This window comes from Erinaceus europaeus, chromosome 17 (assembly GCF_950295315.1).
Source record: "Erinaceus europaeus chromosome 17, mEriEur2.1, whole genome shotgun sequence".
Classification (NCBI taxonomy): Eukaryota; Metazoa; Chordata; class Mammalia; order Eulipotyphla; family Erinaceidae; genus Erinaceus; species Erinaceus europaeus.
In genome coordinates this window covers 7,389,827-7,507,114 of record NC_080178.1, presented here as the reverse complement: position 1 = coordinate 7,507,114, position 117,288 = coordinate 7,389,827, and the positions used below count along the sequence as shown (strand labels likewise).

General features: G+C 47.6%; 4 protein-coding genes and 1 pseudogene across 7 annotated transcripts; 3 read left to right on the top strand and 2 right to left on the bottom strand.

The window, feature by feature from the left end:
* Positions 1-12,302: 12,302 nt before the first annotated feature.
* On the bottom strand, positions 12,303-31,156 carry SERPING1 (serpin family G member 1). 2 transcript variants are annotated; one of them, XM_007519570.3, is made up of 8 exons: positions 31,106-31,156; positions 30,458-30,535; positions 26,036-26,690; positions 24,531-24,665; positions 23,369-23,572; positions 21,844-21,983; positions 14,890-15,109; positions 12,303-12,757 (listed from the first exon to the last, which is right to left on the bottom strand). In XM_007519570.3, exons 2-8 carry the CDS (start codon positions 30,509-30,511, stop codon positions 12,504-12,506), a joined length of 1,662 nt encoding a protein of 553 aa, XP_007519632.1. In that variant the 5' UTR covers positions 30,512-30,535; positions 31,106-31,156; the 3' UTR covers positions 12,303-12,503. The 2 variants fall into 2 exon arrangements, with proteins under 2 accessions (XP_007519632.1, XP_060032211.1); XM_060176228.1 differs by lacking the exon at positions 31,106-31,156 and adding an exon at positions 31,085-31,103.
* Positions 31,157-55,922: 24,766 nt separating this feature from the next.
* UBE2L6 (ubiquitin conjugating enzyme E2 L6) lies at positions 55,923-67,481 on the top strand. 2 transcript variants are annotated; one of them, XM_007519469.3, is made up of 4 exons: positions 55,923-56,067; positions 60,880-60,975; positions 64,376-64,562; positions 66,807-67,481. In XM_007519469.3, exons 1-4 carry the CDS (start codon positions 56,041-56,043, stop codon positions 66,956-66,958), a joined length of 462 nt encoding a protein of 153 aa, XP_007519531.1. In that variant the 5' UTR covers positions 55,923-56,040; the 3' UTR covers positions 66,959-67,481. The 2 variants fall into 2 exon arrangements, with proteins under 2 accessions (XP_007519531.1, XP_060032218.1); XM_060176235.1 differs by lacking the exon at positions 60,880-60,975.
* A 2,341-nt stretch (positions 67,482-69,822) lies between these two features.
* Positions 69,823-94,000, bottom strand: SMTNL1 (smoothelin like 1). 2 transcript variants are annotated; one of them, XM_060176232.1, is made up of 8 exons: positions 93,906-94,000; positions 82,061-82,713; positions 81,179-81,296; positions 81,037-81,088; positions 74,990-75,145; positions 74,777-74,891; positions 73,986-74,149; positions 69,823-70,061 (listed from the first exon to the last, which is right to left on the bottom strand). In XM_060176232.1, exons 2-8 carry the CDS (start codon positions 82,709-82,711, stop codon positions 69,917-69,919), a joined length of 1,401 nt encoding a protein of 466 aa, XP_060032215.1. In that variant the 5' UTR covers positions 82,712-82,713; positions 93,906-94,000; the 3' UTR covers positions 69,823-69,916. The 2 variants fall into 2 exon arrangements, with proteins under 2 accessions (XP_060032215.1, XP_007519631.1); XM_007519569.3 differs by having other exon boundaries at positions 73,986-74,137.
* Positions 94,001-105,627: 11,627 nt separating this feature from the next.
* On the top strand, positions 105,628-107,828 carry TIMM10 (translocase of inner mitochondrial membrane 10). Its single transcript, XM_007519468.3, has 2 exons — positions 105,628-105,785; positions 107,385-107,828. The coding sequence occupies exons 1-2, from the start codon at positions 105,715-105,717 to the stop codon at positions 107,584-107,586; spliced, it is 273 nt and encodes a 90-aa protein (XP_007519530.1). The 5' UTR covers positions 105,628-105,714; the 3' UTR covers positions 107,587-107,828.
* A 2,326-nt stretch (positions 107,829-110,154) lies between these two features.
* Positions 110,155-111,458, top strand: LOC103110397 (small ribosomal subunit protein eS26-like; annotated as a pseudogene).
* Positions 111,459-117,288: the final 5,830 nt, after the last annotated feature.

Sequence of the window (117,288 nt, the reverse complement as noted above, 5' to 3'; positions counted from 1 at the left end):
CAGTGGATGCGTAGTGCCAGCACCAAGCCCCAGTGATAACCTTGGACGTGAGAAAGAGAGAGAGAGAGAGAGAGAGAATAATAAGGAGGGGAAAGTCTAGGCTTGCACAACACAGACACAATCATCACAGGCTTACTGCATACTAGTCATCACTATTTTGGTACATGTGGTCCTGAGGATTGAACTGGGGAGCCTCAGGCATGCAAGTCCTGCACTCTACCAGCTGAGCTATTTTCCTAGGCTACTTTTCCATTTGCAGTCTTCGCTTAGTTGAAGCCAGGGGTGAGGAACCCACGCATTCAGAGCCTGCCAGCGTCTGTGTGTGTGTGTGTGTGTGTGTGTGTGTGTGAGAAGGTGCTAGTCAAGACAATGTGAGCGAGATGTAAGATTTTTCTCTGCACCACTGGATGCAGGTTTTCAGTTTCAGGAAGTCACATGACCAGCTTCTCTTCATGATCTGATGACAGGCAGCCCTTGTCCTGGGGGGAGGAAATCACAGAGGAATCCAGGCCTCTCTGGGAGGCCTGTGTCCCAATGTCCCGCAGGCTAGCGGGCGGGCATCAAGTATCCCAATTTACAGGCTTCCCCTTACGCCGGGCTAAAGGGAATTACCGTTTTCACATTATTTTTTTCCTGAGATTCAAAATTGTGAGAAGCTTCTGGCATGGGTGAGTGTAATTTCAACCAAGATTTAGGGCAGATATATAATCAATTATCAAGAGGTTAATGGTTTATAGTATCGTCGTTAACACCTGGGGACAGTTTGTCATCTTACTAAGATGGGTGTCTACAAAACAGTTTCACCGCCGAATTAGGTCTATTATTGTAATGTGCGTGCTTAACCAGGTGTGCCACCACTTGGCCCCAGGTCCATCATTGTGTACCAGGACCTGAAAGCCCCTGTTCCCTCTCACCCTTCTTTCTGCCCTCCTTTCTAGAGTTTTTGGTGCAATACATCAAAGCTGTCCAAGCTTTGCTTTATGTTAAGGCTTCATTTTTTTATTTTTATTTTATTTTATTTTATTTTTTTATTTAAGAAAGGATTAATTAACAAAACCATAGGGTAGGAGGGGTACAACTCCACACAATTCCCACCGCCCAATCTCCATATCCCACCCCCTCCCCCGATAGCTTTCCCATTCTCTATCCCTCTGGGAGCATGGACCCAGGGTCATTGAGGGTTGCAGAAGGTAGAAGGTCTGGCTTCTGTAATTGCTTCCTCTCTGAACATGGGCGTTGACTGGTCGGTCCATACTCCCAGTCTGCCTCTCTCTTTCCCTAGTAGGATGGGTCTCTGGGGAAGCTGAGCTCCAGGACACATTGGTGGTGTCTTCAATCCAGGGAAGTCTTGCCGGCATCCTGATGATACCTGGAACCTGGTGACTGAAAAGAGAGTTAACATACAAAGCCAAACAAATTGTTGAGCAATCATGGACCCAAAGCTTGGAAAAGTGGAGAGGAAGTATTAGGGAGGTACTCACTGCTAACTCTAGTATATTTCTGCTTTCTTACTTTGGTGCCATACTCCAAACTCAGTCAATTTCTGCTTTGCGTTTCTACTTCTTTTTTTTTTTTTTACATGCATAACATTCCCCAGATTCCCATTTAGCAATACAACCCCCACTATTTCATTCATCATTTTTCATGGACCTGTGTTCTCCCCACCCACCCACCCACCCCAGAGTCTTTTACTTTGGTGTAATACTCCAATTCCATTTCAGGTTCGACTTGTGTTTTCTTTTCTAATCTTGTTTTTCAACTTCGGCCTGAGAGTGAGATCATCCCATATTCATCCTTCTGTTTCTGACTTATTTCACTCAACATGATTTTTTCAAGGTCCATCCAAGATCGGCTGAAAACGGTGAAGTCACCATTTTTTACAGCTGAGTAGTATTCCATTGTGTATATATACCACAACTTGCTCAGCCACTCATCTGTTGTTGGACACCTGGGTTGCTTCCAGGTTTTGGCTATTACAAATTGTGCTGCCATGAACATATGTGTACACAGATCTTTTTGGATGGATGTGTTGGGTTCCTTAGGATATATCCCCAGGAGGGGAATTGCAGGGTCATAGGGTAGGTCCATTTCTAGACTTCTGAGAGTTCTCCAGACTGTTCTCCACAGAGGTTGGACCAATTGACATTCCCACCAGCAGTGCAGGAGGGTTCCTTTGACCCCACATCCTCTCCAGCATTTGCTGCTGTTACCTTTTCTGATGTGTGACATTCTCACAGGAGTGAAGTGATATCTCATTGTTGTCTTGATTTGCATTTCTCTGACAATCAGAGACTTGGAGCATTTTTTCATGTGTTTCTCGGCCTTTTGGATCTCTTCTGTGGTGAATATTCTGTCCAATTCCTCCCCCCATTTTTGGATGGGGTTATTTGTTGTCTTGTTGTTGAGTCTGGTAAGCTCTTTATATATGTTGGTTATTAAACTCTTATCTGATGTATGGCATGTAAAGATCTTCTCCCATTCTGTGAGGGGTCTCTTGATTTGGGTAGTGGTTTCTTTTGCTGTGAAAAAGCTTTTTAATTTGATGTAGTCCCATAGGTTTATACTTGCCTTAGTCTTCCTTGTAATTGGATTCGTTTCATTGAAAATGTCTTTAAAATTTATCCGGAAAAAAGTTCTTCCAGTATTTTCCTCTAAGTATCTGATAGTTTCTGGTCTAACATCCAAGTCCTTGATCCACTTGGAATTTACTTTTGTATTTGGTGAAATACAGTGATTCAGCTTCATTCTTCTGCATGTTTCAACCCATTGTTTCCAACACCATTTGTTGAAGAGACTCTGCTTTCCCCATGTAATAGTCTGAGCCCCTTTGTCAAAGATTAGATGTCCATAGGTGTGGGGCCTCATTTCTGGGCTCTCAATTCTATTCCACTGGTCAGTGTGTCTGTTCATGTTCTAGTACCAAGCAGTTTTGATGACAATGGCCCTATAATATAGTTTGAGATCTGGCAGTGTGATGCCTCCGGTTCTGTTCTTTTTTCTCAAGATTGTTTTGGCAATTCTAGATCTTTTCTGGTTCCAGATAAACATTTGTAGCATTTGTTCTATTCTCCTAAAAAATGTGCTTGGGATCTTGATGGGGATAGCATTAAATTTGTAGATTGCTTTATGTTAAGGCTTCATTTTTTAATTTTTTTCTATTTTTATTTTTAAAAAATCTATAAGCAGGTGTAATGATGGTATATGGTCTTCTATTGTGTGTATTTGAAATATGGACATTTGAAAAACTGAAAACCCAAGGAAAGGAATCTGGGGCAGGGATGGAGGTGGGGGGAATGTTCGGGTCCTGGAACATGATGTCCGAGGAGGACCTGGGGGGGGGTTGGTTAGAGTGTTCTATGGAAATCTGAAAAACGTTATACATGTACCAACTATTGTATTTTATTATCGACTGTAAACCATTAATCCTCCAATAAAGGAAGGGGAAAAAAAACTGAAAATGCTCCTACATTAAAAAAAAAAGTTTGAGGAGGGGCTGGGTGGAGGCGCACCTGGTTGAGAGCACACGTTACAGTGCTCAAGGACCCGGGTTGGAGCCCCCGTCCCCACCTGCAGGGGGAAAGCTTTGCGAGTGGTGAGGCAGGGCTGAGGGGGTCTCTGACTCGCTCCCTGTCTCCTCTTTCCTTCTCCATTTCTGACTCTATCTATCCAATAAATAAAGATAATAAAAAATTAAAAAGAAAAGTTTGGGGGGAGTCGGGCGGTAGCGCAGCGGGTTAAGTGCAGGTGACGCAAAGCGCAAGGACCGGCGTAAGGATCCCGGTTCCAGCCCCCGGCTTCCCACCTGCAGGGGAGTCGCTTCACGGGCGGTGAAGCAGGTCTGCAGGTGTCTGTGTTTCTCTCCCCCTTCTCTGTCTTTCCCTCCTCTCTCCATTTCTCTCTGTCCTATCCAACAACAACGACATCAATAATAACTACAACAATAAAACTACAAGGACAGCAAAAATGAATAAATAAATATTTTTTTAAATTTTAAAAGAAGTTTGGGGGGGCTGGGTGGTAGCACAGCAAATTAAGCGCACATGGCGCATAAGGATCCTGGTTTGAGCTCCTGGCTCCCCACCTGCAAGGGGGTTGCTTCACAAGTTGTGAAGCAGGTCTCCAGGTGTCTCTCTTTTTCTCCTCCTCTCTGTCTTCCCCTCATTTCTCCATTTCTCTTTGTCCTATCCAGCAACAACAACAACAGCTATAACAACAATAACAATAACAACCACAACAAAGGCAACAACAAGGGCAACAAAATGGTAAAAATAGCCTCCAGGAGCAGTGGATTAGTAGTGCAGGCACTGAGCCCCAGAGATAACCCTGGAGGCAAAAAAAAAAAAAAGAAAGAAAAAAGTTGGGCAGAGGAGATAGCATAATGGTTCTGTAAAAGACTTTCCTGTCTGAGACTCTGAGGTCTCAAGTTCAATCCTCAGCACCACCATAAACCAGAGCTCTGGTGCTGCTCTCTCTTTCTTTCTCTCTAATTAAAATGAAACATTTAGAAATTAATAAAAATAAAAGAAAACATGCATGGTTTCAAAATTGGTGAGTTGCAATTCTGGACTCTGGAGATAGCAGAGCAGTAGAACCAGACCTTGTAATCATGAGGTTTCAAGTTTGCTTGGGCTTTGTGTTGTTTGATTGTTTTGTTTTTGCCAGAGCACTGCTAAATTCTGACTCATGGTGGTGCTGGGGATTGAACCAGGGACCACTGGTGCCTCGGGTAAGAAAGTATTTTTTTGTGGGGGTTGGGCCATAGTGCATCGGGTTAAGTGCACATGGTGCAAAGCTCAAGGACCGGTGTAAGGATCGTGGTTTGAGCCCATGGCTCACCATCTGCGGGGGGTGGGGTAGGGGGGTCACTTCATGGGCAGTGAAGCAGGTCTGCAGGTGTCTTCCCCTCCTCTTTTGATTTCTCTCTGTCCTATCCAACAACAACAACATCAGAGGCAACAATAACGACAACAAGGGCAACAAAATGGGGAAAAAAAGAAGAAAAGAAAGTTTTTTTGCATAACCACTATGCTATCTCTCCAACCCAAGGTTCCTAGTTTGAAAAAAAAGGTGAGTCTGGGAGTCAGGTGGTAGTAGAGTGGGTTAAGCACATGTGGCCGGGTGTAGGATCCCCGGCTCCCCACCCTTATGGAAATGTTTCACAGGTGGTGAAGCAGGTCTGCAGGTGTCTATCTTTCTCTCCCCCTCTCTGTCTTCTCCTCCTCTCTCCATCTCTCTCTGTCCTATCTAACAGCAATGACATCAATAACAACAACAATAATAAATTAACAACAATGAAAAACAACAAGGACAACAAAAGGGCAAATAAATAAATAAATATTTTAAAAGTGAGTCTGTGGATTTTAAACTATATTTTATTTATTTATTATTGGATAGAGACAGAGAGAAATTGAGAGGGGAGGGGGAGATAAAGAGGGAGAGAGACAGAGGGACACTGCAATCCTGATTTATCACTCATGAAGCTTTCCCCCTGCAGGTGGGGACCTGGGGCTTGAACCTGGGTCCCTGAGCACTGTAATGCGTGCAATTAACCAGGTGCGCCACCACCTGGCCCTTGGACTCCATTTACAACCATCACCACATTGCTGCATCACTGAAGCTGGCAAAAGTAATTGCCACCCACAGTTCTATTGTATGAAACAAACTGTTTATGTACATCAAACTTATGATAATGACACCACTGACTAATGTGCTATTATTTTAAGTATTAGCATTTAAAATGTTTTCTGCAGGGGGTCGGGTGGTAGTGCATCGAGTTAAGTGCAAGTGGCATGAAGCGCAAGGACCAGCATAAGGATCCCGGTTTGAGTCTCTGGCTCCCCACCTGCAGGGGGGTCACGTTACAGCCAGTGAAGCAGGTCTGCAGCTGTCTATCTGTCTCCCCTCCTCTCTCCATTTCTCTCTGTCCTACCCAACAACAACAACAATAATAACCACAACAACGATAAAACAGGGCAACACAAAGGGAAAAAAATATGTTTTCTGTATCCCAGAATGACACTATCTCAGACTTCATTAAGTGGTGGCCTTTGAGCCAAAAACAAACTCCAAAATCAATTACTTTGTAATAGAAGTTATATATAAGACACCATTTAAAAAAGCCTAACTGTCAGGATTTGCCGAGCAGTTAATTTAATATACTGACTTGGTGAAACACTTGAGAACTAGTGTTTGGTGAGGGAAAAAAAAAAACAAACAATAGTACAAAGACATAAATATTCTATAGTGGTTGAAGATTCTGAGAGGGGGAGAGAAAGAGAGACACTAGCAGAGCTGCTTCACTGCCTGTAAAGCGATTCCCCTGCAGGTAAGGAGCTGGGGGCTCAAACCGGGATCCTTATGCTGGTCCTTGTCCTTGTGCTTTGCACCGCCTGCTCTTAACCTGCTGTGCTACCGCCCAACTCCCCCCTTCCCCATTCTTTTATGAGAATCTCGGCTTAGTACATTCTTGAGGGAAAAATCTCTACAAGGATGCGAGATCGCTATGATGGACGGGAAAAGACGTGACAATTATTCAAGTCTCTTAAATGCGTATTCCTTGCAGAGTAACTTGGCAAAGTTTTTCTTTGTCTTTTTTCTTTTCTTTTTTGATTACTTACTAATTTATTTATCAGAGTACTGCTCAGCTCTGACTTATGGTGGTGCTGGACTGAACCTGGGACCTCTAGGTGCCTGAGGCATGCTTGTCATTTTGCATAACCATTATAGCGTGTCCCCAGCCCATTATTTATTTGTTAGATTTGTTCGTGTATTGAAAGAGATAAAATGAAGCACTGCTTTGATATGTGTTTTGCTGGCCACTGAACCCCAACCTTTACACCTGTAAGTTGTGCGCTCATACTTGCTGCTGAAATACCTTCTTGCTTGCACTTACCTTTCCTTGTAGAAGGGGAGGTGCTTTCTTTTAGAGTTTAAGCTGATCTGTTGACTTGCTTTGGTCAATAGATGAGGCAGGAGTGATGCCATGGTACTTTCTAGCCGGTCCTTGTGCTTTGTGCCACCTGCACTTAACCCGCTGTGCTACTGGCCCCAGATTAGCCCCCTTTAAAGCTTCCAGGCCCACTGGGACTTGATGACTCATGAACTCATTGGAAACAGTGACACACATCCTCTTGTGAGAAATGACAGGGTACGAAACATTCTTTTTTCACTTCTGGATTCCCTGCTTTTCCCAGATGACTACTAAGAAGCTCTTCTTTCTTGCCCATGTGTGGTGATTCACTCCACCACTCATTTGCTGAGTGGATTTTTTTTTTTTTTTTAGAGTGTTAGCTACTTTGATAATTTCGGTGATGTACCTTAAGCATAAGAAAACAAGGAAGGTGGTCTGGGAGGTGGCGCAGTGATAAAGCTTTGGACTCTCAAGCATGAGGGCCAAAGTTCGATCCCCAGCAGCACATGTGCCAGAGTGATGTCTGGTTCTTTCTCTCTCCTCTTCTCTTTCTCATTAATAAATAAATAAATAAAATCTTAAAAGAAAAGAAAAGAAAACAAGGAAGGACCTGATTTTTAGTCCAGTTAGAAGGAAGAACGAAAATGAGCCTTGGGAGCCAGGTGGTGGTGCACCTGGTTTGTGTACACGTCACACTGTGCAAGGACCCTGGTCCCCACCTGCTGGGGGAAAGCCTTGAGAGTGGTGAAGCAGTGCTGTTGGCATCTCTCTGTCTCTCTTCCTCTGTATTTCTCCCTTCCCTCTTGATTTCCGGCTGTCTCTATCCAATAAGTAAATAAAGATAATTAAAAAGGAAAGTTAAAAAAAAAGACTAAGTTCATAAAAAAGAAAGAAAATGAACCTGACAAATCAGCTGTTCTATGCGCTTGAATCCAGACACTATGGGATCCATTTTCAGCTGTGTGACCTTTGCTTTTTGACCTTCGATTCCCTTATCTCAGAAACAGAAACAGTACCTAGCTCTCAGCAGGGTGGAGAGGGTCAAAAATGTTTGCAAGGTGAGTGATGGAGCTTAGTAGTAGAGCACATGTGAGGTGCTGGATTTAATCCCTGATCCTCCTCTCCCCGCCCCCCACCTGTGAGTTAAAGAATAGGAAAGCTATCAGGGGGAGGAGAGGGGATACGAGTTCTGGTGGTGGGAATTGTGTGAAGTTGTACCCCTCTTATCTTATGATTTAGTTAATGTTTCCTTGTTATAAATAAAAAATTAAAAAAAAAAGAAAGTTACATTTTAGGGGCCAGGTGGTGGCGCACTTGGTTGAGTGCACGTTACAGTGCACAAGGACCCAGGTTCAAGCCCCCTGGTCCTTACCTGCAGGGGGAAAGCTTTGTGAGTGATGAAGCAGTGTTGCAGGTGTCTCTCTCCTGACACCCCCTCTGTCGGGCTATGTCGGGCTGAGCTTCACTGATGGGTAACAGACGACCAGGGACTCATGGTTGAGCTGTACGCAGTTATCTCTTTATTCATGCTGCAGGACGCAGCGCAATCTATACCAAGCTAGACTAAACTAACAACAACTAAAACGAACAATGTTGTCTTTATATATACTTCCCAAGTAGGGTGTGAACAGGATGTGACGCAGAGAGGGTGGAGAGAAAAGTGACTGGTGAAAATCAGGGTGTGACAAGGAGAGGATCAGGGTGTGACAAAGAGAGGGGGTGGAGCAGGTGAGAATTCTACCTCTAAACCACCAATGCCCTGGAGGGAAGGTGGTGCTTTATGTAAATGTAAAAGTGATTTATGTAAATAGACGGCAGTGGTTATGTAAATAGAATACAGTGGTTATGTAAATAGAACGCAATGTTAAGCAGTGGGGATTTAAACCAAATGAAACAGAAGGGGTTTTTAAAAGCAGAATTAGAAGATACCAACACCCTCCTTTTCTTTTTTACCTCCAAGATTATTGCTGGGGCTCTTTGTCAGCACTATCAACACCCTGCTCTTGGAGGTCCTTTTTCCTTTTTTTTTTTTTTTTTTTTTTAGGATAGGACAGAGACAAATTGAGAGAGGAGCGGGGGAAATAGGGAGAGAGAAAGATGGACACTGGCAGACCTGCTTCACCACTTGTGAAGTGGACCCCCACTCCCGGAGGTGGGGAGCCAGGGGCTCGAACTGGGATCCTTGCTCAGGTCCCTAGGCTTCATTCTATTTGCATTAAACCTGGTGCACTACTGCCCGGACCCCTGTCTCTCTCCCTCTCTGTCACTCCCATCTCTCTTGAGATCCCTCCTGCTTGAGAGTCTAATGCTTTATCTACTGGTTACAATAAATCAGTCTTCAATGAAAAGAATCAGTGTGGGTGGGATCAACCTGGGCAGGTCCAGCTGCCATCTTCCCAGCCTTGTTGAGAAGGGAGCTTCCTCTGCTTGGTACGCAGCACGCCCTTTTCCCAGGGTCCCAAAGAAGGGGACCCAGTTGAAAGGCATGAGAGCCTCCAGTCTGGCTGCAATATGCAGCTCACTGTATCTCAAGCCTCAGTTTCTCCTCTCTGCTAAGGCGTCCTGTGAGAGGGGGCTGGGGATGCCAGATTCTGCAGGTGGCAGAAGTCCCTGGAGTGTGTATGTGTGGGGGCAGTTGTGATATGAGCTTCAGCCTGAAGGAAGACAATCACCCTGCAGAAACAGCTCAGTGGGACTAGCGTGACTGAGTGGAAATCCTATTAACAAATCAGATCTCCATGGAGGGTAAAGGCTTGATGGATGTCTGCGGGCTGATGGCCCCATCTCCACGTGTGGTCATAGAGGGTACTTAGACTCCAGATGTCTGAGGTCTGGACTGGGTAAGTGCCAGGGAACAGGGGGAGGAGCAGACTTGCAGCCAGAGGGCTAAGGAGAGAAGGAAGGAAGGAAGGAAGGAAGGAAGGAAGGAAGGAAGGAAGGAAGGAAGGAAGGAGAGAGTCAGAGGTGGGGCATGAGGGGCTGAAGAAGAACTGATGGCCTGAGAGTGGATAAAGCATAGTGGATAAAGCTTCCATCTCCTGTGATGCTTCTGTTCTCTTTCTCTACTCCTCTCTCACAAATAAATAAATTTTACAAAACAAAGAGTAGGGAGGCAGGCAGTAGCGCAGAGGGTTAAGCTCAGGTGGTGCAAAGCGCAAGGACCTGCGTAAGGATCCTGGTTTGAGCCCCCCTCCCCAATCCCCACCTGCAGGGGAGTCACTTCACAGGCGGTAAAGCAGGTCTGCAGGTGTCTCTCTTTCTCTCCCCCTCTGTCTTCCCCTCCTCTCTCCATTTTTCTCTGTCCTACCCAACAATGATGACATCAATGACAACAATAATAACTACAACAATAAAACAACAAGGGCAACAAAAGGGAATAAATAAATTAAAACAAAACAAAACAAAGAGTGGCCAGTGGTGGCGCACCCAGTTAAGTGCAGGTTACAATGTGCAAGGACCTGAGTTCGAGCCCCTAGTCCCTACCTGTAAGGGGAAAGCTTTGTGAATGGTGAAGCAGGGCTACAGGTGTCTCTCTGTCTCTTTCCCTCTCAGTCACCTCCTTCCCTCTTGATTTCTGGCTGTCTCTATCTAATAAATAAATAAGGATTAAAAAAAGAAAGAAAGAGAAATAGAGACAAGGGACTAAGACAAAAAGATCAGATGTGGCTGGGTGGTGGGTCATCCTATAGAACACATATTGCCATGCTTGAGGACCTGGGCTCAAGTCCTCTGGTTCCTACCTGCAAGGGAGAGGCTTCACAAAAGGTGAAGAAGTGCTGCAGGTGTCTTTCTTTCCTTCACTATCTGACCCTTTCCTCTCAAAAAAAAATTTTTTTTTCTTTTTGCCTCCAGGGTTATTACTGGGGCTTGGTGCCTGCACTACAAATCCATTGCTCCTGGAGGCCATTTTTTCCCATCTTATTTGCCCTTGTTGTGCCCTTGTTGTTATTTGTTGCTGCTGTTGTTGTTGTTGGATAGGACAGAGAGAGGAGGGGAAGACAGAGGGGGGAGAGAAAGACAGACACCTGCAGATCTGCTTCACCGCTTGTGAAGCAACTCCCCTGCAGGTGTGGAGTCAGGGGCTCGAGCCAGGATCCTTACTCTGGTTTGTGTGCTTCACACTATGTGTGCTTAACCTTCTGTGTTACTGCTCAGATTTTTTTTTCTGTCTCTATCAAAAATTATTTAGAAAAAAAATCTATTAAAATTAATAAATATACATAGCAATTATTATTTTTTTCAACTAGAGTGTTGCACAGCTCTGGCTTATGAAAGTGCTGGGAACTGAACCTGGGACTTTAGATCCTCAAGCAAGAGAGTCTTTTGCATTACTATTAAGTTACTTCTGTGTCCTAATAGTATAAGCTACAGTTATTATTGATGTCTGAGTTGCTGCGAATGAGAAGGGGGCCATGAGGAGTGAACTGCACAGATAAACCCCACTGCTGTGTCTTTGCCCTATTACTTGGACAGACTTTCCCCCTGAACTCTAGAACTGGCCATGTGACTTGTGGCTGATGGGAAAAGGGTAGAATTGTGCACTTGCAGCATGAGGTCCTGATGTCAGTCCCCAGCACTGCATGTGTCAGAGCGATGTGGTAATTCTGTCTTGAAAAATACATTAGGGAGTCAGGCAGTAGCGCAGAGGGTTAAGCACATGTGGCGCAAATCGCAAGGACTGGCGTAAGAATCCTGGTTCAAGCCCCTGGCTCCCTACCTGCAGAGGAGTCGCTTCACAGGCAGTGAAGCAGGTCTACCGGTGTCTATCTTTCTCTCCCCCTCTCTGTCTTCCTCTCCTCTCTCCATTTCTCTCTGTCTTATCCAACAACGACGACATCAGTAATGACAATAACTACAGCAATTAAAAAAAAAACACAAGGGCTACAAAAGGGAATAAATATTTTTTAAAAAATTAAAAAAGAAAAATACATTAAAAAGGGGGGGATCTGGGGAGATAGCACAGTGGTTATGCAAAAAGGTTTTCATGCCTGAGGCTCTAAGGTCCCAAGTTCAACCCCCAGCTCCACTACTAGCCAGAGCGTTCAGTGCTCTGGTTTTTCCTCTCTGTATCTCTCTCATTAAAATAAAATTTAAAATATTAAAAAAAACAGGGGTGGACCTATGTTGAATATACATGTTACCATGTTCAAGGACCCAGGTTCAAGCCCCCAGGTCCTCACCTGCAGGGGGAAAGCTTTGAGAGTGGTGAAGCAGGGCTGCAGGTGTCTCTCTGTCTCTCTTCCCCACTACCTTCCCCTTTTGATTTCTGACTGTATCAAGTAAGATAATTAAAATAAATAAATAAAACACATATAACAAGCAAACAGGATTTAAATGTTCATTCTTCTGAGCCTTGCGAGGCATCATTCACAGGAGACAAAAAAAAGGCACGTTGGTCTGCTGGAATTTTATTTGTGGTGTCAGGTGAAGTTGTGAAAGGTGGTTGGGAGGAGAGTCAGAGGAAAGCCGAGAGAGAAGCAGGCCTCTCCCCCAGACCGGAGGGCAGGAGGGAGCTGGGAGCCCGTCCAGGGCTACAAGTGGGGGACTTCAGGTGTGTGTGTGTGTGGGAGGAGCTGGTCCTACACCTGCAGCCTCAGGCCCTGGGGTCATACACCCGCCCCATAAAGACGGGGAACTTGTGTTGCTGGTCCCAGAGCAGGAAGAGGAAGGGCTGCTGCACCTCGAAGAACATCAGGTTGCGGGCCACGTTGGTGGTGGCGGCAGCAGCGGCCTCCACGCCCGACTCGGTCAGCTCCAGCACCGCCTGGTGCTGCATGGCCGACACCTGGAGATCCGGGTCCTCCGTCAGCCCGCACAGGTCGAGATCGTAGGCGAAGTCAAAGAAATCTAGGGGGTCAGCGGAGGAAAACCGGGACTCAGAGACCAGCTGGAAGCCTCTTTCTGGCCTTTTATTTTCTTTCCTTCTTTCTTTCTTCCTTTCTTTCTTTCTCTCTCTCTCTCTCTCTCTCTCTCTTTCTTTCTTTTGCCTCTAGGGTTATTGCTGGGGCTTGGTGCCTGCATTACAAGTCCACTACTCCTGGAGACTATTTTTTCCCTTTTGCTGCCCGTTGTTTATCGTTGTTGTTGTTGTTATTGCTGTCATTGTTGTTGGATAGGACAGAGAGAAATGGAGAGAGGAAGGGAAGACAGAGAGGGGGAGAGAAAGACACCTTTAGACCTGCTTCACCGCTGGTGAAGTGCCTTCCCACCCCCGCAGCTGGGAAGCTGGGCTTGAACCGGGATCCTTACGCTGGTCCTTGCGCTTTGCACCACCTGCACTTAACCCGCTGTGCTACCACTTGGCCCCCTCTTTCTGGCCTTTTCTAGCTCGGTTCCCAATTCCCAAAGCTCTCTTCCACCAGCTCCCTGGCTCAGCAAAATATACCCCAGGGCTTCTTCTGTTTGTGGGCTCCTCTGTCAGGGGGGGTCCATGTTCACTCCAGCTAACCTTTTCTTATTTATATTTATTCCTTCCTTCCTCCCTTCCTTTAAAAAATATTTTTTGAAGATTTTATTTATTTATTAATGAGAAAGGAGGAGAGAGAAAGAACCAGATATTACTCTGGTATGTGTGCTGCCGGTGATCAAACTCAGGACCTCATGCTTGAGAGTCCAGTGATTTATCCACTGCACCAGCTCCTGGACCACTTCTTTTCCTTTCTTCCTAGATATTTATTTATTATACAGAGACAGAGAGAAATAGGGGACGGGGGATAGGGACAGAAAGAGACAGACACCTGCAGCCCTGCTTCACCACACCTGAAGCCTTTTCCCTGCAGGTGAGGGGCCAGGGCCTTGAACCTGGGTCCTGGAACATTGTAATGTGTGCACTTAACCAGGTACACCACTGCCTGGTCCCCCTCAGCTAACCCTTTCTCTCAAGAGATGAGAGTGCTTACTGCAAGCCACTCACCCACCCCACACACACACCCTGGAAAATAAGTCATTGTCCCCCCTTAACAAGGACCTTGAATGTGAGACAGCATATCAGAAAAAGGTCAGATTGTCATCACAAGAGGTCATGAGCCAGGGTGTGGTGTCACTGACTAGGGAAAAGCATCGTCTAAGAGGAAGTCAAGCCTTGGTCCCAGGTTTAATCCCTTGAACTACCATAAATCAGAGCTGAGAAGTGCTCCAGTAAAAAAAGAGAAAGAAAAGAAAGAAAGAAAGAAAGAAAGAGAAAGAAAGGAGAGAAGAAAGAAGGGAGTCAGGCGGTAGCACAGCGGGCTAAGCACACATGGCGCAAAGCACAAGGACCGGCATAAGGACCCCAGTTCGAGCCCCCGGCTCCCCACCTGCAGGGGAGTCGCTTCACAGGCGGTGAAGCAGGTCTGCAGGTGTCTGTCTTTCTCTCCCCCTCTGTCTTTCTTCCCCTCCTCTCTCCATTTCTTTCTGTCCTGTCCAACAACAATGACATCAATAACTACAACAATAAAAAACAAGGGCAACAAAAGGGAATAAATAAAAAAAATTTTTTTAATCCTGAAAAGAAAAGAGAAATAGAGAAAAGCAGGTCCAGGGTAGTGTCTCAGCAGTGATATTCAGAGACGAGGCCCTGGGCCTCATCCTCCTGGGGTGCCTGAGCTCCAGAACACTAACTCCTGGGGGGCCGGGCAGTAGCGCATTGGGTTAAGCGCACATGGCACCAGGCTCAAGGACCACCTCAAAGACCTCAGTTCGAGGCTCTGGCTTCTCTGCAGGAGGGTCACTTCACAAGCAGTGAAACAGGTCTGCAGGTGTCCGTCTTTCTCTCCCCTTCTCTATCTTTGCCTCCTCTCTCCATTTCTCTTTGTCTTATCCAACAACAACAACAGCAAGAACAATAACCACAAGGACAACAAAATGGGAAAAATGTCCTCCAGGAGCAGTGGATTTGTAGCGCAGGCACCAAGCTCCAATGATAACCCTGGAGGCAAAAAAAAAAAAAAAGCTAAACTCCCCTCCCCACCCCCCACTCTGCCCCCCGCCCTGAGGCTCACCTAGCTTCTCCATGATTGGCAGCATGTTGTGGTCACTCTTCACTTTGAGACGGGGCAGCGACACAAAAATGGGCTGGAACTTGAGCATCTGCAGTTTTGTCATGATGGCCTTGAAGACCGTGGGGCTGAGGGCTTTCTCCATGTCCTCCAGACGCTGGGTCAAGTACATGGGCATCACAATCACCAGGCTCAGGTTGTTAGTGAGCTGCAGCTGCCCCACCTGGAGAAGTTGAGACATACCACATCAGTTGTCCCCTGCCCCAGTTCCCTCCTGACGCCAACCTTTGTGGTCTCAAGGCTGACGGTCCGTCCTCAGGGGCTGTCGGTGTACTGTTCCCACAGACGGCAGGCTCACCCAAGCTTGAGAGTTCGGCTACCAAATGGGTGTCCCCACTGGGCTAACAGCACTGGTTTAACTCTGACCTGGTGCGGTACAAAAGGCATGAGGTTTTCGTTTTTTGTTTTGTTTTGTTTTGTTTTGTTTTGTTTGCTGCCAGGGTTACTGCTGGGGCTCAGTGCCTGCACCATGAATCCACTGCTCCTGGAGGCCATTTTTCCCTCCTTTTGTTGCCCTTGTTGTTGTAGCCTTGTTGTGATTATTATTATTGTTGTTGATGTCGTTCGTTGTTGGATAGGACAGACAGAAATGGAGAGAGGAGGGGAAGACAGAGAGGGGGAGAGAAAGACAGACACCTGCAGACCTGCTTTACCACCTGTGAAGCGACTCCTTTGTAGATGGGGAGCCAGGGGCTCAAACAGGGGCTCGCCAGGATCCTTCTGGCAGTCCCTGCACTTTGCACCACATGCACTTAACCCGCTGTGCTGCCGCCCGACCCCCAGTTTTTGTTTTTGTAATTAAATATTTAGTTTGTTTACGGGACTGGGCAGTGGTACACCTGGTACTGCATACACGTAACTGGGCTTCCCCCCCCCCAAAAAAAAAAGAAAAAAAGGAAAACCTCTGGAAAATAGGTCATTGTTTCCTCAGCTACAAAGACCTTGGATATGAAGTAACATATCAGAAAAAAGGTCAGATGTCATCACATGAGGTCACACGCCAGGGTGTGATGTCATCGGTTCTGAAACAGGATCATCTAAGAGGAGGTCAAGTTCTATTAATGAAGATGAAGTGGGCCAGGTGGTGGGGCAACAGGGTCAGTTCACATGCTACAATGTACAAGGACCTGAGTTCAAGCCCCTCGATTTCCACCTGCAGAGGGGAAACTTCAGAAACGGTGAAGCAGTGCTACAGGTGTCTCTCTCCTCCATCTCCCCCTTCCCGTTCAATTTTTCTCAGTCTCTATCCCAAACAAACAAATATATATATATATTTTAAAATTTTAAATATTTATTTATTTATTCCCTTTGTTGCCCTTGTTGTTTTATTGTTGTAGTTATTATTGTTGTTGTCGTTGTTGGATAGGACAGAGAGAAATGGAGAGAGGAGGGGAAGACAGAGAGGAGGAGAGAAAGATAGACACCTGCAGACCTGCTTCACCGCCTGTGAAGCGACTCCCCTGCAGGTGGGGAGCCGGGGCTCGAACCGGGACCCTTATGCCGGTCCTTGTGCTTTGCGCCACCTGCGCTTAACCCGCTGTGCTACAGCCCGACTCCCCAACAAATATATTTTTAAGTGTACTTCTCTATTAGATGAGAGAGAGAGAATCAGTCATCACTCTGGTATATACAATTCCAGGGATTGAACTCAGACGTTCATGCTTTTAAGTCCAACACTCTGACCACAATTACGACTAACCCAGGGTGCTGGTATTTTTTCTTTTTTATGATAATTATACTTTTTTTTTTTGCCTCCAGGGTTATCACTGGGGTTCCATGCCTGCACTACGAATCCACTGCTCCTGGAGACCATCTTTTTTCCTTTTTGTTGCCCTTGTTGTCTATTGTTATAGTTATTAATGTTGTTGTTATTGCTGTCGTTGTTGGATAGGACAGAGAGAAATGGAGAGAGAAAGGGAAGACAGAGAAGGGGAGATAAAGATAGACACCTGTAGACCTGCTTCACTATCTGTGAAGTGACCCCCCCCTGCAGGTGGGGAGCTGGGGGCTTGAACCAGGATCCCTACGCCTGCCAGTCTCTGTGCCTTGCACCATGTACGCTTAACCCGCTGCACTACCACCCAGCCCCCGATACTTATACTTTTTAAGAGAACCAGACATGTTAGTGCTATGTTTTGCAGGAAGAAGAGGTAGAATAAGTTCACTAAGTTTGAGAATGATGTCTGAAAATCAATTACTTTTCAATCCCTGGCACCACCACAAGCCAGAGCAAAGCAGTGCTCTGGTTTAAAAAAGAAAGGAAAATTGATTACTCCTGGGAGCCGGGTGGTAGCACAGTGGGTTAAGCACACATGGCGCAAAGCACAAGGACCAGCGCAAAGATCTTGGTTCCAGCCCCCAGCTCCCCACCTGCACGGGGGTCACTTCACAAGTCACCAGGTGTCCATCTTGCTCACTCCCTCTCTGTCTTATCCTCTCTTGATTTCTCTCTGTCCTAACAACAACGACAGTAATCACAACAACAATAATAACTACAACAAGTGCAACAAAAGGGAAAAACAGCCTCCTGGAGCAGTGGATTCATCGTGCAGGCATCTAGCCCCATCAATAACTCTGGAGGCAAACAAACAAACAAACAAACAAACAAAAATTGATTGCTCTTCAAATTCAATGTTCAGTTCACAAGTGGGCTTTTGGTGCTAGGATAATATGGCCAAATAGAATTCTGCCCTATTCTGGTTTTTCACAAGCTTGAAAAGAAAGTCAAGAATGTTACATTTATAAAGCATATTTATAAAATAAAGCATACAGGAGGTCGGGCGGTATCACAGTGGGTTAAGCGCACATGGCACCAAACACAGAGACTGGCGTCAGGATCCTGGTTCAAGCCCCCGGCTCCCCATCTGCAAAGGGTTCACTTCAAGGTTGGTGAAGAAGGTCTGCAGGTGCCCATCTTTCTCTCCCCCCCCCACTCCCAATTTCTCTCTGTTCTGTCAAATATAAAAATAAATAAAAATGGGGGGGGGGTTGGGCGGTAGTGCAGCGGGTTAAGCGCACATGGCTTGAAGCGCAAGGATAGGCATGAGGATCCCAGTTTGAGCCCCCGGCTCTCCACCAGCAGGGGAGTCACTTCACAAGTGGTGAAGCAGGTCTGCAGGTGTCTGTCTTTCCCTTTCTCTGTCTTCCCCTCCTCTCTCCATTTCTCTCTGTCCTATCCAACAACAATGACATAAATGGCAACAACAACAAGGGCAACAAAAGGGGAAAAATGGCCTCCAGGAGCAGTAGATTCGTAGTGCTGGCACCCAGCCCCAGCAATAACCCTGGAGGCAAAAAAAAAACAAACAAAAAACCTCATCTATTTTCTGCATCCCATAAAGAATTTTAGTCCACATTCTTGGAGGGAAAAAGAAGAAATAGCTTTCCAGTGGAGGGGATGGAATATGGAACTCTGGTGGTGGGAATTGTATAGAGTTGTACCCCTCGGGGGTCGGGTGGTAGCGTAGTGAGTTAAGCGCACATGGAGCAAAGTGCAAGGACCAGCATATGGATGACAGTTCAAGCACGCGGCTCCCCACTTGCAGGGGAGTCACTTCACAGGCGGTGAAGCAGGTCTGCAGGTGTCTATCTTTCTCTCCTCCTCTCTGTCTTCCCCTCCTCTCTCCATTTCTCTCTGTCCTATCCAACAATAACAGCAGTGACAACAACAGCAATAACAACAACGATGATGATAAACAACATGGGCAACAAAATGGAAAAAAAACAGTTTCCAGGAGCAGTGGATTCATAGTGCAGGCAGTGATAACCCTGGAGACAGTGATAACCCAGTGATAACCCTGGAGACAAAAAAAAAGTACCTCTCTTATCCTACAATCTTGTTAGTCATTATTAAATCACTAATTAAAAATAACAAGAGGGGCTGGGTGGTGGCGCACCTGGTTGAGTGACATATTACAGTCTGAAAGAACCTAGGTTCGAGCCCCTGGCCCCCACCTGCAGGGGGAAAGCTTTGTGAATGGTGAAGTAGGGCTGCCGGTGTCTCTCTGTCTATCTCCTCCTTTTCTCTTGATTTCTCGCTGTTTTATCCAAAAAATAAAGATAATAAAAAAATTTTAAAAAATAAGAAACATTTATTATACCTTTTTTTTTTGCCTCTAGGGTTATTGCTGGGGCTCAGTGCCTACACTAAAAATCCACTGCTAAAAATAGGCCATTTCTCCTATTTTTTGATGTCGTTATGGTATTATTGTTATTGCTGTTGTTGTTGTTGGATAGGACAAAAAGAAATGGAGAGAGGATGGGAAGACAGAGAGGGAAAGAGAGAGATAGACACCTGCAGACCTGCTTCATCCCTTGTGAAGGTTTCTCCCTGTAGGTGTGAACCAGGGGTTTGAACCCATGGTCCTAAGTGCACTTAACCAGGCGTGCTACCTCCTGACCTCCTACACTGTTTTACAGATATGAGAGAGACAGAGACAGAGACACCAGAGTACTACTCAGCTCTGGTTAATGGTGGTGCTGGGGATTAAGCCTGAGGCCACAGAGCTTCAGCATGAAAGAATCTTTGCATCACCATTGTGCTGTCTCTCCAGCCACACTTACAACGTTACTACATTGCATCACATATGTGGTATGTGGAAACAGGGCTTCTCATGTGTTTCCTCTTTCAGCATTTGGGGGGAATCACACTGAGGAGACAGGCATGTGGTTCAAGGGCTGCACATGCACTCTGCACACATGAGGCCCTGGGTTCAATTCCCAGCACCAGAAAAAGAAACTTGTTCTTTAAAAAATAAAAAAATAAGAACCTCACATTGAGCTTCCCCCCCCCACGGAGTATGAGGGAGAGTGATATCCTTCCTCCTTCTCTTTTCTTTCTTTTTTTTTTTTTTTAATATTTATTTTATTTATTTATTCCCTTTTGTTGCCCTTGTTGTTTTATTGTTGTAGTTATTATTGTTGTTGTCGTTGTTGTTGGATAGGACAGAGAGAAATGGAGAGAGGAGGGGAAGACAGAGAGGAGGAGAGAAAGACAGACACCTGCAGATCTGCTTCACCGCCTGTGAAGCGACTCCCCTGCAGGTGGGGAGCCGGGGGTTCGAACCGGGATCCTTATGCCGGTCCTTGCGCTTTGCGCCACCTGCGCTTAACCCGCTGCGCTACAGCCCGACTCCCCAACCTTCCTCCTTTTCTTTTCCTTTCTCTTTTTTCTTTTCTTTCTTGCTTATTCTTGGAGGACATGCTTATTTATTTATCTATATATTTACATTAGATAAGACAGAAGGAAATTGAGAGAGAAATGAGAGATAGAGAGTGAGAAAAAAAGAGAGAGAGCGCACGTGGTGTGAAGCGCAGGGACCAGCATAAAGATCCCAGTTGGAGCCCTGGCTCCCCGCCTGCAGGGGTGTCGCTTCACAAGTGGTGAAGCAGGTCTGCAGGTGTCTGTCTTTCTCTCCCCCTCTCTCTCTTCCCCTCCTCTCTCCATTTTTCTCTGTCCTATCTAACAATGACAACATCAATAACAACAACAATAGCTACAACAACAATAAAAAACAAGGGCAACAAAAGGGAAAATAAATTATATATATATCCATATATATATATATATACACATACATACATACATATACATGGATATATATGTATATATGACAGAGCGAGATACAGTGACTGTAACCACTGTATGAAGCTTCTCCTCTGCAGGTTAGAATTAGAGTCTTGAGGGGGGTCGGGCAGTGGCACAGCGGGTTAAGCGCACTTGGTGAAAAGTGCAAGAGCAGCGTAAGGATCCTGCTTTGAGCTCCTGGCTCCCCACCTGCAGGGGAGTCTCTTCACTGGTGGTGAAGCAGGTCTGCAGGTGTTTGTCTTTCTCTCCCCCTCTCTGTCTCCCCCTCCTCTCTCCATTTCTCTCTGTCCAACAACGAACAACATCAACAGTAAATGATAACCACAACAAGGCTACAACAACAAGGGCAACAAAAGGGGGGAAAATGGCCTCCAGGAGCAGTGGATTCATGGTGCAGGCATTGAGCCCTAGCAATAACCCTGGAGGCAAAAAAAAAAAAAAAACAAAGAATTAGGGGCTTGAACTGGGTTCCTTGAGCATAGTAACATGTGAGCTTAACTGGGTATGCCGCCAGCCAGACCATCCCCACTGTTTTCTACCTCATAGGTCTCTGTCTTTTGAAATCGAGAGGGGAGGAAGAGACAAAGAGGGAGAGAGACAGAGAGACACCTGCAGCCCTGCTTCACCACTTACAAAGCTTTCCCCCTGCAAGTGGGAACTGGGGACTTGAACCCGGGTCCTTGTGGACTGTAACATGTGCACTCAACCAGGTGCACGACCACCGAGTCCTTGGGTCCCTGTCTTGCCCTAACAGCGCAGAATATCTGGTCAGCAGACACGAGGCAGCTCAGTCACATGAATGCTCTGTGCTCCGAACCCTATCTTCACTCCCTCCTTGCTCTCTGAATTCACACCGTTCAGTTTCAGGTGAGGAACTGAAGCCACTGACTGCACATACGTGCCATGTGTCACACATGCACAGGTAGGTCTATATATGTGGAACACACAAGCACACATGCTACGCACACACACAAGACTTACTAAGCAACCAGGGTCACCTGGCGGGTTGATGGGAAAGAGAAGGGGCAGGTGCACAGAAACAGGACGGCGATGCCCTTTGCGACATTCGATGCAGCCGAGAAAAACGCAGAGGCTTTAGAATCCTGCTTCCAGTCTAAAACATACAACGCCTGCCTCAGCCCAGGCTGGAGAGAGAGGGGAGCAGAGGCGGAGGCTGAAACACAGGTGGATGTAGGACAGAGAGCAAGTTAGTAAGGGCAGCTCCTACAGCAGCAGCACTAGATAGAGCTTTCGTTAGCCAAGATGCACAGACAGCTGTGAGACAAGGGCTGGGAGGGCTGGGGACACACCTTGGCCTTCAGAGTCAGGTCGGTGAACTGGGCCACTGGGTACTTCTTGCTTGTCATCATGGGTACCTTAATCTCAGAAGACTTGTAGTGAAAGGGCTGCATCTCTGTTTTTTGTTCATTAAATTTTGTCTTCCACTTGGCTGGAGGGAAGAGAGAAGGGGAGGATTATTCTGTTGTTATTTGGAGAGAGCTGGCGCTCGTGCATGGGGTTTCAGCACACCCAAGTTGACTTTCTCTTTAAAGATTTAATTTTTTATTTATTATTTGTGAGAGAGCTAGTTTCATGTGAGTATGAGATGAGAGAGAGAGAACTATAAGCCAGAGCTGAGCAGTGCTCTCATAGAAGTAAAATAAAATAAAATAAAAGTTTCTCCCCACTTGCAGGGGAGTCGCTTTACAAGGGGTGAAGCAGGTCTGCAGGTGTCTGTCTTTCTCTCCCCCTCTCTGTCTTCCCCATCTCTCTCCATTTCTCTCTGTCCTATCTAACAACGACGGCATCAATAACAACAACAATAATAACTACACCAATAAAACAAGGGCTACAAAAGGGAATACATAAATATTTTTTAAAAAGGTTTAAAACTTAGGGAAAGGAGGGAGAGGAAGAGATAGCCCGCCAGGTAGAATTCATGTCTTGCCATGCTTTCCTGGTCTAGATTTAAGTCCCAGCACCATAGTGAGGTGCCATGCAGTGGGGGAAGACCTGGCTTATGTGTTTTCTCTCCCTCTCTTTCTCTCTCTCTCTGCCTCCAGGGTTATCGCTGGGGCTCAGTGCCAGCACTAGAAATCCACTGTTCCTGGTGGCCTTCCCCCCCCCCCATGGACAGAGAGAAATTGAGAGAGGAGGAGAGAGAGAGAGACAGAGAAAGACACCTGCAGACCTGCTTCACCTATTGTGAACCATCCCCTCTGAAGATGGGGAGCCAAGGGCTTGAACCCGGATCTTTGCATGGGTTCTTGCACTTAGTATTATGTGCACCTCACTTGGGTGAGTCACCACCCACCCACACCCTCTCCTTCCCTCCCTCTTTCCCTCCCTCCCTTCTTCTGAATGAAAAAGTCTGGGGGGGGGGGCGTGGGGAGGTAGATAGCATAATGGTTCTGCAAAGAGATTTTCATGCCTGGGGCTCCGAAGTTCCAGGTTCAATCTCCCACATTACCATAAACCAGAGCTGAGCAGTGCTCTGGTAAAAACAAAAACAAAAAGTCTGGCTACTGGGGAAATGGCTCAGCTGGTAGAGAAACAGATCTCCTGCTGAGGCTTCAGTCCTTCAGTCCCCAGCACTGCCACTGACAGTGGTGCTGAGCTCTCCTACTTGGCGAAGTGTGTGTGTGTGTGTGTGTGTGTGTGTGTGTGTGTGTGTGTGTGTGTGTGTGGTGTGCAGGCAATCAAGGATTGCTCTCATTTAGGCCAAGAAAGATAAAGGGAAATGAGCAGTCTGTGGAGCAGGGCTCAGGGGAGTGGGTGGGCATTGTTGGAGGCAGAGAAGCAGGGCTGGGGGTGGGGGTGGGCAGGACACTTTACCGCTCAGGTAGACGGCGTTGAGGAGGACCAGGCGGATGTCGGAGGGCAGGCTGTCGAGGAGCTTGAGGATCTTGTGGTTGGTGTTCTCTGCCACCCAAGAGTTGATGAGCTCCAAGTTGCTGTCACTGTCATTTCCCAGGATGCTGGGGCTTCTGCCATACAGGCTCCGAGAGGCGTTCACAAAGGCTTCCCGTATGGGCAGGTCTGAGGGTGAGGGGTGGAGAGAGGAAAGTGTTCTCCCCACTGCTCTGTCCGTTCACCCTGATAAACACAGCATGGACAACCAGTGTCCCAGCTCACTCTTCTTGCACACGAGGTGACTCAAACATGACACCAACAGCCCTGTTTCACCATTAGTGAAGCTTTCCCCCTAAAGGTGGGGACTGGGGGCTCGAACCCGGGTCATTGCGCATGGTAACATGAGTGCTCAACCAGGTGCGCCATCTCCTGGCTCCCATTTATTAATTTTTTTCCCAGAGTATTGTTTAGCTTTGGCTAGTGATGGAATGGGGGATTGAACCATGGACCTCAGAGCATCAGGCCTGAGAGCCTTTTTTTTTTTTTTTTTTTTGCATAACCATCATGCTATCTTCCCTGCCCAAGAGTTCTGCTGGTGTTGCAGGTGTCTCTCTGTTTCTTTCCTGTATTTAAAAAATTTATTTATTTTCCCTTTTGTTGCCCTTGTTTTTTTATTGTTGTTGTAGTTATTATTGTTGTTGTTATTGATGTCGTCATTGTTGGATAGGACAGAGAGAAATGGAGAGAGGAGGGGAAGACAGAGGGGGAGAGAAAGAGAGACACCTGCAGACCTGCTTTACCGCCTGTGAAGTGACTCCCCTGCAGGTGGGGAGCAGGGGGCTCAAATCCAGATCCTTACTCCAGTCCTTGCGCTTTGCACCACCTGCGCTTAACCCGCTGCGCTACCTCCAGACTCCCACAGAAGAACATTCTTACTCCAGACGAAGTTAACAAATGACACCCGTCAAGTCTCCCCAGGAGAACTCTCACCTAACCTTTCACCAGGGACTCCATCGGCTCTATATCCCACCTCTATTCCCCATATCCCAGATGCTCCTGCTCTTCCCCCCCCAGCCCACCATGCTGGGTCTCCCCCCGAAGCCACTCAGGAGCTACTGCCCCTCCCAGGCCCTTGCCCCCTCACCTGGGCTGTGAAAGATCTGTGAGACGGAGGTGAAGCCTTTGGATGTGAAGGCTTGCAGTGCCTTGTGGACACAGATGAAATCCGGGGGGTAGGAGAGAGCATTTTCCAGGTTTCTCTTGGTGCTGTTTCCGGCACCTACAACAAAGGAGAAGGATGCAGGCAGCTGTGGAGAACAAGGCGTCCACCACTGGAGCCCAGGCCGGAATGGGGAGGTGGTTGGTGGCAACTGTGTGGAGGAGACCTATGTCCTCAGAGCTGGAAACACTGACCCTCCAAAACAATGCAGAAGAAGGAGGGGGAGACTGAATATCAGAATTGGTTTATTGGTTTTCCTAGGGCTTTGAATACTCTCCTCAACCCCTTTTTGGCCTAGTTAAAAACAAGAAGCATGTATGTGTCCCCTCACCAGGGCACTGCACATACATGAGTCCATCAATCCTGGGCTGACTTCTTCATTCCTTTTCTTTCTTTCTTTTTAAATTTCTTTATTGGGGAGTTAATGTTTTACATTCAACAGTAAATACAAAAGTTTGTACATGCATACCATTTCTAAGTTTTCCATGTAACAATACAACCCCCACTAGGACCTCTGTCATCCTTCCTTTCCCTTTCTTTCTTTCTTTCTTTCTTTCTTTCTTTCTTTCTTTCTTTCTTTCTTTCTTTCTTTGTATTTATTTATCATTGGATAGATAGAGACACCAAGAAGGGAGGGAAAGAGACAGAGGCTTGACCCTGCTTCACCACTCACGAAGCATTCCCTCTGCAGGTGGAGACCAGGGGCTTGAACCTGGATCCTTGTGCACTGTAATGTGTGTATACCACCACCTGGCCCCCATTCTTTTTTATTTCAGAGACAGACAGATAGAGGAAGATACACTACACCACTGCTGCCTCTTCTGTGGAGTTTCTCCTAGTGTCATGGTACTTCCCATGTGGTGCCAAGGCTTGAACCCAGGGCCTTGTATACGGTTAGAAGGGGGCACTCTACCTAGTGATGCGCTATCTCCTGGATTCAAGTTTTCTTTTTTATGTTTTGTTTCTTTTTATTTTATTGTATAGAGAGAAAGAGAGAGGGAAAGGAGAGAGAGAAGAGACACCTGCAGCACTGCTTCCCATTTTTTAAAAATTTTAGTTTAATTTTTTTTTTTTTTTGCCTCTAGGGTTCACTGGGGCTCGCTCGGTGCCTGCACTATGAATCCACTGCTTCTAGCAGCCATTTTTGTTCCATTGTTGTTGTTTTATTTGAACCCAGGTTCTTGTGCATTGTAATATGTGCACTCAACCAGGTGTGCCACCACCCGGCCCCTCTCTCTCTCTCATGTTAAATAAATAAATAAATCTTATAAATAAATAAGACAAAGAATGAAAAGGTTATACTCCCCCAACAAGTGTGACCCATTTTAGCAGGTTCCTTCCCCGGGTCCGGTTTGTAAATGTCAGAGCTGGGGGACCCCCATGGGAACATCCAACATATGACTCCTGAAGGTAACTCAGGGCTTTCTTACCCAACAAGACCTGAGTGAGGAGGCTGGCAATGCTGAACGGGGAGAAGGCCATGTTGGTCTCAGGCTTCTTCATTGCTGAGAAGGCATGGTAGAGCTTCACGGAGAAGTCGACCAAAGACTCTGCCAGCTGGGCTTCTGCTGACTGACTCTCCATGTTAGAGCAGGCATCGACAAGGACTGGGCATAATGGCTCAGATGTGGGCGGGGCAGTTGGCTGGGTGGTTGGAACGGTGGTGGGTTGAATGGTAGTTTCTAAAGTAGTATTGGCTGTGGTTGAGTTGGCATTGTTGGTTGAGCTGGCATCGTTGGCTGAGTTGGCGTTGTTGGTTGAGTTGGCATTGACTGAGTTGGCGTTGGCTGAGCTGGTGTTGTCTGAATTGGTGTTGGCCGAGTTGGTGTTGGCTGAATTAGTGTTGGCTAAGTTGGTATCGGCTGAATTAGTGTTGGCTGAGTCGGTGCTGGCTGAATTAGTGTTGGCGGAGTCAGTGTTGGCTGAGTCGGTGCTGGCTGAGTCGGTGTTGGCTAATTTGGCTTTCGGCAGTTGACTTCCTAGGGTGTCATCTTTGGCTAAAGTTTTTCCTTTGCTTTCCACGTGCAAGCTCTCTGGATCGGAGGAGCTGTGGCTGGTACTAGGTGGATCTGAGGAAGCTCTACCCTGTAATCCAAGAAACTGAGTTTCATTGTTCTTACATTGAGGTCCCGTCTTTTCAGGCACTCAAAGCAGGAAGAGAATGTGGGGGGTGTGGAAAATGTCCTGAACCAGAGAATAATTCCTGGGCATGTCTGGTGGGTGAGAAATGTGTCTCACTAATTCCTGCAGAGAGAGGTGATTGGGGAGCTGGCAGACACACTCTCAGCAAAAGAGGGGGGAGGAGGCAGTTGTCACTTCTTATCTCTGAGTAATCATTGCCAGACAGGAAGTTGTCTCCTGAACATTACAACGGAGTACCTACTGCCATTAATTAATCTGTACTTTTCCAATTTATTTTAAAATTCTGTTTTGGTTGAGCAGATAGCATAGTGGCTATACAAAAGATTCTCATGCCTGAAACTCTGAGGCCCTAGATTCAGTCTCTGAAACCGCCATAAGACATAGTTGAGCGATGCTCTGGCTTTAAAACAAAAACAACAAACAACAACAGAAGTGGGTGGGGGGCAGTGGCACAACAGGTTAAACACACATGATACAAAGCACAAGGATCCTAGTTTGAGCCCCTGGCTCCCCACCTGCAGGGGGGTTGCCTCTCTGTCTACCTCTCCTCTCTCTGTCCTAGCCAATAATAAAAAAAAAAGGGAAACAAATGGCCACAGGAGCCCTGAATTCCTATCGCAGACACTAAGCCCCAGCAATAACCCTGGAGGCAAAAAAGGAAGGAAGGAAGGAAGGAAGGAAGGCAGGAAGGAAGGAAGAAAAAGTTCTGTCTTGACTCACGGGCCGGACTGCATAAGTTGAAATTATGGCAAAGCAGTGCTACAGATTTCTTTCTCCCTAGCTCACCCTTCCCTCGTTTCTCTCTGTCTCTATCCAGTAAGAAAAGTTTAAAATAATTAAAAACGGGGTCAGGTGGTGGCGCACCTGGTTGAGCGCACATGTTACAGTGAGCAAGGATCCAGGTTCGAGCCCTGGTCCACACCTGCAGGGGGAAAGCTTTGCGAGTGATGAAGCAGTGTTGCAGGTGTCTCTTTGTCTCTCTCCCTCTCTATCACCCTTTTCCTTCTTGATTTCTGGATGTCTCTATCCAATAAATAAATAAATAAATGTAATAAATTTTTTTAAAAAAAATTAAAAATAAATAAATGAACTCCAAAAAATAAGATAAGTGGCCAGGGAGGTGACATAGTGGATAAAGCGCTGAACACTCAGGCATGAGGTCCTAGGTTTAATTCCCAGCGCCACATATACCAGAATGATGCTGAGGTTTATTTCCTTGGTAATAAATAAAACGAATCTGGAGGCAGGCAGGTGGCTTGCACGGGAAAGCATATGCTTTTTTATATGTGAGGACCCAAGTTCTAGTCCCTGACCACCATGTGGAAGCACTTGCAAAAGGAAGTGTCAGGGGGGTCCGGGCAGTAGTGCAGCCGGTTAAGTGCACATGGCGTGAAGCACAAGGACCAGTGTAAGGATCGCAGTTCCAGCCCCGGGCTCCCTACCTGCAGGAGGCGTCGCCTCACAAGTGGTGAAGCAGGTCTGCAGGTGTCTGTCTTTCTCTCCCCCTCTCTATCTTCCCACCTCTTTCCATTTTCTCTCTGTCCTATCCAATAAGAATGACAACAATAATAATAACCACAACAACGATAAAAACAACAAGGGCAACAAAAGGGAAAAAATAGCCTTTAGGAGCAGTGGATTCGTGGTGCGAGCACCAAGCCCCAGCAATAACCCCAGAGGCAAAAAATAATAATAATAATAAGGAAGTGTCACAAGTTGTTTAAGCTGTCCTGTTTCTTCTCTCTCTCTCCCTCTCTGTCCCACACCCTCTATCTTGAATAGTAAAAAGAGAAAATAATAATAACAGGTCCACCAGAAGTGGTGGAATCTTTGCAGACACGGACCCCCAGTGACAACCTTGTTGGCAAAATAAATGGATCTTTAAAAGATAGAAATTGGGGGCCGGGTGGTTGTACACATTACCATGTGCAGGGACCTGCATTTCAACCCTCACTCTCCACCTGCAGGGGAGATACTTGGCAAGGAATGAAGCATGTCTGCAGGTGTCTCTCTTTCTCTCTCTCTCTCTCTTCCCCTCCCTATCTCAATTTCCCTCTGTCCTATCCAGTAAAATAGAAAGGAAAAAAAGTGGCTGCCAGGGGCCATGGATTTGTAGTGCAAGCATCAATCCCTAGTGGCAATCCTGGTGGCAATTTAAGAAAATAACTAATGAATTCATTAATAAAATGAAATAAGGGATTGTTGGCTGAGGGCCTGAGTCAGCTGATAGAGCACAGGACATGTGTAATAAGCGATGTGGAGCTCAGTCTAATGCTGTGTAGGTGAAGATGTTCTCTTTCTCTCTTGTTAACAAACACAGCTCTGTGAGGGCCTGGGAGACAGCATAATGGTTATGCAAAAGACTTTCATGCTTGAGGCTTTGAGGCCCCAAGTTTAATCACCAGCATCATCATACACCATAATAATAATAGGCTGTTATTTATTTAAAATTTTTATTATCTTTATTTATGTATTGGATCGAGGCAGCCAGAAATTGAGAGGGAAGGGAGAGATAGAGAGGGGGAAAGACAGAGAGACACCTGCAGTCCTGCTTCACCACTCTCAAAGCTTCCCCTCCTGCAGGTGGGGAGCAGGGGCTTGAACCCAGGTCCTTGTGCACTATCACATGTGTGCTCAACCAGGTGTGTCACCATCAGGCCCCATACTTTATTTTTATTTATTTTTAATTTTTTATATTTATTATTTATTTTCCATTGTTTTTTATTATTGTTGTAATTATTATTGTCGTTATTGATGTCATCATTGTTAGATAAGACAGAGAGAAATGGAGAGATGAAGGGAAGACAGAGAGGGGGAGAGAAAGATCGACACCTGCAGACCCGCTTCACCACTTGTGAAGCGACTCCCCTGCGAGTGGGGAGCCAGGGCTCGAACCGGGATCCTTATGCCAGTCCTTCCGCTTGGCGCCACGTGTGCTTAAACCGCTGCACTACCACCTGACTCCCCCCATACTTTATTTTTTACTTTCATGCCTTGAGGCTCTGAAGTCTCAGGTTCAATCCCAAGCACCATCATAATGTAGAGCTGAGCAGTGTGCTGGTAAAAAAATTAATTAATGAATTAACTAAAAAGTTTTATTTGGGGCCAGGTGGTGGCACACATGATTAAATGCAAGTATTAGCATGCACAGGGACCCAGGTTCAAGCCACTAGTCCCCATCTGTAGGGGGAAAGCTTCATGAGTGGTGAATTAGGACTGCAAGTGTCTCTTCCTCTCTACCTTCCCCTCCCTCTCAATTTCTTTCTGTTCTATCAAATAAAATAGTTAAAAAGAGAAAAAAAATTTAAAAAGTTTATTGTCCTAAGACACACCCACTTAGTTTCATAAGACACACCACACTACAGCAAGGCTCAGGGTGGTGCCCAGGGATCGAACTCGGGACCTCAAGCACTACCTCCAGAGCCAACTCCTAGACTAAGCCTCCCCCTAGCTTTTTATATAATGAAAAGCTGTCCCTCTTCCTCACCCTCTCTGATCCTTTTTGATACACTGCACAGGGGGCGCTCAGAACCGTGGCACCACAAGCAGGGAGCAAACCCAGATTCAAGCCGGGTTGTCTGGGGTCCCCAGCTCCTCGCTGAACCCTGGGGACAAGCCTCCCCCACTTGCAGAACTGCAAAGCCGCGCTCCTCACCCCGGGCCCTGAAGGGTTAATCCTCAGCCCCTCACCCCACGGTGGGGCCACTCACCCCGGCCGGCAGCAGCAGCAGGAGGAGGGTCAGCAGGGTCAGCCTGGAGGCCATCTGGGCGGCGACGTCAGCCCGGACCTGCAGGGACCAGCGAGCCTGGTAGTTGTCAGATCCCAGCCCACCGCGGGGGGGGGGGGGGGACGGGGGGGTACCTTCCACCCCACCCTCCACCCCAGCCCAGCCCAGCCCAGCCCAGCCCAGCCCGGGCCCCGCCCCCATTCCATTCGGGGCCTGAACCCCTTTCAAGTAGGTTCCCTCCTCTCATCCCAGCCTGGGCCACCTCCTCCCTGGCTCCTCCTTCGGCTTTGTTTTTCCCCAAACTGCTTCCTTTCCCGGCACCCACTGGCCTGCCCCCCTCCTTCCACCCCCCCCCCCCACACCCAGGCCTGGGTCTACATCCATCTGTTCAGTCCGGGGTCCTGCTTCAGCTAAACAATGAAGCCAGGGGCAGAGAGAGAGATGGGGGGAAGGGAGGGAGGACCACCAAGCAGCTCAGCCCTGCGAGAGAAGGGAAGGATAGTCCGCTGAGATAGCAGGGATAAAAAGGGTCCAGGAGTTGGGGGTGGGGTGCAGAGGAGGAGACCCCCCCCCAGGATATAAATCCCCACTCCACCCCCAGCACCGAACCTGCTCCAAACCCCCGCTCACAGCGCTAAGTCCCAGCTCACTGGGCGGCCTGGGTGCAGACTGAGTGGACAGTCCCTTAGGGGCAGGGAGGGTGGGGTGCGTGGGGGTGGGTCTCAGCCATTGGCTGGCCGGGACTCTGCCCAGTTACAAATCGGGGTTGATCGATTCGTTTTCCAGTAAACCAGGGTGGGCCACATCCCAATGCTCCTGTGTTTATGAGCTGGGAAACAGGAGTGGGTTTAGTCCCAAGCCCTTTGGGCGATTGGAGTGTGGATTAGGGGAAGCTGGAGGGTGGGGGTGGTGGGGATGGGTAGCTCTCCACCCAGCTTCCCCCCTCGCCCCCCTCCCCAGACACCCTCCCATCTCCAGCGGTCAGGGTGCACAGCGCAAAGTGCGCCAGTCACAGTGTGCCAACAACTGGCTTTCCTGGAACCGGGCCTCTCTGTGCCCAGGCTCAGAGTAGTCCTGGGAGAACAGGCTTTCTGCCCATTTGCTGGTGAAGAAACTGGCCGTTTGAGCTTAGCCTCTGGTGGCCGTGATCACTCTCAGCTTGGAGAATCTACAGTACTCAGGCTTAAGGCTCAGAGAAATCCTCAGTTGTCTCCTGCTCTCTTGCTGGGCTCAGGGTGTGAGATCTCTGGTCTCTCCTCTTAAAGACCCGCAGTGAACGCTTCTTCCATGGGGTCTAACAGACAGGGAATTCCAGGTACCTTGAAGGCTGGGTGCTTGTGGATGCTGGGGAGCAGGGCCGCAGGTGAGGGGGTTATAACCAGGGAACTATTAATTTTGACTGTGAGACCAGTAAGCTTCCTTCCCCCCACCCCCTCAACACCCGGCCCTTCTCATCTATAACCCACATAAAACACAAGGACCCCAGTTCAGTGTGAATTTCTGATAAGCTGGCTATTTATTTATTTTGTAGGACTGTTCCAGGCACTACACTGAAACAAAATCATAGTAAAAACAGGATTTGCGTTGTATAGCTGGAATTAAATTTAAGAAGGCATGCTGTGTTAGCTGATTTGCTCAGTTCTGAGGACCCCCCACCTTTTTTGCCACACAAGGAGGGGCTCTGATGATCTAGCCCAATATTAAAGGTCTATGATATCTTTCTGTTGCGCCCGGCTTGCTAGGGATGTTCTGGAAAAGTGGCTGTTTGCACCAGAACTGCTACTCTAAGAGACTGGAAGGATGACAGGGAACATCTTTATGAGTCTTTTTGAGGTCCGTGAAAAAAGAATCAATAAAGAGTCAGGGGAGTGGGGGCAAGCGCTGGTGCACCAGGTTAAGCACACATAGTACGCGGGGCAAGGACCCACACAAAGATCCCAGTTCGAGCCCCCAGCTCCCCAGCTGCATCTTTCTCTCCTCCCAACCCCTCCTTTCTTAATTTCTCTCTGCCCTAGCCAATAAAAAATGGAATAAATAGCCTCCCAGAAGCAGTGGATTCCTAGTGCTAGCCAGCCCCAGCGATAACCCTGGAGGTAGAAAAAAAAAGTTAGAGGAATGTAGCTCAGGTGGTTAACACAGGTGGTTAGCACACCAGTTTGTCTACTGAGGCCTCAGGTTCAATCCCCAGTATTGCCTTATTCCAGAGCCAAACAATGTTTTGGTTTTGTCTCTCTCTCTCTTTCCTCTTTTTCTCTCCTTCAGTTTGAAAAAAAAAAGAAATTAAAAAAAATTTTAAAAAAGGACTTTTTAAAACATTTCTTTATTGGGGGATTAATGTTTTGCAGTCAACAGTAAATACAATACTTTTTAAAAATTTATTCCCGGGAGTCAGGCTGTAGCGCAGCGGGTTAAGCGCAGGTGGCGCAAAGCACAAGGACTGGCATAAGGATCCTGGTTCGAACCCCGGCTCCCCACCTGCAGGGGAGTCGCTTTACAGGCGGTGAAGCAGGTCTGCAGGTGTCTATCTTTCTCTTCTCCTCTCTGTCTTCCCCTCCTCTCTCCATTTCTCTCTGTCCTATCCAACAACGACAACAACAATAATAACTACAACAAAAAAACAAGGGCAACAAAAGGAAATAAATAAAATAAATATTTTAAAAAATTTATTCCCTTTTGTTGCCCTTGTTGTTTTTTATTGTTGTAATTATTATTGTTGTTGTTACTGATGTCATTGTTATTGGATAGGACAGAGAGAAATGGAGCGAGGATGGGAAGACAGATGGGGGAGAGAAAGACAGATACCTGCAGACCGGCTTCACCGCTTGTGAAGCGACTCCCCTGCAGGTGGGGAGTTGGGGACTCGAACTGGGATCCTTACACCAGTCCTTGTGCTTTGTGCCATCTGTGCTTAACCAGCTGAGCTACTGCCCAACTCCCCAGTAAATACAATACTTTGTACATACATAACATTTCCCAGTTTTCCACATAACAATCTAAACCCACCCCCCTTCCCCACCCACCCCTGTCCTACTCTGCCATCATGTTCCAGGACCTGAACCCTTCCTCCCACCCCAGAGTTTTTGCTTTAGTGCAAGACATAAACTCCAGTCCAAGTTCTGCTTTGTGTTTTCTCTTCTGATCTTGTTTTTCAGCTTCTGCCTGAGAGTGAGATCATCCCATATTCATCCTTCTGTTTCTGACTTATTTCACTTAATATGATTTCTTCAAGCTCCCTCCAAGATGGGCTGAAAAAGGTGAAGTCACCATTTTTAATAGCTGAGTAGTATGCCATTGTGTATATAGACCACAACTTGCTCAGCCACTCATCTGTTGTTGGACACCTGGGTTGCTTCCAGGTTTGGGCTATCACAAATCATGCTGCTATGAACATACGTGTACACAGATCTTTTTGGATGGGTATGTTGGGCTCTTCAGGAGGATTATTTATTTATTTAATGTGTACTGATAGACAAAAATCTAGAGGAGAGAGAGGGGCAGAGAGACACCTGTAGCATAGTATCACCTTTTGAGAAACTTCTCCCATGCAGGTAGGAATCAGGGGCTTGAAATCTAAGTTCTTGTGCTCAGCCAGGTATGACAATAACTCAGTTTTTTAAAATGAAAAAGAGGAATCTGGGGAGGTTGTTCAGTGGTTATAGCACACATGGTTAGCCCTACATAGGACTGAGTGTCACTCTGGTGTCTTTCTCTCTCTCGTAAGATATCGTCATCTTTGATAAAAAGGAAAAAGAAAAGGACTTGCACCAGCTTCGCTGATGTGTTCCCCCTGGTCACTTGGGGACCTTCTAAATCTTGGTGCCTTGGTTGGAACCACTGCAAACACAACGCTACCCGCCCCTCGCAGAAGCACAGTGAGCTTGTGGGTTTCGGAAAATGAGCTAGGAGAGCAAAAACAAGATGGCGGAAGATGACCCTATTTGGCCTCTCATTAAGTCCTGTGCTACACATGATGTAGGTGTGCATACCATTCACTGCAAATGAATTTTAAAAAATGGAATTCACATGGTCTGAGAGATAGCCGGCTGGGTAGACTGCACAGTCTACCATGCACAGGGACCTGGGTTTGAGCTTCTGGCCACCATATGGGAGCACCATGAAAAGGGAAAGCTTCCTTCACAAGTGGTGGAGCAGTGTTGTGGTAGCTTTCCTCACAATCACTCTATCTATCTATCTATCTCTCTGCTCTCTTTCTATCTTTCACCCTCTATCTGGAAAAAAAGGAAGGGTCCTCTGAGAGCGGTGGAGTCACGTAGAAGGGAAGTCCTGGTGGCCAAAATAAACAAAAATGAAAATGAAACCCAACCAAAAATCTTGTTGTCATTATCTTGTTTTCATAAAGAGGAAGAGAGAAAGGAGATGCCTGCAACCCTGCTTCACCACTCCTGAAGCTTTCCCCTTGCAGGTGGGGAAGGAGGACTTGAACCCTGGTCCTTGTACACTATATGTGCATTCAACAAGGTGCATTACCACCTGGTGTCTCAATTCAGCATTCTTGTTCCCTGAACTCTCTCTCTCTCTCTCTCTCACACACACACACCTCACAGAGTCTTGCATATATATCTATCTATTGCCTCTAGGGTTATGTCCATGGTGCCTTCACTAGGAATGCACTGCTCCTGGAGGCCATTTTTTCCATTTTATTGTCTTTGTTGTTGTTGTTACTGTTATTGTTTGATAGGACAGAGAGAAATCGAGAGAGGAGGGGAAGACAGAGGGGGAAAGATAGATACCTGCAGACTTGCTTCACTCTTTGTGAAGCAAAACTCCTGCAGATGGGGAGCGGAGGGCTCGAACTGGGATCCTTACGCTGTTCCTTGCATTTCATGCTATGTGCACTTAGCCCACTGTGCTATGGCCCAGCTCCCTCAAAATATTTTAAAATTTTATTTAAATAAGAGCAATACCAAGAGAAAAACACAGAAAGGCCAAATCACTGCTCACCTGTGGCTGATGGTGGTACTGGGGATTGAACCTTGGCCTCATAACCTCAGGCATGAAAGTCATTTGCAGAACCATTATGCTGTCTCCCCAGCCCTTGCATTGTTCTTTAAATCAGCTTTGTCATCCCGGGCTTTGTCTCATTAATATTCTCACTGTGTGTTTGTGAATGCTTCTGCTATTCTGAGAACTGTTTTTGAGTTTCCTTTTCTTTTTTTACATTTATCTTTAAATTTTATTTATTATTGGATAGAGACAGAGAGAAATTGAGAGGGGAGGGGGAGATAGACAGGGAGAGAGAGAGAGAGACACCTGCAGTGCTACTTCACCACTCCTAAAGCTTTCCTCCTGCAGGTGGGGACCAGGGGCTTGAACCCAGGTCCTTGCTCACTGTAGTATGTGTGTACTTAACCAGGTGTGCCACCGCCTGCCTCTTGAGTTTCCTTTTTACTGGGCTATTGCTGCTGGGTAGGAAAGGACCCCCCAGCAGAATCTTGACTCCTATCTCCTGCCAACTCAGACATATCAGCGGAAAGACACAGGCTTGACAGCCACAAATGAGGAAGGCCCTGTGAATTCCTGCCACCAGTGAGCTCCAGACACCCAATCCTTCCCTTTTTTTTACAGCTTGTCTCACATGGGCTCCTTCCTGCTCAACTTTCCAGGATCTGGACCTGCTGGGCTAGCGTCACAGGTGGGAGAGATGATCCAGGAACCAAGCTCGTGGCAGTAGCAATACAAATCTTTATTCATGTGGGAGCCCCAGAGTCAGGAGTGAGTGCAGCGGGTTAAGCCATGAGCCAATACCACAATGGCCAGCGTCAGTGTCCCGGTCTGCACGCCTGACCTCCTCTAGGTCAGGACACAGAAGAGAGAGAAACCAGAAACACAAGTGGCTTTTATAGGATAAAACCGGAAGTGGCAAGTCGGAAACGGAAATGGATAGGAAAGGGGGTGGAGAAAGGAAAAAGGCACACTGGGAAGGTAGAACTTCCTTAGCAACTGTTGTGGGATTACTGTTACCCTGCAGGCAGGGTGCGTCCTGAAGAAGATAGATCAAAGGAATGGGTGGGGATTTTTCAGGCAAAACAATGATTATGTAAATAGGCCATATTATCAGCAATGCAGGGGTAGCAGAGGGGCTGGCTTAATGCCCAACATCTCCCCCTTTCTTTTTATCTAATGGCCACAGTGTCAGGAATGCAGGGAAGGCTGATAGGATGAGGCACACCTTTGGGGTTACTACTGTCTCTCCTTGCTCAACCTCTCTCAGTAGAGAGAGAGACTGACAGGATAGACGCACCCCTCAGGTTCAAGCCCTGCCAAGCTTAACCACATCCTCACAATTTACTGACATGGACCTTTCTGGGAACCCACCAGGGAGTCTTCATTGATGGGGCTGTTTCTGCTAAGGCCATCTTCTCACATACTGGCTGTCTCTTGTTCATTAAAGCTCAAGTCAAAATAGTGAGGATGGGGAAATGACCTAAATGTTTTTCTTTTGTTTGTTTGTTTTTAAGTTGCTTCTAGTGTTATTGCTAAGGCTCCATGAATCCACTGTGCCCACTGGCTATTATTTCCTTTTCCTTTTTTTTTTTTATTTTATTTTTTTATTTTTTATTTAAGAAAGGATTAATTAACAAAACCATAGGGTAGGAGGGGTACAACTCCATACAATTCCCACCGCCCAATCTCCATATCCCACCCCCTCCCCCGATAGCTTTCCCATTCTCTATCCCTCTGGGAGCATGGACCCAGGGTCATTGTGGGATGCAGAAGGTAGAAGGTCTGGCTTCTGTAATTGCTTCCTCGCTGAACATGGGCGTTGACTGGTCGGTCCATACTCCCAGTCTGCCTCTCTCTTTCCCTAGTAGGATGGATCTCTGGGGAAGCTGAGCTCCAGGACACATTGGTGGTGTCTTCAATCCAGGGAAGTCTGGCCGGCATCCTGATGACACCTGGAACCTGGTGACTGAAAAGAGAGTTAACATACAAAGCCAAACAAATTGTTGTGCAATCATGGACCCAAAGCTTGGAAAAGTGGAAAGGTAGTATTAGGGAGGTACTCACTGCAAACTCTAGTATACTTCTGCTTTCTTACTTTGGTGCCATACTCCAAACTCAGTCAATTTCTGCTTTGCGTTTCTACTTCTTTTTTTTTTTTTTTTTTTTTTACATGCATAACATTCCCCAGATTCCCATTTAGCAATACAACCCCCACTATTTCATTCATCATTTTTCATGGACCTGTATTCTCCCCACCCACCCACCCACCCCAGAGTCTTTTACTTTGGTGTAATACTCCAATTCCATTTCAGGTTCGACTTGTGTTTTCTTTTCTAATCTTGTTTTTCAACTTCGGCCTGAGAGTGAGATCATCCCATATTCATCCTTCTGTTTCTGACTTATTTCACTCAACATGATTTTTTCAAGGTCCATCCAAGATCGGCTGAAAACGGTGAAGTCACCATTTTTTACAGCTGAGTAGTATTCCATTGTGTATATATACCACAACTTGGTCAGCCACTCATCTGTTGTTGGACACCTAGGTTGCTTCCAGGTTTTGGCTATTACAAATTGTGCTGCCAAGAACATATGTGTACACAGATCTTTTTGGATGGATGTGTTGGGTTCCTTAGGATATATCCCCAGGAGGGGAATTGCAGGGTTATAGGGTAGGTCCATTTCTAGCCTTCTGAGAGTTCTCCAGACTGTTCTCCACAGAGGTTGGACCAATTGACATTCCCACCAGCAGTGCAGGAGGGTTCCTTTGACCCCACATCCTCTCCAGCATTTGCTGCTGTTACCTTTTCTGATGTGTGACATTCTCACAGGAGTGAAGTGATATCTCATTGTTGTCTTGATTTGCATTTCTCTGACAATCAGAGACTTGGAGCATTTTTTCATGTGTTTCTCGGCCTTTTGGATCTCTTCTGTGGTGAATATTCTGTCCATGTCCTCCCCCCATTTTTGGATGGGGTTATTTGTTGTCTTGTTGTTGAGTCTGGTAAGCTCCTTATATATGTTGGTTATTAAACTCTTATCTGATGTATGGCATGTAAAGATCTTCTCCCATTCTGTGAGGGGTCTCTTGATTTGGGTAGTGGTTTCTTTTGCTGTGAAGAAGCTTTTTAATTTGATGTAGTCCCATAGGTTTATACTTGCCTTAGTCTTCCTTGTAATTGGATTCGTTTCATTGAAAATGTCTTTAAAATTTATGTGGAAAAAAGTTCTTCCAATATTTTCCTCTAAGTATCTGATAGTTTCTGGTCTAACATCCAAGTCCTTGATCCACTTGGAATTTACTTTTGTATTTGGTGAAATACAGTGATTCAGCTTCATTCTTCTGCATGTTTCAATCCATTGTTTCCAACACCATTTGTTGAAGAGACTCTGCTTTCCCCATGTAATAGTCTGGGCCCCTTTGTCAAAGATTAGATGTCCATAGGTGTGGGGCCTCATTTCTGGGCTCTCAATTCTATTCCACTGGTCAGTGTGTCTGTTCATGTTCCAGTACCAAGCAGTTTTGATGACAATGGCCCTATAATACAGTTTGAGATCTGGCAGTGTGATGCCTCCGGTTCTGTTCTTTTTTCTCAAGATTGTTTTGGCAATTCTAGGTCTTTTCTGGTTCCAGATAAACATTTGTAGCATTTGTTCTATTCTCCTAAAAAATGTGCTTGGGATCTTGATGGGGATAGCATTAAATTTGTAGATGGCTCTGGGTAATATATTCATTTTGATGATGTTAATTCTTCCAACCCATGAGCATGGAATATCTTTCCACTTCTTTGTGTCTTTTTCAATTTCTTTGAGTAGTGACTCATAATTTTCAGTATACAAGTCTTTCACTTCTTTGGTTAGGTTTATTCCTAGATATTTTATTGTTTTTGTTGCTATAGAAAAAGGAACTGATTTCTGGATTTCAATTTCTTCTAACTTAGTGTTTGCATAGAGGAATGCCACTGACTTTTGAATGTTAATTTTATAGCCTGACACAGTACTGTATTGCCTGATGATTTCCAAAAGCTTCTTGCTAGATTCCTTAGGTTTTTCCATGTATACTATCATGTCATCTGCAAATAAGGAGAGTTTGACTTCTTCTCTTCCAATATGTATTCCTTTAATTCCTTGCTCCTGCCTGATTGCTATGGCAAGAACTTCCAACACTATGTTGAATAGTAATGGTGATAGTGGGCAGCCCTGTCTAGTATCCTTTTCCTTTTTTATGTGTGTGTGTTTGGTTTTTTTTTAGATAAAACAGGGAAATTGAGAGGATAGGGAGATAGAGCAGGAGAGAGAAAGCAAGACCAGCTTCACCGCTCATGAAGCGGATTCCCTTTCCCTTGCTTTATCCTCTATAGTGCAACTTCCCTTGCCCTGCAAAGCATGTAAATATCTCATCAGACAAATATTGATCTGTGGGTGGCTGGGCGGTAGTGCGGCGGGTTAAGCACACACGGCGCAAAGCACAAGGACCGGCTTAAGTTCCCCAGCTTGATCCCTGGGTGCACCATCTTTAGGGGGAGGTCGCTTCACAGGTGGTGAAGCAGGTCTGCAGCTGTCTATCTTTCTCTCCTCCTCCTCTCTGTCTTCTGCTCCTCTCTTCATTTCTCTCTGTCCTATCTAAAAAAAAAAAAAGTAATGACAATAATGGCAACAAAGTGGGAAAAAAAAAGGCCTTCAGGAGCAGTGAATTTGTAGTTCAGGCACCGAGTCCCAGCAACAAACCTGGAGCCAAAGAAAAAAAAATGTATATATATTGATCTGCCACACATTTTTTTAGTCAGACAAAAGAGTGGCTATACCCTCTCCCTCACCCTGTCCCCAATATCATGTGAGATTAAAATGTAGGGCAGAAACAATGGAATCTCCTACAGGGATCATATTGTTCCCCTAAAAGATTTTTTTCTTTATTCTTTCTTTTTTTATTTTTTATTTTGCCTCCAGGGTTATTGCTGGGGCTCAGTGCCTGCGTTACGAATCCACTGGAGGTTATTTTTTCTCCTGGAGGTTATTTTTTCCCCTTTTGTTGCCCTGGTTGTTTTATCATTGTTGTGGTTATTATTATTGTTATTGCTGTCATTGTTGTTGGATAGGACAGAGAGAAATGGAGAGAGGATGGGAAGACAGAGAGGGGGAGAGAAAGACAGACACCTGCAGACCTGCTTCACCACTCATGAAGTGACCTCCCTGCAGGTGGGGAGCTGGGGTCTCGAATCAGGATCCTTGAGCCGGTCCTTGCGCTTGGCGCCACCTGCACTTACCCCGCTATTGCTATCACCCCGCACCCCCTCTTTATTCTTTCTTTTCTTTGATAGGACAGAGGGAAATTGAGCGGGGAGGGAGAAATAGAGAGGGAGAGCATAAATAAATGGGGAGCAGCAGCACTGCTTCACCTATTTGTGAGGCTTCTCCCCTGTAGGTGAGGCCTGGGGGGCTTGAACCTGGGTCTTTGTGCACGTGTGCATTCAACTGGGCGCAGCACCAACCATCCCTGTAACAGGGTCTTTAAGAGGGCTCAGGAAAATATGTTTGAAAAGCTCCCCAAAGATGTTTGTAGGCAACTCGAGCTTCACTAACAGCTTCTGTGTGTAGACACCTGACTTCCCATAATTTTCAAGAAAAGCCTCATTAAACTTGTTTGCTGTTCGTTGTCAAAAACTTGACCTCTTTGTGGGTGGACTTGGACAAGAAGGGTGCATTTGTTTATTAAACAAAGCAGGCTTGTGGGTCTACTTAGACTTTCGGTTTCATTTTCTGGTAAGTACATTCTGTGAAAACCTCTTCAGTGGTTCAGTGACTGCCCTTCCTATTTGTAACATTTTTTTTTTTTTAATTTCTTGCAGTGAGGTTCAATTCCTAAAGAAAATAAGGTTAAAATCAGTACAGATGATAGCAAGAGATTATAAATCTAGCATCTATGTAACCACCACCCACTTCAAGAACTAGAATATTTTTGACACACCAGAACCAACTTCCGTTCCCCTGTCAATCACAGCTCCATTTTGCTGGAAGTCATAACCCTGATATTGAAATAATCACATGGGGTGGGGAGAGTTGGTTTTTTTTTTTTTATATATAGGACAGAGAGAAATTGAGAGGAGAAGGGAAGATAGAGAAGGGGAGAGAAAGACAGACACCTGCAGACCTGCTTCACCACTTGTGAAGTGACTCCCCTGAAGGTGGGGAGCCGGGGTCTTGAACCTGGATCCCTGTTCAGGTCCTTGCGCTTTGTACTATGTGCGCTTAACCTGATGCGCCACCGCCCGCCCCCTCCCCTCCCAATTAAAAAAAAAAATTATCTTTATTTATTGGATAGAGCCAGCCAGAAATTGAGAGGGAAGGGGGAGACAGAGAGGGAGAGAGACAGAGAGACACCTGCAGCCCTGCTTCACCACTTGTGAAAATTTCCCGCTGCAAGTGGGGACCGGGGGCTTGAAACTGGGTCCTTGCTCACTATAATATGTGTACTCAACCAGGTGCACCACCACCCGGCCCAGCTCCATCTTTCTCTCTTTCTTCCTGACTTCCTTCCTTCCTCCCTTCCTTCTCCCTTTTGTTGCCCTTGTTGTTTTCTATTGTTGTTGTAGATATTATTATTGTTGTTATTGATGTCGTTGTTAGGACAGAGAGAAACGGAAAAAGGAGGGGAAGACAGAGAGGGGGAGAGAAAGATAGACACCTATAGACCTGCTTCACTGCCTGTGAAGCGACTCCCCTGCAGGTGGGGAGCCGGGGACTCGAACCAGGATCCTTATGCCGGTCCTTGCGCTTAGCACCACGTGTGCTTAACACGCTATGTTATTGCCTGACTCCTCAGCTCCATCTCTCTTATTCATTAAAGGAAACAAAGTGTTGTCATCTGCTGACCTTCACTATGATCAGTGCCTGGAGAATTGGCCTCCCCAAGATGTTCAGAACAGACTACAAGAAAATTATCTTTCAGTTAAAAAAATGAATATTAGTGTATAAGAACTTTGGTGGAGGAGGGCAGAGGTGAAAGGAATTCTTTCAGGTCCTAGTTGAGGATGATGGACCAAATTTGGTTCTTTTTTTAAAAAAGTACTTTTTAATTATTTTATTGTTTTTATTTATTTATTGGATAGAAACAGCCAGAAATTGAGAGGGAATGGAGTAAAGAGAGAGAGAGAGACAAAGAGATACCTGTAACACAGCTTCATCACTTGAAAATCTTTCCCCCTGCAGGTGGCAACCGGGAGCTTGAACCCAGGTCCTTGCTCATTGTAACACGTGTGCTCAACCAGGTGCCCTACCTGGCCCCAGTGGTCCTAATTTGGGACTGAGAGTGTTTTGTAGACAGGTGAGATGAGAAAATTATACAAATTGTACCCAGTTGCCAACAACTGTACCATCAACCATTAACATTCTAAGTAAAATAATAATAATAATATTATCAATAGGACTAATAGATGCTTTTTTACCCAACCCAGCTGCATTAAAAAAAAAATTACTTATTTATCAATGAAAGAGAGACAACCAGAGTGTCAGTCTGACAAATGCACTGCTGGGGATCAAATGCTGACAGCTCTAGCTTACTTTAGTGTGAGGAACTGAACTTAGCGGCCTGGAGCCTCCGACATGGAAGTCTTCTGCATAAGCATCATGCTATTTCTCCTAGGAATATTGAGGCTAATTTTACAGGGTCATTGTGAGAGAAAAATTAACATGAATATCAACATATTACTAGAAGTATCTATTGACAATGTATGGAAACCAAGTCCTAATACATTTTATCTTTATTTATTTATTGGATAGAAACAGCCAGAAATTGAGAGGGAATGGAGGAGAGAGAGAGAGAGAGAGAGAGAGAGAGAGAGAGAGAGAGAAAGAGTCCTGTGCAAGTCCTGTGCTCCACTACTGAGCAACATAGCCTCAACTGTATCTGTCAGTTCTCTAGCCTCATCGAGATCCCACTCCCTGTCTAGTATTCTTCTGGGCTTTCAATAGGAAGCTCCTTAGAGCCTTTCTGTGGCAGCACAGCACAGACAGAGAGGCAGAAGCTCCCAGCTCCCAGAGTTCTCCACGGCCCATAATTCCTGCGTGACCACTTCCGTCTGCCACCAACCAGCATTCTCAGTTTGCCTGAGGAGATAGCTGGTCAGTCCCTTAATGGATTTTGGTTGTGTTGCCCTGCTAGGCTTCAGCCAGGTCTCCTCTAGGTTAACATGAACAAGTAGCAAGGATGGACTTCCAGGACATGGAGTAGGGGTGGGGGTGGGGAGCCAGGGCCTCTCCTTCCCTGGACCTGATGTGTCCTCTGATCTGGTTACCTGGGTGACAGAAGTCAGTCCTCAGAGTCTTTGAAGTCCTCCCCCAGTCAGAATGCTAATTCCCTCTTCTTCAAAGCTCCTCAGTTATATATATTAATTTCTCTTTCATCGTTAAAAAATAAAATAAATCTTTGGAGAAAAATGCTGGCTGGGAAGTAGTTCAATGGAGAAAGCACTGTACTGTGAAGTACAAGGTCCTGAATTTGATCCCTCATCGGAAAGCTGCTACATCTTCCACTTCAGCCTCTAGAACTATGAGAAAAGACATTTTTGGAGGGTCAGGCAGTAGCGAAGCGGATTAAGCGCACGTGCGTGGCACAAAGAGCAAGGACCAGCTTAAGGATCCTGGTTTGAACCCCCGGCTCCCCACCTGCTGGGGAGTCGCTTCACAGGCGGTGAAGCAGGTCTGCAGGTGTCTGTCTTTCTCTCCTCCTCTCTGTCTTCCCCTCCTCTCTCCATTTCTCTCTGTCCTATCCAACAACGACAGCATCCATAATAACTACAACAATAGAACAAGGTCAACAAAAGGGAATAAATAAATATTAAAAAAAAAAGAAAAGAAAAGACATTTTTGTTGGCTTGCTTGTTTAAGCCACCCATTCTATGGTATTTTGGCATGGCACCTGAACTGGCTAATAGAAGCTTGTTCAATGGACGTGTTGCTTTGGCTCAAATACACTCATCTAAAAAGGAAACTCGACATTACCTCTGTAAACAGGACACCGGTAGCACTCCGCATAAATAGAATCAATCAGGATCAATCAGACTCAAAGCCTGGAGCCCAGGAATTTTGAGAAGCCTATGAGAATGCTTCCATTTTCACATCTAAAACCAAAAGGAAAGCAAATAGATGTGACAGCCCGGATTATATTCTTAACATATGCCAAATGGAGTGATAACACAGAAAATTTAATCTGTTTTTAGTGGAGGAAAGGGCCCATCAGGAAAAAAAAAGGGGAAGGGGCTGAAGACAGTCTAGAGTGGCCCAGGAGGCGGTGCAGTGGACAAAGCACTGAACTCTCAAGCATAAGGTCTTGTGTTCAATCCCCAATCTTGCATGTGCCAGAGTGATGTTCTGATTCTTTCTCCCAACTCTCTCATGAATTTATGAATAACTTAAAAAAAAAAAGAAAGCTGAATGCAGTCCTAGCATGAATCTAACTCTGAAAGAAACACGCAACAACCTCTCTACATTCTAACTAATCCTGCCTGCTTCGGCCTCCTCTCTCCCATCCTTCCTTATTCTGTCTTCTGAAAGATCAGGGGACCAGGTGGTGGCACAAGGGACCAGGGTTTAAGCCCCAGTCCCCACCTGCAGGGTGAGAGAAGTTTCACAAATGATGAAACACTGCTGCAGGTATCTCTCTTTTTCTCTTCTTCTCTATCTCCCCTTCCCCCCTTGAGCACTTTGTTTCTCCATTCAATAAATAATAAAGAAAATATATTTTAGGGGCCGGGTGGTGGCACACCTGGTTGAGCGCACATGTTACAATGCACAAGGACCTGGGTTCAAGTCTCCACTTCCCATCTGTGGCAGGGGCAGAAAGTTTTGCAAGTGGTGAAGCAGGGCTGCAGGTGTCTCTTGCCCTCTCTATCTTTCCCTTCCCTCTCAATTTCTGACTGTCTCTCTCCAATAAATAAGTAAAGATTGTTTTTAAACAATTTAAAGAAAATATATTCTAAATACATAAATGAAAGGAGGTGAGCATGTATTAAAGATCTAGTAGTGGTCCGGGAGGTGGCGCAGTGGTTAAGGAACTAGACTCTCAAGCATGAGGGCCTGAGTTCAATCCCCGGCAGCACCAGAGTGATGTCTGGCCCTTTCTCTCTCTCTCTTCCTATCTTTCTCATTAATAAAATAAATTTAAAAAATTAAAAAATAAAGATCTAGTAACGGCAGACAGATATTTTGTTCTTGACAAGTCGGGAAGGGTCAAAAGAAATTGGGGGGAAAAGGGGGGGCAAGGGGTAGAGAGCACAATGGTTATATGAAGAGACTTTTATGCTTAGGAGCGCCAAAGTCCCAGATTTTTTTTTTTTTGCCTCCAGGGTTATCACTGGGGCTCAGTGCCTGCACTATGAGTCCACTGCTCCTGGAGGCTATTTTTTCTGTTTTGTTGCCTTTGTTATTTATAGTTGTTGTTGTTATTGCTGTCAGTGTTATTGGATAGAACAAAGAGAAATGGAGAGAGGAGGGGAAGACAGAGAGAGGGAGAGAAAGATAGACACCTGCAGACCTGCTTCACCGCTTGTGAAGCAACCCCCTTGCAGGTGGGGAGTCAGGGGCTTGAACCAGGAGCCTTTCTTATGCGGGTCCTTGCACTTCACTCCATGTGTGCTTAGCCCGCTGTATTACCACCTGACTCCCAAAGTCCCAGATTCTGTACCTGGCACCACTATAAGCCAAAGCTGATCAGTGCTCTTGTAAAAAATAAAATAAATAAAATGGGGGGGGGGGGAGTCGGGTGGTAGCACAGCGGTTAAGCTCAGGTAGCACAAAGCACAAGGACCAGCCTAATAATCCTGGTTCAAGGCCCCGGCTCCCCACCTGCAGGGGAGTCGCTTCACAGGCAGTGAAGCAGGTCTGCAGGTGTCTTTCTCTCCCTTCCCTTCTCTGTCTTCCCCTCCTCTCTCCATTTCTCTCTGTCCTATCCAACAACAAAGACAACAATAATAACTACAACAATAAAACAACAAGGGCAACAAAAAGGGAAAATGAATAAATAAATATTAAAAAAACTAAATTAAAAAATAAAATAAAATGGGTGGAGAGAGAGGAAAAAAATAAAAGAAGAAAGAAAAGGAACAATTTTCTCAATCTATGGTCTGTTATTATTAGGTTCTACCTAACATTGTTTGACACCCCTGCATCCGGTTCTTCCCATATTTGGGAGATGTTGGCTCTGATGCTGACGGGGACACTGACAACCAATACTTATTACAGTGGTCCAGGTTCATCGTCCGTGCTGACTGGATCCCAGGCCCAGTGCCAACGATGTTCATATTCAAATCTCACTTAATCCTCCCGGGGACTCTGGGAAGAAGATATTATTATCTCTGCTTTATGCACAGTCTGGAGTTTCTTGGGAAGTCAACTAACTTACCCAAAGTCCCTGAGAAAATGCCAGCGTTTTAAATACAGAGCTGCTTGACCCTGAATACCACGGTCGTTCTTTTTTCTTTTTCCATCCAAGTATTTTTGTAAGGTTCTTTTTTAAAAGATTTATTTATTTTATGAGAGAGACAGAGAGAGAGAGAGAGAGTGAGAATGAGAGAGAGAGAGAGAGAGAGAAAGAGAGAGAGAACCAAGCACACTGTATCATTACAAACAAAAAGCACCAGGGATTAAAGCTGGAGGGGGGGGGGTCTCACACATGCAAGTCCTGTGCCCTACGTACTGAGCTACCTTTGAACCCTAGCTTCTTAACCTCTAGGCTCCGTCTTCTTTTTCAGTTCTCTCTTTTCAGTTGATTTCATTTAATATTTTCTCTCTCCCTCCCTCCCCCTTCCTTCCTTCCTTCCTTCTTTCCTTCCCTTCTTTCTTTTTCTTTCTTTCTCCCTTTCTTTCTTTCTTTCTTTCTCCCTTTCTTCTCTTTCTCTTTTGAATCCTGTGTTTATTTATAGTTATGAATGGATAGTTATCTCCATGGCAAGACACTTTAAGAAAACAAAAACAGTGGGAAGTCCCTCTCCTTCCCACTTCAACCCGAGATGCCAGTTTCCCTCACCAAACTGATAAGTTACCATTCTCAGTTGCTTCACCATCCTGCCAGATTCACCCATGAATACTTAAAGACCATTTTTAGAGCAAGGCAAAACCACGGCTCTCAAACAGATAGAAAATGGATGCGCGTTCAAGATTTCCTTCTGCTCCTTAATAATGATGAAACCAGACGGGTGTTAGAATCAGAGAGGATCTGAAAACAGACATTTACAGATCAAGATTATTGAAAGGCACATGCACATAAATGCAAAACTAGGTTTTCCATGAGTTTGAGGGTGGAGGGGGTGGCCAGGAAGCCTCTATTGGAGAATTTACAGCCTTATAAAAATTATTGGGAGTCACCTGCTGCACTTTATGGAGCTGCATAGTAACTCAACCGTGATGACATGCACACTCAGAGAGAAAGAAACATGCCATGATGTGTGCTGGACAGTGGTTCACCTGGTTGAGCACATACATAACAGTCACAAGGACTGGGGTTCAAGGCCCTGGTCGCCACCTGTAGGGGGAAGCTTCATGAGTGGTGAATCCGTGCTGCAGGTGTTTCTCTGTCTCTCTCCCTCTAAATCCCCTTCCCTCTCAATTTCTCTCTGTGCTATCATATAGATAGTAAATAGATTAATCAATTAAAATAAAGAGAAAAATGTGTTGTATTTAGAAAACACCCTCTTCTTAAACTGAGAAATGCTTTGTCAGGGTCATAGGTATCCCTCCAGATGTCTCTCTCTCTCTCTCTCTCTCTCTCACCTCCAGGGATGTCACTGGGGCTTGGTGCTGGCACTACGAATCCATGGCTCTTGGCAGCCATTTATCTTCTCCCCTCCCCCCATTTTATTGGATAGGACAGAGAGAAATTGAGAGGGGAGGGGGAGATAGAGAGGGAGAGAGAAAGACATCTGCAGACCTGCTTCACCGCTCATCAAGCATCCTTACTTGAATCTAGACCCTACATCAATCCTTATGCACAGTATTTTTTGCACTTAACCAAATGTGTCACCATTCAGCAACCCCCTTCTCTATTTTTAAACATATTTTACTTATGGGAGAAAGACAGAGAGAGAAAGAGAGAGAGATACCAGAATGCTTGTCCACTTGTCAGCTCTGACTTGTGATGGTACTTGTGATGGGGATTGAACGTGGGACTTCAGAGCTTCAGGTATGAGAGTCCTTTACAGAACCATTATACCATCTCCCCAGGCCCCAGACACATCTCTGACTTGCAGACCTAAGTGTGCATACAGTAGTTCCTAAACACATGGACAAGGAACCATCTTGCCTATCATATCTGCAAGTATTTTTTCCCCAGCTCTTTTTCCAGATGCTCACTGAGACCCTCTGTCAATGACAGAGCTGTTAAGAAGGAGGGTTCTGAGGGAGCTGGGTGGTGGTGCAGCAGGTTAAGCGCACGTGGCGCAAAGCGCAAGGACCAGCATAAGGATCTCGGTTCGAGCCCCCGGCTCCCCACCTGCAGGGGAGTCACTTCACAAGCGGTGAAGCAGGTCTGCAGGTGTCTATCTATCTTTTTTTTTTTAAGATTTTATTTATTTATTTGTGAGAAATATAGGAGTAGAGAGAAAGAACCAGACATCACTCTGGCACATGTGCTGCCGGGGGTTGAACTCTGGGACCTCATGCTTGAGAGTCCAAAGCTTTATCACTTTGCCACCTCCCAGACCACAGGTGTCTATCTTTCTCTCCCTCTCTGTCTTCCCCTCCTCTCTCCATTTCTGTCTGTCCTATCCAACAACAATGACGACATCAATAACAACAGTAATAATTACAACAACAAACCACCAAGGGCAACAAAAAAAAAAAAGAGAGAGAGAAGAAGGAGGGTTCTTCGTCATCCAGGGGTGGAAGACTATTTTTCCCTGTGAAATTCCTGGAAAGGTCCTGAGCAGAGGTCAGCTGCCCTCACAGTATCCAGATACATGCCTGTCTGCAAGGCCAGAGCCCTCAGAGGGCAGGAAAGGGCTCTGGGGAGTGGGGGAAGAGAGGAAGGGTAGAAGCTGAGAGACAGGAAGTCAGCCAAAGGCAGAGAGTCCAGAGAAGGCCTCCTAGGCCAAGCAGCTAAAAAAATAGGCCTGGAGGAACCAGGAACGGTGAGGCCTACAGTAAGCAGGAGTTTTGTTTTTTTTTTTAAAGATTTTATTTATTTATTAATAAGAAAGATAGGAGGGAGGGAGGGAGGGAGGGAGAGAGAGAGAGAGAGAGAGAGAGAAAGAAAGAAAGAAAGAAAGAAAGAAAGAAAGAAAGAAAGAACCAGCTATCACTCTGGTACACGTGCTGCCAGGGATTGACCTCAGGATCTCATGCTTGAGAGTCTAGTGCATTAGCCGCTGCACCACCTCCTGGACCACAGGAATGTTTTTTTTTTTTTTCTGCTCTCCAGGGACCATCCTGACTTCTGCTCCAGCCACCTATTGCCTTCAGCCTACAAAACTGCCCAAGAGCCCCTGGTTTTGTTCTTGTTGTCTGTTTCTGTTTCTTTTTCATTTTTAAATTATGTTTCTTTATTTGTTGCATAGACAGCCAGAAACTGAGGGGCTAGGGGTGATAGAGAGGGAGAGAGGCAAAGAGACACCTACACCGCTAGCTACTACACCATTTGTGAAGCTGTCCTCCTGCAGGTGGGGGCCAGGGGGCGGGGCTTGAACCCAGGTCCTTGCACATTGTAACATGTGCGCTCAGCCAGGTGTGTTTGTTTGTTTTTCTCCAAGAGAAACCAATATGAGGCATAGAAGACATACCCCCTATCGCCCTGGCTACTTCTTGGCTGGCAGAGCAATCAAATGAATACCAGGCAGATTTGCAGGAGAAAAGAACAAATTCAGCTGTGCACAAATAAAGCCAGTGGAGCAAAATGAGGATGTAGACACCTGAGTTAAGGAGTTAAGGGAGTCGGGACGTAGTGCAGCGGGTTAAGTGCATGTGGTGTGAAGCACATGGACCGGAGTAAGGATCCCGGTACAAGCCCCTGACTCCCCACTTGCAGGGGCGTTGGTTCATATGCAGTGAAGCAGGTCTGCAGTTGTCTCTCTTTCTCTCCCCCTCTCTGTCTTCTCCTCCTCTCTCCATTTCTCTCTGTTCTATCTAACAACGATGACATCAATAATAACTACAATGACAACAACAACAAAAAGTATTAAGGGAGAGACCTGGGGCTTTAAGAAGACAGGGGTTGGGGGTTGGGGGCGTGGTACTCACAGGATAGGGTCTTGTGAGTCATAAACCAGAGACCAGATGTTCTGCGATTAGATATTTTCCTTGCCATTACATATTTCATCTCCGAATAGGGCCCTTTGACAGTACGGTTATTTGGGGAGATACATCTAAATCTGGGTATCACCCCCAATTTTGTCTTTTTTTAAAAAAATGGTTTACATGTAATTTTATTTATTTATTTGTTATTGAATAGAGACAGAGAAATCAGGAGCTGGGTGGTGGGAACCTGGTTAAGTGAACATGAAGACCAGGATTTGAGCCACTGCTTCTAACCTACAGGGCATCTGCTTAATGTGGAGCAGGTCTGCATGTCTGTCTGTCTGTCTGTCTGTCTATCTATCATCTCCCCATCCTCTCTCTCAATTTCTTTGTCCTCCCTAGTGAAAAAATAGGAAAACGGGAATCGTGCGGTAGCGAAATAGGTTAAGTGCACGTGATACAAAGTGCAAGGACTGACTTATGGATCCTGGTTCGAGCCCCCGGCTCCCCACCTGCAGGGGAGTCGCTTCACAGGCGGTGAAGCAGGTCTGCAGGTGTTTTATCTTTCTCTCCCCCTCTCTGTCTTCCCCTTCCCTCTCCATTTCTTTCTATCCTATCCAACAAGCGGTGAAGCAAGTCTGCAGGTGTCTTTCTCTCTCCCTCTCTGTCTTACCCTCCTCGCTCCATTTCTCTCTGTCCTATCCAACAAAAATGACATCAGTAACAACAACAATAATAACTACAACAATAAAACAACAAGGGTAACAAAAGGGAATACATCAATAAATATTTTTAAAAAATAGGAAAAAAGAAAGAAAGAAAGAAAGAGAAAAAATGGTCACCAGGAGTGGTGGATTTGTAGCGCTGACACAGCCGCAGTGATAACCCTGTTGGCAATGAGAAAGAGAGAGAGAAAGGGAGAGGGAGAGGGAGAGGGAGAGGGAGAGGGAGAGGGAGAGGGAGAGGGAGAAATTGATGGGGAAGGAGGAAATAGAACCTGCAGCTCAGCGGCACCACCCTTGAAGCTTCTTTCATACAGGTGGGGACTGGAGGTTTGAACCCAGGTCCTTACATATTATAACATGTAAGCTCAACCAGGTGCACTGCCACCCAGCAGCTGTTTGTTTTACTTTAATGAAATAAAGAGATACAGAGTGAGAGCAAGAGCGAGAGCAGAAGCGAGAGAGAGAGAGAGAGAGAGAGAGAGAGAGTCCAGAGCACTGTTCCACTTTGGCTAATGATGGTGTGAGGGATTGAGCCTGGGACTTTGGAGACTCAGGAATGACAATCTTTTTTTTGCATAACCTCTATATTATTTCCTCTGCCCTTCAATGTTCATTCTTCTCTGTAATTAAGGCAAAGGCAGAATTTTCTCATGAGCCTGAAGGGCCTCAGTTGACCTCAGCTAGAAATAATGTGCATGTCAAAGTGATACATGTGGTGTAGGCCTGTTCTGAACATCTTGGGGAGGTGTCATATTCACCAGAAATAAACACTTTTCCATTTTTAAAAAATATGTTTCCACTTTAAAGACAGAATGCTTGTATGACTAGGTAGTTCAGAATTAGAAAGGGTAGGGATGTGTGTGTATGAGGACACATAGTCCAGAGTGGTCGTCTACACACATCTACACACACACTTAAATGACAAGAACTGGGATTAGGGCCAGAGAGATAGCTCAACAGGTAGGTTGTGGATTTTGCCATGAATGTGATTCAGGTTTGAGCCTTGGCATCACAAGGGGGTACCAGAAAATCAGGGAAAGTTCTAATGCTGTGGTGCCCCTCCTCCTCTTCCTCTTTCCTCCTCCTCCTCCTTTTTAAAAAAATAAGATTATAAGTTAATAGGAGTGTATATATATTTATATATTTAATATTTATATTTATTTCCTTTTGCTGCCCTTGTTGTTTTATTGTTGTAGTTATTACTGATGCCATTGTTGTTGGATAGGACAGAGAGAAATGGAGAGAGGAGGGGAAGACAGAGAGCGGGAGAGAAAGACAGACACCTGCCAATCTGCTTCACAGCTTGTGAAGCGACTCCCCTGCAGTTGGGGAGCCAGCCGGAGCTCTAACCGGAATCCTTGCGCTGCTCCTTGTGCTTGACACTCTGTGTGCTTAACCCGCTGCGCTACTGCCGGAATCCCTAAAAAATATTTTAATTATTTATTATTGGATAGAGACAGAGAGAAATTGAGAGGAGGAGGGAGATAGAGAAAGAGAGAGAGAGAGAGAGACACCTTCAGCCCTGCTTCACTATTCATGAAGATTTGCCCCTGCAGATGGGGACCAGGGGCTTGAACTTGGGTCCTTGTGCACCGTAATGTGTGTACTCAACCAGGTACGCCACTGCCTGGCCTCTCTTTTCTTTAAAATGTTAAATTTATTATTTTCATGTGACAGAGTAGAGAGAAACTGAGAAGTTAGCGGGATAGAGAGGGAGACAAGCGTGAAGTTTTCCCCTTTTCGTGAAACTCTCCCAGCAGATGGATACGGGTGGGGTGGGGTGGGGCTTAAACCCGAGTCCTTGAGCAGGGTAACGTGCACTTAACCACATGCAACACCACCACAGACCTGTGTTTCCCTTTTGCTTGCCTTGCTTCTTCTCAAGTCCTGCCTGTCATCCCAGGGCTCGTCCTTCTCTTTCTGCTTTATTTCATTAACGTGATTCCTTCAAGTTCCACCCAAGCTATGGCAAAGAACATTTCATCATGTCTTACAGCAGGGTAGCATTCATTTCACTGGGCATATAACTTGGCAAATGTTCACGCTGATAAAGGATTGAGTGAAGGACTTCGGAGAATGGGTCTAACAGCGCCCTCTCGCGATGCTCTGCACCGAGCAACCCTCTGGAAGCAAAGTCCCACCAATTCCACCTGCACAAAGGGGTCCCCAGCTGCCAGCGGAGGGCATACTAATGCTACCCACCACCCCTCACCCGTCTATTTTTTCAGAGGTAGGGCACTGAGTCCAGAGAGGGGAAGTGACAAGTGACTTATCCCGGAGCTCCGGAAATTCGGTCTAAAGTTGGGGGGAGGTGTTCACTGAGCTTTTTTTTTTTTTGCAAAGCAAGCATCGTACACTGATGCAAGACAAACGAGGATTGGAGACCCGGGGAGCCGGGATCCCGGGGTGCTGGGGAGCAGCTCCCTTCCCAGGCCTTGCTCCCTTGCGTCCCTTTCCCTAATGGAGCTGAACTGGAATTGGAACTGGAACCCGGATGAGGTGGGGTGGAACCCCGAAGGCTCGCCGCCTGGTGCACAGCGCCCCCCAGTGGGACTCGAGGCCTGCGGACAAAGCACTGGTTCTCAGTGCTTCCTGGAGCCTCATCTCTCCAGAGCCCTGCCCCACTAGGGAAAAAGGCTGGGGGTATATATCCACTTGCCTACACCCATGTCCAGCAGAGAAGCAATTGCAGAAACTAGACTTTCCAGCTTCTGCACCTCATAAAGAATTTTGATCCATACTCCTAGAGGGTTAAATGAAATGATAGGGGAAGTAAACGACAGGCCTCTGCACACCCATTCCACCAGGACCTGAAGGAATCTTGTTTTTATATCATCAATAAAAGGGAAGCAAATCTGGGAAACACCAGAGGAATCCAGACACGGTTTTGCTTATGAAAAAAAAAGAGTGAGAAAGAAGGACACGTGGAAGTAGTAATAGGTGTAGGGGTGAACTAGAAAGGAAGTGAAGACAGGACTCTTAAAAAATAATAATGGGAGGGAGTCGGGCTGTAGCGCAGCGGGTTAAGCGCAGGTGGCGCAAAGCACAAGGACCGGCCTAAGGATCCCGGTTCGAGCCCCGGCTCCCCACCTGCAAGGGAGTCACTTCACAGGCGGTGAAGCAGGTCTGCAGGTGTCTATCTTTCTCTCCTCCTCTCTGTCTTCCCCTCCTCTCTCCATTTCTCTCTGTCCTATCCAACAACGACAACAACAATAATAACTACAACAATAAAAAAAACAAGGGCAACAAAGGGAATAAATAAAAATAAAATATTAAAAAGAGAGAGAAAAAGTTAAAAAAAATAATGGGAGGGAAAAAAATAATAATGGGAGGAAGTCGAGCGGTGGCGCAGCGGGTTAAGCACACATGGGGCAAAGTGCAAGGGCCGGCGTAAGGGTCCCGGTTCGAGCCCCCGGCTCCCCACCTGCAGGGGAGTTGCTTCACAGGCGGTGAAGCAGGTCTGTAGGTGTCTATCTCTCCTTCTCTCTGTCTTCCACTTCTCTCTCCATTTCTCTCTGTCCTATGCAACAACAACGACATCAATAACCACAACAGTGTTAAACAAGGGTAACAAAAGGGAAAATAAATAAATAAATATAAAAAAAATAATAATGGGGTGGTCCGGGAGGTGGTGCAGTGGATAAAGTGTCAGACTCTCAAGCATGATGTTCTGAGTTCAACCCCAGCAGCACATATACCAAGGTGATCACTTCTGATTCCTTCCCACTCCCACTGATCTTTCTCATCAATAAATAAATAAATCTTAAAAAATAATAATGGGGAAAATGTATATACATAGTTATAGATAGATAGTTATAGAATAAACCCGTATGGTGACCTTGGGAGAATTACTGCAATTTCTTTTTTTAATTTTAAAAATATTTTAATTTATTATTTATTTTCCCTTTTGTTGCAGTTATTATTGATGTCGTCATTGTTAGATAGGATAGAGAGAAATGGAGAAAGGTGGGGAAGACAGAGGGGAGAGAGAAAGATACATACCTGCAGACCTGCTTCACCGCCTGTGAAGCGACCCCACTGAAAGTGGGGAGCCGGGGGTTCGAACCAGGGTCCTTCTGCTTGTCCTTGCACTTTGCACCATGTGCGCTTAACCCGCTGCACTACCGCCCGACTCCCTGCAATTTCCAATGGAGGGGCTGGGGATACAGAACTCTGGTGGTGAGAACTGTATGGAATTTACACCTCTAGTATCTTACAGTTTTGTCAATTAATATTAAATCACTAATAAAAAATTACAATAAAAGAAGAGCGCTGGTTTCGGGGATCAAGCCCACCGCGTCAGTGTCCAGAGGGGGGCCGGGGTCATCTCCTTTTGGCTCAGCCTGGATAATGAGAATGGCTGTAAATCGTTCTTGGGCTCCCGAGGGCGGGACTCAGGTAGGCGGGGCTTTGGTGGGCGGTGCTCACGGAGGCGGGTTTTTTGTGGGCGGAGCTCCGGGAAGCGAGGCTTTAATAGGTGAGGCTATGGGGGCGTGGCGAAGTGGGCGTGGTTTTAGTGAGCGGGACTCCAGGGGCGGGGCTCCGTGGGCGGGGCTTTTGTGGCCGGACTCCTGTGGGCTGGGCTCCTAGAGGTGAGGTTCCCGGCCTCGGGGGCTCAGTCTGGCTAGAACCCGCCGGAAGCCCACTCTCCCAGCTGAGATGTCTGCAAGCAAGCGGGTGGTCAAGGTAACCGGGAGGGGATTACCACCCCCTGTCCCCACCTCCATCTCTCCATTCTCCCACCCCCAGGCTTCCCGGGCGCCCCTCTCTGTCCTAGTACCAGGCTGGCTGGGGTCTTGTCACCAGCGCCCCCTGATCGGAGCACGGGTGAGCTTTAGAGATGTTCTGGAGCTGGAGTGTTAATGCAGGAGAGAGGGATCCTGGAAGCGGATAGAACGGGGGTGTGCCTGCTCGCCTCTCCTCCCCCCTCCCACACACACTTGTTTCAGTTTCATTTCTCAGGTCCGAAACTTAAAGATAACATCTGAGTGAGTCTCAGGGGGTGGGGGTGGATTATGAACCCGGAGCCTGGATGAGGTCCTTGTCTTAGAAGAACCCATCGCCGCCCCCCCCCCCATGTTGCTTACATTAGGGTCTTTCCAGAGATGGGGGAAAGAGAATAGGAGCCAAGTGCCCTGAATAGTCATTCTAGGGAGACAAAGATGCCTGGGCAGACCTGGACAGGAGTGTCCTGGAGCAGGTGTCCTGAGGATGAATGTCTGCTATAGCTGAGCCCGCTCTAGGAGGTGGGGGGGGGTGGATGGGGGGCAGAGTTGGGCAAGAATCCTTCCTTCTTCCTAATTAGGGGTGCAGTCTGAAGCGAGGTCTGGAGGGGTGGGGAGGATCTCTCCTCCAAGGTAGGATACCCCAGGATATCTGGAGACTGGGATATAGCAACTTAAAAAAATATTTTATTTATTTATTTTTTCCTTTTTTTTCGTTTGTTTTTTAAATATTTATTTATTCCCTTTTTGTTGCCCTTGTTGTAGTTATTATTGTTGTTATTGATGTCGTTGTTGTTGGATAGGACAGAGAGAAATGGAGAGAGAGGGGAAGACAAAGAGGGGGAGAGAAAGACACCTGCAGGTCTGTTTCACCACCTGTGAAGCAACTCCCCTGCAGGTGTGGAGCCGGGGGCTGGAGCCGGGGGCTCGAACCGGGATCCTTATGCCGGTCCTTGTGCTTTGCGCCACCTGCGCTTAACCCGCTGCGCTACTGCCCGACTCCCTGTTTTGTTTTTTTTTTAGATAGAGACATAGAGGCAGAGAGAGAGAAAGAGTAAAAGAGGCCACAACGTTGCAACTTCTTTCAGTGCTGCTGGGGCCGGGTTCAAATATGGGTCACCCACAAGACAAAAGAGCATGTTATCCAAGTGAGTTATTTCACTGGCTTATTATTATTATTATTGTTATTATTATTATTTTGCATCCAGGGTTATTGCTGGGGCTCAGTGCCTGCACTATGAATCCATTGCTCCTACAGCCATTTATTTTATTTTATTTTTTTATAGGACAGAAAGAAATTGAGAGACAAGGAAGAGAGAGAGATAGACACTGTCATCAGAGTTCAGGGCGCCATGAGGCCGGGCTAGCTTCACGGGCGGGTAACAGAGACGACCAGAAACTCGTGGCTGAGCTGAGAACGCAGTTTAATTTTTATTCACGAGCCGGCAAGCAGTCTAACAACTTAATCACAACACAATAGGCTCCTCCATCTCTCTCCTCCAGCGGCAGCCACCTCTGGAACCCAGGAAGTACGTGATACGGGGCGGGAGAAGCGACTAAACCACAGTCTCCCGGAGGTGGGGGGGGGGGGCAGTGAGACCAAACCAATGTAACAGAATGATCATGCAAATAGACCACAACGTCAAGCAATGTAACAGAAGGGATCCCAGAAGCAGAACTAGAAGCATACCAACAAGACACTGGCAAATCTACTTCACTGCTTGTGAAGTGACCTCCCCCCCCCCAGGTAGAGAGCCAGGTACTTGAACCGGGGTCTTGTGCTTAGTACTCTGTGCGCCTAACCTGGTGTGCTACTGCCTAGCCCCTATTATTTTAAATTTTTAAACTGTCTTTATCTATTTATTGGATAGAGACAGCCAGAAATTGAGAGGTAAGGGAAAGAGTGACAGGGAGAGAGACAGAGAGACACCTGCAGCCCTGCTTCACCACTTGTAAAGCTTCCCCCTGCAGGTGGGGACCTGGGGGCTCGAATCTGGATCCTTGCACATTGTAACATGTGCATTCAACCAGGTATGCCATCACCTGGTGGCCCCTTTTTAAAAATTTTTTAAAATATACTTATTTACTATTGGATAGAGACAGAGAAATTGGGAGGGGAAGGGGAGAGAGAGAGAGACACCTGCAGCCCTGCTTCACCACTCAGGAAGCTTCCCCCTACAGGTGGGGACCAGGGGCTTGAACCTGTACCCTTGTGCACTTTAACGTGAGTGCTTAACCAGGTGTCCACCACCTGGACCTTATTTAAAAATATTTTATTGGGGGGGGTCGGGCGGTGGCGCAGTGGGTTAAGCGCATGTGGCCCAAAGCGCAAGGACCAGCGTAAGGATCCCGGTTCGAGCCCCCAGCTCTCCACCTGCAGGAGGGTCTCTTCACAGGTGGTGAAGCAAGTCTGCAGGTGTCTATCTTTCTCTCCCCCTCTCTGTCTTCCCCTCCTCTCTCCATTTCTCTCTGTCCTATCCAACGACGAAGAACATCAACAATGGCAATAATAATAACCACAACAAGGCTACAACAACAAGGGCAACAAAAGGGGGAACAATGGCCTCCAGGAGCGGTGCTGGCTCCGAGCCCAGCAATAACCCTGGAGGGAAAAAAAATATATATATATATATATTTTATTGGGGGGATTAATGGTTTACAGTCAGTAGTAAATATAGTTGTGGGTACATGTGTAAAATTTCTCTGAATTTTCTACAAAACACTCTGGGGACACCCCCCTCCTGTCTAGGTCTTCTTACACCGCTAGGCACCAGGACCCCAACGGAACCCTAGCAGAAAGAAAAAGAACCCTTTCACCTAGTGTTTCCCAGTGTTCCTGACCATGAACTGGCTCCTGTAAAGGGCTGTCTGTTGCCTTGCCCAGGGTACACTGTTCATTTGCTCCAACTGGGCTTTGAGCTTCTCAGTAAAGTGCATTTCTGATTTAAGTGTGTTTTTTTAAATTCCCTTTTGTTGCCCTTGTTTTATTGTTGTAGTTATTATTGATATCATCGTTGTTGAATAGGAGAGAAATGGAGAGAGGTGGTGAAGACAGAGAGGGGGAGAGAAAGATAGGCACCTGCAGACCTGCTTCACCGCCTGTGAAGCGACTCCCCCCCCCCTGCAGGTGGGGAGCCGGGGGTTTGAACCGAGCTCCTTGCAGTGCTCCTTGTGCTTGGCGCTCTGTGCGCTTAACCCACTGTGCTACCGCCCGACTCCCTGTTTTTTTTTTTTTTTTTTTTTAAGTTATCTTATTTGGTAGGGCAGGGCAAATCGAGAGGGAGATGGGATGGAGAAGGAGAGAAAAGAGAGACAGGCACTTGGAGCACTGCTCTACCACTCATGAAGCTTTCTCCCTGCAGATGGGAACCCTGGGGCTTGAACCAGGGCCCCTGTGCATTGTAACATGTTCACATAAGCAGGTGCACTACCACCTGGTCCTGGTAGAGTGCACTCCTGTTTCCTCAGTGGGACCCAGCTTTGCAAAGCCTCCCTACACACCTCTTTTCTTCCTTCCTTTCTTTCTTTCTTTCTTTCTTTCTTTCTTTCTTTCTTTCTCTCTTCATTTTTTCTCCTTCTTCTCCTTTTCCTTCTCCTCCTCCTCCTCCTTTTTCTCCTTCTCCTCTTTCTTCTTCTTCTCCTCCTTCTTCTTTCTTCTTCTCTTTTTACCAGAGCACTGCTCAGCTCTGATTTATGGTGGTGCAGGAGACTGAACCTGGGACTCTGGGGCCTCAGGCCATGAGAGTCTTTTTGCATAACCATTATGCTATCTTTCCCTGCCCTATTTATCTATTTTCTACCAGAGTTCTCAGGGATTGGTGCCTAAAGTGACTTTTAGTGACTTAAGAAAAAAAAAATCCCTCCTAGTGACTTTTATTTGAAAATGTTTTTTTTTTATTTTACTAAAAAATTTTTTTATTGGATAGAGAAAATTGAGAGGGAAGGGGAAGATGAGGAGAGAGAAAGAGAGACACCTGCACCTCCAGCCCTGCTTCACTGCTCGTAAAGCTGCCCTGCAGGTAGGGGTCAGGGGCTTGAACCCAAGTCCTTATGCACTGTAATGTGTGCACTTAATTGGCTGTGCCACTGCCTGCCCCCCCATCCCTATGACTTTTTTTTTTTTTTAAATAGAAACAGAGAGGAACAGAGGAGGGAAGAAGAGAAGGGAGGGGAGAGAAAGAGACACCGGTAGCCCTGCTCCACCACTTGCAAAGCTTCCCCCCTGCAGGTGGGAACCTGGGGCTTAAACTCTAGTCCTGATGCACTCTACCAGATACATCCCCACCTGACCCCATAAATAAAGATGATCAAACCCAAAGGGGCCAGGTGATAGCAGAGCTGCTTCGCTGCTTGTGAAAGCATCCCCCTTTGCAGGAGGAGAGCCGGGGGCTCAAACCCGGATCCTTGAACAGGTCCTTGCACTTAGTACTGCATGCACTTAGCCAGGCGCACCACTGCCACTCCCCCTTACGGGTGCTTTGCAGAGGCATGACACCCTTGTATTAGAGCAGTGGTGGATGGGATGGGGACAGACTGCCGCCAGGTTGAGTATTTAGAAGCCGAGAGACTTGCATTTCCCTGCCTCAGATCTTACAGGCTGAAGTCGCCCAAGTCACTTAGTATACTGAGCTGCTGTCTGCCATCTATGGGGGAGGTAAGATTTTTCCCAGCTTCTGTCCTCTGGCTATCTGTCCTCTTTGGGACTGGGGACAGCTTGTGGCTGGGACAGGGGACTGGTGTGGGCTAAGTGGCCCCCCTCTCGATGTCCCCACAGGAGTTGGAGGGCCTTCAGAATGAGCTTCCCCCATATCTACGGAACCTGACTTGCAAAGCTTCAGACGTTCTGCAGTGGCATGTCCTTCTCCTGCCTGTGAGTGACTCCGGGGACTCTGACCTTGGCTTGGGGTGGCAGAGGTCAGGGGTTTGGTCAGGAGACTGGGAGTGGGAGGAGAATCTTCCCTGTTTCTGTTTTTTTTAAAAATATTGATTTATTTTCCATTTTGGTTGCCTTTGTTGTTTTTATCATTATGGTTATTATTGTTGTTGTTATTGATATCGTTGTTGGATAGGAGAGAGAGAAATGGAGAGAGAAGGGGGTAGGGCAGTGGCGCAGTGGGTTAAGCACACATGGCACAAAGTGCAAGGACCTGCATAAGGACCCTGGTTTGAGCCCCTGGCTCCCCATCTGCAGGGGAGTCGCTTCACAGGCGGTGAAGCAGGTCTGCAGGTGTCTATCTTTTTCTCCCCCTCTGTGTCTCCCCCTCCTCTCTCCATTTCTCTGTCCTATCCAACAATGAACGACATCAACAATAACAATAATAACCACAACTAGGCTACAACAACAAGGGCAACAAAAGGGGGGAAAATGGCCTCCAGGAGCAGTGGATTCATGGTGCAGGCACTGAGCCCCAGCAATAACCCTGGAGGAGAAAAAAAAAAAAGAAAGAAGTGGAGAGAGGAGGGGAAGAGAAAGATAGACACCTGCAAACTTGCTTCACCACTTGTGAAGTGACCCCCCCTGCAGGTGGGGAGCCGGGGGCTGGCCCTTACGCCACCTGCGCTTAACCCACTGCGCTACCGCCGGATCCCCGAATCTTCCCTGCTTTACAATGCTTTCACTTAACTGGAGTTAATCAGAGGTCGTAGGTGGATGTTTCCATCTGGACAAAATGATTCCAGTCAAGGCAAACTGATGTTTGGGCTTAGAAGGCTCTTTCTTCAAAACTAGCCCCTGAGCCCACCATAGATGTTCCAACATTCTAATAGAAGGAGGAGGAGGAGAAGGTGGGTTGGGGGTGGAGAGAAAGGAGAGATGAGGATCTGGAAAGATCTGTAGGCTGAACGGCCCCTCGAAGACTCCTTCTCAGCGTATTCATTGCTTCTTGAGACGCTGTTGCTGGATGCTAGTTATTTGTTTTGTGTTTTTCCCTTCCAGAGTTATCGCTGGGGCTCGGTGCCTACACTACGAATCCACTGTTCCTGGCGGCCATCTTTTCTCCCATTTATTATTGTTGTTGCTGTTATTATTGTTGTTCTTCTAGTTGTTAGACAGGACAGAAATTAAGAGAGAAGGGGAAGATAGAGAGGGAGAGAGAAAGACACCTGCAGACCTGCGTCACGGCTTGTGAAGGGACCACCTTCCCCCCCTGTAGGTGGGAAGCCGGGGGCTCGAACAGGGATCCTTGTACTTCGCACTGTGTGCACTTAACCCGGTGTGCTACCATCTGCCCCCTGGATATTAGTTCGTGAAAGGGTCCTTGTGACACTAATAGTAAGAGAAGCTAAACCCCTTTGGGGTGGGTGAGACAGCTCACCTGAGAAGGGGCCCTGCTTTACCATGTGTACAAACCAGGTTAGAGGCTCCCATCCTCGTAACACTGAGGGGAATGTCAGTACTGCAGTGTCTCTCTTTTTCTTCTTCATTCCCCTCCCCCCACCCCAAGACTCATTTATTTATTACCGACTGAGTATCAAGGAGGATGGGCAGTGGTGCATCCAGTTAAGTGCACATAGTACTAAACACAAGGACCAGAGCAAGGATCTGGGTTCGAGCCCCTGACTCCCCACCTGCAGGGGGGATGCTTCACAAGTGGTGAAACAAGTCTGTACTAGTCTTTCTTTTTCCCTTTCTATCTCCCCCTCCTCTCTAATTTTCTCTCTGTTCTATCCAGTAAAAATGGGAAAAAATGCCAGCTAGGAGCTGTAGATTTGTAGTGCTGGCACCAAGCCCCAGCAATAACCCTGGATGTAAGAAAGAAATGAAGGAAAGAAGGAAGAAAGAAAGAAAGAAAGAAAGAAAGAAAGAAAGAATCAAAAGGGTCAGGTGGTGGTGCAACTGGCAAGTGTACACTATTTTGCACAGGACCCAGGTTCAAGTCCCCGGTCCCCACCTGCAGGGGGAAAGCTTCACAAGCATTGAAACAATGATGCTAGTGTCTCTGTCATTTTTCCTCTCTTTTAATTTAATTTATTTATTCCCTTTTGTTGCCCTTGTTTTATTATTATTATTATTATTGGACTTATTATTGTTGTTGTTATTGATGTCATTGTTGTTGGATAGGACAGAGAGAAATGGAGAGAGGAAGGGAAGACAGAGAGGGGGAGAGAAAGATAGACACCTGCAGACCTGCTTCACCACCTGTGAAGCGACACCCCTGCAGGTGGAGAAAACAAAAAGTGGCCACAGGAGCAGTGGATTCATAGTGCAGGCATGAGCCCCAGTGATAACACTGGAGGCAAACAACAACAACAACAACAAAAAAGATACAAGAAATCCAACAAAAAAGCAGTGTTGTTGGTCGGGTGGTAGCACTTTGGGTTAAGCGCACTTGGCACAAAGCATGGGGACCGGTGTAAGGATCCAGTGTAAGGACCGTTCGAGCCCCTGGCTCCCCACCTGCAGGGGAGTCGCTTCACAGGCGGTGAAGCAGGTCTGTAGATGTCTCTCTTTATCTCCCCCTCTCTGTCTCCCCCTCCTCTCTCCATTTCTCTCTGTCCTATCCAACAACAATGACATCAATAACAACGATAATAATAACCACAAGAATGGTAAAACAACCAGGGTAACAAAAGGGAAAAAATGGCCTCCAGGAGCAGTGGATTTGTGGTGCAGGCACCAAGTCCCAGCAATAACTCTGGAGGCAAAAAAAAAAAAGTGTTGCATTGAGTCCCCCAGACCTTGGAGGAAGTAGGACTTTTGTCTGCTGAGAAAGGTGGCAGGAAGCCATCTATGTCCAGTCTAACTCCTTCAGTTTAAAGATGAGGAAGCTGAGAACCAAGGATGCTCAAAAACACACTGAGAGCTGAAGATGCAGCTGGGCCAGGTGCTCACACACTCTCTTCCTGTCCATGTGTTTTAAAAAATATTTATTTATTTATGTATTTATTTATTTATACCCTTTTGTTGCCCTTGTTTTATTGTTGTAGTTATTGGATAGGACAGAGAGAAATGGAGAGAGGAGGGGAAGACAGAGAGGGGGAGGGAAAGACAGACACCTGCAGACCTGCTTCACCCCTTTGTGAAGTGACTTCCCTGCAGGTGGGGAGCCGGGGGGCTTGAACTGGGATCTTTAAGCCGGTCCTTGTGCTTCTTCGTGCCACGTGCGCTTAACCCACTGCGCTACGGCCAGACTCCCCCATGGTGCTTTTGAGCAGCAGAGGATGCCCAGGACAGCTGACAGGTTTGGGGGGCAGGGGTCCCTGGTCCAGGTCCCCGAAGAGTGATTCCGTACTCACTGTGCAACAAAGCTTAACCCCCTTCTCATGCACAGGAGAGACCACCTTACAACCTCAAGGCCTTCCACCTGACTGTCAGCTTCCCAAAGGAGTACCCACTGAAGCCCCCCAAGGTGAAGTTCACCACGGCTATCTACCACCCCGCTGTGGACAGCAACGGTGACGTCTGCCTGCCCATTATCAGCAAGGAGAACTGGAAGCCTCAAACCAGGATCTGCCAAGGTGGGGGCTCAGCCTTGTTCAAATGGGGCTGGCGGGGCGGGGGGGGGGGGGGTTGGAGCAGAGGCTGATATTTGAGTAGGAAAACCCTGAAGAGAGGAGACAGAAATTGGGAGGGAGGGGCCAGGCGGTAGCGCTGGGGTTAAGCGCACGTGGCGCAAAGTGCAAGGACCGGCTTAAGGATCCGGGTTCGAGCCCCCCGGCTCTCCACCTGTAGGGGAGTCGCTTCACAGGCTGTACAGCAGGTCTGCAGGTGTCTGTCTTTCTCTCCTTCTCTCTGTCTTCCCCCCCCCCTCCATTTCTCTCTGTCCTATCCAACAACAAAGACAGCAATAACAACAATAATAGTAACAACAACAATAAACAACAAAGGCAGCAAAAGGAAAAAAAAATGGCCTCCAGGAGCAGTGGATTCATAGTGCAGGCACCAAGCTCCAGCAATAACCCTGGAGGAAAAAAAAAAAGAAAGGTAGGGGCGGGGTGATGGTGCACTGGGTTGAGCAAGCACTTCTGTTCCAGTGCTCAAGGACCTGGGTTCAAGTTCCCAGTCTCCACCTGCATCGGGGAAGATTCAACAGCGGTGAAGCAGTGCTGCAGGTGGCTCTCTGTTTCTCCCCATCTCCTCCTACCCTCTTGATTTCTTTCTGGGCCTCCATCCATCCAACAAACAAATAAATAAAGGGGGCCAGGAGGTGGCACACCTGGTTACGTGCACGTTACCATGAGACAAAAGCCAGGCTCAAGCCCCTCATCCCCACCTGCAGAGGGGAAGGCTTCACGAGGACTGGAGCAGGTCTCCCGGTATCTCTCTTTCTTCTCCCTCCCTCTCATTTTCTTTTTGTCCTCTCCAATACAATAGAAAGAAATTTAAAAAAAGAAAAAAAAAGGGAGTTGGGCGGTAGTGCAGCGGGTTAAGCGCAAGTGGCGCAAAGCCAAAGGGCCGGCGTAAGGATCCTGGTTCCAGCCCCCAGTTCCCCATCTGTAGGTGGGGTCACTTCACAGGTGATGAAGCAGATTGGCAGGTGTCTGTCTTTCTCTCCCTCTCTCTGTCTTCCTCTCCTCTCTCCATTTCTCTCTGTCCTATCCAACAGTGACAACATCAATAATAACAACAACAATTATAACTACAATAACAATAAAAAACAACAAGGGCAACAAAAGGAAAAAAAAAATAAAATAAAAACCCTGTCTGCTGGGAGCAGTGGATTTGTAGTGCTGGTACTGAGCCTCAGTGATAAGCCTGGTGGCAATAAAAAAAAATAAAAATAAAATAAAATAAAATGGAAGGGTCCTGCTTCTTCTGTGGACCACGGTGGTCTCTGTTCCTCTCTCCGAAGAAGCAATGTCTATGGAATGTCAAGGGAAATGTGTCAGTTATGTCTGTATCCTTCTTCTAGTGAAAGTGGTTGTTTTTTTTTTCTTTTATTGTCAGAAAGAAAGAGGGGGTGGTCCAGGTTAAGCACACAGAGTACTAAGCACAAGGACCCACATAAGGATCCAGGTTTAAGCCCCTCCCCCCGACTCCCCACCTGCAGGGAGATCGCTTCACAAGGGGTGAAGCAGGTCTGCAGGTATCTGTCTTTCTCTCCCTCTATCTTCCCCTCCTCTCTCAGTTTCTCTTTCTCCTAGCCAATAAAATGGGGGAAAAAATGGCCGAAATGAGCAGTGGGTTTGTAGTGCTGCCACTGAGCTCCAGTGATAACACTGGAGGGTTAAAAAAAAAAAAGGTAGGATGGGATGGGGTGAGGATATCAAAACACTACTCTGTCCCAGCCAAGGCTCAAACCTGGGACCACATGCTTGTAAGTCCAAGATTCTAGCTGTGGAGCCACCTCCCTGGCCCCACTGGCACTTTATTTCTTTTCCCTTTTGTTGCCCTTACTGTTTTTTTATTGCCCTTACTGTTTTTTTATTGTTGTTATAGTTGTTATTGTTGTTGTTGTTGTTACTGATGTCATCATTGTTGGATAGGACAGAGAGAAATGGAGAGAGGAGGGGAAGACAGAGAGTGGAGAGAAAGATAGACACCTGCAGACCGAGAAAGACAGATACCTGCAGACCTGCCTCACCGCCTGTGAAGGGACTCCCCTGCTGATGGGGAGCTGGGGGCTTGAACCCGGATCCTTACACTGGTCCTTGCGCTTTGCGCCACGTGTGCTTAACCCGCTGCACTACTGCCCAACTCCCTCCACTGGAACTTTTTTCTTTACCTCTGCCTTGAAGTCCTGCACTGCCCTCTCTCCCCAGTTTTAGAAGCCCTCAGCATGCTGGTGAACAGACCAGAAGAGAGTCTACCCCTGCGGTTGTCACTGGCCCAGCAGCTGGAGCAGAACCCGGACCTGTTCAACCAGGAAGCCAGCGACTTCACCCTTGAGTTTGGAGAGGACCGGCCGTCCTAACTCTGGCTCTGACCCCCATCTGCACTGGATCCTGTCTGCATGGTGGACGGACACACCTTACAGACGTGAACATCACAGACATGGATGGAAGCCCACCACCCCTGAGCCAGTTTGCGGCTCATCCCATTTCATGCTTGCTTTTTCCCTTCTTAGGCTGTTACTCATCTCTCCCTCTCCCTCTCCCTCTCCTTCTCTATATGTCTGTGTCTATGTCTGTCTGCATGTACCGAGTTCAGGTTTACCTTCCTCTGCCCCAAAGCCTGTGTGTGTGTGTGTGTGTGTGTGTGTGTGTGTGTGTGTGTATGTTTTGCAGAGTTTCAACCCAGTCCCCCCCCAGTGTCCTCTGACATGGGTCACTTACTGGTCTCACTCAATTGCTCTGTCTTAAATATGCATGTCAGTTTGCAGAAAACTCAAGACACCAGCCAGAATCTTCCAAAGACCCTGGGGGGGGGGGCAGGCGGGGACCCTGAGGAATTAATTACCTGGCTTCAAATTAAAGATGGGACCTGCTTCAAGTGAACTAATGACTACCCCAGCTTCAAGTCTTATGTAACCCCAAATAGTATGGGGGAAACACTGGTCCTGAAAGACAAGCCCAGCCTTGGCTGGAGGGGGGCTTCAGCATGTCTTAGTGGGTCAATGTCCCCCACTGCACCCCCATTTTACAGATGAGGCCACTGAGGCACAGAATGCTTCACTGGACTGCCAGGCCCACACTACAGGCCATGGCCATGCCTATTACCTCCTGCCTTTGCACTCTGCTGACTGGTTTTTCACAGGCTGTTCTCATCAGCTCGAAATGATTTCAGAGTCTCTTCTCTAGCCTGTTTCTGAGTTCCCAAAACTGGGGGCGGGGGGGTTGTGGAAAGACCGCGAACTTGAAAAAAATGTCACCAGAGGCTGTCATATGTTTGTGTTCTACTATGGCCACTGTATTTTCATAAGCTAGGCACCAGGCACCAGGGATTGGGGTCCATTCTGCCACCTCATGTAACTCTCACAGCCACTCCACGAAGTCTGAAGTCCCAAGAGCCCCTTGCAGACTGAGACTCAAGAGCAGTGGACTCACTGATCCAAAGTCACCCAGCCAGTTACTGGTGGAACTGAGGCCACTGTCATTTCTCAGAGGCTGCTCAGGGGTGTGTGTGGGGGGGTTTATCAGAGGAGGAATCCCAGTAGTTGGGAAAGAGAGACACTTTGGGGCAGAGGAAGGGAGGCAGCACTGAGTGGCCAGACAGGCTTTTACAAAAGGATTTATTATTTTTTTATTGGGGGGGGGAAATCAATGGTTTACAGTCAACAGTAAATACAATGGTTGGTACATGTGTAACATTTCTGTTTTTTTGCAAAACAGTCTCACTCCCAGCCTAGGTCCTCCTCTACCATCTTGCACCAGGACCTGAGAGCCCTCCCTGCCTATCTACCCAGAGTCCCTTACTTTTATGTGATATACCTGTTTCCCCTTCTATTTTTTTTTCTTTTTCTCTTTTGTTATTGCTGGGACTTGGTGCTGGCACTGCAAATCCACTGCTCCTGAAGGCCATTTTTTTTTTTTTTAATTTTTACTGAACAAAACAGAGAGAAATCGAGAGGAGGGAAAATGGGGGGGAGTCGGGCGGTAGCGCAGTGGGTTAAGTGCACTTGGTTACAAGGACCGCGGAAGGATCATGGTTGAGCTCCTGCCTCCCCCCCTACAGGGGGGTCGCACCACAAGAGGTGAAGCAGGTCTTCAGGTGTCTCTCTTTCTCTCCCCCCTTTTTTTAAAGAATTAAAAACAGCTTTTTAAAATATTTATTTTCCCTATTGTTGTTGTAGTTATTATTGTTGTTGTTATTGATGCTGTTGTTGTTAGGACAGAGAGAAATGGAGAGAGGTGGGGAAGACAGAGAGGAGGAAAGGTAGATACTTGAAGACCTGCTTTACCACCTGTGAAGCGACTCCCCTGCAGGCGGGGAGCTGGGGGCTCGAACCGGGATCCTTACGCGGGTCCTTGTGCTTTGCGCCACCTGCGCTTAACCTGCTGCACTACCGCCTGACACCTTCTCTCCCCCTCTCTATCTTCCCCTTCTCTCTCCATTTCTCTCTGTTTTATCCAACAACAACAACAGCAGCGACAACAATAACTACAACAATGAAACAAGAGCAACAAAAGGAAATAAATAAATATTTTTTTAAAAAGATAGATACCTGCAGACCTGCTTCACTGCTTGTGAAGCATCTCCTCTGCAGGTGGGGAGCAGGGGGCTCAAACCCAGATCCTTGAGTGGGTCCTTCTGCATAGTATTATGTGTACTTAACTTGCTGCACCACCACCCAGCACCCTCCCCTTCTGTTCTTATTTCTCAACTTCTGTCTATGAGTGAGATCATCCCATATTTATGCTTCTCTTTATGGTTTAACTCATTTCACATGATTCATTTAAGCTCCATCCAAGATGAGATAAAGAAGGTGAACTCACCATTTTTAACAGCTGAGTAGTATTCCATTGTGTATATATACCACAATTTGCTCAGCCACTCATCTGTTGTTGGACACCTGGGTTGCTTCCAGGTTTTGGCTATTACAAATTGTGCTTCTAAGAATGTATGTGTACACAGACCTTTTTGGATGGGTGTGTTGGGTTCCTTAGGATAGATCCCCCAGGAGAGGAATTGCAGGATCATAGGGTAGGTCCATTTCTAGCCTTCTGAGAGTTCTCTAGACTGTTCTCCTCAGGGGTTGGAGCAATTCACATTCCCACCAGCAGTGCAGGAGGGTTCCTTTGTCCCCACAAACCTCTCCAGCATTTGTTGTTGCTATCATTTCTGATATATGACAAGTCCTTGATTGCCAGAGAAGTGCAAATAAAGACAACAATGAGATTTAAAAAAACACGATTTTTAATGCAGTTAAGACTGATGTCCACTGGCCGGGAAGTGAGTCACAGGGCCAGGGATGCCTGGCTGGCCAGCCGCCTCATTTCTTCTTGGTCTTCACCAGCCCCTTCTGTACCAGGCAGCGGTAGAGCTCCTGGATGTAGGTGTAGACACACTTGGAGTCTGGCACCGACAGGCGGACCATGTCATCCACCTCCAGCAGCTGAGCACAGTCAGCCAGCTTCCTGCAGGGCCAGGAGCAGAGAGCCAAAGCTGAAGGGCCTGAGAGCTAAGGGGAGCAACCCAGCAAGGGCGAACCCCACAGCCTGTGGCCCCGGGAGGCCATCCCACTGCACATATGGGGTAAATGAGATAACCGACATCCCAGCACTCAAGGTTCAGACTCAGCTCAGTTGTGCCTGTGCCCTCAGCCACATCTCCAAGGCACTCAGTGGGTCCAGTGGGTCCCTTTGGTTGCTAATCCTTTCATTCTCTCATTATTATTATTACTTAAAAAAAAATTGGGAGTCGGGCAGTAGCGCAGCGGGTTAAGCACAGGTGGCACAAAGCGCAAGGACCAACATAAGGATCCTGGTTCGAGCCCCCAGCTCCTCCCCTGCAGGGGAGTCACTTCACAGGTGGTGAAGCAGGTCTGCAGGTGTCTGTCTTTCTCTCCCCCTCTCAGTCTTCCCCTCTTCTCTTGACTACTCTCTGTCCTATCCAACAATGACGACATCAATAACAACAATAATAATAACTACAGCAACAATAAAAAGACAACAAGGGCAACAAAAGGGAAAATAAAATAAAATAAATTTTTTAAAATATTTATTTATTTATTTTCCCTTTTGTTGCCCTTGTTTAATGTTGTTGTTATTATTGATGTCATCGTTGTTAGACAGGACAGAGAGAAATGGAGAGAGGAGGGGAAGACAGAGAGGAGGAGAGATAGACATCTGCAGACATGCTTCACTGCTTGTGAAGCGACTTCCCTGCAGGTGGGGAGCCGGGGGTTCGAACCGGGATACTTATGCCAGTCCTTGCACTTCACGCCACAAGCGCTTATATTATTACTTTTAAAATTGCCACTAGGGTTATTGCTGGGGATTGGTGCCTGCACTAAGAATCGATTGCTCCTGGTGGCCATATTTTTCCTTTTAATTTTATTTAGGGGCCAGGTGGTGCATCTGACTGAGCTCACATGTTACGGTGTGCAAGGGCCCGGGTCCAAGCCCCTAGTCCCACTTGATGGGGGGGAGAGCTTCACAAGTGGTGAGGCAAGGCTGCAGGTGTCCGTACTCTCCCTCTCAGTTTCTGGCTGTCTCTATCCAATAATAAATAATATAATAAAAAATTTAAAATATTTATTTAATATATTTTATTTATTTATTTTGGATAGAGACAGAAATTGAGAGGGGGGAAGGGGAGAGGGAGAGAGAAAGAGAGAGAGAGAGAGAAAGAGAGAGAGAGAGAGGTAGAGAGAGAAAGAGAGAGAGAGAGAGCTTCATCACCACTTCATCTCTAGTGGAGCTTTTCCCCTGTGGGTGGGGAGTGGGAGTCCAAACCTGGGTCACTGTCGTTTGTGATGTGTGTGCTCAATCTTGTATGCCACTATATTCCCCACCCTTCTTTTCTTTCTATTTTAAATATTTTATTTATTTATTAATGAGAAAGTTAGGAGGAGAGAGAGAAAGAACCCGACATCACTCTGGTACATGTGCTGCCGGGGACTGAACTCAAGATCTCAGGCTTGACAGTCCGATGCTTTATACACTGTGCCACCTCTTGGACCACCCCTCTTTTTTCTTTTTAAAATTATTTATTTTGGGGAGTCAGGTGGTAGTGCAACAGGTAAAGCGCACGTGGAGCAAAGCGCAAGGATCAGTGTAAGGATCTCAGTTTGAGCCCCGGGCTCCCCACCTGTAGGGGAGTCGCTTCACATGTGGTGAAGCAGGTCTGCAGGTGTCTGTCTTTCTCTCCCCCTCTCTGTCTCTCCCTCATCTCTCCATTTTTCTCTGTCCTATCCAGCAATGATGACAACAACAACAATAACTACAACAACAATGAAAAACAAGGGCAACAAAAGGGAAAATAAATAAATATAAAAATAAAAAAAAATATTTATATTTTATTGGATCGAGACAGAGAAATTGAGAGGGAAAAGAGAGAGAGAGACTAGCAGCACTGCTTCACTGCTCATGAACCTTCCCCCCTTGGCCCCTCTTTTTTTTTAAAAAGATTTTTTTGATATTTATTTATTTATTTCCTTTTGTTGCCCTTGTTATTTTCTTATTGTTGTTGTAGCTACTGATGTTGTCATTGTTGGATAGGACAGAGAAAAATGGAGAGAGGAGGGGAAGACAGAGGGGGGGAGAGAAAGACAGACCTGCTTCACCACCTGTGAAGCGACTCCCCTGCAGGTGGGGAGCCGGGGGCTCGAACCGGGATCCTTACACAGGTCCTTGCGTGCTTAACCCGCTGCGCTACCACCTGACTCCCAGCCCCTATTCTAAATCTACAACCTGCTCCTTACACCTCAGCAGGAAGAGGTATCTGGGCAGCAGAGGCTACACAGGCAAAAGCACTGAGGCAGTAGGAGCAGAGTGATGTCTGAGGAACTGCAGGTAGCTTGGTCCCACGGGCTGCTCCTGCCTTTGCTGTGACCCCTGCTCTGAGCTCACTATGGGGGTCTCACCTCCCCTGTCAGGTAATTTGGTAAGAGCTTCCTCTAACACAGCATCCTGTACTCCTTCCTTCTGTCCCTGACCAGGAATGTGTTAGTGCTTGGCTCAAGTCAAAGTGAGTGGCCCAGCTAGGACTGACGGCCAGGGCTGAATATCCTTACCCTGAAGTCGGGCTTCAGCAGTGCCAGCCTGCCAACCCACGGTGGGTACTGGCAGCAGGAGAGACCCAGGGCTCAGCAGAACTCTCTCAGCAGCTGAGGTGGCTGGGCTGAACCCCAGGCTGGGGCCTGGGATGCTGGGGTGGAGTGGGGGGTGGGAGGTGTTTAAGGATGTGACAAACTTGGCAGCCAGGTAGTGGTAAATTCGGTCAAGCAGACATATCACCATTCGCAAGGATATGGGTTCGAGCCCTGGCTTCCCACCTGCAGGGGAGTCACTTCACAAGTGGTGAAGCAGGTCTGCAGGCGTCTCTCTTTCCTCCTCTCTATCTTCCCCATCTCTTTCAGTTTCTCTCTGTCCTATCCAATAAGGTTAAAAAAAAAAAAGAACAGTGGATTTCTATTGCTGGCACTGAGTCCTAGCTATAATGCTGGTGGCAATTAAAAACGGGGTGGGGTGGGGTGGGGTGGGGTGGGCGGTGTTACACCTGGTTAAGTACACACATTACAGTGTGCAAAGACCCATGTTCAAGCCCCTGGTCCCCACTTGTGGGAGGGGGAAGCTTCACAAGTGTTGAAGCAGGGCTGCAAGTGTTTCTATGTTGCTCTCTCTATCTCCCCCGTCCCTCTTAATTTCTGACTGTCTCTATCCAAAAATAAATAAAGATAATAATAAAAAAGAAGCCTAAAAAAAAAGATGAAGGGGCCAGGTGGTGGTGCACCTGGTTAAGCGCACACATTACAGTGCACAAGGACCTGGGTTCAAGCCGCTGGTCCCCACCTGCAGGGGAAAAGCTTCATGAGTGGTGAAGCAGGGCTGCAAGTGACCCTCTGTGTCTCTCCCTCTCCCCTCTCAATTTCTATCTCTATTCAGTAATAAATAAATAATAAAGTAACCTTTTTTTAAAAAAATGGATGAGGGAGTTGGGCGGTAGCACAGCGGGTTAAGTAACAATCCCAGTTCCAGCCCCTGGCTCCCCACCTGCAGGGGAGTCACTTCACAAAGCAGGTCTGTAGGTGTCTGTCTTTCGTTCCCCCTCTGTCTCCACCTCCCCTCTCAATTGCTCTCTGTCCTATCATATAACATATAATATATATATGTATATATACATACACACACATATATATGCATATATATACATACACACACACACACACACACACACACACACATATATATGAGCTGTTACAATAAGGGAAAACTGCCTGTTGTCTGTATGAACGTGGCCACAGTCTCTCTCTCCCCCACCCCCCACCCCCAGCTTCTGGCTTCAGCCTCAGGCACCCGCCCTGTCAGAGGAGCTGCCTCTGTTGCTGTGTGACTCACTCTGCGGTGGAGAAGGCCAGAGTGAAGTTGTGGCGCCTCTGCTTGGGGTCCAGCGCCACGTAGTCGAAGGCGTCGGGGAAGAACTTGTGGATGAGGGCGCAGAAGGCCATGCCGCTGCTCCAGCTCGAGGAGAAGTTCTGGATGTCCACGTGCTGCAGGCCAGCCTGGCTCAGCCCCTGGGTGTGTGTGTCCCCCTCGGACCCTCCCCTGGGCCCCCCCTCAGCCCTGCGCACTCCCCCGCAGAGCCTCCCCAGGGGCAACCCCATTCCTGCGCATCCTTCTAGATGCCTCCTGGGTCACCCCCCCTCGAAGGCTCCCTGGGCTCCCCCTCCCCTCACAGCCCTGCACACACTCCCCTTCGGAGCTGCCCCGGGGGGGGGTAGCCCCCAGTCCTGCACACCCCCACCAGTATCCCTAGGGACCATCCCTGCGCACCCCCCTAGAAGCCTTCCGGGAGCGCCCCCAACCCTGAACACCCCCCTTGGAGCCTCCCTTGGGGCTCCCCCCAGCCTTGCGCACCCCTTCAAAACTTCCCTGGGGTGCACCCACACTGAGAGCTTCCCTGGGGTGCACCCTCCCTTGGAGCTTTCCTGAGGACCCCCCCTCCTTGCCCTGCGCACCCCACTCGGAGCTTCCCCGGGGTGCACCCCCCAGCACCCTCCTCAGAGCTTCTCCGGGGGCGCACCTCCCTGCGCATCTCCTTGGAGCCTCCCCGGGGTGTACCCCCCCTTAAAGCTTCCCCAAGGTGCACCCCCGACTCTGCGCACCCCCGGGGGCCCAGGCCCACACACCTCGTAGTTCCTGGTCATGGCCCGGCACCACTCCAGCAGCATGCTTTTGACCCCCCCGATGGCCACCCCCGCCGCCTTGGGGTTCCGGAACAACGCGGTGGGCCCGGAGGCTGCCCTGCGCGGGGAAGGGTGCAGGGGGGCGGCGTCAGTCCTGCAGCTCCCTCCTCCTGGCACCCCTGCCCCCCCCCCCTCCCCAGGCGGCGCCCTCCTTACCCGCCAAACTTGTCCACGATGGCTTTGCGGTTCTGGGCGCGGGGCCCGCGGGGCCGGGCCGAGGCGACCCCCCTGCGCTCGGGGTGTCTCTCCTTCTTCTTCTCCGGAGGGGGCTCCGCTGGGCTCGGGGGCTCTTCGCAGCCGGCTGAAGGCTCGCTGGGCGGGAGGGTGCCCCAAAGTGTGAGGGGGGTGAGGCCACCGCAGGGGTGTGAGAAAGGGGTGCTGGGGTGGGGGTCCCCTCAGTCTAAAGGGATGCCCACTCTGTACTGTTATTCCAGAGAGGTTGGGGAGGAGAAATGCATGAGGTTCAGTGTGAGGATAAGGTTGCAACATGATTCTGCAGTGAGGCTCTTATACCTGAGGCTCTGAGGTACCAGGTTCAATCCCCTGGCACTACCTTAAGCCAGAGTTGAGCAGTGCTCTGGTTGAATTTTTTTTTTAATAATTTTTTTTTTACTTTTTATTATTTATTTATTATTGGGTAGAGAAAGAGAGAAGTTGAGAGAAGGGGAGAGAAAGAGAGACCTGCAAACCTGCTTCACCACTCATGAAGCTTTCTCCCTGCTGCTGGGGACCAGGGGCTTGAACCTGGGCCCTTGTGCACTGTAATGTGAGCAGTTAACCAGGTGCACCACTGCCTGGCCATATATATATATATATATATATATATATATATATATATATATATATGAAAGGCCTAGGGAGACAGCATTATGATTCTGTAAAATACTTTCATGAAGCTCCAAGATCCCAGGATCAATCCCTTGGCTGCACTTTAAGCCAGAGTTGAGCAGTGCCCTGGCTGAAAATAAGTAACAATTTTACAATTGTTTAAAAAGGAAGAAAGGGGAGTCTGGCAGTAGTGCAGCAGGTTAAGCCCATGTGGTGTGAAGCGCAGGGACCAGCTTAAGGATCCTGGTTTGAGCCTCCCCCCCCCCCACCTGCAGTGGGATCGATTCACAAGTGGACAAGCAGGTCTGCAGGTGTCTGTCTTTCTCTCCCCCTCTCTGTCTTCCCCTCATCTCTCCATTTCTCTCTGTCCTATCCAACAATGACAACATCAATAACAACAACAATAATAACTACAACAACAATAAAAAAAAAAAGGAAGAAAGGCCTAGGGAGATAGTGTCATGGTGACATAAAAAACCCTCATGCCTGAGGCTTCATCATCCCAGGATCAACTCCCAGCTTCACCACAACAGAGCTGAGTAGTGCTCTGGTTTCTTTCTCTCTTTTTCTTTATAAAGCACTCTTATTAAAATAATAATAATAACAACAATAACAATAATAAGAGAATGAGGCACAGTCTAGCTTTGGGCAGCGTGTGGTCTAGGAAGCTAGTGTGAGATCTGATCAAGTTTGATATTTTTAAAATATTTATTTATTTATTTATTTATTCCCTTTTGTTGCCCTTGTTTTATTGTTGTAGTTAGTGATATTATCATTGTTGGATAGGACAGAGAGAAATCGAGAGAGGAGGGGAAGGCAGAGAAGGGGAGAGAAAGATAGACACCTGCAGACCTGCTTCACTGCTTCAGTGACTCCCCTCCAGGTGGGGAGCCAGGGGCTCAAACTGGGATCCTTATGCCAGTTTGATCCTTGAGGCTTGCACCACCTGCGCTTTCTGCCACCTGTGCTACAGCTGGACTCCCTTGGTTTTTTTTGTTTTGTTCCTTTTGTGTTTTGGCCACCAAGGTTCACGCTAGAGCTCAACGAGTCTACTGCCCCTAGTGGTCATTTTCCTTATTTATTTATTTATTTATTTATTTACTTACTGATTTTTATTTGATAGGAGAGAAATTGAGAAGGTAGAGAGAGAAAGACACCTGTAGCACTACTTCAACACTTGTGAAGCTTCCTTTCTTGTTAGTGGGGACTGGGGGCTTGAACCCTGGTCCTTGATCATGATAGTGTGTGCACTCAACAGGGAATGTCACAGCCTGGCCCCTTGGCATTGCCTCTTCATTGCTGTGTGGCCTTGGAGCTGCTATGTGACTCCTTCCTGAGCCTCAGTTTCCTTCTTTGAGGATCAAGAAAAATTACCTCACCAAGCAGTGCTTGAGTGCTTGTCTTACTCATTTACTGCTTATCTTAAGGAAATGTCTTAAGGGAATGACTTCGGGGTGGGGATGATGCGGGGCTAGAGTGATAGCTCACTTTCCAGGTTTGAGCCCCAGCGCCACATGGGAGTGGCATACACTCCCCTGCCCCCTCCCCCCCCCAAAAAAAACTCTGGTGTGGTGGTGTCTCTCCCCTTCTTTCTGTCTGTCTCTCTGTGTCTCTAGAAAAGTTGCTCTGGTGCTAGTGATTATGAATGCTGAGGCCCCAGCAACACAGAGAGAGGAGAGGAGGGGAGAGGAGAGGGGAGGGAGGGGAGGGAGGAGAGGCGAGGGAGGGGAGGGAGAGGAGAGGAAAAGAGAGGGGAGGAGAGGAGAGGGGAGGGGAGGGGAGAGGAAGGGGGAGGGGAGAGTGGAGGGGAGGGGAAGGGAGAGGAGAAGAGAGGAGAGGAAAGAGGAGGGGAGAGGAGAGGAGAGGAAAGGGGAGGGGAGGGGAGAGGAGAGGAGAGAAGAGGAGAGGAGAGGAAAGAGGAGGGGAGGGGAGAGGAGAGGAGAGAAGAGAAGAGGAGAGGAGAGGATAGGGGAGAGGAAAAGAGAGGAGAGGAGAGAAGAAAGGGGAGGAGAGGAGAGGGGAGGGGAGTGGAGGGGAGAGGAGGGGAGAGGAAAAGAGAGGAGAGAGCCTGGCGGTAGCACACTTGATTAAGTGCACATAGTACTAAACACAAGGAACTATACAAGAACCGGGGCTGGACCCTCACATCCCACCTTCAGGGAAAGCTTCATAAGCAGTGAAGCAGGTCTGCAGGTGTCTATCTTTCTCCCTCTCTGTTTTCTCCTCCCCTCTCAATTTCTCTCTGTCTTATCAAATAAAAAATGGGGGGAAAAAGGAGGAAAAAAAAGGAATAAATGGCCACCATGACCAGTGGCTTTGTAGTACAGGCACCGAGCTCGGGGGTGGGGGTATATATACTTTTTAGCCACCAAGTTTCGGTTGCTACCATGACATCAGCCTGACGTCCCTGAGCAGACAACCTCACCAATGTACCCTGGACCTTCACCTCTCCAGAGCCCTGTCCCACTAGGGAAAGATAGAAACAGGCTGGGAGCATGGATCAACCTGCCAACATCCATGTCCAGTGGAGAAGCAATTACAGAAGCCAGACCATCCACCTTCTGCACCCCATAATGATCCTGGGTCCATACTCCCAGAGGGATAAAGAATAGGGAAGCTTCCAATTGAGGGGATGGGATATGAAACTCTGGTGGTGGGAATTGTATGGAATTGTACCCCTGTTATCCTACAATCTTGTCACTCATTAGTAAAATAATGAGAGAGAGAGAATGGAAACTGGGTGGTGGTGCACATATATTACCGTATGCACGGACCTGGGTTCAAGTCCTCCAGTCCCGTCTGCAGGGGGGGGAAGCTTCACAGGTAAAACACTGCTGCAGGTATCTCTTTGTCCCCCCTCCCCTCTCAAGTTCTCTCTACCACTATCCTAAATAAATAAATATTATAAAAGAACAAAAGAAAGGAAAAGAGAAACAAAGGAAGGAAGAAAGGAAATGACATGGAGATGCATTTTGTTCCATATCAAGGAAGATTCTTTCAAGACCTGTAATTGTGTAACAGGCAGAATAAGACTCTCAGGCTCCGGGAAATAGCACAGCCAGGAGAGGACACACTTTAGCATTCTCAAGAACGTGGGTTTGAACCCAGGGCCACCACATGTCAAGGGGAGATTACATGAGAGGTAGAGTCACGGTGTGGTGTTTCTCCTCTCTCTCTCTCCCTCTCTCTGTCTTTCCCCCTCTATATAAAGAAAAGCATTTAGAAGTGGTGGAAGGATTGTCAGGTGTGAAGCCCTGCACAATTATTAAAGATTATATTCTAATTAAGATAAAATCATGTATTATTACTATAATTATAAAAAGCCCTGCACGGGAGTCGGGCTGTAGCGCAGCGGGTTAAGCGCAGGTGGCGCAAAGCACAAGGACCGGCATAAGGATCCCGGTTCGAACCCCGGCTCCCCCACCTGCAGGGGCGTCGCTTCACAGGCGGTGAAGCAGGTCTGCAGGTGTCTATCTTTCTCTCCCCCTCTCTGTCTTCCTCTCCTCTCTCCATTTCTCTCTGTCCTATCCAACAACGACAACAACAATAATAACTACAACAATGAAAACAACAAGGGCAACAAAAGGGAATAAATAAATAAAATAAATATTTTTTTAAAAAGCCCTGCACAATTGGGGGGATATCCTGGTTAGAAAAAGAAGAGGTGGGAGTCGGGCGGTAGCGCAGCGGGTTAAGAGCAGGTGGCGCAAAGTGCAAGGACCGGCGTAAGGATCCCGGTTCGAGCCCTCTGGTCCCTACCTGCAGGAGCGGTGAAGCAGGTCTGCAGGTGTCTATCTTTCACCCTCTCTGTCTTCCCCTTCCCTCTCCATTTCTCTCTGTCCTATCCAACATCAACGACATCAGTAATAACTACAACAATAAAACAACTAGGGCAACAAAAGGGAATGAATAAATAAATAAATATTTAGAAAAAGAAAAAGAAGAGGAGGGAGTTGGGCTGTAGGACAGCGGGTTAAGCGCCCATGGCGCGATGCTCAAGGGTCACGGTTCCAGCCTCCGGCCCCACCCGCGGGGGGGGGGGTGGCTTCACAAGCGGTGAAGCAGGACTGCAGGTGTCTCTCTTTATCTCTCCCCTTTGTCTTCCCCTCCTCTCTCGATTTCTCTCTGTCCTATCCAACAACAACGGCAGCAATAACAACAAAACGACCACAACAAGGGCAACAAAAATGTGGGGGAAAAATGGTTTCTAGGAGCAGTGGACTGGGAGCGCAAGGAACGAGTCACAGCAATAACCCTGGAGGGTGGGGAGTCGGGTGGTAGCGCAGCGGGTTAGGCACACGTGGCGCAAAGTGTTAATGGACCGGCATAAGGATCCGGGTTCGAGCCCCCGGCTCCCCACCAGCAGGGGAGTCGCTTCACAGCGGTGAAAGAGGTCTGTAGGTGTCTTTCTCTCCCCCTCTCTGTCTCTCCTCCCCATCTCTCTCTGTCCTATCCAACAATGACGACATCAATAACTACAACAATAAAACAACTAGGGCAACAAAAGGGAATAAATAAATATTTATTTAAAAAGAAAGAAAGAAAGAAAAAAGAAAAGTTAAAAAAAAATAACCCTGGAGGCAAAAAAAAAAAGAATGAAGTTCTGTCCTATTTAATTTTCATCATCACACTGCTCGGCTCTGACTTATGGTGGCATTGAACCTGGGCCCGCAGAACCTCCAGCAGGCCTGGAAAGCTTTTGCAGAACTGCTATTCTATCTCCCCAGCCTGACCAAGTTCTGTTTTTTCCAGCACCCCCCTTGCCATGCCTGGAGCACCGTGCTGGGTGTTCTGCATAAATGAGGCTATGGGGCAGGTACACTCCCCGTGATCTCTGCAGGGAGAGGTGAAGTGACATGGTCATGCTCACATGGGGGGCGGGAAGCCAGCCCAGTGAAAACAACAGGGGGGGTCAGTGGCACCCAGGCTTAGTGCTTGGGGTCTCGTGGGTGATGATGGCTGAGCTGAGGAAGGCGGCAGTGTGTCTAGAAAGAGGATTCTGGGGGCCAGGTGGTGGCGCACTTGGTTGAGCACATTATGTTACAATGCACAAGGCCGCAGGTTCAAGCCCCTGGTCCCCACCTGCAGGGGGAAAGCTTCGCAAGTGGTGAAACAGGGCTGCATGTGTCTCTGTCTCTCACCCTCTCTATTACCCCCTTCCCTCTCGATTTCTGGCTGTCTCTATTCAATAAATAAATAAAGATAATAATAAAAATAATAAAAAGAAAGAGGATTCTGGATGCCAAGGAGGAAGCCTTTGCAGCTGTGCCCCACCCTCTGGAGCTCTGGCTTCCTGGGTCAGGTCCCCTGTAGCCCTGGGGACAGGTGGGACAGGGTGGGGTGGGGAGAGAGGGATTGCCCCGCTTGGGAATTACCTGGTTGCAGGGCTGGTCTCCTCACCAGCCATCTCTTCTGGACTCAAGCCATCTGGGGGAAAGGAACAGGAGGGAGGGAAGCTGGGGTACTCGCCATGGACCTCCACGCTGTTGTTCTCCCTCCGTGCCCCCTCTCACTCACCTGGGCTGAAGCCCTCCTCTGTGGGGCTCTCAGGCCACCCCTCAGGGGAACTGGGGAGCCCCCCTGCTCCTTCCTCTGACTCTCTCGTCACAGCCTCCTCATGGGTACCAGCTGACTCCTGGACGGAACATGACCTGTGAGAGACTCAGAGGCACAAAAAAGAAGGCACCCCGGGCTTTGGGGGCTTCAGAAAGTATTGGAAGGGGGGGCGGGTCGTGGTGCACCTGGTTGAGTGCACATGTTACACCTCTCAAGGACCCAGGTTCGAGCCCCCGGTGCCCACCTGCAGGGGGGATACTTCGAGAATGGTGACGAAAGGCTACAGGTGTCTCTCTTCCTTTCTACCTCCCCTCTCCCCCCCTTCCCTTTTGATTTCTAGCCAATAAATAAAGATAATAAAATTTAAAAAGAAAGGGAGTCAGGCGGTAGCACAGCGGGCTAAGCACACGTGGTGTGAAGCACAAGGACCGGCGTAAGGATCCCTGTTCTAGCCCTGGCTCCCCATCTGCAGGGGAGTCGCTTCACAGGCGGTGAAGCAGGTCTGCAGGTGTCTGTCTTTCTCTCCCCCTCTCTGTCTTCCCCTCCTCTCTCCATTTCTCTCTGTCTTATCCAACAACAATGACATCAATAACAACCACAATAACTACAACAAGAAAACAACAAGGGCAACAAAAGGGAATAAATAAATAATAAATATTTTTTAAAAATTTAAAAGAAAGAAAGAAAGAAAAGGCAGCCTGCAGTATAATGTTACATACACTCCTGATGCCAGACTCTTGAGTTAGGTTGGGGGAAACTCAACTTTCTTAAGGGAAGAAAGCAAGAGGGAAAACTTGAGAGAGGGGACTTCTGTGGGTTTTCTTCTTTGTTAGTGTCACTCACTGCCTCCTCCTTTGAGCCTTCCTTCTGAGGCTTAGCCTTGATCTGATCCTCCCCAGCAGGCTCCTCCTGAGCGACTGACTTAGCTTCTGGGACACCATCTTTCTCCTGGGCTTCAGCCTTGGTCTCTTCTGTCTTGGCATTCTCCTCCAGGCAGGCCCTCATGCTTTTCCCTTTCCCATCACCCTCCTTGGTCACAGCTTGGGCCTCCTCATTCTTGCTGGCTTTCTCCTTAGATTTTGATTTAGTTTTATTCTCCTGAGCTTCCTGCTTCTCAGAAGCCTCTGTGGTGTCTTTTCCCTCAGCCTTTGTAGATTCACTTTTGGTCTCTCCTGTCATCTCCCAAGCTTCCACCGTAGGCTCTCCCTTCCTGGCATCCTCCTTGTGCAGCTGAGCTGGCCCCGGGGAGTCTCCCTTCTCCTCTTTGTCCTCCTCCCCGGGCCTGTGTGTTAGGGCCTGGCCTTCAGTGTCCAGGCTGTTGCCAGCTCTTTCTTGTTTCGCTGGCCCCTCTGGAGATACCTCTATGCTGCTTTGCCTCCCACCATCTTTGCTCTCCTTCTCTGTAGAGCCTCCACCTCCCGACGTCTCTGGGGCCTCTGTGGTTGGAGAGACAGTGGCCCTGTCTTCACAGAGCTGCCCTTCCTTCTGCTCCATCTCTGGAAAGAGAAGACAAGCAGGGCCTGTCAAGTGAAGTCTGACCTGTCCTCAGAGAAAGCAGGTCTGGAGTCCTGGAGCACGTACCTTCAGCCCTGGGGCCCCCACTACTCGGACATGAGACCCCAGCAGCCCCCTTTCCCTGTGGCAGAGTGAAGAGGCGGGAGGCCTCTGCTTCCTTAAGGGGAGATAATCGGGGTCAGTCTGCTTGGTGTTGGGTGGTGTTTATGTCACATCTGTCTACGGGTGTGACTTTGGTTTTACTTTATGTTTCTGGAGTCAGGGTATTGTGCATGTATGATTTTATTGTTCCACTTTTTTTTTTTTTCTCTCACTGGAGTTTCTCCCAGTGCTGTAGCATCACCCATGTGGTGCTAGGGTTTGAGCCTGGGCTGCACCAGTCAAGACACATGTTGTGCTCTGTAAGCTACTTCTCTCTCTTTCTTTCTCTCAATCTTTCTCTCTAACCCTACCCTTGGTTTTAAAGAACTCTGGATCCAGGTGTGGGGTCAAAAAAACCCTCCTGCACTGCTGGTGGGAATGTAAATTGGTCCAACCTCTGTGGAGAACAGTCTGGAGAAATCTCAGAAGGCTAGAAATGGACCTACCCTATGACCCTGCAATTCCCCTCCTGGGGATATATCCTAAGGAACCCAACACATCCATCCAAAAAGATCTCTGTACACATATGTTCTTGGCAGCACAATTTGTAATAGCCAAAACCTGGAAGCAACCTAGGTGTCCAACAACAGATGAGTGGCTAAGCAAGTTGTGGTATATTTACACAATGGAATACTACTCAGCTGTAAAAAATGGTGACTTCATCGTTTTCAGCCGATCTTGGGTGGACCTTGAAAAAATCATGTTGAGTGAAATAAGTCAGAAACTGAAGGATGAATATGGGATGATCTCACTCTCAGGCCGAAATTGAAAAACAAGATTAGAAAAGAAAACACAAGTTGAACCTGAAATGGAATTGGAGTATTACACCAAAGTAAAAGACTCTGGGGTGGGTGGGTGGGTGGGTGGGGAGAATACAGGTCCATGAAAGATGATGAATGACATAGTGGGGGTTGTATTGTTAAATGGGAATCTGGGGAATGTTATGCATGTACAAACTATTGTACTTACTGTTGAATGTAAAACATTAATTCCCCAATAAAGAAATAAATTATTTAAAAAAAAATAAAGAACTCTGGATCCTATGATCTGGGAGGTGGTTTGGGGAGTAAAGCATTGGTCTCTCAAGCATGACGTCCCGAGTTCAATCTCTGGCAGTGTGTGTGCCAGAGTGAGGCTCTGGTTCTCTTTCTCTCTGTTCTCCTAGTTCTCTCATTAATCAGTACATAAAATCTCACACACGGGAGTCGGTGGTAGCGCAGTGGGTTAAGCGCAGGTGGAGAGAAGCTCAAGGACCTGTGTAAGGATTCCGGTTCAAGCCCCCAGCTCCCCACCTGCAGGGGAGTCACTTCACAAGCGGTGACATAGGTCTGCAGGTGTCTATCTTTCTCTATTCCTCTCTGTTTTCCCCTGTTCTCTCCATTTCTCTCTGTCCTATCCAACAATAATGACATCAATAATAACTACAACAATAAAACAAGAGCAACAAAAGGGAATAAATAAATATTAAAAAAAACTTTAAAAAATCTTTTGAAAAATCTCTCTCTCTCTCTCTCTCTCTCTCTCTCACACACACACACACACACACACACACACACACACACACACACACACACACACACTTCTGGATCCTAAATACCAGTCCATGTCAGACATGGTCTAAAAAGATACAAGGAGATATTTTGAGATGCCTGAGCATGTAATTATATAACTTTTATTAAAACAGCACAGTGTCCCCCCCTTTTTATTTACTTTTGGTGCCCTTGTTGTTTTATTGTTGTAATTATTATTGTTGTTGCTATTAATGTCACCATAGTTGTTAGTGACAGAGAGAAATGGAGAGAGGAAGGGAAGACAGAGAGGGGGAGAGAAAGACAGACACCTGCAGACCTGCTTCACCGCCTGTGAAGCGACTCCCCTGCAGGTGGGGAGCCGGGGGCTCAAACGGGGATCCTTATGCTGGTTCTTGTGCTTTGCGCCACCTGCGCTTAACCCGCTGTGCTACCTCCCAGCTCCCAGTGTCCCCCCTTTTGGACCAGAACATTGCTCAGCCCTGGTTATGGTAGTGCAGGGTATTGAACATAGGACCTCAGAGCTTCAGGCATCAAAGTCTTTTTTTTTTTTTTTTTTTGCCTCCAAGGTTACTGCTGGGGCTCGGTACCTGCACCAAGAATCCACTGGTCCTGGTTATTACTATTATTGTTGTTGTCAATGTCATTGTTGTTGGATAGGATAAAAAGAAATGGAAAGAGGAGGGGAAGACAGAGAGGCGGAGAGAAAGATAGACACCTGCAGACCTGCTTCACCACCTGTGAAGCGACCCCCCTTTCTTTCCTTTCTTTCTTCCTTCCTGTTCGGTGGAGCGGCAACTTCCCGCATACACAGTTTCATCATTTGGGACATTATTTCACCCAAAGAGCAAGAGATGGAGATAGAGAGACACACAGAGAGAAGACATCACAGCCCCAGAGCTTCCTCTGATGACACAGAGCCTCCCATGTGGTGTTAGGGCTTGAACCTGAGTTGTACAAATGGCAGAGCATAGGCCATGCCTGATGAGCTAGCCCTCCAGCCTTTTTTTTTTTTTTCATGTTTTTATTAGGGGCCAGGTGGTGCTGCATCTGGTTGCACATGGTACAATTTGCAAAGACTCAAGTTCAAGCCCCCTAGTCCCCAGTTACAGGGAGGAAGCTTCACAAGTGGTGAAGCAGAACAGCAGGTATCTTTCTCTCTCCATCTCTATCTCCCTTTCCACTCAGTGTTTCTCTGTATCAATCTAATAATAAAAATTTGGGGGGGGGGCGGGCAATAGTGCAGCAGGTTAAGAGGTTAAGAGTACATAGCGCAAAGAGCAAGTCCCTGTGCCAGGATCCTGGTTTGAGTCCCTGGCCCCCTACCTGCGGGGGGGGGGGGCGTCATCTCACCTGTGAAGCAGGTCTCCTGGTGTATATCTTTCTCTCTCCCTCTCTGACTTTCCCTCCTCTCTTGATGTCTCTCTGTCCTATCCAACAACAACAGCAATAACAACAATAACAAGGGCAACAAAATGGAGAAAATGGCCTCCAGGAGCAGTGGATTCATAGTGCAGGTACCGAGCCCCAGCAATAAACCTGAAGGAAAAAAAAAAAAAAAGAAAAAAAATTGAATGTTTTTATTTTACTTGTTTTTGAGTTCCCCTTGCTTTACAAGAGCATGTAAGTCTTAGAAGGGCTACATGACCCCTCTATTTTTTATACCTCTCTCTATTTTTTTTTAAGTTTGGGGAAAATGTTTTACAAATGGCAGTTATCTCAAGGCCACCACTTCCCTTTAAATGGAGACAGAGAACAAACCTGGACCTCCTTCCTCCCCACCTCCTCCCCAGCAGACAGGAGGGGCTAGACAGAATTTAATAACGCTGTTTCTCCTTCCACTGTATTTATTTATGTATTCATTTATTTTTACAGTTACATTCTATTCCTGGCAGGCCATATTGAGTTTCTGTTTCCAGCGGTATTATTTGGCATCTTTCAAAAATACACGTGTTGGATTTAGAAAGAAATTAATTCTGAGGAAGACATCCAGGAAAGTGGAACACAGGTGTGACAAATGTAGCTGAGTCATAGAGCTGTGGTGTGGAGGGTCGTCGGGGTCAGCCAGTTGCCAGGTCCCTGTCTGCTCTGCCAATGTCTGTTTTGGTGACCTGGGCATGGAAGAGCCTCCTTTGGTGAATAGCAGACACCACCAAGCCTTAACCTCTGCACAGAAATCTCTAGCTGCCTGGAACTGGCAAAGAAGAAAAAAAAAAAAAAGAGCAAGACAGAGAATGACATTTTTTTAATATTTTCTTTTTTTGTTTTAATGGTTTATTGATTTTATTTATTCATATTTTGTAGACAGAAACTGAGAGAGAAGGGAGAGGGAGAGAGGGAGATAGAAAGAAAGACATCTGCAGTTCTGCTTCATTGCTAGTGAAACATCTCCTCTGTAAGTGGGGGCTGGGTCCTTGAACAATGTAACATGTACAGTTTTATCAGACGCTCCATTACATGATCCCATTTTTTTTGCATTTATTTGATTTTAATGAGAGAGATATATAGACAGAGAGAGGCCAGAGCACTACTCAGCTTTGGCTGATGGTGGTGCTGGGGATTAAACCTGGGACCTAGGAGCCTCTGGCATGAGAGTCTTCTGCAGAATCATTATGCTGTCTCCCCAGCCCTGAAAGTGATCTCTTAATTTGGGGTTTCATGTTCAACTACTGCACATATTATGGGATCTATAATTTTATTTTTATACTTTTTATTTTATAAATTGTTAAATAAATATTTTATTTTATAATTTATAATTTTTATTTGTCTGTGGAGGGGGACAGGGCCAACTATTTTCACTCCCCCCTCTGCCTTTCTTGGGGGGGGGTGTCTGTTTACAGAGAAAGCAATCTCCCCCTAGGGTTCAGGGCATGACTCAGGCACAGAAGTGGCTCCACTCCTGTCACTGCCTAAAAATACCTCCTGCCCCCTGTGATGCTGTGACTTTTTGGTGACAATGCCCAGGGCTCTTGGATGAATGGGACACAGAGGACAGGAGGCAGGAAGGGAGGCAGGAGAAGTACAATGCTTTCTTTCTAAATAGTTTTACTGATTTTATTTTAGTGTATATACTTGAATTATATATTTTATTTATTTTATATACATTTATATATGCTTATATATTAATATATTGTATATTAGTTATTTATTTATGATATATGTTAAATATATCTTGGGGCCCCCTAGACTCAATGCCCCCCATCCCCGATGTTTCTGAGGAAGTCAGCTGAGTTGCTTTTTATTTCTTTTGATGTTTATTGTTTGCTTTTTGTTGTTGTTAATGCCAAATCACTTTTTTTCCCCCTCCAAGGTTATCTCTGGGGCTTGGTGCCTGCACTATGAATCCACTGCTCCTGTAGGCCATTTTTCCCATTTTGTTGCCATTGTTGTTATTGTTACTGTTATTGTTGGATAGGACAGAGAGAAATTGAGAGAGGAGGGGAAGACAGAGAAGGGGAGAGAAAGATAGACACCTACAGACCTGCTTCACCGCTTGTAAGCTACCCCCACCCCACTCCCACAACCCAGGTGGGAGCTGGGGGCTCGAACCAGGATCCTTGGGCCTGTCCTTGCTCTTTGTGCCATATGTACTTAACCTGCTGCGCTACCACCCAGCCTCCCCGATCACTTCTTTAATTTAATATTTTTTAAATATTTATTTATGTATTCCCTTTTGTTTCTCTTGTTGTTTTATTGTTGTAGTTATTATCACTGTTGATGTCATCGTTGTTGGATAGGACAGAGAGAAGTGGAGAGAGGAGGGGAGACAGAGAGGAGGAGAGAAAGACTGACACCTGCAGACCTGCTTCACCGCCTGTGAAGCGACTCCCTTGCAGGTAGAGAGACGGGGCCTCCAACTGGGATCCTTACATGGTCCTTGTGCTTTGTGCCACCTGCGCTTAACCCGCTGCACCACCGCCCGACTCCCTTCTTTTAATATTTTATTTATTGGATACAAACAGAGAGAAATCGAGACGGGGGGGAAAGAAAAAGAGAGAGAAAGACACCTGCAGACCTGTTTCATTGCTCATGGAGTTTCAACCATGCAGGTGGGGAGCAGAGGCTTGAACCCAGGTCCTTGGGCATAGTAACATGCATGCACAACCAGTTGCACCACCATTCCCCCCAGTTCTTTTTTTAATGTTTCATTAATTTATTTATTGGATAGTGACAGAAAGGGAGCTAGAGAGGGAGAGAGAAAAAGAGACACCTGTAGCACTGTTTCATTGCTCAAGGAACTTTCCTCCCACAGGTGAGGACGAGGGACTATAACCCAGGTCTTTGTGCATTGTAGCATGTGTACTCTGCATGGCTAAGTTTGTGTATATGGCAGTACCAGGGATTGAACCTGGGATCTGTGGTGCCTCAGGCATGAAAGACATTTTACACAACCACTACACTATATTTCCCCAGCCCTCTGCTGGGGTTTATAAAAATGACCCAAGTTAGGAGTCAGGCAGTAGCTCAGTGGGTTAAGTGTACATGGTGCAAAGTGCAAGGACCCGCTTAAGGATCCTGGTTCGAGCTCCTGGCTGCCCACTTGAAGGGGAATCATTTCACAGGTGGTGAAGCAGGTCTGCAGGTGTCTATCTTTCTCTCCCACTCTCTGTCTCCCCTCCTCTCTCCATTTCTCTTTGTCCTATCCAACAATGACGACATCAATAACAACAATAATAACTATAACAATATAAAACAACAAGGGCAACAAAAGGGAAAATAAATAATATTTTAAAAAATGACCACAAACTGTCCTCCAATCCTACACCTCCCACCACAGGCTCCTCAGGGGTCGGTAACTCCAGAAAGGGGATGACAGTGTGGAGTAGTGAGTGTGAGGTGTGGGCTTCCAGGGCTGGCCTTGACGCCCACCCCACCCCTTCTCCTAACCTCTGTAAGACCTGGACACGCCCCCCCTGCCTCTCTGGGCCTCAGTCTCCACTGGCCTTTCCACAGAGTGTAAGAATAAAATCAGGCTTTCCAAGTCATATTCATGTGCTAGGAAAAACTAGAACCTTCTGGGATACTCCCAGTCTCTGCTAGAAGCAGGATATAAGTGAGTGAGTGAGTGAGTGTGTGTGTGTGTGTGTGTGTGTAATCTCTGACTTCCAAGAACACACAACGAGGACAACAATAATAACTACAACAATAAAACAATGGCAACAAAAGGAAATAAATAAATGAAATATTTTTTTAAAAAGATATATATAGGGAGTCGGGCGGTAGTGCAGTGGGTTAAGTGCACGTGGCGCAAAGCTCAAAGACCGGCATGAGGATCCCAGTTCGAGCCCCCGGCTCCCCACCTGCAGGGGAGTCGCTTCACAGGCGGTGAAGCAGGTCTGCAGGTGTCTATCTTTCTCTCCCTCTCTGTCTTCCCCTCCTCTCTCCATTTCTCTCTGTTCTGTCCAACAACGACGACATCAATAACAACAACAATGATAACTACAACAATAATACAAACAAGGGCAACAAAAAGGAAATAAATAAATATTTTAAAAAAGATATATATATAGAGAGAGAGTGAGAGAAAAACATGGAGAGAGAGAGAGAGAATGCACTATGTTGGGACTGAGGCACTTCAGGCTCCATGTCCCCCCACCCCTACTTCCCACTCATTTTTTTGTTAATTAAATTTTTTTTATTATATTTATTTATTTTCCCTTTTGTTGCCCTTGTTGTTTTTATTGTTGTTGTTGTTGGATAGGACAGAGAGAAATGGAGAGAGGAGGGGAAGACAGAGGGGGAGAGAAAGATGGACACCTGCAGACCTGCTTCACCATCTGTGAAGTGAGTGACTCCCCTGCAGGTGGGGAGCCAGGGCTCGAACCTGGATGCTTACTCTGGTCCTTGCACTTTGCGCCATGTGCGCTTAACCTGCTGCGCTACTGCCTGACTCCCTACTTCCCATTCTTTTTTGGAGGGCATAATACAATCCTGGTAAAAGTCACTGATTCCAGAGTCTTCCCTGGAAAGGCTCCCAGCTCCTGCTGCTCATAATCTTATGACCTTGAGCATGACCCCCCCCCTTAAACACACCCCCAAGTTTAATTTTCTGAGGATTAAAATCACCGCATCCCAAAGGGATGGCGGGTGGAGAAAGACACCAATGTGTAGAGAATATGTCAAGGTGCACCCAGCTTGAAGAGAAAGCCCAGTCCACACACCCTACAGGTTGGCCCCTGCCCAGCCCTGCGCCAGAGCAGTCCTGTCCCCAGCCATGAGAGTGTGAGCTTGGTCCGAGAAGCAGAGAGAGATGTGAATGCCAGGGTGGTGATGAAACACACACACACACACACACACACACACACACACACACACACACACACCCTCCAGACAAACAGACAAGGAGCACTGGAGCCAGCTCGCTGAGAATGCAAGCATCACCCACCGCCCCAGCTCAGTGGTAGATGTTCCGTTTCACCTGACTGGAACTTTCCCTCCGGAATAGGCATACTCGTTGTATTTTACCCATTAGGAAGTTCAGGTTCTGGGAACTGAAGCTCCTAGACCAGTTAAATGACAGAACCAAACTTAGAATTCAGGTCTCCTGGTAGGTGGTCAGGGTCCTACATCAAGGAGGCAGAGAGGGAAGCTGAGTGCTGGTGACCATGAGCAGAGTTCAAGCCCCCTGTTCCCACCTGCTGGGGGAAGTTTCTAGAGCGTTGAAGCAGTGTTGCAGGTGTTTCTCTCCCTATCTCCTCCTCCCCTCTCAATTTCTCTCTTTCTTAATTTTGTTTTTATTATCTTTATTAATTTATTAGATAGAGACAGCCAGAAATTGAAAGGGAGGAGGGTGATAGAGTGGGAAAGAGACATCTGCAACACTGTTTCACCACTTGTGACCTTTCCTCCCTGCCAGTGGAGACTGGGGCCTTGAACCCAGGTCCTTGCACATTGTAACATGTGCACTCAGCCAGGTGCGCTACCACCTGGTCCCTCAATTTCTCTCCATCCTATCAAATATAAGGTGTGGGGGAGGAAACAGAGGGGGGGAGAGAGATAAGAGAGATAGAGAGAGGGAGAGAGAGAGGGAGAGAGGGAGAGAGAGAGAGGGAGAGAGGGAGAGAGAGAGAGGGAGAGTGGGATAGAGAGAGGGAGAGAGGGAGAGTGAGATAGAGAGAGGGAAAGAGAGTAGGAGAGAGAGGGAGAGAAGGAGAGAGAGAGAGAGAGGGAGAGAGAGTGGGAGAGAGAGGGAGGGAGGGAGAGAGAGAGAGAGAGAGGGAGAGAGAGAGGGGGAGAGAGGGAGAGGGAGAGAGAGGGGGAGAGAGAGGGAGAGGGGGGAGAGAGAGGGAGAGGGGGAGAGAGAGGGAGAGGGGGAAAGAGAGGGAGAGAGAGAGGGAGAGGGGGGAGAGAGGGAGAGAGAGAGGGAGAGAAAGAGAGGGAGAGTGGGAGAGAGAGGGGGAGAGAGAGAGAGGGAAAGAGAGTGGGAGAGAGAGGGAGAGAGAGAGGGAGAGAGAGAGGGAGACAGAGAGGGAGAGAGAGGGAGAGAGAGGGAGAGGGGGAGAGAGAGAGGGAGACAGAGAGAAAGAGGAAGAGAGGGAGAGGGAGAGAGAGAGGGAGAGAGAGGGAGAGTGGGAGAGAGAGTGGGAGAGAGAAGGAGAGAGTGGGAGAGAGGGGGAGAGAGAGGGAGAGTGGGAGAGAGAGTGGGAGAGTGGGAGAGAGAGTGGGAGAGAGGAGAGAGTGGGAGAGAGGGGGAGAGAGAGGGAGAGTGGGAGAGAGGGGGAGAGAGAGGGAAAGGGGGAGAGAGAGGGAGAGAGAGTGGGAGAGAGAGGGAGAGAGTGGGAGAGAGAGGGGGGAGAGAGGGAGAGAGAGTGGGAGAGAGGGGGAGAGAGAGGGAGAGGGGGAGAGAGAGGGAGAGGGGGAGAGAGAGAGGGAGAGAGAGGGAGAGGGGGAGAGAGAGGGAGAGAGAGAGGGAGAGAGAGAGGGAGAGAGAGAGGGAGACAGAAAGAAAGAGGGAGAGAGGGAGAGGGAGAGAGAGAGAGGGAGAGAGAGGGAGAGAGAGTGGGAGAGAGAGTGGGAGAGAGAAGGATAGAGTGGGAGAGAGAGGGGGAGAGAGAGAGAGGGAGAGAGAGGGAGAGAGAGGGAGGGAGAGAGAGAGAGAGAAGACCTGCAGTGCAGTGGTGGCCAAGCTTGAACCTGGGTCGTGCATGTGGCAAAGCAGCACACTAACCATGTGAGCTATTTTGCTGGCCCTACCCTCTTCTCCCTATGTTGCTCTCCATGCTCCTTCCTTCCCCAGGAAGCCTTCAGCCCATGTCTGTTTTGTGTCTGAGCAGACAGCTTCCACCTCCTTCTTCTTGTTTCTCGTGGCTCACTGAGAGGATGGAGAGCCAGGAGGGACCAAGTTCCGAGCCTCAAATGGTGACACTCGATGCTCTGGTAAATGACTCCAGTCACTTGTTGCCTCCCAGTTCATCTTCCCTTGGTCTACAATGGTCCATCTCACTCCACGCCGCCCGCCAGAGTCCCCACCCTTTAGAGAGACCATGCTCAGACACTCTCTCTCAGGGAGAGAGAGGGAGAGAGGGAGAGAGAGAGAGGGAGAGAGAGAGGGAGAGAGAGGGGGGAGAGAGGGAGAGAAAGAGGGAGAGAGAGGGAGAGACGGGGGAGAGAGGGATAGAGAGAGAGGGATAGAGAGAGAGGGATAGAGAGAGAGGGATAGAGGGAGAGGGAGAGGGAGAGAGAGAGATTGAGAGAGAGAGAACCGGTCTCCCTGCCCAGATCAACTGAGAGGACTCTCAAAGCCATTGCTACCTCTGAGGGGTCCTCCTCTGGGGGAGGGAGCCTCTGCAGGCTGCTCTCTGGGTGACCTTAATTTGCTCAAGGGCTAGAGAGGTAGCACACAGGATGTGCATGCCAGAGGACCCAGGTTCCATCCCAACCCCGGGCACCACCATCTGCCAGAGCTGAGTGGTGCTCTGGTCAAAGACTAGCATGCAAGGACCCAGGTAGTGGCACACCTGGTTGAGTGCACATGTTACCATGCACAAGGACCCAGGTTCAGGCTCCCAGTCCCTGCCTGCAGGGGGGAAGCTTCTCCAGAAGTAAAGCAGTGCTGCAGGTGTCTCTCTATCTCCCCCACTCACACTTTCTTTCCTTCCTTCCTTCCTTCCTTCCTTCCTTCCTTCCTTCCTTCCTTCCTCCTTCCTTCCTTCTTCCTTCCTTCCTTCCTTCCTTCCTTCCTTCCTTCCTTCTTCCTTCCTTCTTTCTTCTTTTTGCTTTCCCCCCCTCTCAATTTCCCTCTGTCCTTATCCAATAAATAATAAAATTAAACAAGCAAACAAAACAAGTAAGCAGAGATACAAACAGACCAAGTGAACACCAGGGGGTTGAGTCCCTGACTTCTGGTCTCTGAAGAGAACCATGGGAGTGGTGGACAGAGTTAGGTACTAAGGTGTCTCCAATCTCCCCAGGCCCTGCTGGGAGACTCCAGGCCCTAGACGGTGGGTGAGGGGTGGAGATGAAAGGTAGGGACATTGAGAGAAAGGCTCAGGGGGTCCTCTTACCTCTGGGCTCTGTCTAGGGGCTGGGAGCTGCCTGCCTCCTTCCTCCAGCTGAATGGGCCTCACTCCCTGGCTGCCTTTAAGCCCCTAGCTCTTCCGTTCCCCCTCCCCCCTTCCTCCCCTCTGCCACCCCACCCCTCACTCCCACCCCAGGAGCCTTGGGCCTCCTGAAGAGCATTGTTTACTGCCCTGTTGGTACAACACTTTCTCCTGGGCTGGCAGGCTCGGATTTCCCCAAGGATCTGACAGGTGGCAGCTTTCAATCACATTGCTGTCAGTCTGTCCTGCCAGCTTTGACCCTGGGGGACAGCTGTACTCTGGTCATTTTTCATCCCACTGTACTCACCTGGTCCTGGTGACTCTGGAGACTCACCTGCAGGTCCCTGCAATGGAGGAGAACCACCAGCCCATTGATAGCCCCCCACACACACCCTAGTTCATCCAGATTGAGTCCAGGCACCCCCTTCCCTACTCTCCGTGCACTCCCCTCCCTTAAACACGAGCCCCCTTTCCTCTTTCTCAGCAGCTGCTGGGGGGTGGGCTGAGGAGGGGGTGACTGGGACAGCTGCTGCCACAACACAAGGGTGAGTTGGGGGGGAATTACGCTGGAAGGAGTGATTCCAAGGGGAGAAGGGCAGGCTGAGGGGTCCCTGGACTCAGAATCCAAAAAGCACAGGACAGGAAGTGTTGGAGCAGAAGTGATGGCCCTGCAGGAGGAGCTAACCAAAGTTTTGTATTGATTTTGCCCAGAAAAACCAAACAGATCAGACCTTTCCCTCCTCTGTGTGTCTAGGGGTCTGAGAGAGGTACTGTTTTTGGAATGCAGGGGATACCCCATCTTCAGGAAGCTCGTGTCTCCCCACAACCATTTTCTGTGTCTACCCCCCAACACAACACACACACACACACACACACACCCTTCAACCATGCTAGCCTCCATCCTGTCCCTTAAGTAAATGGACTCCACACTCAGGATTGTGATTTCATTTTATTTTTATTTTAAAATTTATATGAATGAGGAGCCAGGTGGTGGCACATCTGGTTAAGCACACACATTACAGTGTGCAAAAACCCAGGTTCAAGCTCCTGGTCCCCACCCACAGAGGAATATTATCACGAGAGGTGTAGCAGAGCTGCAGATGTTTCTCTGTCTCTTTCCCTCTCTCTACCCCTCCTCTCTCATTTTCTCTCTGTCTCTATCCAATAATAAATACATAAGATTTAAAAACTTCATTAAAATGTATTAATGAGAAGGAGGGAGGGCGAGAGAGAGAGAAAGAGAGAGAATGAAGTAAAGCAATACTCTAGTAGAAGCAATGCTGGGAACTGAATTCAGGACCTCATGCTTGAGCAAATCCAATGATTTATCCACTGTGCCATCTCCTGGGTCACTGTTATTATTATTATATTTATTTATTTATTTATTTTCCCTTTTGTTGTCTTTTTTATTGTTGTTGTAGTTATTGTTGTTGTTATTGATGTCGTCGTTGTTAGATAGCACAGAGAGAAATGGAGAGGAGGGGAAGACGGGGCCGGGGTAGACACCTGCAGACCTGCTTCACCACCTGTAAAGCGACTCCTCAGCAGGTGGGGAGCTGGGGGCTTGAACCCGGATCCTTACGCTTTGCTTGCGCTTTGCGCCATGTGCATTTAAAATATATATATATATATATTAATGTTGTGGTGCTGATTGAACTCAGGGCTTCATACACTGTGCTGCTGAGTTATGTCTTAAGCCCAATTGTCATGTTATTCGGATGGTAGAAAAGTCATAAGGTATTATTCTATGTATTTCTTTTTTTTATATTTTATTTATTTATTCCCTTTTGTTGCCCTTGTTGTTTTATTGTTGTAGTTATTATTGCTGTTGTCGTTGTTGGATAGGACAGAGAGGAATGGAGAGAGGAGGGGAAGACAGAGAGGGGGAGAGAAAGACAGACACCTGCAGACCTGCTTCACCGCCTGTGAAGCAACTCCCCTGCAGGTGGGGAGCGGGGGTTCGAACCGGGATCCTTCAGCCGGTCCTTGTGCTTTGCGCCACCTGCGCTTAACCCGCTGCGCTACAGTCCGACTCCCTTATTCTATGTGTTTCTATGTAAAGACACATCATGACTTTTCCAACAGTCCAATATATTACATTACATTATATTATTTTGTAGTGAGAATGAGCATGATTGTGCATGCCCAAGGCCCCAGAAGACGACCTCTTCCTCCCCCCCCAAAATATAAAAAAAGGTTATTCTTTTAGTTATACTGCAGCAAACAGAACAGAAACAAAATGATACTGGATCCCTTTATTCCAGAGATAGAGAATAGATCACTTAGATGGGGAGTGGGCGGTAGCGCAGCTGATTGAGCAAAGTGGTCAGTCAAGAAAAACATCACTGAGAAGGAAATATTGGGTAAAAACTCAAAGGATTGGGGCCGGGTGGTGGCGCACCTGGTTGAGCGCACATGTTACAGTGCGCAAGGACCTGGGTTAGAGCCTCAGTCCCCACCTGCAGGGAGAAAACTTTGCAAGTGGTGAAACAGTGTTGCAGGTGTCTGTCTCTCTCTCCCTTTCTATTATCCCCTTTCCTCTCAAATTCTGGCTGTCTTTAGCCAGTAATAATAAAAGATAATTTAAAAAATGATGATTAAACCCAGACCCCTGGAGTCGAGCAGTAGTGCAGCGGGTTAAGTGCAGGTGGAGCAAAGCACAAGGACCAGCGTGAGGACCCCGGTTCGAGCAGGGGAGTCACTTCATAAGCAGTGAAGCAGGTCTGCAGGTGTCTATCTTTCTCTCCCCCTCTCTGTCTTCCCCTCCTCTCTCCATTTCTCTGTCCTATCCAACAATGACGACATCAACAACAATAATAACCACAACAATAAAATAAGGGCAACAAAAGGGAATAAATAAATATTATTTTTTAAAAATCTAGACCTCTTTGTAAAAATATTTTATTATTTTTATTTTTGAGAGAGACGCAGAAAGAGAGGAGCACAGAGAGAAACACACCAGAGCACTGCTCAGCTCTGGTTTATGGTGGTGGGGGTGGGGTAGGGGTGGGAGTGGGGCTGGGATTGTATCTGGGACTTTGGAGCCTCAGGCATGAGAGTCTGTTTGCATAACCATTATGCTCTCTTCCCTGTCCAAAAACCTAGACATCTAAAAACAAACAAACAAATAAACAAACAAAAAAACCTCAAAGGATTTGAGTGAGAGTGAGTGAATGAAGTATGCAGGTGTGTGTGTGTGTGTGTGTGTGTGTGTGTGTGTGTGTAGGGGGTGGCATTTTAGTCAGTGGGATTGTAGACAAATAGAAAGTCTTGGCCTGTTTAATGAACAGAAAGAACAGCCTGACTGAGCCCAAGTAATGGAGCTGGACAACAAAAGGAGAACAAGGTGGTGGAGGGCAGGGAGGAGGGAGGGAAGGAGGGGGGAAGAGAATATTAATCTGTTCTAGGCTGTTGTGAGGACATTTGACTTTTGACTAGAAGCCTCTGGAGTGTCTTAGGTTGTGAAGTGACGGATCTAACTTTAGTTTCTGACAGGATCGCTCTGGTTGCTATTTTGAGACTCGAATGAAGAGGGAGTATCAAAGGAGTTCGTGGAACTCCTCACTGAGGGATTGACTAAAGCCATGACCCAGGAGCAAGATGGTGCTGACTCTGAGTGAGTGGGGTGTCAGCCATGAAGGTGAACAATGAGACCCTCAGACTGTGCCAATCTTCTGTCAAGCAAATAGAATGACTCCAGTTTTCTCTGGACCTGTCATGAACTATTGGGTCCCCCAGGTGACAACCCTGCATCCATCTTTTATTCTGGGACTGAGACCCCATCCAAGAGGACTGTGCTGAACCCTCTGCAAATCTGGGGTGGGGCAGGGTGAGGAACCAGAGGTTCAACACAGTGCTCACAGACGTCAACACTTTGGGATGTTGTCTCTGGATTCCAAAGAGCTATCAGGAGGCTGGGCTATGTTAACTGTATTTATTTATTTATTCCCTTTTGTTGCCCTTGTTGTTTTATTGCTGTAGTTACTGTTGTTGTTATTGATGCTGTTGTTGTTAGATAGGACAGAGAGAAATGGAGAGAGGAAGGGAAGACGGGGAGAGAAAGACAGACACCTGCAGACCTGCTTCACTGCCTATGAAGCTACTCCCCTGCAGGCTTGAACCGGAATTCTTATGCTGGTCCCTGCACTTTGCACCATGTGCGCTTAACCCACTGTGCTACCGCCCAACTCCCGTTAACTGTATTTTAAAAATATATTTTATTTTATTTATTTATTCCCTTTTGTTGCCCTTGTTGTTTTATTGTTGTAGTTATTATTGTTGTTGTCATTTTTGGATAGGACAGAGAGAAATGGAGAGAGGAGGGGAAGACAGAGAGGAGGAGAGAAAGACAGACACCTGCAGCCCTGCTTCACCACCTGTGAAGCGACTCCCCTGCAGGTGGGGAGCCGGGGTTTGAACCAGGATCCTTATGCCAGTCCTTGTGCTTTGCGCCACCTGCGCTTAACCCGCTGGCTACAGCCCGACTCCCCCGTTAACTGTATTTTATAGGAAGCAACTTGGGAGTTGGGTGGTAGTGCGGCGGGTTAAGTGCACTTGGCACAAAGCACAAGGATTGGCGTAAAGAGCCCGCTTTGAGCCCCGGGCCCCCCACCTGCAGGGGAGTCGCTTCACAAACGGTGAAGCAGGTCTGCAGGTGTCTCTCTTTCTCTCCCCCTCTCTGTCTTCCCCTCCTCTCTCCATTTCTCTCTGTCCTATCCAACAATGATGACCTCAATAACAATAATAACTACAACAACAATAAAAAAAAAGACAAGGGCAACAAAAGGGAAAATAAATAAATAGAATAAAATAAAAAGAAGCAACTTAACAAAGTCAGTTGCTTCCCCCCAATTCCCAGTTATCTGAGATTCAAGAGGCAAAGACGCCATCTCAGACCAGGTGAAAACAATACCACCATCAATAAAAACACCACAGTGATCTCCCATAGACTAGAGGGATGGGGCTGGTGGCTGTCTGTCCAGTGGGTATACAGTTTTGGTTATCAAAAATGTTAGCAAATCTTTTGCTGTACAGCGCTGCAGGTGTCGAGCATTTAAACTTTCATAGATTGATCACACCTGAGGTGTTCTTACCACAGTGGGAAAAAAAAGAAAAAAAGAAAAAAAAACCCTTGTGGGGCCAGGTGGTAGTGCACCTGGTTGAGCACACATGTGACACTGAGCAAGGACCCAGGGTTCAAGCCCCTTCCCCACCCAGTCCCCATCTGCAGGGGGAAAGCTTTGCGCGTGGTGAAACAATGTTGCAGGTGTATCTCTATCCCTATCACCTCTCAATTTCTGGGTGTCTCTATCCAATAAATAAATAAAGATAATTAAAAAATTTAAAAAAACACTTGAGAAATTGTAATTTTTCAATTTCCTTTCAGTTCCAAAATTACTATGGTTCTGAGGGTCTGAAAATGGTATTGTCAGAATTTTCTGTCAGAATTTTCTGTCAGAATTTTTTAAAAAGGATTGTTGTAAACAACACGTGGCTCCATTTAAGGTTAAACAAAAGATTCATAAAAATCACTGTGAGGGAGTCGGGCAGTAGCATAGTGGGTTAAGTGCATGTGGTGCGAAGCACAAGGATTAGCATAAAGATCGTGGTTTGAGCCCCCGGCTCCCCACCTGCAGGTCTGCAGCTGTCTACCTTTCTCTCTCCCTCTCTGTCTTCCCCTCCTCTCTCTCTGTCCTATCCAACAATGACAACATCAACAACAACAACAACAATAATAACTACAACAACAGTAAAAAAAACAGTAAGGGCAACAAAGGGGAATATAAATTAATTAATTTAAAAAAATCACTGTGAATATGAGGGGGAAAGTCTAGCTAAGAAAACAGGCAGAAGTCCAAAGTCTGCAACTAAGCTACCCAAGCTCACCATGTGAAGAGATCAGGATCAGTCTGGGGTTCCACCAACTGAGTGTTGTGATGAAGATAATCCAATTGGGATTGAGCTGCTGCAAATCCTTGGTTCTATAGTCCCTGAACCCACATTCCCTTGTGAGTGTGCTCAGTATCAGGCTGATGTCATTTTTATGCTAATTGTCCCAAATTCCTGTTGGGGTCGCAACAAAAGATAAGGAAAATATGACTAAGTGTTAATAATTATTATATTTTGGCAATAGGTACATGAAAAGTCACTAGTCTGTGCCCTCTATGTTGTAATCTGCCCAATAAAAATCTAAAAATAGGAAAATGAGAACAATGATTTCTTTCTTTATATATATATATGTGTGTGTGTATGTGTGTGTGGTGTTTTTTTTTAAATTTATTTATTTGTTCCCTTTTGTTGCCCTTGTTGTTTTTATTGTTGTAGCTATTATTGATGTCATTGTTGCTGGATAGGACAGAGAGAAATGGAGAGAGGAGGGGAAGACAGAGAGGGGGAGAGAAAGACAGACACCTGCAGACCTGCTTCACTGCCTGTGAGGCAACTCCCCTGCAGGTGGGGAGCCAGGGGCTCGAACCCAGATCCTTACGCTGGTCCTTGGGCTTTGTGCCACATGCGCTTAACCTACTAGGCTACCGCCTGACTCCCTGTTTTTTTTTTTTTTTTTTTTTTAACCAGAGCACTGCTCAGCTCTGGCTTATGGTGTTGTGGGGGATTGAACCTGAGACTTTGGAGCCTCAGGCATGAGAGTCTGTTTGCATGACCATTATGCTATCTACCCTCCACCCCTCTTTTTATGTCTTAATTATCTACTGGATGGAGACAGACAGAAATAAAGAGGGGAGAGGTAGAGAGGGAAAGAGAAAAAGAGACACCTGCAGCACAGTTTCATGGCCTGAGAAGCTTTCTCCCTGCACGTTTGAACCCAGTTCCTTGAACATGGTAATGCATGTGCTCAACTGGGTGCACCACTTCCCAATCCCCTCTCTCCCTCCCTTCCTTCCTTTTTTCTCCCTTCCCTTCCTCCTTATCTTCATCTTTTTTGTCATGAGTGTTATCACTACAGCCCAGTGTCTACAGGGCAACTCCATTACTTCTGGTGGTCATTTTAATTTTTGTTTTAATCTTTGATAGCAGGTAAGAGATAGAAATAGAGATGGGAAGAGACAGAGGGAGAGAAAGAGAGAGAGAGAGAGGCACAGAGAAAACACACACCTATAGCACTGCTCCACAGCTCCAGTGTTTTCTTTTCTCCTCCTCTGCCCCCACACTTCCTCTTTCTTCTCCTCCATCCCCTTCTCCCCAACCCCCCTTTCCCTACTTTATTGGGTAGTTAATGGTTTACAGTGAGGTTGTTGACACATGGGTACAATGTCTCATCTCCCTGTGACAGGTGTCTGCAAACACTGTCACCCCCAACTTAGGTCCATTGCCACTATCGTGTAAAGGACCTCAAAGCTTCTCTCTATCCCTCTTGTTAATTTTTGTATTTGGGGAAGGGTAGTGATTTAAACTTTTTTAAATGGAATATTGCACAAATAATACAGAGAGGTCCTTTGAACTTCCACCTAGTTCCCACTAAAGGTTAACTTTTACATGATTACACGCAATACAGAGCCAGGAAACTGGCAGTGGCACAAGATGTGTGCACAGATCCATGACGTCTTATCACAACAATCAGGGTTTTATCACCACAAAGCTTTCCTCTGTGCTACCCTCTTACTGGCATGGTAACCTGTTCCCATTTCCCCACCAGCTCTTAACCTGGGTAATTTTTTTCCCTTGGCTTTGATAGGACAGAGAAAAATTGAGAGGGGGAAGAGTAAATAGGGAAAGAGAAAGAAAGGCATCTACACCTCTGCTTCTCTGCTCCTGAAGTTTCCACCAGTAGGTGGGGACCGGGGGCTTGAACCCAGGTCCTTGAGCATAATAAGGTGTGTGCTCAAATGGGTGTGGTCTGGGTAACCTTTAACCTCTTCTTCAACTCTATAATTTTCATAATAATATAATATAACATCACATAATATAATTTTAATCTCTAATTTATCATTTTCAGGATGTTATTTAAATGGAACTGGACAGTATGGAACCTCTTAGGACATCCAATAAAAGTTCCATAAAGGCAGCAAACTCCTCTATAAGAGCTCATGTTATTCCTCCATGATATTTCCATTCTTTTAAATTAAAAAAAATTTTTTTTGGATAGAGACAAGCAGAAACTGAAATGGAAGGAGGAGATAGACAGGGAGAGTGAGAGAGAGAGAGAGATACACCTGCAGCACTGCTTCATTGCATGTGAATTTCTTACCTTCGGGGGGGACCAGGTCCTTGCACATGGTAACATGTGCACTCAACCAAGTGTACCACCACCCAGCCCCTCTATTTTTAATTTTTATTATCTTTATTTATTTATTGGATAGAGACAGCCAGAAATTAAGAGGGGAGGGGGAGATGGGGAGAAACAGAGAGACACTTGCCGCACTGCTTCACCACTTGTGAAAAACTTTCCCTCTGCGGGTGGGGACTGGGGGCTTTAACCCAGACATGAGAGTCTGTTTGCATAGCCATTATGCTGTCTCACCCACCCAAATGGTCCAAAATTGTCACCCTCAGTGGGAGATAAGAGAAAGTCCCTGTACTATTATGTGTCTCTTTCCCTGTCTCTCTGAATGAAAAAAAAAAAAGCCAGCTCTAAGTGGTGAAAATGTGCATGCACTAGGTTCCAGCTCTGCTAAAAATAAATGAGAACAAAGCAAGATTCCTGCAGCTTACACTTTTTTTTTTTTTTTAAAAGAGCACTGCTCAGCTCTGGTTTATGGTGGTGCAGGGGATTGAACCTGGGACTTCGAAGCCTTGGGCATGACAGTCTGTTGCATAACCATTATGCTATCTACCCCTGACCAAAGATTTTATTTATTTATTAATGAGAAAGATAGGAGGAGAGAGAAAGAACCAGACATCACTCTGGCACATGTGCTGCCAGGGATTGAACTCAGGACCTCATGCTTGAGAGTCCAAAGCTTTATCACTGTGCCACTTCCCGGACCACAAGCTTACACGTTTTATTGTATGAATATTATACCTAAATTCTGAGACACTAGTGCACAGGGTATGACAAAGATAAGTGTTTAGATCAGTGAGGAGGTCCAGGGTTTAAAATCTGGGCTTTTTTTTTTTTTTTTTTTTTTGATAATTAGGGAGGCATAGGATGAGCGTCGTATCAAGTATCCATTCCACTTTCTCCAATGGGCAGAGTACCCTGGTATCACTAACTTGCATCTTCTTTATTATTACTATTATTATTAACTTATTTATTTATTGGGTAGAGACAGAGAGTAGTTGAAAGGGAAGGAAGAAAGACACCTTGCAGCATTGCTTCACCACTCTTGAAGTTTTCCTCCATAGGTGGTGACTGGGGGACTTGAGCCTGGATATTTGAGTATGGTAATATGTCTTTTCTACTTGGTGTACCACCTCTCAGCCCCTAGCTTGCATCTGCTAAATGCTATTTTCTGGTCAATTCCCTGAGAAGCCAAGGAACTGAAATGTCTTTGTGGTTGTTGCTGTGTGTGGGCCAATAAACACATTTATATCTTTTTTAAAAATATATTTTATTTATTTTAATGAGAGACACACACACACACAGAGGATAGGGACGATAGCAGCGCTCAACTCTGGTTTATGGTGGTGTTGGGGATTGAGTTTGGGACATCAGGCATATATTTAAGTCTTGGAAGAGTTCACAGGTCCTCTCATCTTTCACCCAGTTGCAGTTAGGTGGCTGCCAGGAGTCTAACAATAGTGGAATGATATGCAGCCAGTCCTTGTCTGGCTTTGCTGGAAGCAGGAAGCCTTGTCTTGTGGATCCCTGCAACCTGCACACAACTCTCAACTGTGTTTGCAGAGTCCCTAGAGAGTTTTGCTTCTCAGAGTGGGCTTGTGCAAAGAAATGTTCAAGGGGAATTAAAACATCTGCCTGATGCCTAAATCCTACTTCCAGAGACCGTTGATTTAGTTGGCAAGAGGTAAGGTCTGAGCATCAAGATTAAGAAAAAAAAAAAAAAAAGAGCTTCAGGTGAAAAGTACAGCACAAACTGAAAACTGCATTCTTCCCCCTTGTTGCGATATAAACTCCAGCACAAACTGGAGGTTCAATGAGCTCCACCGCCAGATCTCTCCCACCACAACCAATAAGCCCCAACCTCCCACCTGGGGCATTTGTACTCTAACCAGGCTGCGGGCGCTCTGCACCGCACCTAGGTCTCTATGATATTTTGGTGTCCCCTCTAGCACTTGCAAGTCGCCTTAGCCTTCAGGGCGGGAGGTTCCCTCTCTATGGTAACAGCCTTCCTCCCCGTGCAGCCTCATTGGTTCTTGACTCCGGAAGCGAGTCCGGAGCCAGGGGGCGGGACTTCCTTCCCGGAAGAGACCCACGTGCTTCCGCCCGAACCTACCTGGGCGCCGGGGCTGAGTTTTCTCGAGTCTACCAGGAGCTGGGGCCACCCGGAGCGGCTGTGTTCTGCCTCCCCCCGGCTGTGGTGAGTGGCCTCTGGCCTGCAGGCGACTCCATGGCGTCGCCGTCGGAGGTGCAGCCCTAGGAGCCGCCTGACAGAGCTTCGTGTCTGGTTGAAAACCCACGAGCCGGGGAGGTTCGGGCCCTCGGCTTGGCGTGTTCGGGGCTGGTCCCTCCATCCTCTCCCGGGAGAGGTGACCGGGGGGGGGGGGCAGAACCGGGGTTCGACTTCAGCCCCGCAGGGGACGCGCCGTGTGACCTTGAGCCAGAGGGTGTTTTGGTTTTTGCTTCGTGCATTTCGTTGGATAGGACAGAGAAATTGAGAGGAGAGGGTGAGAGACAGACGGGAGGGAGGGGAGTGAGACAGACAGACAGGAGGGGAAAGGAGAGAATGTGTCACAGGAGGGGAGAGAGACTGACAGACAGGAGGAGAGGGAAGAGAGAGAGGCAGACAGACAGGAGGACGGAGAGAGAGACAGACAGGAGGACGGGGAGAGAGTGACAGACAGGAGGATGGGGTAGAGAGAGAGACAGACAGACAGGAGGGGAGAGAGACAGGAGGAGAGGGAAGAGAGAGAGAGGCAGACAGACAGGAGGACGGAGAGAGAAAGACAGACAGACAGGAGGGCGGAGAGAGAGACAGACAGACTGGAGGACGGGGAGAGAGAGAGACAGACAGACAGACAGGAGGGGAGAGAGAGACAGGAGGAGAGGGAAGAGAGAGAGAGGCAGACAGACAGGAGGACGGGGAGAGACAGACAGACAGGAGGGGAGAGAGAGACAGGAGGAGAGGGAAGAGAGAGAGAGACAGAAAGACAGGAGGGGAGAGAGACAGACAGGAGGGGAGAGAGAGACAGACAGACAGGAGGACGGGGAGAGAGAGAGAGAGACAGACAGACAGACAGGAGGGGAGAGAGACAGACAGGAGGGGAAAGGAGAGAGAGACAGACAGACGAACAGGAGGGGAGGGGAGAGAGACAGACAGATGGGGAGAGAGAGACAAACAGGAGGGATGGGGAGAGAGACACAGGAGAGGAGGGGAGAGACAGACAGACAGGAGGGAGACACACAGAGACAGACACCTGCAGACCTCCACCACTTGGTGAAGCGTTTGCCCCCCCCCCCTCCCCCGCAGCCTGGGGCTTGAACCCGGACCCCCGAGGCGGCCCTTGCGCTTTGTACTATGTGCACGCCCGGCCCCGTGTTTCTCTCCCTTCCTTAGAGGCCTCGGTTTGCGCCGCGGTGAGGTGGGCGTGCCGGGGCTCCCCGAGGTCGGTGCCCCGAGTCCTCTGCCCCCACCCGCACCTCCAGGGCGGGCGCTAGGGGTGCCGTCTGCTCCCAGAACCAGGTGGCCAGGCCGAGATGGATCCGCTCAGGGCCCAGCAGCTGGCGGCGGAGCTGGAGGTGGAGATGATGGCAGATATGTACAACAGGTGAGGGCCGGCTCTGCCGCCTTGGTCCTGGGGAGTCTGGGGGGGGGGGCGCCGCCTGCCGCTCCGGGTCTGGTGGCATCTGATGCCCGGCCTGCCCTCCTCCGGTTCCCGCGGTCCATGCTGGTGGGGTGAAGGCGGAGCCCCCAGAAGACGTTGGGCATTGCGATCGGGCTGGAATTGGTGCTAATCCAGGCTCTGGTTAGCTTCCGAGAACGAGAACCATCTCTGTTTGAGTCCTAACATTCTCGTCCACTTAGTAATTCACGCTTCTTTTTATTCATTTTGTTTATCTTTTTTTTTTGTGTGTGTGTGTGTGTGTGTGTAGACACAGCCAGAACTGGAGGGGTTGGGGGAGGTAGAGACGGAGAGACGCCTGCAGCCCTGCTTCACTCGCAAAGCTTTCCCCCTGCAGGTGGGGGCCAGGGGCTGGAACCTGAGTCCTCGAGCACTGTGACGTGTGCCCTCAGTCAGGTGTGCCACCACCTGGCCCCGTACTTAATGCTTCTTACTCCACCGCACACACCTACCGGGCATACTTTCCTTTCTTCCTTCCTTTTTTTTTTTTTTTTTTTTAAGAATTTAGGAGTTGGTTTTTTTTTTTTTTTTTTTTTCTGCCTTTAAGGTTGTTGCTGGGGCTCAGTGCCTGCACTAGGAATCCACTGCTGAAGGCTATTTTTTCCCCTTTTTGTTGCCCTTGTTTATTGTTGTTATTGTTGTTATTGCTGTCATTGTTGTTGGATAGAACAAAGAGGAATGGAGAGAGGAGGGGAAGAGGGGAGAGAAAGATAGACACCTGCAGACCTGCTTCACCGCCTGTGAAGCGACTCCCCTGCAGGTGGGGAGCTGGGGGCTGGAACCGGGATCCTTACGCTGTTCCTTGTGCTTCACGCCATGCGCGTTTAACCCACTGCGCTACCGCCCGGCCCCCAGATTTTATTTATTAGTGGGGCTTGGGGAGGGCATACATCACTCAGGTACATGTGCTACCAGGGATTGAACTTGGGACCTCATGCTTGAGGGTCCAGTGCTTTATCCACTGTGCCACCTCCTGGACCAGCTGGTGTCCTCTCTGATTAATTGGTTTGCTGTGGATCTTCCGTATGAGAATAACTTTTAAATGTACTTTATACAGTCAGACTACAAAGGTTCATTTCTAGCTCTAAAGACATTACAGTTTATTGGACAGAGACAGCAGGGGGGGGGCAGAGAAGAGACCTGCAGCACTGCTTTCCCCCAGCAGTGTGTGCGCTTCACTGGGTGCACCCCACCTCACCCATAGCCCTCTGCCTGCTAGTGGGGTACTGCTTACGCCTCGTTGGCTTATATGACATGGCAGGGATACCAGTCCACATCGAGCACTCACTGTGAGGCTTGTGCACAGCTAACACTCGGCCCACTGGCACGCGCAAAATTAAATAGACACGGGCTCAGACAAGGCGCCGATCTGAAGGAGTTCCCCAAGTGGCTGAGACACAGGCTGAAGTTTTCCACCACCTTCCGGGGAGGTGACGTCAGCACAGCAGAGGAGGAACGGTGGGGAGGCCCCTGCCGGGCCACGGGGCTGCAGCTGACCTGCCCGTGTCCTTCCTCCTGCCCCAGGATGACCAGCGCCTGCCACCGGAAGTGTGTGCCTCCCCACTACAAGGAAGCCGAGCTGTCCAAGGGCGAGTCCGTGTGCTTGGATCGGTGCGTGTCTAAGTACTTGGACATCCACGAGCGGATGGGCAAAAAGCTGACGGAGCTGTCGATGCAGGACGAGGAGCTGATGAAGAGGGTGCAGCAGGGCTCTGGGCCTGCGTGAGCGAGCGCTCAGGCAGCTCACAGCCCACGGTGCACTCGGCCCCTTCCCACCTGGCTAATCAGAGGGCCCCCGCGGGTGTTATCTGTGAAGACTACCCAGATCCGGCTTTCTGGAGAGTCCAGGAGCCTGGAGTGTGGTGGAGCTCTGTCCTGGGTGAAGAAGGAATGTTTGTCACACTGGAATGGGACTGTGTATGTGTGTGTGTACATATATATATATTAAAACAAGCGTGACGACAGCCACTCAGCGCAAAGCAGTGTACTGACGCCGGGGAGTAAAGGCGGCGACGCTTCTACCAGCAGGGCATCTAGGCTGACCATGGCTTGGGCTTGTTCCCCAGCTCAGCCTTTGCTATGCGACCACAGGCTTCCTTGTCTGTAAAATACGGCTATCGTTAGGCTAGTGTGTTTTGTTTGCTTGTCTTGTTTTCCTTGCTGTCTTAAGGGGTAGCATTCTGGTTATGCAAAAAGACTCATACCGGGGGCAGGGTGGTAATGCAGTGGGTTAAGCGGACATGGTGCCAAGTGCAGGGACTGGCGTAAGGATCCTGGTTTGAGCCTCCGGCCCCCCACCTGCAGGGAGGTCGCTTCACAAGCGGTCTGCTGGTGTCTGTCTTTCTCTCCTCTCTGTCTTCCCCACCTCTCTTGATCTCTTCTCTGTCCTATCCAGCAGCAACAACAGCAGCAGTAACAACAATAACAATGACAACAAGGGCAACAAAATGGCCTCCAGGAGCAGTGGATTCATAGTGCAGGCAGGCACCAAGCACCAGCGATAACCCTGGAGGCACAAAGCAAAACATGCCAGGTTCAATCCCCTACATTTGCCACCATAAGCTAGAGCTGAGCAGCACCATTGGTACATAACGATGCCAAGGATCAAACTAGGGGCTTTGTGCTGAGTCCAACACAGTGTCCACTACGCCACCCCCCCGGTCTGTATGTCTGTTTTGTAATGTGCGTGTGAGAGGCCGAGACCTGCTGCGGACTGAACCCAGCACTTCAAGTACGAGGAACAAGGTTCTGTAAACCAGCCTCCTGGGGCCCATGAAAACTTCTAAGATAATACATGAAAAGCATTTAGAGTAAAATGACCGGAGCATAGAACCTGCTGAAGAAGTGTGTGTGCAGATATCTGGGTATATATGTGTGTTTAACAACTTAAAACTTAGAGGAGACAGGCATTTTCAAAAACAACAGGGAAGGATGACTGAGAGGATGAAAGTAGGTGGGACTGAAGGAAGAAGTGGCCAGTTTCTTGACAGTCTGGAAGCAGGTGAAGGGACCCCCTTTTGCCTGTGCAGGGAGTGATTGTGAACCACCAAGCTCAGTGTGTGTCTGAATGAGGGTCCGCTCTCTGCTCCGCAGAATGAGCCTAATCTCATTCACCCAGCTGGCCAGAAGGTGCTAGAAGGGACAGAGGCACTGGGGGCTGGTCGTTGCAGTCATAGTTGTGAAGCAGTAGGCCTGCCAGCTGCCTTCGCTGCCTCACTTCAAGACCACATCGGTTCCCGGCCTGAGCTTGGAGAAGGGGGCAGCTCTTGAAAGGGGACTCTGGTTTGACACCACTGTCATGATAGCCATTTCTTCACAGTGGGCTTTTGGAGGGGGGAGGGGGACTGTCTTGGGGTGTAACCTCACCGGGTCATTGGGTGTAGAGCAGAGAAGGCAGTGAGTTTGAGGTGAGTTTTTTTTTCCTTTCTGCTGTGTGTGATCACTTAACTGCCCTGTGTCCAGGTTAACCCCATTAAAAATGATAATGGGGGTTAAGTGCACGCGGCACAAAGCGCAAGGACTGGCAGAAGGATCCCGGTTGGAGCCCCCGGCTCCCCATCTGCAGGGGAGTCACTTCATAGGCGGTGAAGCAGGTCTGCAAGTGTCTTTCTCTCCCCCTCTCTCTTCTCCATTTCTCTCTGTCTTATCCAACAACAACACCATCAATAACTATAACAATAAAACAAGGACAACAAAAGGGAATATTTTTTAAAAATGAAAATGGGACCTACCTACCTCAAGGAGTGGTTGTGGAAGTTAAATATTAGTAACTACAGCACTTAGAAGAGTGCTTAAATTCTCTTACTGAAGTATTAAATGTCAGTACTGTCACCTTTCTGTCCCTGTCGTGTGTTGAGTTTTTTTTTTATTTTAACCAGAGCACTCACTGCTCAGCTCTGGCTTATGGTGGTGCAGGAAATTGAACCTGGGACCTCAGAGCCTCAGGCATGAAAGTATTTTATTTATTTATTTATTTATTTTTAGTAGTGACAATACTGAATACAAAATTACAATTTAATGGGGGTATAATTCCACAGGGTTCTCACCACCAGAGTTCTGTGTCCTCCATCCATCCCCTTACTTGGAAACTGGAGTCGTTGTCTCAAGGTCACAGATACGGGCTGATTATATGTATATATATCCCACCCCCACCTCCACCCAGGCATGTATGTCTTTTTGCTTAATCCTTATGCTGTCTTTTCTACCCTCTGTTTGATGTAAGCTGTGGAAGTACCAGTTTGGGTCGACAGGTGGCGCAGTCCGCTCACGGGAGCAGCACTTCTGGAGCCTATTAAGCAAAAAGTCCTAAGCTAGGAAGAGTGATAGGGAGATGGCTCTCGGTGCCTGAACCACGAATCCACTGCTCCTGGCGTGCTTTTATTTATTTATATATTTTTTTACTGGGGCAGAGAGAGGAGGGGGAGAAAGGAGAAACACCTGCAGACCTGCTTCGCCATTTGTGAAGCTTCGCCCCTACAGTGTGGAGCCGGGGGCTCAACCCCAGATCCTTGCCTGGGGTCCTTGAGCTTAGCACTATGTGTGTTTAACTGCGTGCACCACCACCCGGCCCCCATGATGCATTTTTCTCAAAGGGAGATGTAGACTTTAGAAAGGCCAGACAACTTAGCAGGTCCTCGTTTCCAAGATGACCAAGAAAAGAAGGAACAATGGCTGTGCCCCCAAAAGGCTGTGACCACGTGCGGTCTATCCGCTGCTCCAGCAGCGTCCAATGTGTGCGCCCAAGGACAGGACCATTAAGAAGTTTGTCAGGCGGGAGTCAGGCGGTAGCGCTGCGGGATAAGCTCATGTGGAGCAAAGCTCAAGGACCAGTGTAAGGGTCCCGGTTCAAGCCCCAGGCTCCCCACCTGCAGGGGAGTCGCTTCACAGGTGGTGGAGCAGGTCTGCAGGTGTCTATCTTTCTCTCCTCCTCTCTGTCTTCCCCTCCTCTCTCCATTTCTCTGTCCTATCCAACGACAGCAACAACAACAATAAGAAACAACAAGGGCAACAAAAGGGAAAATAAATATATAAAAGAAAAAGTTTGTCAGGGAGTCCGGCGGTAGCCGGTTAAACGCACGTGGCGCAAAGCGCAAGGATGGGCGTATGGATCCGGGTTTGAGCCCCAGGCTCCCCACCTACAGGGGAGTCGCTTCGCAAGCGGTGAAGTAGGTCTGCAGGTGTCTGTCTATCTCTCCCTCTCTCTGTCTTCCCCTCCTCTCTCCATTTCTCTCTGTCCTATCCAATAACAACAGCGATAAACAAGGGCAACAAAAGGGAGAAAAATGGCCCTCCAGGAGCAGTGGATTTGTAGTGCAGACATGGAGCCCCAGCAATAACCTTGGAGGAAAAAAAAAAAGAATTTGTCATTCAGAACATAGCAGAAGCCCCCACAGTCAGAGATATCTCCGAAGCAAGTGTCTTGGACACATACGTGCTTCCCAAACTGTATGTGAAGTTACATTACTGTGTGAGTTACACACTCAACAGCAGGGTGGTCAGGAATCCTCCTGAAGCCAGGAAGGACTGCACCCTCCACCACGATGTGAACCTCCAGGTGCTGCCCCACCACCGCCACCAAAGCCCAAGTACCAATTGTAGCCCAGCGGGTTAAGTGTACACGGCCAAGTGCAAGGACCTGCGTCAGGATCCCAGTTCAAGTCCCCGGCTCCCCACCTGCGGGGGTGGGCGTGGTGGTTGTTGCTTCACAAATAGTGAAGCAGGTCTACAGGTGTCTCTCCCCCTCTCTGCCTTCCCCTCCCCTCAATTTCTCTCTGTCCTGTCCAACAGCAATAACAACAAGGGCAACAAAATGGGAAAAACGGCCTCCAGGAACAGTGGATTGGGAGCTCAGGCACCGAGTCCCAGTAATAATCCTGGAGGCCAAAAAAAAAAAAAAAAAAAGGTTGTAGCCTGAAGAAAAACTGTCTTCTTGAGACAAAAATAAAAAGGAAATTACACTTTAAGGGGGCCGGGCAGCGGTGCATTGGGTTAAACATTGTACTAAGCACAAGGATCCAGGTTCAAGCCCCCGGCTCCCCAGCTGCAGCCGGGATGCTTCACAAGCGGTGAAACAAGTCTGCAGGTATCTCTCTGTCTCTCTCCCTCTTTTTTAAAAATAATGTTTATTTATTTATTGGATAGAGACAGCCTGAATTTGAGAGGGCAAGGGGAGACACAGGGATAGAGACAGAGAGACACCTGCAACACTGCTTTACTGCTTGCAAAGCTTTCCCCCTACAGTCGGGTACTGGAGGCTCAAACCTGGGTCCTTGCACATTGTAACATGTGCACTAAACCAGGTGTGCTACCACCCAGCCTCTGTCTCTCTCCCTCTCTATCTTCCTTTCCTCTCTTGATTTCTGTCTTATCTAATAAGACAGATTTGTAGTGCAGGCACTGAGCCCCAGTGATAACCCTGGAGGCAAAAAAAAAAAAAGGGGGGAGGGATCAGGCAATGGTGCACCCAGCAGAGCACACATAGCACTAAGCACAAGGACCAGCGCAAGTATCTGGGTTAGAGCCCCCAGCTCCCCACTGGCCAGGGGAAGCTTCACAAGGGGTAAAGCAGGTCTGCAGTTCTCTCTCTCTCTCTCTCTCTTCCCCACCCCTCTCAGTTTCTCTCTGTCCTATCCAAAAAATAGAAAGAAAAAAAAATGCCATAGGGGCAGTGGATTTGTCGTGCAAAAGAAAAAAAGCAAAGGAATTCACTGCTGTTGTCAAGCAGAGGAGCCTTTCTCTAGGAAGTAACCATTCGGTGAAAACTTGGATTAAATAAGCCAGGGCCGTAGAGTGTTCCAGGCCCTCTGGGAAGAGAAACTCAAAATGGAGAGAGTGGAGAGAATATGGCTTATTTTGTCCCAAGCAGAGAGAGGAAACAGGCCAGCAGGGAGGCTAGGGGGCCGCAGCTGGGGCCCAGATGGATTCCAAAACACAGCTGGGAGTTTATGTTACCCCCAGGGGTCGGGAGATGCTCTCAAGGAGGGGATGGCCTGATGGAATCTCTTTCCAGATGGACGTGGGCTGGATGGTGGGTTTCTGTGTGTGGCTGGGATCAGGGAAGGCCTGATTGAAAGGTGGGAGCTGGGGTGGGGGGGTGACTAAGGCCGGGGGATGGGGCGTGTGTGATGAGGGTGAACCATGGTGGAGACAGAGAGAAGTCTTTTTATTTATTTATATATTTTTATTGCCGCCAGGAATATTGCTGGGGCTTGGTGCCGGCACTATGAATCCACCACTCTTGGAGGCCAGTTTTTTTTCTTTCTTTTATAATTTTATTTTATTTTTTTTAAAGAAGGCTTTAAAAAAAATTATTTATTTATTTATGAAAGAGATGGGAGAGAAAGAACCAGACATCACTCTGGTACATGTGCTGCCAGGGACCGAACTCAGGACCTCATGGTTGAGGATCCAGTGCTTTACCCACTGCGTCACCTCCTGGACCACTCTAATTTAATTTGATTAGATAAGACAGAGAGAAATTGAGAGAGGACAGGGAAATAGAGAAAGAAAGGGAGAGGGTGGTTCAGGAGGTGGCGCAGTGGATAAAGTGTTGAACTCTCAAGTGTGAGGTCTGGAGTTTAGTCTCTGGCAGCACATGTACCAGAGTGATTGATATCTGGTTCTCTCTCTCTCTCTCTCTCTGCCTATCATTCTTCATGAATAAACAAACAAATAAATAAAATCTGGGCAGGGGTATAGCATAATGGTTATACAAACAGACTGTCATGTGTGAGGTTTCGAAGTCCCAGGTTCAATCTCCTGCACCACCATAAACCAGAGCTGATCAGTGCTCTGGTAAAAATAAAATAAATAAATAAATAAACAAATAAATAAAACCTTAAAAAGAGAGAGAGAGATAGGGAGGGAGAAAGGGAGAGGAAGATAGATACCTGTAGACCTGCTTCACTGCTTGTGAACAATTTCCCCATGCAGGTGGGAAGCTGGGAGCTCAAACCCAGATCCTTGTATGGGCCCTTTCACTTAGTATGTGCGCTTAACCGGGTGTGCCACTGCCCTGCCCCAGGACAGATGTCTTTATTTTAATGTTTTTTTTTTTTTAATTTTTATTTATAAAAAGGAAACACCAACAAAAACCAGAGGATAAGAGGGGTGCAACTCCACACAGTTCCCACCACCAGAACTCTGTATCCCATGTCCTCCCCTGATAGCTTTCCTATTCTTTATCCCTCTCAGAGGATGGACCCAGGATCATTATGGGGTGCAGAGGGTGGAAGGTCTGGCTTCTGTAATTGCTTCCCCAATTTTTGTTGTTGTTGTTTGTTTGTTTGTTTTATCTTTATAGAGACAGCCAGAAATCAAGAGGGCAGGGGGAGGTAGGAAGAGAGATAGACACCTAAAGCCCTGATTCATCCCCTCGCAAAGTGTTCCCCCTGCAGGTGGGGACCGGGGGCTCAAACCCTTGTCCTTGTGCATTGTAACGTGGGAGCTCAACCAAGTGTGCCACCACCCGGCTGGCCCTTACAGAAGTCTTTGTAGCAACCACAAGCTCGATGCCACCCTGGATATGAAAGACAAGGAGCAAAGCCTGGGATGGCTCCAGTTTAGGGATTAAGCATCTGGGTGGCGGGTGGTGCCTTTGGCTGTAATGGAGCCGGTTAGAAAGGAAGAGGTCCTTTCATTTCTGCTTGTCAAAGAAGATCCAACTCACTTTCATCTGCCTTTCCAGCCGTGAACCTCACGTTCAATGTGTACCATTCAGTGCAGCCGTTGTCCAGCTCCTGAGTATCTCAGACTTTCTCTGTGTCATCCTCTTGGAGAGGGGCAGAGGCTGACGGGAACATGGAAATCTTCAGACCTTAGAACAAACATCAGTGCTAAGGGTTCCTTCCTGACTGCAGCCTAGTTCAAGGCCCCTTTCCACACTGAGATGGTCTCATAGCACAAAGTCTGTCTCCACCATGGTGCTTCCATTAGACACAGCCACACTTCGCCATGTTGCTATTTATGATTGGCTGTCTATTTGCCACAGTAGCACTCAACTCTGGATTGCGGTGGTGCCTGGGATTGAACCTGGGTCCTCAGAGCCTCAGATATGAAGTTCATTTGTATAACTATTACACTATCGATTCAGCCCTCCCCGTGACTATTTGAGTCACCTCTGTCTCTGTCCTCCTGGACTTGTGTTCTTCTTCCTTTTTTTCCTTCTTTTTTTTTCATCCTTTCTTTCTACTTTATTTAAAAAATGTTTTCCTTATTTATTTATTTGATAGCGACAGAAATCTATAGGGAAGGGGGACATAGGGAGAGAGAGAAAGACACCTGCAGCACTGCTTCACCACTCATGAAGCTTTCCCCTGCAGGTGGGGACTAAGGACTTGAACCCACGTCCTTGCGTGTTGTCACATATGCTTTCTGCTAGATGGGTCACCACTTGGCCCCAGAGTCCATTTTACTGGTCATTCCTGGCCCACCCCCCACAGTTTTGTAAAAATTGAGTCAGGATTCATATAAAATTCACCGGTGGGTTTGCGTATATTCACAAAATTGGGGGGGGGCAGGCAGTTGCATACGTGGTTAAGTGCAGACATTACAGTGTGCAAGGACCCAGGTTCAAGCCCCTGGTCCCTACCTATAGGGGGAAAGCTTCACAAGTGGTGAAGTAGGGCTGCTGCTGTCTCTCTATCTCCTTCCCTCTGTCTCCTCTATCTTTTCAGTTTCTCTCTGTCATTATCCAATAGTAGATAAATTAAAAAATATATATATATTTTAAATGCACTTCACGTAAGGATCCTGGTTCGAGACGCTGGTTCCCCACCTGCAGGGGAGTCGCTTCACAAGCGGTCTGCAGGTGTCTATCTTTCTCTCCTCATCTCTGTCTTCCCCTCCTCTCTCCATTTCTCTCTGTCCTATCTAACAACAATGACATCAATAACAACAACAGTAAAACATCAAGGGCAACAAAAGGGAATAAATAAATAAATTTAAGAAAATGTATTTCATGAGATACAGCTGTCCCAAGAAACAGCCCCATCCTCTTCAGTAGTTACTTCCCAATTTTCCCTCCCCCAATTCCTGGCCACAGTGTGTCGACTTCCATCTCAGGGTAATCTGTCATTGAATTAGTGCAGTAAGTGCCCTTTGGTTTGCTTCATTTCACTTAGTGTGATGTCTTCAGGTTTGTCTGTGTTATATAGGGATCAGTACTTAACTCTTTAAAATTCTTTTCTCCCTCCTTCCATTCCCTCCCTTCCTTCCTTCCTTCCTTCCTTCCTTCCTTCCTTCCTTCCTTCCTTCCTTCCTTCCTTCGTTTCTTTCTCTCTCTCTTCTTCTTTGTAAATGTTATGACGTTGTATACTAGTGCACAGTTTACCCAGCAGTTGATGGACAGGTGGTTGTCTGCACCCCTTTGCTATTATGTACACTGCTGCTCTAAATATGTGTCCAGTTTTTGACCTCAGTGTATGCTCTCATGTTCCCTAGGCATATGCCAAGGAGTGGAACTGCTGGTTTGTAGAGGTAATTTAGTGACTATGGATTAGGAGAGCCATTTCAGATCGTTTCCCTGACAAATGAGAAAAAACCACAACAATAACAACAACAAAAATCACCTGAAAACTCAACAAAACACAACCGGGATTTCTTTAGAGACTCACTAAGCCATGACCACCGAGTTGCAGACACTACTCTGTAGAGGTAACTCCATGCCTAGGTATGGGAGAAGCCACCAAACTTTTTCCAAAGAGAACAGGCTACTTTATTTCCACTCCTCTTGCAAAGGCTTGTAGTAGCAGTTGGTGATTCTGAAGAAATACTTGCTAGCATCAGGAACTGGGTACTGTTATTTCCAACACCTAACAGACTAGATGCAGTGAGACTCACAAGTGTAAACGCCTGGGGGTAAGATTGCACAAACAGACCCTACAGAGCCAGGGGCGGCTCTCAGCCTTGGCCATTCCACACCCTGGGATTCCTGGCCACACCCCTGTGCCACCCACACTTGCTGGGAGTCCAGTATCTGTGACAAAATGCTAAGTCCCCTTCAGCAGGCTGTGGGAGGGTCAGGGGAGCAGAGTCTGGGAAGGGATTGCTTTAGGGGTGTGTGTGTGTGTGGGGGGGGTTGTTATCCTGCAGCATAAGTGTCTCTTAGATCTTTTTCTGTCTCTCCACTATTTTATTTATTTATTTTTAAATTAAAAATATCTTTATTTATTGGATAGAGACAGCCAGAAATTGAGAGGGAAGGGGGTGATAGAGAGGGAGAGAGAGGGCCCAGTGGCGGCACACCCAGTGAGGGACACACACATAGTATTAAGCACAAGGACCCTCACAAGGATTCCGGTTCAAGCCGCCGGCTCTCCACCTGCAGGGAAGTCGCTTCACTAGAGGTGAAGCAGGTCTACAGGTGTCTCTCTTTCTCTCCCTCTCTCTCCCTCTCCTCTCTCAATTTTCTTTGTCCTATGCAATAAAA

Coding starts and splice junctions, on each gene's coding strand:
- SERPING1 (XM_007519570.3), bottom strand. CDS start 30,511: ATGGCCTCCAGGCTGACCCTGCTGACCCTCCTCCTGCTGCTGCTGCCG. Junction 24,666..26,035: donor CCTCACTCAGGTCTTGTTGG/GTAAGAAAGCCC, acceptor CCTTTGTTGTAG/GTGCCGGAAACAGCACCAAG. Junction 12,758..14,889: donor GCCAATCATGGAGAAGCTAG/GTGAGCCTCAGG, acceptor CTGACCCCCTAG/ATTTCTTTGACTTCGCCTAC.
- UBE2L6 (XM_007519469.3), top strand. CDS start 56,041: ATGTCTGCAAGCAAGCGGGTGGTCAAG. Junction 56,068..60,879: donor CAAGCAAGCGGGTGGTCAAG/GTAACCGGGAGG, acceptor ATGTCCCCACAG/GAGTTGGAGGGCCTTCAGAA. Junction 60,976..64,375: donor GGCATGTCCTTCTCCTGCCT/GTGAGTGACTCC, acceptor TCTCATGCACAG/GAGAGACCACCTTACAACCT.
- SMTNL1 (XM_060176232.1), bottom strand. CDS start 82,711: ATGGAGCAGAAGGAAGGGCAGCTCTGTGAAGACAGGGCCACTGTCTCT. Junction 81,089..81,178: donor AGAGGAGGGCTTCAGCCCAG/GTGAGTGAGAGG, acceptor CCTTTCCCCCAG/ATGGCTTGAGTCCAGAAGAG. Junction 74,892..74,989: donor ATCGTGGACAAGTTTGGCGG/GTAAGGAGGGCG, acceptor TTCCCCGCGCAG/GGCAGCCTCCGGGCCCACCG.
- TIMM10 (XM_007519468.3), top strand. CDS start 105,715: ATGGATCCGCTCAGGGCCCAGCAGCTGGCGGCGGAGCTGGAGGTGGAG. Junction 105,786..107,384: donor ATGGCAGATATGTACAACAG/GTGAGGGCCGGC, acceptor CTCCTGCCCCAG/GATGACCAGCGCCTGCCACC.